The sequence below is a fragment of the Centroberyx gerrardi genome, chromosome 14, assembly GCF_048128805.1.
Source record: "Centroberyx gerrardi isolate f3 chromosome 14, fCenGer3.hap1.cur.20231027, whole genome shotgun sequence".
Taxonomy (NCBI): domain Eukaryota; kingdom Metazoa; phylum Chordata; class Actinopteri; order Beryciformes; family Berycidae; genus Centroberyx; species Centroberyx gerrardi.
The window spans coordinates 9,977,302-10,086,338 of record NC_136010.1 but is presented as its reverse complement, the minus strand read 5'-3'; the positions used below and the strand labels follow the sequence as shown (position 1 = coordinate 10,086,338).

Genomic DNA, 109,037 nt, shown 5'->3' with positions numbered 1-109,037 from the left:
AGATATTTTAGGTTATATTTTGCCTAAACACTGCTTACAAAGCTTTGTTTACTTTAGTTTAGTTTAGTAACTTTAGTGTCCCAACGGTGAAAATTGATTTGATAGCCTAATTGCTATTTTCAATAGCAATTAGGCTTTCAATTTACCTTTTATAACCTGCTGGACGGTGTAGTATATTGATATATATACTGTATATTGTAGTGACTGCATGAAGTGGTAATTCTACTTGAAGTTTAGTAGTTTGGGGCTTTGTGCTTATTGAACTTTTTGTAATTGGATAGAATTGAACAATCTGCATGCAGATAGAGCAACAGAATAATGAGCTGATGCTGATCAGAAGTGTGTTCATGCCTGAAGAAGTGACACTTACTGTGAAACCTGCCTGACGAATTACAAGCAAACGTTTTTCTTTCTCATTTAACTAATGGCTATTTTTTTTGTAGTATTGTTAATTTGTTTGTTTTCTGTCCCATATGATTTACTATAGCTGACTGTTGACTTTTTAACTTTAAGAAAACTGCTATACTAATGCTATTAGCATTAGTATTATTATTGCTAATGTTATATTATAATGTGTTGCATGAGTGGAGCAATTAGGAGAGACAACCAGTCAGTGTCAATACCAATAGATTTAGGGGACTGGATTCTAAATGACAACATATGCTCCATTCACAGATTTGCTAAATATGTTGTGTACAATAAACTTGACTCAGTTTGACCTTGAAAATAGACAGTAGAATGGGTGTTTGCTACAAAATTAAATATGAAATCATATCTCTCCATTGACTTCTGTTTTCTGGGGCTGAAGACACATGTTAGATTGACAGGACAGAGAAATGTGCATCACTACTTTTGGCATCTCTTGAATCAGCGATCCACCTTCTCCCCCCTCTCTTCCATTCAGCCACTTGGCCAACGGCAGTATCCGTTGACTGCCAGCATTCCCAACAAACCAATCTGCACTGTGTGTTCCACCCACTGGATTGAGTTCCCTAAAAGATCTGCAGCCAGAGACACTGTATGGTGCAATCCTTAATCCCAAATTAAAGAGGAGTTAGTGTCCTCTGAGCTCTGGATTCTGGATCTGATTATCTGTGTTTCCTAAGTGGGATTTGTATCATACTATATACATATTCCTGAGGGTTTCTTGTTCAAAGTTTTTTTTTTTTTCTTCCTTGTCAATACAGTCAGACCAAGTAAAAGCTATTCTAAGAGCCAGTGGTACATCTGTTTGCTCATAAATAGCTAAAAAAAAACAAAAAACGTTGGAATTGTGGCTTTAAATTTATTGTTGAACTGAAGAAAGTTTAGACTCACTGCAGTCAGAAAATAGGATTTTCCATCTTTTGTAAGGGATTATTATATAAGGGGTGAAAGTGAAGATTAGATTTTGGAGCACCTTGCTGCCTAAATTTGCATATTAATGAGAGAATCTGATTTTCTTGAACTAATCTTGACTAATATAACTCCTTAATGCTTTAAGATACAAACATCATATTAATAACACTCATGTGTTATGTGAAGACAAGTATATTGACATAGACATTTCTGCTAATCAATGCATTAATTCTTTTAAATAATGACCTCATTAGCATAACTGGTTAGATTTAATATATCAAGGTGATTATGGCAAGGCTTTAGGCAGCTCAAGTGTCTCTTTAATCAAGCAATCGCTGGTGTGTTTGGTGATGAGTTTGGCTGCCATTCAGCACATCGGCAGGAGGATACTATCTGTTAATCAGGCTTCTGGAGCCACACCCAGCTGTGAGAAAGTTCATTCAGCCTCCAAATCTGTGTCTAAATCACCTCATAAAGCTTTTCTTATTCTAAAAAAACCCCAAAACTTTAAACACACGAAGATTATACAGACAGACTGGGACTGTAATGGTATAATATGAAAATAATTGGAAGTAATTGGACTCTTTTGAAGCGTTTTGTAAACTTTTCATTTGATTCCATAATTATGCAACTGTTTTCACAGGTTTAACAGAGCTTGGGTCTGTCCTTCAGCTGGCCAGGCAGTCTGAGATCCATTTTAATGACGTCAGGGTCAAATTGGCTCAGAGGGTTTCTAACGGATTGACAGACTGGGACCTTTGAAGAGTGGCAGCAGAGTGACACGTGAAAGATAGTAAAAATACTAACTCATTATTTTAGAAAATTTCACATAGGATGCAAATAGTGTCTTTCTGCAGGCAAAATCAATTTTATAAAGTATCTGTTGCCTGAGTTTGAACACTTAACATATTGCTCTCATTAGAACAAGTTCAACCTTGCAAGCATTAAATCCCACCTGGGAAAAATACTTCTGCACAGTTACGCTGTAGAATCTGCTAGCAATAATTTACAGCCCAACAGTCTTTGTATACTTTATTTACAAAACTCAAATCATAAACTTTGCTTATTATGAGGACATATTATATCTAGTGAGTTACACTTTCCATTTCACCCTGCCTCGACCATGTCAGATGCTGGCTCTGTCCTGAGATACTGAGCATTACGCTCACGTCACTCTGAACCTAAGCATGTAGCGCTAATTGCCTGGGGCAGGTTGCTTGAGATCTAAATCCCCAAACGCTTCCAAGCAGGCTAATCATGGCAGCCCCTCTAGCGATGGTGGCCAATCCCATTAGGCTCTGGGTGGTGTAGCCCGGCCTTGTGCTCAGTCCCAGCATCTCTGATCTGTTGACGAGATTACCCACAGAGCCTCAGATCAACCCTGAGAGGCAGGGGCTTAACACATCATGGTCGTCTTCTGTGGAGAGCAGGGAGAGCATAGGAGAGCATGACATATAGGGGGGAAATAGTTTTTAGCAATATACTACAGTACATCTTGGTATGAAGAGATAAATAAGGGTGCAGGTACATTTTGAACACTTTGTATTATGATCCTAAATACACATGCATGAACTATTTCTTCATGGGCTTACATTTAAAGAGCCTTCAGAGACAAAGATGGGACTGCAGACCCCCAACAAACAAACAAACAAACGATCCAAATAGGTAGATAGTTAGATAGGTAGATAATTAAGGACGTCTATAAAAATGATAATGTGTATAATAGAATATAAAGTACCCATTTTCTCCTGTGTTAACAATAAACGTAAATGTTATTGGCAAGAGAGAACATCCTCAGCGGAAGTGGACCAACATCTATTATAATTTTTAAATTCAATTATTCCCATGACAGAAACTGTAGCACACTAACATAAATTAAGGTAAATTGTGTTTGATAGTAACTGATGAATCCTCTTTCTATTGATGACTTCTGCTTTTGGCTCAGAGTGTGATGTGGGGTGCAGATTCACTCTAAATCCCTTGCTAGCTCCATTACAGTGGCTCACACCCACTGATGAGCTTGTGTGGTTTAGTCTACAAGCACCATAAATAAGTGTACTCCCCCTGATGACGCATGGGAAACCATGGTGATACCACAGTATTTACACACAAGATGTTGTGATACTCGATGCTCAATCTTCTTACACAAAAAAACAAAACATCTTGCACCTCCATCATGAGATCAGCATGAACGCCATGAGCTTCTGAAGCATTATTTAAATTAGGGGTCATACTTCTTTTCACAGAAATTGTCTAAAATATAACTGTTTTTTTTCCTACAGACAATATCGATCTTTCTGTACATTCATGCAAAAGGAAATTAATGAACTCACCCAAACCTGCACATTATGAACTTTTCATGAGGCAAAACAAATGAATGAATGAGCACTTTTTTTGTTATTTCTCTGTGTGATTTATTTTCAGTTATAGTATATCGTAATGCATTATATATTTAGTGGCAAAAAATTAGTTGTGTGAAAATGGTTTTGTAACAAGTAGCTGAACAAATATTTAATTAACATTTTTTACGTTTAGCCGAATTTGTTTGAAGTTGAATTTGTCTCAGTGCTGGAGCTAGGGGGCTGATTTCAGTGACAAGAAGAAGAATGGGGATGAGAAAAAGAAGTAATTATTCTCTCTGATTAACTAATGAAATATGCAAGTGCTGAGATGGAGGGAATGTATTAGCTGGAAGCCATGACTTATAATACCACCTTGCAGCAAAACGCATATAATAGATTTTAGGGTAACATTTCTTGTAGTTATGTTTCTATTGACCTGTAGACGGGAAATTTCTATTTGATCTTCACCAAAGGCAGCAGTAATCCTGAAGGGCACTGAATAGTCACAATCAGTAGTTCATATTGTGAATTTTCGTCTCATGTTCAGTTTTGAGCAGAAATGCAAAGTTTGAATTTAGCAAAAGTATACAGCAAGAAGGCTGGCAGGGTGGCTCAGTGGTTAGACTGTCGCCTCACAGCAAAAAGGTGAACTGGTGACTCAAAACTGTACACAGATATGTGTGGCAACCTGCCCAATGCATGCTGGGATAGGCACCAGACCCCCCCACTCCCACCCACACACACACACACACACACACACACACACACACACCACCCCCCCAGGCCCCACCCCACAATAAGCGGAAAATGGAAAATGAAATGATTATACAGCAAAGAACCTAATCCAAATTCTGTCCTAATACTTCTGCCACTGGCTGCATGTATAAAAAGGATCTTGCTGTAGATTAACGATATGTGGCGCTCATATAGAGACATAGAGACTCAGACATTTGATGATGTAAGAGTGCCATGGGAGGTCGTGTGTCTAAGGTCAAAGTGGGATATTTTACTACAGCTGAAGAGGGATTAACAATAAGAGGAAGTAAGTAAGAGGGAATCTCACAAGAGTGGACTTAAGGTCTTTATTCACTGAGAGAATTAATCAACAGCCTCCCTAATTTGACGATATTGTTATTAGTCTCCATATCTCACAATCATTCGACCATTCACTCCTCCATTACAGTCTGATGTAGCTCCGCCTCCTCCTGTTCCAAGGACAGGCTGCAGCTCGCTGTCTGCGCTGCTTAGCGGGTCATAAGCTGTCAGAGGGCCTCCATCAGCGAGCGGCATGACACTATAGGGTGAAATAAAGAGCAGCGACCCTGTCTAACCACACAGCCATCTGTTCCACAACCTTTCCTCTGGGAGACGGTTTTGTCACCTGAGCAGCTTCATCTAAAGAGCTGTGCCCTACAACGACAACAGTCACACCCTGCAAACCCCCCATAATCCCTGAACTCCTCATCCCATTCAGTAGAAATGTTTAGAAGCCTAATTACTGCCGCAAAGTATGTCCATGCTGTTTATATTTTACTACAGTTAGACTGATGCATCAGTTTGCCGATATATCAGGCAGATTTTGGCCTTTGGTTTAATATCGGATATCGTCCAGTCAGTGTCGTCCCCTGCTGATGTGATGGAGGTTCCTCCCTGAACACAGCTACAGAAAAACAGCCTGTAAAACCAAAAACATTTTATTTATTCATTGATTTGCCTTGGCTTAAAGAGCTTCCAACCCATCTGAAAAATGTCATTAGTCTGGGTTTGTGTATGGGACTGGGATTTTAGTGTCACATGATGGTCTAAATTCTGTTTCAGAGGCTTTATTGCCTTTGCAAGAATAAAAACAAATTTGGAATGAAAATTTATATTTAAAGTTCAGATTTAAAGATACAGTATATCAGCAATATATTTCTACTTTATTTTCTTCTTGTGCTAACAGGAGTTGATTAGAGTAGTTGGATGTATTAGATGTTAGTCTCTGAGCTGGCAAAATTACTTTCAGTTTTCTTTGAAATCCTTTTCTTGTGTAGCCTAATTCCTATTTTCTCCACTGGGTACACTCCTACAGGCTTGTTTTGCAGAATGCAGTAAGTCATGGATTCTTCAATATACTGTATGTAGTTGTTGCCTTTGGAGCTTGCAATGTCCCTTCAGTACCAAAACATGCTTTAACTTAGCCCTAATCGTATCATTAATTAGGAAATGAATTTCTCTTATATTTGCTTTTTTGAGGACATTTGAAGCAGTAGATTGTCTTGATCAGTCTCAAGATTAATCCATAAGTCATCCATGGAGTTATGTGTGGGATAAACAATAACTTTATAAGGCTATTTGATACAGGCCTGTTCTAGGTTCATAACAGTTTATTCTCTTTCTTTTTTGGTGTTGTAAAAATGTCTCTTTTCACATGTTCTTTGAGCTTTACCCTACCATAAATGATGCTGCTGAGCTTATCTCTCAGTATAGGATTATGGTGCAGCCAGTTTCACTACTTCCCCCTAGTTGCCACAAGAGGGCGCTAGCTCCATTGTGCACACACCCCTGCTGAAGGGGTTAAGTGACAAGTGGCTCTCATTAGATTACAGTCTTGTATTTCATCATTAATCATCAGTAAATCAGTTTGCACCAGGGGCTCAGCTTGACATTTTACATTTGTCATGCTTTTTCATTTTGATTGGACAGCTTTCATCTGTTTTGGATGGAATAATCTATTTGAAAGTGTGACAGTGAATCTTAATACATTCCCCTAGAGATTTTTGCACTCATATTGGTCTCTGTATATATATTTCTTTCAGCCAGCAGGTCAAACTCTGACAGTGCATGTTATAGTTCCATGTGAATGAGTCTGGCTGACCTCTTCACCGGACTGAACGGGTACAGTTTCCATCATACTGCCATGTTTTTCAGCGAGCCTCCAGTCCGTATTCAGAAAGCCATTGTTATGTAAAACCCGGGGGGGGGGGGGGGGGGGGGGGGGGGGGTTGCTTTTGGAGGGATTCCATATGTGCTGTCATCTGCATTTCTGGACCGGCTCTCTGGGACGATCACCCAAAATTGATTCCTACATTATGTAAACCACTCCTGAAAAGAGGATTTTTAGTTATTTCCCATAAGGACTCATGATAATTTACATTTTGCAGCCATCTATAGAAAGTCCCTCGGCTTTCCTATTATTCTCTGAACAACAGCCAGATAGAAATGGCCCTGTAAAAGTCAGTGTAGTATCTGAAAGGATTCAGAGATCACAACTCATAGATGTCTCTTTTCTTCTGTTATACGTTAAGATTTGTTTCGACAGTATGTTGCATTGACTGTGAGGTTTGGTTCACTACATACCCAGGCTCTGTTCTTTTGACTTGAAGCCCTACTTGTGTCCCTCGTGCTGTGAGATTTCAAGTCTAGTCGGCCGCTCTCCTTCCCTCTTTTCCTCTTTCCCCTCAGAGGTTTTGCAACCCAGTGACTTGTTTTCCAAGAATACTTTGCTTCTCACCACAGGCTGCTCTGTCACTGCTGTCCTCTCTCATCACACAGTCGCTCCTCTCTTCTGCCTCTTCGCGTTGGTAGATTTTGTAAACATTCAGCTGCGGGTCCCGTCGGGTCCCTTAAGAGTGACACGGCACGCTCCTGATGTTTCTGTTACTGTAATGTCAATTCTGCTGTGACCACTACTTTTCTCCCCATTGGTTTTCTCACACATGGGTTTGTGGTTGCCACAGTAACAGCGCAGGCTAGAGCTGTGCACTGGTGCATGCCTTTTGTACTCTGTGTTTTTGTGTGTGTGTGTGTGTGCATGGCAGGGGGGAAGCCAAGCCTCCCCATCACGCCCCCGGCCTCCGTCAACACTGCAGCTCGGGCATGGGAGTCTTTCGGGGGGGCGGAGCCTGTCTCACTGCAGCATGAGAACAGTGGGATGCTCTGCAGCCCCACGCTGGACCAACCATTCTGGAAATCCCTCCTCACAGACACGTACCATATACACTCCCACCCACCCACACACACACACACACGCATGCACACACACCCCCCACTGCAATCCAACCCCCTCAAGCTCTCAGCATCTGTGCTGCATCTCCTCTCCTCTCCGCTCCTCCCTCTCCTTCCCTCTACATCTTCTCTTCTTCTTCCTCTTTCTCTCTCCTCCTCTCTGTCTTTTCCTCCTCCTCTTCCTCTCTCTCTCTCTCTCTCTCACTCTGTAGCTCTCCGACGCTGCGTCCTCTGCAGCTCTGACTCACGTAGCTTTCCTCTTCCCGTCCGCGGCTAAGCTGAACCGCAGGCTGGGAACATGTCCTCCAACCTGCCCCCCGGGACAGCAGCTGGGGCCGGGGCCAAAAACAAGCCCCACTCCCCCTTCAGGAAGCGGGGCAGCCTGCAGTACACAGCCAGCCCAGGTAAGTGAAGGGATCCTGGGGCTGGAGAGGGAGGATGTTTGGGGTGGGTGAGTATGTTGGTCCTGTAACATACAGTAAGAGTGCATCTCACAGGAGTCCGAGGTTCTGTGGCATTTTACTGTGCATGTATATATGAATTCTGAATTTAAAAACATGTTATTTTTCTTATCGCTGATTATTTTAGTGCTGTAAGCAAGCCCTCAGTGCGAGAAAGAGGGAACCCGTAACAGGAGAGAATCATGAAAAGAAGACACAGTGTGAATACTTTTTCCTCTGTGGATAGTTTGGGGAAAAAGCAAACCTGTTGATTGGGGAGGTACAGCAGAGATGAGGATGCTCTCAGTAGAGGATTTCAGCATTCATACTGAACCCTCTGCACGTTCCCTGCAGTTTCATGTCAGTGTGCTGGCTTTTGGCATTCCCTTTAATCCCTCACATGGTTTATTTATGAAACAGCGCTACATACATACATTTTGTAGCATAAGTCAGATCCTGTGGTACAGTGATATCAATCATTGCAGTCCTGTAAACATGGTTTATGTTGCTGAAATTTTTACACAATGTCGTTGTCAGGTGAAAACCTTGCAACATCAATTTTCATGTTTTAACTTAAATTGAAAGTTCTGCTGCCCTTGGGCTCGTGAAGCCCTTTCAAAACCCAGTGGATGAACTGAAAAACGTATGGATTTCAAGCTAAAAACAAGACTGTTTTTCTGACATTTTGGAGATCTGAGGTTTTCACCCGACAACAGCAGTATGTACTTGGTTTGTCATATTTGATGCTGGTGTTTTTCAGTGAACCCGAGAGAAATATGTACGTTAGTAGCTCATGACTACATCAGTGATTGCCTGAGCGTTTGATCCCCCGCTGAATGAGAGGATTAGCCCCCACTCTGATGTATGCACACTGATCAGCCCTTCATCCAAACTACAAAGAGTGAGGAGTAGAGTGGCAGTATGACGCAATACCATCCATTTAGACGCCCCTCCCTCCAATCATTCAGTCGTTTCTCATTCCAAACACATTTTTCAGATAAAACAGGTTCATGAATTCTATGTTAATTTTATGCAAATGGTCACATTTCCATACAGTGGTGGGTGCAGAACCATTAGTGTCTTATGAAATATGGGAGGTTGCCAGCGTACTGCTTAACATGTAAATAGGACAAGTACATGCCACATAGTCTGTCAAAACTTTAAATACACTGGTCATATTGCATATTGCAGAATTATGTAACTCTTACACAACAGCACCTTGAAAATATACATTTCCCTTTGAAAATCCTCCAAAACTAGGACATGTCACCGTTGGGGAGATGCACACTTACGCCCCACGGTGAAGTGCTGTGACATTCAGATGACTGGCAAACAGCAGTCCAACCATAAAGATCTCCCTTTTAACCTCTACAATAAACAGAATTGCTGAAAGTCTGATTCTGTTTCTGATTCACAAACACTCCCCTCCAATCAGGATGCTCTCTCTCCCCCTCTCTGTTGATTACCCTCAATCACTGCCCATAGCTGACAGTAGCTATTAGAGTCTCAGACTGGGAGAAATACTGGCCGGCATGATGAGAGACAATCCTGGCTTTTATCTTTGACAGATGACAAATGTTTTTGGATTCAGGGGAGAGCCAGACTGTGTACAAATTCTGGTCTGAAGCCCCCAGGGTCTGATTTAGGAAGGCTCTGCAGAGGCACATTAAGATAAGATTCACGTTTTATGTTTGTTAAAGTATTGAAGGAGCCATCTGAGTAAGCACAGATGACGTTTAGGTGACTCATCTGGTTTTATATTCTCAAAAGGGCACACTAATCTACTCTAGGGCACATTGTACATGTATGTAAATACTCTGTGTGCACAGGCTGCAGATATAGATAATGATTTGATTGTACTGGGTGGACCATTTGTATAATTGCCAGTGTCATGTCTTGAAATCCCCAATGAATCTTTAATAAAGTGATTGCTATTCTTGTCTCCGCTGGAGCCACTCATAACAGGATCATAAATTATGGATCAGCTCACACTTCCATTTCATTAGTCTGCTTAATGATCGTCCAAATTGACAGCGAGCGGGCTGGAGGAGCGTTGGCCTATTAGATTGTTTTAAATAAGAGTCAGGAACCCCCAATCCATTCTAATGACCTCTCTGCCAATCAGTCAGCAGGCAGAGTGGATAACATGTAGAACGGCTTTTGGTCGCCAGGCTTTAACAGTATCTCATCTGAAATGAATGGGCATGAATCACTAACAGCTTCCCTCACTCTGAAGGTTAGAAAGACCCTTCAGACACAGTGAACTCTTCTGCGTCTATCAGACAGCCTTTTGTGCTCTTATATCATTATTATGTGAAGAGCTTACACCCAGGATTGACCTTATTTAGCAAATCATTGCAGGGTTCATGGATTTAACTAGACAGGGAGCGGTGGTGGGTGAATCATCATCTCCGACTGTGAAAAAGGTAGTTCTGAGATTAGCGCGCCACCCACTCACCACTTTGCCAAAAATGAGGCTCATAATGTTTTGTGCATGTTGAAGCACAGAGCTCAGTATAAATGGGAACGTCAAGCATTCTATGTAGCTATAGGTATCTATGAAATAAGATTCCACCTCCTGAATCAAGCTTAGTATACAGCCATTATAATATTAAACAATAGTAAAAATGCACATTATGTCTCTTGGGAAATATCTGTTATGCTCTGTGTTTGGTACTTGAGTGCTTGTGCCTTGTAATGTGGGTGCTCCCATTTCCAGTTAAGTGATACTACAACAAGGTAACAGTGACAACCTATTCCCTACAATCTGCCCATTTCCTTTCTCAAAATGGTCATTAGGCTGATGGACCTTTGAACACACTGTACTTCGCCCACATCTAGTTTACACCTACTTTGTTTGTGTCATGCCTTATCACCATTACATGCACACACATGTCGGGGTGTGTGACATGACCAGATCCAGTAATGACAGGAAAGGAATCCTGTAGGTTAACTTGTAATCCCAGTCACTCCCCGGGGCAAATACAATCTTTACAAGTAATAGCTTGAATTTTAATTAATGATTGACTGAACGTTGGGATTCCCACCCATCAGTTGGCCAACAACCGACATAAATGTCTGATAACCCTCAGTCGGTTACTCCTCATGTACATCTATGTGCTGTTGTATTGTTGTCTCTCTCTCAGGCCCACCCTCCATTACTCATGTGAACTGACGCCTGGCCTGTTAAGGGTCTTGTGGACTTCTACCCTATGGGTGGGGCCACTTCTTGTCCTGCTGTTGCTCATAGTGGATGGAGTGGTGAGGCGGGAGATATGCAGTAGATATATGGATCCCAGACGCTAGTACAGTACCCTCAGTTGCTGTTTCACACATTTACAACACAGCGACCTGTGGACAGCAGAGCCTTGTTCACACTGGCCGTCAGTAGAGGCCATCAATTCACAGAGGAAAGGACGAAAGGTACAGTGCACGTTGCTTTAGACAGATCTTTTCAAACTGTTCTTAAATTAAAGCAAATGTCTTGTGGTTGAAATGTTGCAGCATTTTTTCTGTTATGTCCTTTTATTTTATTGATTTATTTAAGTTGATTAAGCAAATGCATTTACTGCCCCTAGACCAGTGGTTCTCAAAGTGGGGTCCGGGGACCCCCAGGGGTCCTTGAGGGGGTTCCAGGGGGTCCCCAGCAAAAAAGGGGAATAATTTATTTTCACTATAATTCCATCCATAAGTAACACAATGACAGAATGTATGACTATTTTGGTCATGGGTTTCATACACTTTCTGTAATAAAACATCTAAAAGCAAAAATCCTATCAGACGGGGGACCCTGGGACAAAATCTTATCAAATGGGGATCCGTGGTCTAATTTGTGTCAGTTTAGGGGTCCTTGACGTGAAAAAGTTTGAGAACCACTGCCCTAGACATTTGTTTCATCCATTGTATAACTTGATGGGTTAACATGATGGGCTCTTGTTGTTTTGATGAAACACTTTGTGCGATACAGCGTTTGACCATGAGAGGGAGCCTGGTCTAAATAAATGAAGCTAGACTGATGAATCTGTTAGACAAACACATGAAGAGCAATCTTGTTTGGTGTGCTCCTCTCAGGGCCAGAACAATTTGATTAGTCCTCTTGATAGATGTTGTGTCCACATGGATAGTCGTTTTGAGCAAAATTGGCTTCGAGTGCGTTGGAAAAAAACACAATAATTTAACCTTGAGAGGTGGAGTGGTAATTTGCTTTGTAGTCGGGTTAAATTTGATTCCCTCTAGTGCTCCAGGGTTTTCTGGCCACTTTGTCAGCAGTGCTTTTTGAAAGTGGATTGCTCCAGTTTAACAACGGCTCCCTCCAAGAGCCTGAAAAGAGGAAGGAGGGGGGGATCTCTGTTTCACCTAGCCTATATGTAATGATTTTGTGATGCTCTTTATGGAATATCTATATGTTTTTAGATGTCAGTGTAATGTGCATTCTAAAACAAAGCCTCAAATTACTGTATGTTAAAAACGAGACATCAGCTTCTCGGTTCCTGAAAGGACAGGAAGCTCATTCTGTTAGTTGTGACTGCACAAGAAGAAAGCAGCTTCAGGAATGTTTTTCCAGGGTAAGATAATAGCAGAAAATGTAATTACATCAAATCCTGTGAATTGTTGTCACTCCAGTATTTCTAACTCCATTTTGAGTTGTGAGTTAAGACAGCCAGAGTTGACCTCTGAGACCTCTGAGTATTTGATCTTTGAGCAAGAGAAGACAAGATAGGCAGCGCAAACACATGTTGTCCAACCTGATGGTGAGTGAACTAAATCGTTTGTTTTACCCAGTGGTTTGGAAATGAATGGAAATTGAGGCAAGAATAGATTCAACCAGATATGACTTAGTGTTTACATTAACAGCCTATAACACTTTGAAAAGCCCCATTAGACGCTTGTAATGGTCATTGTTTCATCCCAAAATGAATTATTTTGTGTTATTTACATCATCCTGGCATACACAGCCTTCTATGTTTATAGCCTGCTATATACTGCTGCGCCAATAATGGGGACATCGTGCTGGCCCTTTAATTTCATTCATGTGAGAGGAGATGGAGGGGAGGTCTCATTTAACAGACAATCATCTCCCTCACACCACTGCCTCTCTCTCAGCAGGCAAAAAGACCATGACATCTCAAACCTTACCCCTGAGACGGCACCATTTTATTCACACACACACACACACACACACACACACATACTGACACACACACACAAACATCCCGAACACATGGTCCTCTTAGCAAAACAAGGCAAGAATGAGGAAAAGTAGACAAGAGGGGTGCCGTGGAACAAAAACACACAGCAGGCTACGCTGTGGAGCATCCATATCCACTGGTGATGTACATAGATTCCCCCCTACCCCTCTGCCCTTCATGGTACATTCCAGATAGATGTCAGAGGCATTTAAATGAGGAGGATCAGCTGCAGAGGCAGCTAGTGCAGCGACAGCTGGCCTGAACCAGGAGGCAGACAGAGGGGGGGTTACACACTGGGATGTGAGGGGGAGTGCATGGATCTTCTGGACCAGCTCTGTGTATGTATGACAGGGACAGATTAAGGCAACAGTGAAGATGTGACTGTTTGACTGTGTGCGTGTGTGTGCGTGTGTGTGTGTGTGTGTGTGTGTGTGTGTGTTTTTCCAGTGTTGTCATTTGGCTGAGTGTATGTGATGTTCCTCTCACTTCCTTCTCTCTCTCCCTCTCTCCATCCCTCCCTCCCATCACGTTAACCCATCTTGAAAGGACAGCAGACGCCATCCTGGGCCATTTGCTGTTTGGCATGCTCCATCTCCCTGGCAGGGCAGACTCTCTCTCTTCCAGCCCTGCTAGCTGCTGGGTAACGCAGGCTTTGAGGAGAGAGGTACGCTCCACTACCCTCATCCCGTGCAAAACAAAATAACGTTGTCCCCCCCCCCCCCCCCCCCCCCCCCCCTCCTCTAACCTCCCCCCTTTTTGCTTCCCTCTTTCCCACTCACTCCCACTCTCTCCTCTCCCTGTCCCTTCACGGCTTTTGTGTAATTGCTCTGAGCAATGCTGTCTTTATTGTGGTGAGGAGAATGTGTGCCGATTGATTGCCCCACAAAGTAGCTTTCTCTTGTCTTTGGGGATGGCGTAAAGGTGCAACTGTGCACAAAGAAGGAGAGTAGATCGATATATCATGTGCTGACAACACCAGCGGCTGTGGGATCTGAGTGGAAGGGGGAAAGAGAGAGTTGTTTTCGAGGGTAGTGAGCATCCAACCTTAAATTTTTTTATATGTTTTTTTTCCTTTATGGAGACAGTAAGAAGGCTGAGAGGGATAAAAGAAACACAGGAAGGAAGTTTCATAAGGACATCGGCCTGCAGAGGTAGAAAGACTGATGGCCCCAACCGCTACGCCGTCTCTAGGCACAGAAAGACTTTGATTACACTTCTTGAGAGACGTCAGCTGTTTGATGCAGAGCCAGTGTGAGATGCTGGAGGAGTAAGCATCCTTTAGTGGAGCCCATGGAGTCGGCTATTAGATCCTGCTGCATTCTCCGTGCCGTGCCTGTGTGTGTGTGTGGGTGTGTGTGTGTGTGTTTCTTCCGGACAAGCTGAGTCCCAGCTGTATTCGCTGCCTATACACTGTAGTCAGCAGCCAGGTTGTAAAAGTGATTATGCCGCACTCTGTGTCAGGAACATCGTCTCATGAAGGACAGGAGCGAAAGGGGCAGAGATTTTCTATCAGCTCCAGCAGTGACCCTGTCTCTGTGTTTATGATCTATAGACCTATTAGTTGTGGAAGCCAAATTGCTCTGCACAAAGTATTCTGGCAATGAAACCACTTATTAGCTAAAGTACAGCATGTGGTGATTGTCTCCATTCTCCCAGTATTCCCTTTCTTAGCAGCATCGATACATCTGGGAGCTGTGAGTACATGTGGCTTTTGCTGTGAGACAGTGTCATTGGCATTTCTTCTGGGCTTTATACTAAATTCTGCATAGTCAATGGAAACAGGTGCACAGTGGCTGATGATGCATGGTGTGCCTTATGGTAGAAATGGAGAGAGAAAGAGAGAGCGAGAGAGAGGAAGGAAAGAAAAGAGGGGGAGTGTCTCGTCATTTAGGCATAATCATCCATATGCCGGAATTGTATTCTAATTCTCCAACTGTACGTCTATCACTCATCTGTTCTGTTCTGTTCTCTGTTTATTGTTGTTGAAGCAAAAGCCAGGTAAAAATAGACTGAATTGACTGTCTCTGAGATGAGCTGCAACAATCCGTCCAGTTAGACTACATGTATGTTACAGTAACTCCATCAGTTATATGTATATTAGAGTAAACTCCTCTGGGACATTGGATCGGTGTGGGAACTGTCATATGCGATTATGACAAGTTAGTTGCGAAAGGCAAGAAAAAAAAGAAGCAGTACAGTGGATGAAGTTGATTCCACAGGATGTCTCTTGACCTCTGACCTCTGCCCTCTGGGCTTTGGATGACTTTCCACTTGTTCTCTCATCCCTGAGGGCCTTTTACACCACACTGCCCGGTTTGAAGAGGATGGAGTGAGACTGGAGTGAGAATACTCCTCGCTCTGTATTGCTGCTGAAATATGCATGCAGTGGAAGTCGCTTGGCAAGATGATACCGTTTGACCTCATTTGAGGCTCAGTGACAGCACAATATTGAATGATGAGCTATGGAAAGGTGTTTGTTGCATTTGCAGATTGTGTTTGAGGTCTATTGATTCAAGTGTTTGTTTTTATTACAGATTTGAAATCTTGATTTAGCTGCCCAGTAAGCATCTGGTGCCATCCACGCAGCTTAGAATCCATTTGGCTGTACTCATCTCATATCACAGCATCATACCGCTTCCCTATTGTTCCTATTAGATCAGTAACAGCTTCAACCAACTATCTTATGTGTATGTCCATTGTCCAAGTGAAATCTGCGTGACTTTAATTTCTGAGTGGTGTACTTTCCAACTGTGGGGGATGAGTGGTTATGCAACCATAGATGCAACCGATCCAAATATAGCAGCCATTAGGGGATTAGCTCCGGGCCCGGTAGGCTTTGCTAGGCTTGGCTTAGTATGGCCCAGCCTGGATGTCTTTGCCGCTGGTCGCATCCTGCCCTCCACCACTACCCCAGTGTCCACTGATATCAGGACAAACTGATATGCCCCCACCTGACAGCACTGATAGCATCTCAGCTGACCGTTGGATGACAGTGGTTTATATTACACAGACAGACGTGCCCCTTCCTATCATTAGCAGAGCCACTGGTGTCTATGGCTTGACTCTGGTGGGCTTTGTGGCTGGGGTTTGAGGACATAGTTTAGCTGTTGGATAACAATAGTGTCACAGTAGCTCTCCTTGTTTCATTGGCTCAGGCTTGTTTGGATATAGGGAAGTCATTTAGAGTGGAGGAGCTCGAATATTCAGTCCATAAAAGGTCAAGTGCTGCTAAAATGTGCATACTTAAAGATGAATATACTGTAGAGCTATGTTTTCCCTCAGCGTTCTCTGTATTATTATGGTATGCGGAGATGCTTGTTGTCAGCCCTCATTGTATGTTTTGACTTGCTCCCTTGTGGCGCAGGGAAACTTGTTGAGCGTGTTGAGTAGGAAGTGTTGATTGGGCAGTGTTAGGCAGAAGGTGATAAGCACGTGGTGCGTCGTGGTTTGGCCGCTGATTATACCATCACCTCTCCTCTCTTCATAGCTGTCTCTCTCTCTTTCTCTCTGTCTGTCTGCCTCACCGCAGAAGTCTTGTTTTACCTTTAATGAGGCGTTCTGTCTCCTCCTAATCGGCCCGGCTAATTGGTCTCTCCTGGTCTCCTTTGCCGTCCCCATAGAGGAAACTCAGACACCCTGCGTTAGATAAGACTCTTAATTACGCTAAACACATTTAGATGAGGCACAATAGTAGATACACAACACATGGTTTTATTTCCACACCGCAGGTACCATACACCCTCTCTGAACTTTGCGTGTGTGTGTGTATGGTATATAAACACTAGTGGGAAGCAAGCCCACAGACATTCTAGCACACAGAAGATGAAATATTCAGCAGGATGATGAATATTTCAGTGGCAGGTGCGTAGTTTCGAGGGAAAGATTAATATCGTGGCACACAGACCGCTAAATATACTCCCAGGGGAACAGAGAGATGAAGACGTTCTCTCTCCCTGCTGTTTTCTGTGTTTGGCTGACGAATGCCTGACCTCTCTGTGTTCCTGTTACCTTTAACAGCCTCCTCTCCTAGCGTCCACTCACAGTGTTTTTCAAAGACCGTACTCTGTTTTTCCCTCCTCTCCTTTCCATGAGAACTGGGATTGTGTAAAACTTGAGTCCCCCAGCGGCAACAATGGAGGGTATTAGCCGGTGTATGTGCTGATGGGCTCTCCACCTGAATGGTCCATTGTGTCTTGAGGCACAAACAGCCGCTGAGCTCAGACCTCCACTGTTGTGTAAAGGCCTACTGACTGTCTGACTGAGAGAGGAACAACAAGCATCTACAGACTCTGTTTTGGCCACTGTGGAGTGGTTATACGCTGGGAGAATGAGGAATCCTAAGGACAAATGCACTTATTGAGCCATAGTTGATTGAGCTTGTTTTGCTGATTCATATTTCTGTCTAGCACTCTCTGTCCATGATTCCCCCATTCGCTCAACTGCTGGGTAAAATGAAAAGACAATTGCTATTGTTGTCAATGTTGATAAGCTTGTTTACAGTTAATAGGGCACATCCATAGCAAACAAAACTAACAAAGTTATTGATCATCTTGTACAAATTGTAAAGTGTCATTGGAGGATGCTGAGACTGTTCTTCATTGTCCAAAACACATTAAAAATTAAGGTTCACATGTATCATAGGAGAAAAACTCCTTCATTACTTATAAAATGATCATTTTCTCCTTCTCTCTTTGCCTTTCTTTCCTTCCCTTCTTGCCTTCCCTCAATCTCTAGTTGATCTCCGTGGTGCCCGCCACCTCCTCACTTCCCAGCATTCCTTGCCTGGGATCCCTGTGGCCCTGAAACAATCCATTGACCTGCGCACATCCATGGACGGGAAGTACAAGGAGATTGCTGAGGTCAGTGCTCAACTAATGTGCTCAACGCTTAACTGAATAAGCAGATTTTTTTCAGTTGTAGCAAAATTTACAGACATTTCTAATATGGTATATACTGTATGTGTGTCTGTGTATAGGAGCTGTTCTCACGCAGCCTGGCAGAGAGTGAGATGCGCAGCGCCCCCTATGAATTTCCTGAGGACAGCCCCATTGAACAGCTGGAAGAGAGACGGCAGCGCCTGGAGCGACAGATCAGTCAGGATGTAAAGTGAGGAGAGAGGAAGGGAAGGAGGGAGTTAATTTACACATGAACCCATGTGACTCAAGAATAATCCTTACGTGAACGCTACCTGTCTGTTCTCAGGTTTGAACCTGACATTCTCCTACGAGCCAAACAGGAGTTCATGAAAACTGACAGCGCTACAGACCTCGAGTGAGTGCTACCACTGGCTATAGGCAATATTGATCTCTTAAAACTTTAATGTTGAACTACCAGTATAGAAAAGTTATTTGTTTATTGATCTATGATCAGATACATGAAAGAGCAGAACCAAGCTCCTGAGCTGCAGGAGAGGGAACCGATTCCTGAGAAAGAGTACCAGCGAGTCACCATCTCTGGAGAGGAGCAATGTGGGGTAAGTCAGAGTACTACAGTAGTAATACAAGTAGAAGTAACAGAAGTGCAAGCAAGTATTTCTTAGACGTAATACACGTAGAAGTGCTTCATTTAGATCTTCTTTTCTGGTGTTCCTCATCGTAAAATAATGCCTCCTTCCTGAGAAAAAAAAAAGCCCTCTTATTGTTTCTTTCCTTCAATCTCTCTCTCTCATATTTTCTCTTTCCATTCGATCATCCCTCTCTCAAGGTTCCCTTCACAGATCTGCTGGACGCTGCCAAGTGTGTGGTGAAGGCTCTCTTCATAAGAGAGAAGTACATGGGTCTGTCACTGCAGAGCTTCTGCAGGACCACGGCCCGCTACCTGCAGGAGCTGAGCGACAGACCGCTGGACATAGGAGTCTATGAGGAGGAGATCCCAGAGACCACAGTCACTGCTAGTATGTACACACACATACACACACACACACACACACACGCAGACACACACACACACACACTACACGCCTACACTAGGACTTCACATACTGCACACTAGGAAACAATTATTTAAGCATGCCTGATCAACAAATACAGTTTCTGATTATTATATTCCAACTCTACTTACTCAAAATAGATGAGTAATCTGTCATTAATATGGCCTCAAGTCATGCCCAGTGTCATTTGCGGCACTGTCACATTAAGACATAGAGGGGCACACCCACTGCTTTCACAACCCATCTGTTACACACCCTTGAACAGGCTGTCACAACGCGCAGGCTGTGGAAATTAGACTCGTTGGACATGTTTAGCTTGCATGTAACACTCCCACCTTGTTCAAAGCCATCACACAGTATGACATTCTGTCTCCTCTCAGATGCCACAGTGCACCCACCTGTTTCTGAAACACACCCCTATGAGTCCCAGGACCCTGCCAGCATGCCCCCTGACATGGGTTATGGCTGCAAGATGGTGAACGGTGTCGTGCATGTGTACACTACAAGGAACATAATGGATAAGTGAGATGAAGTGCTTTATAAATCTTTATAATGAATCACTTGGTGCATGCATGCTTTATGTCCTAGGCCTTGATGTGGTCGGATGCTTGAGCCGCTCAGTTCACACTTATTTGTTACCAAAGAGTCTTATGCTTAACTGTTAATGTTGCTATCAGGAGCACAGAGCTGGACCTGCCCTATCCAAACTTGCAGGAATACATCGCTGACATGAACGTCATGATGGCCCTCATTATCAACGGACCAGTGTAAGTTCCCTGACAGGTATCAAAGACAGAACAATGGTGTATACAGTGCATTTTAGATTTTGCATTTGACAGTTTTTTTAGAATTTTGTAGAAAGGACCCAGTATTTGTTTTCTTCCCCACTGCCACAGAAAGTCCTTCTGCTACCGCCGCTTGCAGTACCTCAGCTCCAAGTTCCAGATGCACATCCTGCTCAACGAGATGAAAGAGCTGGCAGCACAGAAGAAAGTCCCGCATCGAGACTTTTACAATATCCGTAAGGTGAACTCAAGAACTGTTTCTACTGAGCCTAATAAGAACAAAGTTGGGTCTTTTGTAAGCCAGAACCAGAATCACAAATATATCAAATTGCTTTCATATCCGTCTGCATGGTTTTACAGGTCGACACACATATCCATGCCTCGTCCTGTATGAATCAGAAGCACCTTCTGCGCTTTATCAAAAGAGCCATGAAGAAGTATCCTACAGAGATTGTTCATGTGGAAAGGGGCAAAGGTCAGACACTCATGGAAGTGTTTGAGAGCATGAACCTCACAGCCTTTGACCTGAGTGTGGACACCCTGGACATGCACGCAGTGAGTAACACCCATGAAGAATAGATGAAGGGCTGATCAGTTTACAAGAGTTAAAACTTTACTGCCCTGTTGAAATGACAGGTAGTGATTCGACTTGACAGGAGCATCAGTAAATGAGAGATTGAGTGACTCGCAGTGACAACTGTTCCAAATTTATTTGCAGGACCGCAACACTTTTCACCGCTTTGACAAGTTCAATGCCAAGTACAACCCCATTGGCGAGTCGATCCTGAGAGAGATCTTCATCAAAACTGACAACCATGTTGAGGGGACATACTTTGGTCACATTATCAAGGTGTTTGCTGAATGCATAATGCTTCACTTGCACTTTAACACTTTGACACTGACATTAATGCCTGCATAATGAGTATGGGAGGGATTTGCGCCCTCTGCTGACTGTGTCGGTGCCTGCTTTTCAGGAGGTTATGGCTGACCTGGAGGAGAGCAAGTACCAGAACGTGGAGCTCAGGCTGTCTATCTATGGGCGCTGTAGAGATGAGTGGGACAAGCTGGCCAAGTGGGCGGTCAAACACCGGGTCTACTCAGACAACGTGCGCTGGCTTGTGCAAGTGCCACGACTCTTGTGAGTAACACTCATTTTACCATAGACTGTATCAACTGCTCATCATTTGAAAAAGATCTATGTGTAAAATGAACATTTCTTCAATACAACCGTAATTAATTCATAACTGACTTCTTGATATATTTGTATTCTCTCTTCATAGTGACGTCTACCACACAAAGAAACAGCTGTCCAACTTCCAACAGATGCTGGAGAATGTCTTCATGCCTCTGTTTGAGGTGACAGTCGACCCAGGCAGCCATCCAGAGCTGCACCTCTTCCTTCAGCATGTACGTACTCTTTGTGTTGTGGGATATTGTATTTGATCATTTACTGTTTGAAGCATGAACCCAACACTCAGAGGGTTTTTATGAAGCTGTTATTGTTTCTCTCATTCAGGTAGTGGGTTTTGACAGTGTGGATGATGAGTCAAAACCAGAGCACCACATCTTCAACCTGGACAGCCCTCTGCCTGTCAACTGGACAGAGGAGGACAACCCGCCCTACTCCTACTACCTCTACTATATGTATGTTAACATGACGGTGCTGAATCACCTGCGCAGGTACGCCACCGCACCTCAATTGCTCCCACAATGACCTTTTGATTCCTCCAATCATTGACTTGAAACCTTTGGTGATTCCACCTAAATACAGTAATACAGCCAGGATTAGCAAAAAAGTAACACACTGTATCTTTTATTGAGCATGAATGAAGTATTGATTTTGTGCGCTCTTCTAAGCTTACGCATCCAAATTAACTTTATATTAGAGTATTGCTAGAGGTTCCAGAGCAGAAAATGTACCATTATCTTCTGAAAATGATTCTTTGCATTGTCATTGTCACCCTTTGTGTATTTGAAACTTTACATTTGGTGTGAAATATTAAGCTTAGGGTTGGAGTTTCATTTCTGCCTTTGAGGCACAGCAAAGGATGTGCATTAACTCAGACTATGCTTTACCTGGCCATTGCAGTAACACATTTCAAAGCTGAAATTCAGCATTATCTCCCTTAATGTTCTTGAAGTCACCCTCTAGTATCTCTGCGGCTAATAATTCCAGGCAGCGGGGGTTTCACACACTTGTACTACGTCCTCACTGCGGCGAGGCGGGACCAATCCATCACCTGGTGTCTGGTTTCATGCTGTCAGAGAACATTTCCCATGGGCTACTGCTCAGGAAGGTATGACCTCAATATCACAACAGCTGCTTCATCTCACACACAAAGGAGAACTTATCTCTCTGTGATATTGTGCTGAAACAAAGCATTCGAGAGTTCATTTAGATCTTATTTCTTAGTTTTGTTCAACGGGATTGTTCTTTAGTAACATTGTGTTTCTACCTCACTTTCAAATGCTTCATAGAAAAAAGGGCCATAGAAAAAAAAAGGGTATCGATGTACTTTTTTACCTGTTTATTGTAACACACTGCACTTTTCTAACGCTACATCTCCCTCCTCGCGTCCAGGCTCCCGTGCTGCAGTATCTGTACTACCTGGCCCAGATTGGCATCGCCATGTCCCCCCTCAGTAACAACAGCCTGTTCCTCAGCTACCATCGCAACCCGCTCCCAGAGTACCTGTCCCGAGGCCTCATGGTCTCTCTGTCCACAGACGATCCCCTGCAGTTCCACTTCACCAAGGTGGGTGCATTCAGTTGGAGAAAATAAGGATCATGTACACTACCTGTCAAAAGTTTGGACACACCTGATTGAATGTTCTATGTTTTTCATTATCTTAAAGCCATTTTGATCTAAAGGCTTTTGCTTAAATGCTTGAAATTTGTTTCTTAGACAAATATAAATAGTGAAGTTGATGCCTATGTACGAATTTCTTTCCAAGGCAAAGGGCGGCTACTTTAAAGAATCTAAAATATAAGATAGTTTTGATTTGTTTAACACTTTTTTGGTCACTGCATAATTCCATTTGTGTTATTTCATAGTTTTGATGTCTTTACTATTATTCTAAAATGTTGAAACTAGTAAAAATAAATAAAAATGTGATGTGTCCAAACTTTTGACTGGTAGTGTATGTAAAGAAGAAAAAAAACTTTATTTGTGAGTGTAAAATATTTATTTTCATGTTGATGCGTCTTTGCAGGAGCCACTGATGGAAGAGTACAGCATTGCAGCCCAGGTGTGGAAGCTGAGCTCCTGCGACATGTGTGAGCTGGCCAGGAACAGTGTGCTGATGAGCGGATTCTCTCATAAGGTATCACTTACTTGGGTTCTGGTGACTTGGGACTGGACTTTGACTTGTACTTTGATGACTTGAAAAGGTTTCTAAAGTCTTGACAAAGATCTTGTTTGTGTAAATGACTTGGATTGAAAGTTGAAAGATTTATTCCACCAGACGATTAAAATTAAATTCTGTTTTTTGAATTTGTATGGAATGATTGAATTTATTGAAGTTGAGACTGATTATAGAAATCAAACTCTTGCTGCTCTTACCAAGTTTTTATCCTATTATAATGATACTGCATTGAAAAGTCCTAGATATTTTATTCTTTAAGATATTAAATTGATACTGGACTCTTGATTTGTTCTGACTTGACTTGGTGTTCTACATTTAGACTTGGGACTTGATTTGAGACTTGTGCCTCAAGATGTGAGACTGACTTGGGACTCAAGCAAAGTTGACTTGGTCACACCTCTGATATCTGCCTACAGTTATAGCTGCACACGACCATCAGGTCCTCCATCTAACTCCTCCTAACTCCTCCTGAATCTATTGCTCTGCAGACAATTTAATTTTTCACACTGACCCTTCTTCTCGATCAGGTAAAGAGCTACTGGCTCGGCCCGCACTTCATCAAGGAGGGTCAGGAGAGCAATGACATCAGGCGTACCAACGTCCCTGACATCCGCGTGGCGTATCGTTACGAGACCATGTGTGAGGAGCTGAATTTAATCACCCAGGCCATCCGCACAGATGAGCTGGAGACCATCGAGGAAGAAGGCAGCCTGTGTATGGGAGCTGTGCAGGGAGAGAAGTGAAAGGTCGCTGCACAGCACAACACAGGCAAAATTCATATGATATCCCCTATTTTCACACTGGGACTTTGTACGGATTTGCAAACATATCTCACCTTTGAAAAGAAAAACTTTGTTACAAAAAGAGACTATGAGAGTCGCTAATGTGGCAATATAAGAGAGGACCTACAATCTGTGGACCCAAGGTGTTTACTTTCTTTTATTTGTTTGATTTATTCTTTGTTACAATTGAATACGTCATGGTGATTTCATTATGTCTGTTGATGTATTTATTTGAAAATGATTATATTCATGGTGTATGACCACATTCTGTCAGTGTTTCTGTACAAAGTTTGGCATGTATTTCCTATAGCCAGTCATGAGCAATACCATATTCATAGTCAGCTCTCATCCACATGACATTCTAATAAATATAATACACTGGACATCACATTGACCGATCCATTGATGAGAGAGGATAATCAGAAACATGTCCCAGAAATTTGAAGCATAACGAACCTCCAACTATGTACTAAATAGTAAACCCTCTCATCAAAATTAGTTGGTCTTGTAATGCAAATACTCTAAAAGAATCAAAGCTACATTTGTTTTATCACAAACAAAACAACCAAACATAAATTAAAAACGACAAAGACAAATACAAAGTAACTAAAGCAGAGAAGAATCAAAGAAGAATCAAACCTAGATTTAATAGTCCAGTTAAAAACATCACGCACATTTTTGCCTCTAAGGTTGACAAGAACTTCTACTGTACTGAACCACAGGACAATAGGCCTACCTCATACTGTATGGCTGGTAGAAAAGTCATGTCTCATACCATATCTACTACTTCATTATTCTTGCTACTGGTAACAGTATTAACACCATACTTCCCACAGCTGCTCCTTGTGTGTATCTATATTCTTGCTATTTCCCCACAGTCTTTACAGTGTTCCAATAGGGAAGCATGAAGGCACTTTTCTGTGTGTTTATTTCTGGTGTAACACTGCCACTCTGGCAACGTCTGGTTCAGACTCATTAGTATTATCTGATTATAATAACTCTCATCTTGTGACATGGTTTCTTTAGACACTCTGAAATGTCTGTCTAACCCACATCTGATCTAGATCTAGTTTTAAATGTATGGCTGTCATCAAATACGTTTTCGTAGTACAGTGAATAATGCATGGTCAATTCCTCCACATTTCATTCCATAAACAAGTTCAACCAGTGCCAAATCCCTAAATGAACACCACAGTTTTTTTTTTAACTGTTAGTGACCTGATGATTTTAACTGGCATACTGACAGCTGAAGGTCAACTAACTTACCAAACCTTTTTTTTTTACTTTCCTGCAAATTCATGCCTTTGGTTTGGGTCCTGATTATCAGTATACTTGTTGCTTTTCAAAAAGCATTGTGTCTTCCCGCAGATTTTTATGTGCCGTTTGTGATATATTATTTAATGACATAATTGTGTGTAAGAAAAATAAATGTCTCGTTCACCTTGCAGCGTTTTCCACGTCTCTGTAAATGTGTTAAATCAAAGAGTCACTGTTCACGGATCTGTCTGCCTAGACAGGAACTCTTGTTTGAAACAATAGTCTCCAGAATCTGAGAGTTTTAGGTTACAAAACGGACAGAAAACGTTTGACAAAGCACGAGACAGACATACAGGCAAAGACAGAAAGTGAGAGAGAGAGATTCCAAATGAGAGTGATTAGTATTTAGACAAATAAACTCTACATTAAGGACTTGTTTGAAGTTCCACAATTAAATCAATTACAAGGGACATTTTGGAAAATAGGACCAGGCACATAAGGGAAATCCCTCAGTCAACCTCAGACAGCAGCTGTGTGTGTGTGTGTGTGTGTGTGTGTGTGTGTGTGTGTGTGTGTGTGTGTGTGTGTGTGTGTGTGTGTGTGTGTGTGTGTGTGAAAAAGAGAGACAGGCAAACAGAGAATGCATTGTCTGCTGTCTCCATATCGAGCCCATTAAACTCCAACTGTAGCAGGCAGTTCAACACAAAGTTTATATTGACTGCAACCCTTCACCATATTAGACAGAATAAAATGACAAAACTCTGGTTTCAAGTAATAATAAGTTACTAGCTCACAGAAACATCTGTGGGATAGTAAACATTAGTTCCAGCATTATGCTTTACCCATGCCATCTTGTTTTGTTTGTTGTTCCTCCAGAAATAACTATAATTTTCCTATTTGGATTCATAGTGTGTCTGTGATACTCAATAGTGAGTTTATATTGACTTAGTCTACTTTATGGTACCTTTTTAACATCTATTTTGTATCTATATCACCTGCTTTATACTTAATTTTATTATAGCATTACTACAGTTCTTTAGTTAGCTAAGTTTAAGTAAAAGATTCATCAAGAAATCCCTGGAGCGTCTCCCACGTCATTTCCAATTCTTTTTCTACAGAAAATAAGTTTCACATTTCATCCCTATGTCATGGAAATTTCCTAGATTTCAGGGGTTTGTGTGCACTTCACCAAAGGTTGTCCCTGCACCATCAGGTCGGTGTCATTCACCAGAAAACATGTCAGGAACACATGAGATAAAGCGTCCTGCCAGCTGACTAATAACTCTACCAACCGTGCTAAACTGATTTTAGTTTTTTGCACTGAGAACTCATGTGAGAACCAGCTGAGAATTAAAAAAAAGTCTGTGTCACCCCGCCCACCTCCCCTTCTCCCTCATAGGCTGCAGAATAATCCAGTCTCTCCCCCACTATAGCTGCCGTTATAGTCGAGGTTTGATGCATTTGGTCTCTCCGCGTCTCAAAAAGTGATTCAAAATGACAATGAAACTGGCTTACTGGGATATCCGTGGGGTAAGTGAACCGCTGGATCTGCACTTAAGTAATGTTTCGTGTTGTTTTTTGCAGCGCTATGGATAACCGCTGCTGGACATCCATCGCAAGCAGCTGGCTCGTTGTACCAGAGAGCAGCAGCTAACTAACTACGCCATTTCTTTTCAAAGACGATGCATATTCTGTAGGGAAAAAAGCTTGTTTTAAATGCATGATGCGTTATACTTTGGAAAGGGATGATTGTGGCTCGAGCGGAAAAATGTTGGGTTATGTAACGAAATACCGGCGGCTCTGTGCACGTGTCATTAAAAGGTTTTTGTTCACTTATCTTATCCATTGAGCGCCTGTAGCCCGGATTTGTCCTGTATATCAGTGTGACAGGATTTGTGTACAAAATGCGTTAACTTGAAGTCTCAAGTGTTAAAGTCAAAGATATTTCCACAATAGGTAGACAAAAAAATCCATTGAATATGACAGGCGTTAAGTAGGACAACGGTTTTTGGTGTTATGTGAAAATGGAGCTGCATAGACATTTTTCTGCTGAAAGCCAATTCCTGAGCTGTAGCAAACTAATGCACCGAAAATATGAAACACTAAAGCTGAGAAAATCTGCTTCTTCTTTGATCCCTTTCCTCCTGTGTGCAGCTCGCCCACCCAATCCGCCTGCTGCTGGAGTACACTGGCACCAAGTACGAGGACAAGTTTTATGTCTGCGGTGAAGGTAAACTTGGTGAAATAACTTGAAGAAGATTGTCACTCAGTGAGGATAGCAACTCATAAACAGACTGGAACATTATTTCTCTCAAAATAGCTCTCTTTATTGTTAAAAACTGGCGCGTGTCGACATATTGTCTTGGTCAAAGTACATGTTACAAATGGGTTTTTTTTTGTTTTTGACGTTCTGGGTTAATGGACACAACTGTTCTTGATTATTCATTAACAAAAAGAAAGAAAAGGAGGAGCCAACTTGTGTAACATGTACTTTGACAAGACAATATGTCAAAAGCTTTTTAACAATAAAGAGAGCTATTTTAAGAGAAATAATGTTGCAGCCCGTCTTTGGGAGTTGCTGTCCCTCTGATGGAGAATTTTCTTCATGTTATTTGAGACTTTTTGACAATCTCCCCTATCTCAAGAAAAAAAACATTTTGTTGCAGCAGCACAATACTAGAAATTTGTGAAAGAACTAGCCATAATTTTACAAGATGAACTTACATAAGTGTCCACACACAGAGCTCTATTATGTAACCCACTTTTCTCTCTCACAGCTCCCAATTATGACAAGAGCTGCTGGTTTGATGAAAAACACAAACTTGGAATGGACTTCCCCAATGTAAGAGAGTTTACCTAATTTTGATTACAGTGGAAAGCAGACTGGTTATCACATCAACTAATGTTGTTATGATGATGGTATTTTACTGTAGCTGCCCTATCTGGAGGATGGAGACAGGAAGATAGCACAGAGCAATGCCATCCTGAGATACATTGCTCGCAAGCACAATCTCTGTAAGTACTGTTTATTCAGCAGCATGTATGAATATTTTGGTCATAAGAAATGCACAGTGGTGTGTTTGTGAAAATGTCAGGTTTTTCTATTCTCAGTTAAAAGAAGTAAACACAATTGTACAATAGTTCTGGGTTTTGAGGATAGCATTTCAGTCTTCATTCCCTGATTTTCTCCCTAAACTCTTCTGATCACAGGTGGAGAGACTGAGGATGAGAAGGTCCGAGTGGACATGTTGGAGAACCAGGCGATGGACTTCCGGACTGGCTTTGTCATGCTGTGCTACACCGACTTTGTGAGTATCAAAGACTCCTCGCTGAACCGGTGGCGTCTTAAAAATTCTTCATTATCGTAAAATTCAACTGGGTTGAGTCTGTCCCTTATCTTCCTTTGGGGAACTCCACTCAACTAAACTAAACTAAACCACTCAACTGTCAGTTAAAAGTTAAGCCCTGATCGAAATTTAAACTAGAGTTTAAAGTTTTGGAGCAACAGGATGAAATCTAGATCTAGGTTTAAAGTAAAAACGAAACTAAGATGTAAAGGAATGTTTACATTTTTACTCTGCTTAGTTTTAAACTAGGTTTAAAGTTTGGTTCAAGAGCAACTGCTAAACTATGATTTAATCCAGTTTTAAAAGTTAATCCTTGTTGGTGCAATCCACGCTTTAAGTCCCCATGAAATGAACTCTCATTACTTTTACTTCCTGGAAAACAGTGCATCTTGAATCGTGACCCCATGCTGCACCAGTAGGGGGAAATATAAATTCCAAACAATAAAACATCACAGATTTTTGAACAATCCCGCCCCTTCGCCCCTCCCATCAAATAAAACTGCCTCTCTCTCCCTGACTGATATTCTATTTGGTTTAGACTTCTGAATGATCCCGCACTGTTGTGTCCCCCCCCCCAAAGCATCCTGTTTCAGGGCTGGGCAATGTGTCATTTCAAAGCTTTGAAACTCCACTAACGCCCCCCGTACTCCTCTGACTTCAGGACAAGATGAAGCCCGGTTACCTGGAGCGGCTGCCAGGCTCACTGAAGCAGTTCTCCGAGTTCTTGGGAGATAGGAAGTGGTTTGCTGGTGATAAGGTATTTTATTTCTCAGTTCTGGAAAGTTGCCTGTATATTCATATATCTTAAAGTCTAGACTGAGCCTTTCTGTTTGGTTAATTTGACCGTGCTTTGTCTCAGATCACGTTCGTGGACTTCATCATGTACGACCTGTTGGACCAACAGAGAATGTTTGAGTCCAAGTGTCTGGATGACTTCAAGAACCTCAAAGATCTTCTGGACCGTTTTGAGGTCAGGACCCTCACCTGTTTGTCAGAGATACACACATCACACAGCACATCCATCCTTCGGTGGGATGAAAAGCAGAAATGTGGTCGCTCACACTTTGTGCAACACTCAAACATGTAGAAAATTATAAATCCTGCACACTAGGAACTCATTCATATTTATTTTTTTACAATCTTTTGATCTGATGTGGATCTTCATTAGGTCCTACAGTAAAAGGTGTATTTTGTGCTGGCTTTACTTGTTTCTACTGTGATTTAACCAGCCTTTTACCTCACCTTGATGTGTGCATAAATGGCATATATTTAGATTGTTGGTGCTTCTAAATTAAACATTGATTTTATCATTTTTTTGGCATAGGCGTATGTGGCTATTACTATTACTGAACACAAAATACTTATCTTGATTTCTAACAGTCATAACGACAACTTCCAGCATTGTAAGCACTCCTATATTATTAATTTTTGCCTAGCTTCAGCAGTGACATCCAAGTAGCATTTGTTTCTTGATATGCCATAGATGCTGATGAGCTAACAGAAACACAATATTGATATTTTTGTTTGGATGCACCAATGATCTAAAAGTACCTTCATCTGACATTATTTTTCCTGAACATATTGGAGCAGTGTACAAACGTTTACCATGTTTTAGGACATTTTTTAGAGAAGTATGCATGTCTGAAACTTCTCTTACCATACGATAGATTTTGTAATGGGGATTTGTGAAAACTGAAAGTGCCTAACTACTATTTGCTTTCTTCAATAGGCTCAGGAGAAGATTGCTGCCTACATGAAGTCAAACAAATTCATGAAGACTCCAGTCAATAACAAGATGGCCAAATGGGGAAACAAGAAGGAGTAAAGAACAATGCACACGTTACACCGTAGAGAAGTAATGAATAGAAATGTTAAGAATGTTGAATTGTTTCATTATAAGTGTAACTGGATGCATAAGATGGAAATTCAGAAGTAGAGAAGAGTCAGTCTGTACTATTTGTTTGTGTCTTGTCGTAAATGATGTTCTGTAGTTGGATGTATAGGTACTGTGTATCTCCTACCCTCTGATCACAGGGTAAACTAGCCCAGACAATTGCGTGCCAATTCTAAAACCTTTTTGATTTAATGGGTTGAATCAGAATTTTATAAAAAGCCAGGTTTGTATTGACATAATCAAATATAAGTCTAGGTTTTTCATTTGACTTAAAGCACTTAATTTGCTTAATCTTTATATTTCAAATTTTGACACATGAAGGTATGTCTTTGTATTGATTTTGTTCCTTTTTGAATAAAGACACAGAAAATGCTACCAAGCAATATTTTATCATTAACATCAGAATTACTTGAGAAGGTTGTTATTACTAACAGTGGCACCAGTGATTTGTTTTTGTTTTTGTTTTTTTTAGTAAATAATGTAGTGGAAGAGAATATTTTATTTTGTATGCATCTCCCGAAAGTGTAAGTATTACACAAAACATGGTGAGGCACAGTTAAAAAGGGACATTTTTGTTGTTGGTAATATTTAACATATCCATACATACTGTGTTTTATCACACTTGGGCAAACTATGAAGTACAAGATTGACTTGAAATATGCATAAGTAAGCACATTTACAGTAAAAGACAACATGAGAATTACAAATTTCTAATTCACTCAATTATTGTTGCTCATGGTAAATCCCAAAGCATATACAAGTCCCCAATCACAGAAAGTGCTTTGGCCTGAATGACACTGAGACAATGGTATTTATTGGCAGTATCATTCATGCTGAAAAAAGCCATCCACACAAGATGATATGACATGAAGGGGAGAATTAGCCACCAAATACTACAGATGTTGCTTCATTATTACATTGTTTAACGGGATGAAAAATCAAGAAAAAGAGACTGAATAGCTGGTAAACACACAGCAGTGGGTCGTCAGTAGCGGCCGTTGTACGGGCCGTATGCCGCTTCACTGGCAAGCTGTAAGGAATGGGATAGGAATATAAACATTACTGATGTGTGGCAGTGGCAGTTTGGTGCATCACATGTACAGTTCATGGTACATTACTCACTGCGATGGCTGACTTGATGGCCTGAAGCTGGAAGAAGACCTTGCTTCCTTCCTCCGGACACACAGTCCTCATCTCGTCCCTGGTCATGCCCAGTAGCAGCTTACCGTTCAGCACTCCCAGGCTGCACACTGTGCTGTACAACAACAGGCATGAAGCAGAGATCCAACACCGTTACACACAATACGGCACAAGCCATATTTACAATATGAAAATCCTGCAGTCCCCAGCCCCTCTGTGTGGATTTCATTAGAAGAAACAGTTTCTGATTACTGCACCTGCTTTGAATTTACTTCTTCTGGCCCTGCTACTGTACATAGATTTCTGTTGTTGTATACAGTATATTGTATATAATATTGTGATATTTTAAACTGACTTATGTTGTTTCTTGTGGTTATGTTTTGATTATTTTTAAGACTTGCATACTGTTTTTGCCTCTTGGCCAGGTCATCACTGTAAATGAGAATTGGTTCTCAATCGACTTACCTGGTTAAATAAAGGATAAATAAAAAATAATAATCCTAAAATATTTCACTTACATTTTTGAGAAGCCTTTGTACTCCAGCCAGGCTTTTACATCTGCAGGTGTGGACATCATGTCGAGAGGTGCTGGTCTGCGTGTCTCCTGCTGTAAAGGTGGAGTGTGGAAAACAAAAGAAGTCATTTGTGAAATCTGTAGAAGTAGTAGCTAACTACACTCAGTCAGCAGAGCTATGTGTGCCTCAGCTCACCCGTGGGGCCTCCATGGGCTCAGCTCCGTTCATGGGCTCCAGGACATTCTGAGGAACGTGACCTTCCTCCTCACGGATGTTGCGAACAAGCCACCATTGCTTGGACTTATCTATCACCTGTGAAAATACACACACACAGATGAATATCACTATGTTTCTCTGTATTAGGGGGTGGATCAGTGCACCAAGGCACTATACTGTGTTAAAAAATAATGATGGTAATGACAGCTTCACCAGTGTGACTGCTGTGATTATGATCAATATACAGAACAAACAAATAGAACAAAGCTTCCATTATGTTCAGTGCAGTGTAGTGTACAAGTATGTGAAGATAATAGGGCATAACTAATAGAGTATAACTAGGAGATGCTCATATGATGCTCAGAGCTATTTCTTCATGTGGACTGAGACCCAGTTTCAGGCGAATAAACTGCTCCATGCATGCTTGGTGGGAATTCATCCAGCAAATGTGTTTTTACAATGCAAAACATATAATAAACTGATTTTACTGTGATTTTATTTTAACACTACAAGCAACTTTTGCGCTATTTTGCACAAATATTGTGATAATACTGTTTACCGGGATATTTTGGGGTTAGAGGATCATTCCATGACAAAGGGGCGATGTTTGTATCACAGCATGTGTGTCATCTCACCTGAACCACATCCCCCTTCATAATGCTGAGCTCCTGGCTGTTCCTGGCCATGAAGTCGTAAATGACTCGCATGTACAGGGGCGACTTGCTGTGGCTGAAATGGAAGCATACACACACACACAAATGACGTTGGCAAAAAAGCACAGTATGTACTGATTGCTAGGAATAAGGATTAAATGTTTACTACAAATGTGATCATAAAGCACAGAGCCATGTTTACTGCAGTGTCAGCATACTGCATACCGTGCTGGTGGTGGAGAACCCCATGGACTGTTCATCACAGGCTGTAAAAGGTGAAAATTGAATGATTACATGACTTGCTTTATGGCAACCATATCCTATACTACACCCGCATATTAAAATACCACTCCAAACATAGTATTTGAGAATGGGATTCGGCTGGGCTTTAGTATAAAAGACTCACAGTCACCTTCTCCAGCAGAGTGGTAGCTATATTAGAGGTTCAGCAAGTGAATATTAGCAATTCACCGGCATACACATCTACCTCTTTGGAAAGTGAATTAGGCAAGAACAGAAAGTGTATGGATGACCGCAGTACTCCACACAACCACAAAACTAAACTAGGACGCTGTCGGGGGCGACAGCAAGGGTATATCCCCGAAATTCCCCAATCCTCAAAGGCCCCATTAAGTCAAATGTAATAAAAAGCCATTCAATAATCACACAATAAGACTCCAGGGTTAATCTTCCCAATTATATTGGTTGTATGTCCCAACTATTTTTATTTCATCAAATAATACAATTTTTCCTTCTGGGCTAATCTAAAGTTAAGTATATTATTATTACTCCGATGGCTGGGTTCATGCCAGTACAGCAGCCAGAACTGAAACATGGAAGTTTGCATTAAGATTACTGTCAGTTTTGTCATATTAGGCTGTTGAGCCATCAGGCTCCAAGCTATCAAGTTCTGATACTGAAGAATGTAATAACAAGTTAAAAGGTGTCAATATCCAACTTCGTACTGGCTTTACTGTTTAGCTGTACACTCAAAATGCTGCTGTTGGGCAAAATGTGGTCGGATCTGTATGGAAATTGGTGTGCATGTTCCACATAAAGGTTGGAACATGATTAGCAAGTTTCATAGCGATTGGTGAAATTCTGTTTGAGTTATAAACCAAAATGTCATAGGCCACACCCACTTTCACTAATGACGACCAAACTTCAGATTTTGACTAGGACATGGTCCTAGAGCATGTACCGAATTTCGTGCAATTTCACCTATTGGATTAGGAGATACAGTTTTCTGGCCTTTGTGGCGCCCCCTATTGGTCAATATTTGAATGGCTTTGCACACATTTTCATTCATTATATGTGAACATGCTGTCCAGGTTTCATGATGATTGGACCATCTATCACAAAGTTATAACAATTTAGCTTATAGGCCACGCCTCCTTCACAACTTTAAGAATTAATATCTTCAAAACTACAGTAGATATCAACAATCTATAAACCAAATTTAAAGAGCGTAGGACCATAGATGCTACTGACCGATTTCGGTGGTAATCGGTCAAATGGTGTAGGAGGAGATGTTAAAAATGTGTTTTTCAAATAATTCAAAATATCTAAAACAATTTCCAGGTGAACCTTGAGGGTCCTGATGGCAAATTTGAGTACAGTTAGGTGGACATGTGTACCAAGTTTCATGTAAATCGGACAAACCAGAATCAGAATCAGAATCAGGTTTATTGCCAAGTAAGTTTTCACAATACAAGGAATTTGCCTTGGTATGTAGGTGCATACAATAAACATAAACATGGAGAAAAATAATAGGGATAGGTTAGGGTTAGGGTTAGGGGAGGGGGAGGGGGAGGGGGGGGCAGGAGGAAATCCCTGACCTGGGCCTTTCACTCCTGTTCTTAGTATGGGGGAGGAGGAGGAGGAGAAGGAGGAGGACGTACTGCAAGTCAAGAAAGTAGGTGTGGGAGATACAGCCCTTTCAACTTTTTATTTTTGACCTTTTTGGAATTATAGCGCCACCATCAGGGCGATGGGGGTCATATTTCTTGTGGGTCTAATTGAAGCCATACTAGACCATGGTGCAAAGTTTCATGGCTCTAGCATTTACCATCTCACGGGAAATTGAGCCCAAAGAGAAAAACAATAATATTTTTTTAAGTAGTACCAGTACAAAAAATAATGAATTAATGTATTAATAATAATCACAGAAAGTGCAAACTTCATACAAATCTCCACAATGGCCTGGACAATTCTCTTGACAAATTTCAATACAATATCATGCACCACTGGTCAAAATCAATAGAGTTCTTCCTCTAGGGGTCATCAATGTCCATGCCAAATTTGAAAAGATTCTTATAAAAACTGTTCAAGTTATTGCGTTCACGCGAAGGATCTGCGGTGGCGGGTGGGGTGAATCCATAATATCCCCGAAACTCACATTTCGGGGATATAATGAGAGCCATATGAATTGGGTATGGATAGAAAAAATACAGATAGAATAGATAGAAATAAATTAGAATAGATAGAGATAAAACAGAGATAGTCCAACATTGTCACTGTCATATGGTCAAGTTTGATTACTGGTTACTGTCATTTGAATTTGAATTTGTTGACTTTGGCATTAAGTACTTTTGTATTTCATGCCAATAAAGTGCCTTGAATTGAATTGAATTGAATTGAATTGAATTGCACTGTTAGAGGTCACCAATGCCACAATACTTTATAGTCGTGTCACTGGTTCTACCTCTTCAGGCTGCTGCTGCATGTCTCTGGGTGAGTAGCTCTGGCTTTCGCTCATTGGTCCATTCTGATGGCCAGGTGGGAAGCGCTGGCTGTTGCTCCTGCTCATTGGACCATTCTGGTAAGCGGGCGGGGCAGACATGGGTGGCGGCTGCCAGCCATCATAGAATTCTGGGATGTACGGCGGGATATTATCTTCCGGCCATCTGGACCTGGCAGGCCGGGCAGGAAAATGTCAGTTAAGTAAAAAACAAAAAGGACTTTGACCTTTTACCAATACACAGGATTTGATGTTGCAATCCTTTGTGCCATAATCCAAGGTGAGCAGTCATACAGAAGCCCAATTCAGAAGTCAAAAGAGCAATATACTAACCCACAAACGGTGACTATAAAGGATGTCAGGCTAGGTCATAAAGCTACAGGACGATCAGAAAGGCAACACCCACCTAATCTAAATGTTACAGAGTTGAGTGTGCGGGTGTGGGTTTGTCACTGGAGTTATCAAGTGGGATCCTCCCATCACAGATGTTTCGTTTAATTAGGCCTATGTCACCTCCAGAAGGCTCAACAGTGATTTCTGCCGTACCAGAACCAGACAATCCCTATACTAAGTACAGCTAAATTCGCTTCCACTACCCTGGACCTACACTTAGGCTTTTGAGACTCAAATCATTGTTTTATTTTAGACATTTATCAGCCATGTAGGTGATTAAAGTCAACAGACACCCTCTAATATCAAGTTAGTGGTTCCTGAGCAGAGATAGACACACCAACAAAGAGCTATTAGGGTACTCAGAGGGAAGGACTAGACGTCAGAAGGTAACAGGCATTGTAAAGTGACTGATCATCACACTGTGTAAGGGTCACTGAGTCCACCATACCTGGGGATGTTCCAGCAGTCTCCCAGAGACCTCCAGAGCTGGTCCTCCTCTGAGCCAACCACCTCAGTGAGCAGCAGCAGGGCCGGCTCCGTCAGCAGGGGGGTGACGACTGAGGGGGGCAAGTCTGTGGGGTAATGAGGCACCATCTGTGGAGGAATGGAGGAATTCAAATCTGTTTCACGTCACTTGAGCCGCGATAAAGTGAGTGCCGCATTGCACCGAAGAAAAATATGAGCGCATTTGATATAGTGGTGTTGGAAGTGGTTGAATCTATAGATACAGCCAAGTAAAAGGACAGCAAAGGCTTTCTGTAAAGGAAAATAGCTTCGACACTGCTGACAGTGTTGCAGAAGAGACACTCACCATGCCTAAACTAGAGAAGAAGATGTGGACAAAGTCAGGAGCACTGGGGTTGTCCAGTACCCCGTCCAGGAAGCCCTGTCATAGCAACGAAACAAATGAAACACAGAGCTGTTTTTCTCTCACACTGCTGCAATTACTATCTCACATTCCTATCAACACATTAAGATAAGCAGCGATGATAAGCAGTGATTTCCAAAAACCACTGCAATGTAAAAAGTCAGAACCACTGCGATCGCTTTTGGTCAACATTTCACTTTCATGACATTCGATTGTATTTGAAGTACATACCAGAAGATTGAACCCATATTTGATTTTCTGAAGACAGGAGACATATTCGTCCCAAGGTGGCAGACTGACTGCTGGTGCTGCAGGAGAGACAATGGGCAAACTGTCAAATACTTATTATCACAGGTATACACACAGATATATGCTATCAGTATGTCCGTCCCTTTATGAGTGTAATTTTCAAGTAATTACTTGCTCAAGCCCCTGGAGTGATAAACTGGTAAAGTGTGTTACCATTTTTCTTTGAGCTTTTCTTTTTGTTCTTCTTGCTCTTTCCCTGTTTTGGTGCAGGTGCATTCGCTGCAGCGGACACTTTGCTCATGAAGATCTCCATATCATTTATAACATGGTTTAAAATGTCCTGTGAAAAGGAATATAAGCACAGCATTGTGTATAAATAACAAAATATGACTGATTCAACACATACTGAGTGGTATGTAGGAATTCCATCTAAATAGGAGCTACAGTAATCTGATACATTTTTCTTTTAGATTATGACGAGACAGACAACTGGACAACACCTATGATCCTTTATTACTAATATAATCCCCTATCTATAATTTATGTAAATAGTTTAAGGGACAGAGCTGACCGTGTTCCTCTCAGTCTCTGAATATTCAGGTGATGGAAGAACCTCTTGGCTATGCTGTAATCCGTTAAACTCAGGATGGTGCGGCGGTTCTTCTTGTGGAGTGTAGACCGGCGGGGGAAACATACTCTCTAATTGGCACCAAAAGACAATAGTTTGGAGACAAATATCAATATGATGTCACTTCAGGAAAAAGTGGACACACAAATTATGCGCCGAAGAGAGATTATTTATTGGTAAACCCATCTGACAGACCGAGGCTGATGTTACTAGTGGAGAACCAGTGTAAATAAACAGTTGAGATTATTAAAAAAAATACTAATTTACCAGTCATTTGTAGATTAGCAGGACTGCTACAATAGATGTGAGTTTCTCTCCCACTGTACTTTGAGTGGTTATGATGAAAATAATAAACTACACTGGTGTCGTTCCGGTACATATGACCCATTAAGGTAATAGAGATTCGTTCCCATGTTCCAAGATGGCGATTGATAAATTTAATTGGCACAGGCTGTAATTCCTATGCTGGGCTATTTTTGATTTTGACTTGTGCTTGTAATTGTTTTAATCCATTTATTGTTTTAATCCATTTACTGCTTTAATCAATCTATTTTATGTAAATCACTTTGAGTTGCGTTCTCTGCATGAATGGTGCTATAAAAATAAACTTCTTATTATTTTCCTTATCAGATGTGTTTTTCATAGACTTCCACTGGAAGGTCTGCACCTATCTGGCATTAGACCAAGCCGTACCTGGGTCTCTGTTGTTCCACTGCGGGGCCGGGTGGTCTGGTGGAGGAGGAGTCCAGTCCCGCTGCACAGCACGAGGCCCGGGCTGCCGGAAATTTCCTGGAGCATGCTGGCCTATGATGTTCTCCAGATTGCTCCTGAGAGCAACAAAGACAAACAGCAACTCATGAATTTCATACTTTGTATCGCTTTGATGTAGATGCCACTATTTGTCTTACCTCTGCTTTCCTAGAAATTAGTTTCTTTATATGTGTTTGGACTGGATTCATGTGCTGTGACCATGTTTGTGACATTGTACCTGATGTCAGACTGGCCTCTGCGCGGTTCCACATTGGCTCCTTTGTTTTGGACTGCGTTGTCTAGATCACTCCTGATGTGCTCTGCCTGGTGAAACAGGACTGCTTTAGATCAAAATCAGCAAAAGTGAAACCAGCGAAATATCCATATGGTTGTGAAATGCTGACAATGGTTCAAAATGATACCCTCGATTTCAGAAAATGGAGTGCATATTGTTAAATACTTCGGCATGAGTAACTCTAACTCTTGACCTCTAACTCTTCCCTCTCTGGAAAGTTAGGAAATCACAGAGGTCAGGAGGGTTCTGGTGAAATGCGACTCACCCCAAGCTCCTCACACTGGAACATGTAGATGTGGGGGATGCGTTTGTTGCGGTCCTGCACAGTGACCGTCAGCAGGGAGTTGTAAGCGCAGCTGTCCAACACGGCCGTGGTTTGCAGGATGCAGCTCAGAGGGAGCGACTCCAGCTCTGCCTTTTGAATCATATTGAGCAGGAAGAGGGTTATGACCGCAGGTTTATTACAGCGAATACAAGAATACGCACAGTTTTCCATTATTGAAGTGAAGCAGAACTTTCAGATGAAGAATCACATCTGTAGGTTTTAAGATGAGCGACATTTTTAAGTCTCATTATCTCAAGTGTGAGTGTTAAAGACAGTAGTGACAGTAGTGGTTTTCTACACACAGAGCAACTCTCTACTGTCTGTAATACCGAAACTTGAATAAAAAGTTGACTGAAACAAAAAGACAGTAGTGGTTGTGTAATTTCATGATGCATCACATTCACACATCTGTCTACACAACTGCAAGCACATTGGCTGTTCAGTATTTTCCAACTCATGCGCTTCCTCATCTGGAGGCTTCAGTTATTCGGGCCTAATGTGCAAGTCATCACTCTTAAAGTAGTCTGCTGACACCTGCTGAAAGGCTGAAAGGCTGAAATGATGCGGAAAATCTCTTCAAACCTTGGTCTCGATGTCGCTGAGCTGTAGATACCCTCCCTGAACCTCCATGATCATCTCCTGGGGCCACAGACGGCCTTTGGCATCCAGCCTCTTGAGCTTGGCCACGCAGTCGTCCAGGTTCCTCACCTCCTGGCCATCCAGCTCACAGGTAAACAGGTGCTATAGAGGAGTCAGTGCAGAGAGTCATGGGAAAGCTGGAGGCTGGACTGCAGTAATCTGACATTTTATAATCATTTACTTGGTGAAGGAGAAAATTACCCTTACCTCCACTCTGCAGTGAAAGTTGTCGGATTGCTTGTTCAGTGTTTCAGAGTACTCCTTTCTCTGCCCTGATACAACGGAACATTTTCTGATTACAAAAATGACAAATACAGTTTGGGCTCACAAAAAAAAGAAAAAGAAAATATAGAATGGGAGGTGTTTTTATGCCTGAACGTACTGTATATGGATTTTCCACTGGGCCTTGACGTGTTGTTTCTCTGCAGTGGGGAGCTCTTTAGATCGTCCTGCAGGAAACCCCGCCTCTGCTGGGGGAGGTCCTCTTGTGAGAAACCCCTAAAACATCATAAAACGTTACATATCAAACAGGATAAGTGAGGCGAATTGATTGGGTGTTGCCAGCTTGGGCACCTTACATGTCAATAAAACCAGCCCTCATTAGCAACACGGTGATTTGAAGATAAAGTTAGATGGTTAAACTCAAATCAGCTGTATACATTAACACACCACTGCAGAGTTTTATCATTAGAGGGTGTGTACAGTAAGAATTTTTAATTAGTGCCCAAAGCCTTGACCAGATCACTACCACAGAAAGTGACATGGATACTGATACTGACCTTGGGGAATAAGAAAATGGTCCTGTGTTTCCATACATTTTCTGTACTGTACTGTAATGTCTGTGATCTGCAGAAATAAAAATCACTATTAGTTTTTTTACTAGGAGACGAACAGAAAGTTTGGATTGAGAAGAATCACCGGGAAGCCACTTCACACAAACCTAAAAACAAACATCTATTTCTTGTGCTGACATTAACCCGACATAATAGTGTGTAAAACATTAGCTATCAAAATAAAACCTGTTCCACATTAACTTTACACCAGCACTCCGTAACAGATGGCTGCTTAAACACACACACACACACACACACACACACACACACACACACACACACACACACTTCACACAACTTAAAAAGGAGTGGTTTCCTCAGGAGTCAGGAGAGAATTTCTCAGTGGACGTGGTAAAAGATCTTGGCAGCTGAAATCCTTATGTAAATGCAAATATAAGTAATCAAACTAATTGGACTACATGTTTTTTTAAAAATAGAACACAATGGGAAGATTGCTCAAAGAAACTCTATGGTCTAAATAAAAAAACTAGAATCATACTCAAGCTGTGTAGAAGAGTTAAGCTGCTAACTCAGGATCAGAATAAATGGCATTCCTAGTTATGAAATAATGTATTAGCTACTGTACTTCATGTATCAAAAGGTTAAGGCACACATCTGAAATCCTGCTCAGACACTTAAGTTTCTCCTTGTCCAACACTGCAATTCGCCGTCAAAATAGAAAGTAAAGTATTGACATTGTTTCATTTCATTTTATATTCAAGGTTAAGCTTCAAACTGTCACATACCTTTTGGAAGGAATTTAGCTTAATGGATGAGTTTTCCCATCAACCGTAGTCCACTTTCTGCAATAGCAAGTATTATTTCTTAGCAGGATATAATGCCGCCATCATTCAGGATGTATTTAACATTCTTCAATTATAACCTATAATCCAGACATCACCATCACATGCTTCGTTCATCCAGTTACTACCTGTCAGCGTTAGCTCGGCTTTGATGTCACTGCTCCATTCTTTCATACAGATTTTGTAACAAGACCATTCATGGTAGAAAGCATCCGTTCCCTCCGCTGCTTAAGAGAGAAATTGTCTTGACTTCCTGCTCGAAAACAGCAGGATCGAAGTGCAACAGATCAACAGGAGTGACGGATCAGGAGGGCTGGATCAGTGTGTAGTTTCAAGACAGGTGTTCAAGGTATGATGAAGGAAAGCTGGGTCCTTATGAGTCCAAAGGTTTAGACTCGACTAGCTGTGTGTGCTTCCAGATGATCAAAGGTCTCAGGATCTTACGTGCTTCACAAAATTCTGTTACGCAATTATCTAGCTCAAGCTTAATCTATTGTCGTAAAGTGGTGATGGTTAAGTACACTCCTCACAACACCTAACTTCACTGAGAGAGGAATACAGAAGCAAGCTTGTTTGAACTTTAACCAAATTGTTCAATGGAAATAAACAAAAACAAACAATACTTCAAAAATACAACACACTAGCCGATTAGTGAATAAGCAAACCATTTATTTTAGCATGAGCTGACGTGTATATACACACCCATCATATTAACAGAGACAATCTTTAAGAGGAAATAGTTTATTCTGTAAAGAAAAGTCGGCGCCTCGTCTTCAGACAATGAGTTGGGGTTTAAAGTTGTCTTCTCTGAAGACTGGACAGTTTAGGCTGTGGCCTTGGCCTGAGTGGCCTTGGCCAGAGCCTTCAGGTCTGTGATGCACTTGGCGATGCTCTCTTTCTCCTGAAAGAAAACAGACACAAAACATGAGGCCTGAGGAGTGAGACCTTGGAGGTCCGTCTACATAAAAGGAAGAATAATAGTCATAAATTTCATTCATGTAAAGGTAACCAAGATTTTTAAGTTTTTCAAAATACACTATTATAACTTTATCATACTCATACTTTTTCATACCATTAATATTTTATCATTGCGAATGTAACTATTTTGTAAGTCTAAACATGATTAAAAACTTTAATAGTAACCAATAATATGGTTGGCCAGCAATCATTTTGTAGAGTAGGCATCAATTTATTCAAATGCATATTTTGGAATTAAACTTCATGTATATCAGCTATCAGAATATATATCTCAGATGGACAAATCTAATCTATGGAAAACGCAGGACACTAAATTGTTGAGTCAATTTAAAGAGAACTGGTCTCCTATTGGCTCAGCAACTACCTCTAGTGGACAAATAAATGTTCAATAAAAAACAGCAATACCACATGTATTGAAATAATGGCCTAAATCTTGGAATCCTGAGTCTACATAATGAGCCAAACAACAATGTGAAAAACCATCACTGACACAACAAACAGCACTATTTTCACAGAGGTAAATATCCAAACTGAGAAGCATCAGTGCAGCTGCTTGTGACAATCTCATACAAAAGGAGTCCAGGACCGACCTGCTGGGGGGTGATGCTGCCGACGACGCTCTTCTCCACCCAGTTGACCATGTGCTCCTGCTCCATCTGGCGGTGGAGGTTCTGCAGGGCGATCTGGTAGTCCAAGCGCTTCTTCACCTCGTTGGTCACCATGTGTATCCTCTCCCTGTGGTTGGTCTCCAGCAGCATGGCCACATTGTTCTGAGAGAGAAAGACCACTTTATGAATGTATTTGTAACCGCGCTACCTATGAGAGGCCGTCATGTATAGTCCTCATTTAATGGGCTTCTCTGTGACAGTCCACAATGTGATTATTTATAAACAGACACATGAATAACCCCTCATTCAAAACTAAAGTTGAAATTCCCTTAAAAGGGGCAATAAGTAAAAGTTTTACTGCACAACACAGCACAAAATTATGATAATATATCTGCAGAGATTTGATAGAGTGACTAGTGACAAAGCTCACAAGTGACTCCGTATCATTGTAACGCTAGATGCAGTAGCTCCTGAACTTTTTTCCACTATTTTGCCTATTTTTATTTTTTAATTTTCTTGGCACCAAACTGTACTTAAATGCACTCTCTCTTGCCTTTATTAATTAATTTATATTTTATATGTGTGCTTATATTCTATTTGTCTTTTTTCCTGCTGAATTGCTGAAACTGCTGAATTTTCAGACGGCCCTTGTAATCCAGATACCGGGTGCATGGATCAGTAAATGCGTGAAACACCAGATGTCGGTCCAGGTGGGATTAGAATTAGCCCGGGATGTCAGAGTTAAATCAAAACACAGTTGGTATCAGGTTTCAGATGGAATATTTACTGGGGTAGTCAGAGAAAATTACTGATGTGTGCGTTCCAGAGGGGATCAAATTCACGGCATTTTGCATTGTGATATATTACCTCTTTGCTACATGTTTCATAGTTTTTGTCAACTACAGGCCACCGTCACTAGGTGGGTTGTGCCAGAGACTTGTGTGGAAAGAGATACGTTCTGTCTATGTTGCTGCAATTCCTACTGGTTGCCAATAGAGGTCAATAGAGATTTTAGATTACTTAATGCCCCTTTAACTCCCAACTCTTCCAGTGGAGCCGTTCTGTCTCAGAGCAGAACAGTACTGGGAATGTGCCTCATTGTACAAATCTGAAGCAGTGTATTATTGATAACAGCAACAGTGAATAGTGTGAAAAATATAAATGGAAAGGTCACAGCTGCTTACCCTCTTGGCGTCGAAGAGGGCTGATCTTCCCTCTACTCTCCACTGTTCCTTCTTCTCATCCTCAATAGCCTGAGCCAGGCTGGTCATGGCCAAGTCCTTCACCTCCTGAGCCTTGGCCACTTTCTCCTGCAATGACACACACACACACACACAGACACACACACACGATGAGAGAGTGTCTACAGGGGTGTGTGCAAAGATTACACATAGACAAATACACATACACAAATCCTGAAGCCTGATCACAGTATTCAACAGGATCAACTTCTTATACCCAGGAACTGTGATGTCCCTCCATTGTGCCAAAAAAGATTTAGCATACAGGGATGCACAAGATAGAAATACAAATCCACATGGTTACTAGCCTACCTCGTTCAGTTTGTCAGCGAAAGCTGCAACACTAGGACCAAATTTCTTGACCCCGTAGATAATGACAGCGCCTACGGAGGCAGCAGCCAAGGTCTCGTGGTTGATGATGTAGATCTCCTTGGAAAGCAAGTAGACGAGGAGGCCAGTCCCCAGCATGTAGGGTCCTAGTGACAATGGGAATAAAAGTGAGATTGAGCCTTTGCAAAACCAAGTCATGAAACTACTTTTTTTTTTTTCAAAGATAGTTGGAAAGCAGAGAGAGAGAGCCAGAATAAAGGAAACACAGCAGCAACAAATCTTGGGTTTTGATCCTAAATCAACACACAAGTGTGGCTCTGTCTCTGGGCACGTACGTGTTCTACCAAAGTTATAATGGAATTTGGTAAAGACACATTTTTTTTTTTTATACAAATTGTCAAATGTATCTAGTTTTCGGACGCAACGAAAAATGACTCTTGAAATATACGTTTATGATAGGATGTACTTTTGACTGACACTGTCTCAGATGGGACAGACCTTATTAATATATGTACAGGACCAACTAATTTACTGATAATTTGCAGTTGACATCATTGTGATTATGTGTGATGCTGCCTTATTGCACTATGGTCAGTAAGAGTGCAAATGCTTATTTTAAATTAATTACACTTAGCTGTTTCTTATCAGTTTGTGTTTGTGAGGAGAGAAGACAGCATGCCTGTGAATGGGAAATGCTTCAAAAGGCTACTAATGGTGAATTTGTTGTTCATAAAATTGTGCTAGCGCAGGCATTTATAGATTTAAACCCACTACATTTCAATTAAATGTTTTTAAACAGCCATGAACTAATTGAAAGTGCTAATGCCTGCTTTTGGTTGAGCCTACTGACCTGTGGCCCCAGTCTTGGGGTACAGCAGCTGGAACAGCTCCTCTGGGATGATGCCATGACGGACTTTGCCTCCCGTCTCTGGCAGAGGGGGGACTGGGGCGAGACTCTGGGAAGATGTGTGGAGGGAACGGGATGCCTGCACCAGGCTATGAAGAACAAAAACAATGGAGTTAAAGCTTTCATAGGTATTCATAGTATTCCCATGATGTCACATGCATTTCCTACCAATATGGTGCTTTACAATACACACAGCTCATTGGCTGTTTGTCATTTGATTGTAATCACCTGTTAATTTATTACAATCACCTGTTATTTTCCTACCAAGATGGCCATGTGGTGATGTAACAGAATACTATGAATAGTACTAATATGATTAATGATTATTATTATTTAAATATATCATATTGGTCACAAATAAGCAACTCCACAAGATAGGTGACCCAACCATGACACATACCCAGCTCCAAGTGGACCACTGCCCTTCAGGGAATTGGCTGAAAACAAAAGACAACAGACAGTTAAACACCTTCAATGTCAATGACAAAAGTCAATAAAAACCCTGGTAGACGAAGGGGCCATTTATTCATATTTGGTAACGTTAGCATAACTTCCACTGAAAGCAGCCTGGTGACAGTTTGGCAGGCTTCAAGTGAGCAGTTAGTAACATAAGTAACACCACTAAAATAAAACATACTTGTGCAATCAATGTAGTGTGTGTTTACAAGAAACGTGCGGTGCACAATAAGCAAGCAGTGATAGCTGTCAAAGAGGTGACATTTGCAGGCGTGCAGCAGTGCTAGCTCGCAGCTAATGTTAATGTAGCTTCGGCTTTGCTAACGTTAGCTAATGTCACCCGTCTTTAGCCAGGTTAGTGATGTCTGCTCGAACTACTGGCAAGGTTACAAATACACACATCTACCAAGCAACTGTTTGCTGACATTATCCTCTAAACCTACGTGCAATAACATACAGCTTTCAGAGTGGATACCTAGCTAGCTTGCCATTACACTAGCTACCAACAGCTAGCGTTAGCATGTCACTCATTCAATGCGCGGCCTTCACTTTACCCTTCAGCGTCACATTCAGTTAAAACTTATATTCCTATTCTTTCTCAGTTCAGTTATACCGAAACTTAGTTGTGTCTTTAGGATCTCAAGAGCTTCAGTATTGCATACCTGAAACGATAACGAGCCTGGACAGCATGTTTGGAGGATGAAGTGCCAAGTTCTTGCTACACCGGGCACCCTTGTTTCGGCCTTTTCGTGCCCTTCTGCAAAAGAGCCACAAGGATGGCGGAGTCACAGGAAATCCTTGTGAAACAACGCGAGAAGAGAGCGTTTTATTTTTGGAGTTGTAAAAGGAAGTTTCCACTAGATGGCACTGTTCACAAAGATACAGTGGATTAATTAAGTAGGCCTAATGGACTGAATTTGAGACTATACATGAGTCTCAGATTCAGTGTTTTAGGTTACTTAATTTTATCAGTGCATATTACTTTTGTGAAAGCTGTTATTATATAAAATTTGTGTTATAGTCAGCTTAATACAAAACCATGTATACACACACACACACACACACACACACACACACACACACACACACACACACACACACACACACACACACACGCACCCCATCACCACCACCACCACCAAAAATAAACAGTGAGGTTGTTCATGCTGAGCAAGTCCTCTGAGACATGCCTGTGATAAAGGGCTATATAAATAAACAAACTTGAACTTGAACTTGAGCTATACCTTACTTGGATCCAAGTCATTAACCCATTTTAATGAGAAATGAAAATGCTGCAATAAGAAATCAAACTTCAAAGAGACAACCAATACTGTATAAGTTTCTCTCCCATGTGATAAGGTTTATCCCAAAACTACAGAGGGAATTGGCTGGGTCTGTCTGTAATCTTGGGGCCCACCCGTGTATGGCATCAGTTTAATGCGGGTGGCTGGTGAGATAGAGGAACATATGACGATGTGCTTCTCTTCACTTCCTGTAAAATATGCTTCACAGAAACAGCTACATGTGAAACACAGAGAAGCTACCGGACACCGTTTCAGAGGAGAAAGCAGATGGATGGCTTCTAATCTTAACCACTCATGAGGACCTTTTCCCAATGAATGAGATGGCTTAGCAGGTAAGTGCTACAACTTTATGCTTATTCAACTGCATCTTCTTCTTGCATAATCTTGCACATTTTCCCTCCAAAGCCACAATCAACAGATCACAGTTGCCAGGCCTGTTCTGTCTGTGAGAACACTGCTGTGGTATTCAATGTTAAAGGAGTTTTCCAACAAAATACAACAGCAACCATTAAAACTGTACCACTACTCCACTAGTACCCTCTACTACTAGTAGTACTACTAGTAATACTACTAGCACTGCTACTACTTCTACTAGTGCTACTATTGCTGCAGCTGTTGCTGCAATGGATTGATTAGATGCACAGTTGAGCAAGACAGAGCATCCTAGGTCTAAAACATATTGCTTTGTAAAGGCTTTTGTTTTGATTTTTTTTTTTTCATGGGGTTTTTTAACATACATTTTACTTTATGTGATGCAAACTGCTCGCATATTCTTGGAGCACAACCAGCTCCCAAGAACAATTAATATATATCACTAACATGACAGCATTTGAGAAATACAAATGTGTACCAACCAGATATAAATTTGTTTTCTATGAATACTTTCTCAGTCCCTCTAACAGTTTGAAGGTTAAGCAACCTGCGCTTTCTCTTTAGACTTTGAGAAACTTACTAAATGAGAATATTTATCACATTTGTTCTATATTTGACCTTCAGATGTACCTTATGAACCAACATACTGTGAATGCAATACTTCTAAATCTTATTTTCAACTACCCATGATGTTCATTTTGAATATATAGGTAAATGGTATTTGTTTACATACTGTATGTTCCATCATGATAAATAGTTGTAATACATTTTCTGAAAAAATGACCATTGTAGGCTCGAGGCACCATAAGAGCCAGAAGAGCCACCATGGAGACCCTGGACGTCAGTGTGCTGCAGCCTTCCCCGGCGAAAGACTTTGAAGAAATAGTAGAGAAACGAGCAGAGAAACGTGAACACCTGCGAGGACGCAACAATGTGACTTCATGTCGGAGCCCTACGAGGGACTTTGATACAAAACTGATAAAGAACGTGCAACAGCAAAAGAGACACCTGGAGTTTCTGCGGAGGAGATCAGTGAGCCCCGACCAAGGCTGTTTAAAGTCTGTGAAGGCAGGATACCGCTCTTCGAAGAGAAAACCCTTGGGAAAGACATTTTCAGTGAAGCATCATGGTACAATCACCGAGTCAGAGACAGTGCATACAGATATCCAAATGACTCCCACCGCTAATGGACACCTAATGAAGATATTAACTCCAAACAACAGCATAGAAAATGACCCAAGCACCAGTAAATGGGTAAAAAAACAGAACCTGTCAACTTAACATACTACAGACTATTTGGGGTATATTGCAAGATTCATCTGTGGCTTTGATAATTCCATCATTTGAGCTCAATAGGGAATAATATTGTTAATATTGCACTGGCCCTGCATCTTCTCTCTCCTCTTATTTCCTCAGGCTTTGTTATGGTCAGAACCGGTAACACTGATAAGACAAGAGAAAAGCCATGCAAGGAAGCAAGCAGCAGCATCTACCTCCATACCAGGGATAAAGGAGCCAACCCAGCAGAGGGTGAAAGCCACCGAAAAAAGAGAGAACAGAATAAATGGTAAAAGTCTTGCCGGTTGCATATCATTTTTGTCAGAGGAATTTTCCTTGATTCACATGTCAACATTGCTTTTTTTTTCTCTCTCAAAGGCCAAAAGATGAGCATCAAAACATTCATTCAAACTGAAAAGCTTCACCAAACTGAAAGCTTCTCTGTCCAAACTGAAAAGATTCTCCAGAAAAAGAGGCTGCGAGATGCCAGTGTGCAGACAGAGTGAGTGCGACTTCAATCTCCCTCAAACCTCAGTCATTAAATCTCAAATTTCATATCAGAAGCAGATGTGCTCAGTGTCTCTATTCCTAATGCATGGCTATATAATAAAATGTTTTCTTCTTTACAGGTCTGGCTTCGTCACTGTCAAGGAGTCAGTGAGTTTCAATCAGTTGCCTTTTTCATTGGGGTTGTTATATGAGTCATATTGATGAGGACAAGCATTTTTTTTCCACTGCAGATTAGAAAGATAACAAGACTCAACAAATAAAATAACCTTTCTTGTCTCTCATCTCTCACATAATAGGATGTTCAACGGCTAGCTGACTATTTGCAGGTAAACCATTTCAATTCCATCTTGAGTTGTGTTCTGTACTGTGTATAGTCAATTACCTACTTTGTCATCACTGAGCCAAGGAAGGAAAATGCTGCTTTACTAAATTCACCCAATGCATGAAATGATAACTGATGTGGTAAGCATCAGTTGAGTATAATGTCAGGTTTAAACCGTGTTGATGTCAGGTTAAAACCTTCATAGAAGATGTTGACTGACTTAAGATTCATTTAAGCGTCTCCATGTCTCTCTTCTGTTGCCCTTTTTCTGTCAGGAGGCTCTGTGGCGAGAGGAGGCAGTGAAGAAGAAGCTGGTTGCCGTCCAGGACAACGCTTCCACCCTGCTGCACTCCTCTAACAAAATATGGACAGTAAGACTCTTCCTTCTGCATATTTCATATTTCTGTTTTCATAAGATCATGTTTTTGCATTTCTGCTGTACTCCTGCATTGTCACTCAATGTTAAATTTCTCTTTGCTTACGATTGAAAAACAGTGCATCGCAGTCAAGTAGCTGTCATTCGTTATGCGTCTGTTTTTGCCTCAAAGGCATATGCGGCCTGTGGTTTGGAGCTTCCTGCTTCTGCTCTATACTGCATAGGAAGAGTGCAAGCTCTCACTCTCATACAGGAAGGGCGTGTCAGTCAGCAGATATTATAGGTGTTACGCATCCTCATTACCTTCTGTTTGAGTCTCTTTTGGCCACTCTTACTGTGATGAATGGTGGGGGAAGATGAAAGTGTTCCCCTTTTTGCAGGAGATTAGGTTTGAGCAGCAGAAGATCTAGAGGTTTATTTAATTTAAATTCTGCATGCTTTTCATCTGTGAAAACTGTTTCCCATCCAGGTATGTTACCATTAGTCAACTTATATGTTATTGGCCACGCTTTGCCCTGTAGTGTTTGTACCAGTGTAGTATTACAGCATATACTGACATCATGGTCTTACTTTAGACTTACTGATGCTGCAAGTTCCCTTCGTGCACCGGTGGGTGCACACAGTGAAGACACTTGCTGTCACACACTGTGGTCTGTCAGCCATTACATTTCCCTCTGTAGGTTGTAGTGTGACAGCCAGTCATTTCCTTTCTAACCCACACAGGCTCGCTGCACTGAGGACCTGCTGAGAAACAAGATCAAGGCTCTAGAGGCGCAGCTGCAAGTCTGCCTACAGGTAAGAATAGCAGCAGTCTGCAGCTATCAGCCCATCAGGATGTGCTGCTGATTCGAAGGCGCTCTTCACATTGTTACACTTTTTCTTTGGGTTGACGTTGTTGTCACAGAAGCAAACAAGTGAGTGCTCTTTAATTATGATGTGGGAGTGAGTGAGAGTCTCCTCACCTTCACTACTTTTCTTGCTTGTAACAACTTCTATATTTAGTCCTTCCCAAAACAACTAACCATGATCTACACTTGCATGTCTATCATGCAGTGATGTCTGTTGAGCGTGGGTCTACATGGTTAGTGTGGGTTACATCTAACCCCTTGAGCATTTATAGGTTTAACCAGGTGGTGTTGTGTTCTTCCAGAAGTTTTCCAAGGATGGAGTGAAGAAACTGGTGCTACAGATGGAGAAGCAGAAACTGGTGTATGAGGAGGCGGCCTTGGCTGCTCTACAGAAGGCCACACAGGAGAAGACTGAGGCCCTCAGCAAGGCCGCGATCCTCCAGGTTAAACCTCCAGCTTTTAACCCACACACTGCACTTTCACATTCATTTTGAGCTCTTATGCACAGCACTGTAATTGACAATAACAACCATAATCTTGCTATTTGACAAAGTGAAAACACTCAACATCAAGTTCAGTAATTTAATTGGCTTTCCTGGTGTTATATTTGCAGCTAACATATCAAAGAGGCATGTTTTAAATGTATACAGTGTAAATGTGTACAGTGCAGCTGAATTGTGAGACTTATCTTCCACTAAGACACTTCCTATGTTTGCCACCAGGAAGCGCTGCTCGTAGTGAAGGCAGAGGCTGTAAGGTGGCAGAGCCTTTATGAGGAGCTGAAGCTGAGCTCAAGCCAACTGAAGGAGAGTCAAGACCTCAGCCATGGACAGCTGCAACAGCTGCACAGCCAACTGGAGGTACTGCAGTACAACAGGATACAGTCAGATAGTTCAGATAGTCATATGTTGAGATATTTTAATCTGAATGGTTGTGTAAACTTGTGTGCGTCCTGTGCAGCTGTCCGGGGCCCGAGAGGCCGAGCTGAGGGAGGAGGCGGTGTCACTACAGCAAGAGAAGAAAGAGCTACAATACAACATTTATCTGCTGGAGGAGGACAACCAGACTCTGAGAGAGGAAATCCAGCAACTTAGAGGTCAGAGACATGGACCATGGAGTCATAGTCATTTTTTAATCACCCCAAAAAGAGTGAAAGATTAAAGGTTAGGGACACTAAACCCTGGTCAGATTTTAAGCAATCTCCACAGCAATAGCCAAGGGAAGTTACTAATTACATTTACTCACATTACTGTAATTGAGCAGAATTTTTGTGTAGTTGTACTTTTTTGAGTATCAGTCAGTAAGTCAGTAATTTTACTTTTACTTAAAGTACATTTTTACTGAAGAATTGTACTTAGCTACATTTTAAATCACATTTTTTCCAGTGTTTTTTCACAGTACAGATTTTGTAGGATCTTCATAAGCATCAGAAACTGGACCAACGTAAATTGACAAATTGTGGAGCCATTCACAGTGAGAAGAGTAATCTGGCTTTACTTTGTGCATTTTATTTAGTAATTTCCACACATCTAACAACGTTCTCTTTTCTAGAAAGTAACTCAGTAACTTTTACTCTAAGTACATTTTAAATGAGCTACTTTTTACTTTTACTTAAGTAGATTTTTTTTATTTTTACACCAGTACATTTACTTCTACGTAAGTAAAATATCAGTAAAGTAACAGTACAGTAGAACATTCTAGTACTCTTTCCACCACTGGCAATAGCCTATAAAACAGTTATTATGGGAATAAAAACACTGAGTGCTCTTCAGTACCAAACAGCCTGGTTTTTAAAATGCTGTAAAGAAAACATGGATGATTTATGTCATCATAGTGGAAACTGCTTTCTGCATTAAATGTGAGTCCCACTTGTCCTAATTCCTAGATGGCAGCACGGAGAGCCAGGACTTCATGGCCCAGGTGTGTCTGCCATCAGAGGAAGCAGAACCACAGCAGGCTGTGAAGGGAGGCTCTCAGGTGGAGGAGCAGCTCCGTCACACTCAGGACAGACTGAGGCTGAAGGAGAAAGAGGTGAGGAAGAGATCTCAACCTGCTCTGCTGAAGTAAACTGTGGCATATTCACAACGTACTACATCCAAGCGCTTCAGACGTCAGATATGCATCATTAAACACACTCGATGAGGCAGAAATAATGTCCCAAATGAACAGAATAAGCCAAGTGTCGTGCACAAAAACTGATGCATGTGTGTGTGTGTGTGTGTGTGTGTGTGTGTGTGTGTCTGTGTCTGCACAGTGTGAGGAGCTGCAGACAGAGCTGGATGCCATGGAGCAGGAGTGTCAGTCAAGCCAGGCCCGGCTGACGCAGTGCAGGGACGAGCTCCGGCAACTCAGCCATCGCCGCAGCAGCAGGGTGAGCAGTGTGTGTGTGTGTGTGTGAGTGTTAGACAGTGTGACAGAGAGTCCCTTAATGTCCCTACTCATACTGAAATATATTTTATTGCCCTTACATCAACCCATTACGATAATTGTTTTATGATACTTCCTGGACTCTTATCAGCAACATTACATGTTTTGCACTTTGTCACATTTTATCATTAGATCTGCTGCAATGAACACCACAGCAGCATACAAAACAACCTGAGCAATGAAGATTATGATGCAATGATTATATGTACATCATGTGACTTCGATATTTTTTCCCTTTTCTATGTAGAGGTCATGTGGCTCCTGGTGGAAGGTGTGTGTGTTCCTTGTTCTACTCCTGGCTGTAGTAGGGGTTGCCATGTTGTGGCTGTGGCACCCCCCATTCAGGGAGCAAGTGGAAGACGTGTACGCAGACATAGAGACACGCATTGAAGACTATCTCACGGAAATGGCTTCTCCTCCACACTCAGGATGTTTCAGACCAATATAAACACATCACTGCTCAGGGATTTTATTTTTCTATTGCCAAGTTTTGCTGTTGTTGTGAAAATAAAAACTTTCTAGAGTGTAGTTTATTTATTTGTATGTTTGTATTTTAAAGCCATGATGTGCAGTCCTAAACAATTTAGGAGTAGATTTTATTTAGAAGTGGAACGGAATAAAGTGTGTGTGACGTGAGATGATATTGTATTGACATGCGTAGGGTATACTGTACATATCTGCAGTATGTTCAAATACAACACATCCAATGACAAAAATGCATTAGTGTATTGGTCAGGTACCTCTGTAATTAAAATGTAAACATGCAAAAGGCACTGTAAACTCACAAGTTGGTTGATGAACAATGGCATTTTGAGAAACTTTTGGTTGTGGTAGTGCTGGAACTGGCATTGGTGCTGCTGGGGAAATACATTTAAATAAACTGAAAAATATGTGTCGTCTTTCACAACATCAAATCAGTGGTGGGTACTGTGTCACTGGATGGTATTCTACAGCTCATGCTGCTATGGATTAGGTTTAATGCTAGAAACTAATTTAACCTGAGATCTCCAGGGAGGAGACTTTTTACAGCAGGAACAGACTTAATACAAATTGGTAGCCTGGCCTCATGGTCTCTTAGATGTGGCTTATTGTACCTTTAGAAAACGAACGAAGATTCCCACTCACAAAATTCACCTCTGCTGTGTCTTTTATTTCCTGTCGACATTTCGCTACAAGACCTTTATCATGACATTTCTCACAGCATATATTACTGCACCTTTAACACAGAATACAAGAGGCAATCGCCCAAAAGGGAGACAATTATATGTCACATCCAAGACCTTGCGTATGCCTACACACGAGTCTCCAAAGACGTCATTTGCTGCCTGACCTTCACAATGGCTCCTATCATCACATCTTGATGGATCAAAGAGAGGAAGCAAGACATCATCCATTCACAGACGTGCATTTCCCTTTGGGAGAGACCTCAGTATACCATTATCTCAGTTGAACTAGGCTCATCACAAAGGATATGCAAATGTGATATAAATATAAATAAGTAATGTAATATGTAATAAACAGCAACTTAAACTTGTAATGCCGTATGTCATGCCACAGCTCAATTTCATCCAAACAAACCAAAATAACTTTAATATGGTCACAAATAATATTGTCTGGAATGCACTGGTTTAAGTGTTTCTGTCATTACACTAATAACTAATAACTTTAATTATAATAAGATTAGACTTTGTTAAGTGTGAGTCAGTACTGATTTATTTTGTAAACTGCAATAGATTGGCAACACATTGCCTGAATAGAAAGACTGGCCACAGAAGGAGAAATGTAAGATGCACGAAAACAGTTTCTTACCAAAGGAGCAGGATAACATTAAAACATACAAGACAATCGTGCAATATTTAGAATGCAACTATTTGACATATTGGTAAATCTATATTTTCTTTGTTCAGCAAGGTCCATGCCAGCGGCTGACATTCATACATAAAATTGTGACTTTTCACAGTTACCTTTCTCTGAAGAGCTTTGATTATTGCTTAATCAGCAAACCTTAAAATCACACTTTGTCCACAAATCTAATACAGCTGTAGTACACTACTTACAGATAAAAATGTCTACAATCTCAACATCTTAGCACTCTGTGACTTATGTTATGTACTCTATGTTCACAAAATGATTTCCAAGAGGGCAAAGGTGGTGATTTGTAGCCTACTAATTAAAACTAAATCTGATTTTGAAGATGATGATTTTCATATCAAATGCCTCATAGTGAGAAGTTCACCCTCTCCCACAGGACCTCTACCAGTGTTTAGCACACAGCTGAGTGATATATTGCCACTATGTGGTAGCTACTAGCTGCTCTTGTCTATGGTAAACTGACAGAATGATATACGGTGAATTCTGTAAAAAAAAAAAAAAGTTCATGAAACTGACAGACATGTCACATGGCACCATCTATTGTTTGATCACACTCAAACTTGGAGACAAAACACACTCACAGCTGAACTTTCTGAGTGGGACGGAGTCCATTGTTCATTGTATTCAGTGGTTTTAACTGTTCCAGATAAAGCTCCATTCTCGATGAGCACTGACACAGCAGATCCCCCACACAGATCCATGACCCCTGTCTTTCACCCAGGGTTACCTGTATGTTCCCCAAATAGATCACAGGCCATTCAAGAGATGGATCTTTGCTGGATGAAGGTCAATCTCCCTGGGAAACTAGCACTGAAGGTAAGAGGCCTCAAAACGACGGATATAATGTTGAACATCTTGTAGATATAATGTGTCTAATGCCAAATGGCTCATGCAGGTGTAGATTAATGAAAAGATTTTTGTAACACATTTCACAACATGAAAAAAGGGGATCTTGCCAAACTTGTCTCTTTTACTTACAGAGAGATAAATATCCACGAGATGAGGCCTCCAGTTCTCCTGCTGTGTTTTGTGGGCCTGTGTACGCTGAACATTGCACTTTCTCTGAAAATCTGTGCTTTCAACGTTCAGAGCTTTGGGGAAGCAAAGGCAAACAACAAGAAGGTTATGGGGATTCTACTAAAGGTACTATAAGTGTACATGATGATTTTTAACCAGAACTATGGCAACATCCACGCAAAAGCAGACAGTTAATTCGTCTTTGTTTGTTTTTTTTCATTCCCAAGATCCTTTCTCGGTATGACTTGTGTCTTATTCAGGAGGTCCGAGACTCTAAAGGAGGAGCCATACCAACTCTGGTTAAGGATCTCAACAGGTACAAGCTTTTGTGAACTTTTTGGGGCAGAAGTTGCGAACCTGAAAAAGATCTGGCGAAGAACAGTTCTGTCACATACAACAGAGAATAGCGTTTTATCAACAACTTATTACTTGTTATGACATTTATATTGTTATCGACAGATTCGACAAATCCAACTCATATTCCTATTTGGAGAGTGAGAGGCTGGGGAGGAAAACCTACAAGGAGCAATATGTCTACATTTACAGGTAAAAAAATGAAACATCTTGCACACTTGAGTGAAGAATAAAACATGTATTTAATAATTAAAACCTACGCGTTTTGGTGTATGCCTCAGGGTCAGGATCAGGGTCACACATCGATGTCAGCTCAAAGTGACATCACTCATTCCCTCTTTTCCACTTTTATCATCTCTAGAAACAATGTACTGCAGGTCAAAGAGTATTATCAGTATCCTAAACTGGAGGGGGAAGGGAACAACGAAACCGATGTTTTCTCCAGAGAGCCTTTCATCGTCCGCTTTCACTCGCCTACTACTTGTAAGAAGAAATTTATAATTTATATCTTTGGGATTTTAGGAAAAATGATGGCACGGTCATTCAGGATGTGTCATACATGTCTTCTTTTGCAGTGGTGAAGGATTTTGTCCTGATTGGCCAGCACACCTGCCCCAAAACAGCCATGAAGGAGATTGATGAACTGTATACTGTCTTCAAAGGGATTTACAAGAAGTGGAAGACCGATGTGGGTTGAACCGCAACATAATTGTCATGTTTTTTTTCATTATTTATATCTTAACATTGGTCAGTGTTCCTCAGCTTAGCCTCATGTTGGTTTTCTCTTCCACATGTGATGAAATTTGTCAGTAATTTTGATCTGCTCTACTTCCCTTTTTACTTCCTCTCATTTGCCTAGAATGTGGTGATCTTGGGGGACCTGAACGCCGGGTGCAGCTACATCACCATCAAGGGCTGGAGAGCTGTCCGATTGAGGAGTGACCCCAAATTCCGCTGGCTAATTGGAGATGAGCAAGATACGACCGTCCGTGAGAAAACGCACTGTGCTTATGATAGGTCAGTGGCTGCCTGGCATGTTCACAAGACTGACTGAATGTGATTAAATCTGGCTATTCCTGTGCGGTCACAATGTTACCACAGTAGCGCTGAGCAGATTACAACAATTACTTTATATCCACAAAGAGTTCAGACGCTTTTGTAAGAACAACACACATGATGTTATGATGACTATAATTGCTGTTTGCTGCAGATATCCAACATGTCAGACAAGGTCAGACACACTGTATGTCTTCCACATCCCAAAACAGGATAGTTGTCCACGGGCGTGAGATCATCTCCAGTATAGTGCCAGGTTCAGCTAAACCGTTCAACTTTAAACAGAAGTTCGATCTGACTGAGGAGGAGGTAAACCTGCCAAACATGCACTGTTCTCATACAATCAATCACATATGTAGAGTTCAGCTCAATTTGAGTTCTGTTTGACATTTCTTCAATATGAACATGAACATTAACCTTGTTCATTTTATGGCCTTTTTAGGCTCTAGAGGTGAGTGATCACTTCCCAGTCGAAGTTGACCTGAAACCCAACCACCGCTACCTCCTCCGCCATGAGCTGTAGACAGTCAACCATCAACAAACCATGACATCAAGATTTTAACTGTAGTTTGACTGGATTTTAGCTGTTTTCAAATAGATATTTTATGAATATTTACTCAGAATTATGGCTCTTTTAAAATGAAACCAACTGTCATCTTAGACACCAATAAACATCAGTTGTTTCAGCATGAAGGAAGTGCGTGTTTGACTGCTGGGGTTTATGTTATGCATCTGAAACCAAAACCACATCAAAGCTGACATCATTTTGTGATACTTCTGGAGGTACGTTCCTGCAGCAACAGTGAACACAAAGAATTACTTCACTTTTTAGGAGAGACTTTTTGAACATCTCTTTTAAATCATCTTCAGTTTTTCGGTAGGCCTACACAATATAGACATTTTGTAATTCTCTTTAACAAGTTATATTACATTTAACATGCTATTCATGCACCTTCTTTTTGACAGGAAGTCACTTGCTGCAGCAACAGATGAGACTTTGCTCTCTCTTCCTCTCTTGCAACCGAGGAGATTATCTGAAGAGGTGTCTCAAATGATACATGGCGTGTTTGGCGATGCATGAATGTTTGTCTTGATAAAACTCTTTCTCTAAAGTATTGCCTTACCTGTTACATTCAGCTAACGAAATGGAACAAAGCTTTGCTGATCTACTTACTGACGCATTTTCAGGTAAGAAAGATTTTTGTTTTGTTCAAATTTTGTGGTATTTGATTTTTTGATTTTTTACAGTTTACTAAAGTATTTAATTTGCAAATGATGTTGTTACAGAACAATCTCTTCCATCATTCCCTGATGAAGAGTTGGACTTTGAGAGTTTATATTTTGATGAAAAGTTTGAGGAGGACAAGACAGACAGCTGTCATGAAAACATACCAATAGCAACAGAGGAAGATGGGGCTCTGCACCAGGAAGCAGCTGGTCAAACTAGAGTTTTGTCTGGCTTTGAAACTAGTGATACAAATATGGCTGAAAATGACGATGAGCAGGAGACTGATGCTAAAAAGGGAGAAGAAGATTTCACTAGTGCAAGGCTCAATGTCATGAACGTGGACAAATCACCAGAGGGGCATTATGAAAGCTCAGATGGAGATTCTACAGGGGAAGGTTCTGTCTCTGGAGAAGATGAAGAGGTTGAGGAAGAGGATATGGGAGCAGGAAAGAGACCGGGGGATTGGCTGATGTCTGTTCGCTGTGGCGAGGAGTCCTGGGATGGAGATAAAGAGGACAGGATCTTTGCTGAGGGACAACCCCTGGCCCCAGAGGGTACTGAAAACCCTCAAGTTAGAAACGAGGAGCAAGGTGAGAGTGATAGCGACGAGGATGTGTCCTATTTTGGGAGAGTCCCTCAACGTGGCAGTGGGACGATGGTACAAGGTGATGGGATTGAAGAGGAAGAGCAACAGAGAGAAGAAGAAAGGGTAGAGAATTCCTCTCATACGGAATGTGAAGGCATGAAAATCGAAAAGGATGAAGGCAAAGAAGGGAATTTACTTGCCAATTTCGAGTTTCCTGAAATATCAATGCGACATCTGCAGGATCTTATTGCTGATGATGATACTGAAGATGTGGACAAAATGAAGCATTTCTCAGGGGATGAGCACCAAGAGGCAGGTGAGAGCTTTGCAGATTATCCCTCAGACTTTTCTTCATGCGAATATATGGAAGACGGAGGAAAAAATCAAGACAGTAAATACAAATTGAATGCCTTGCCTTGCACCTCTGACAGTGGCTCCAACACAAAACAGAGCACCCACCAGGAAAGAGGTGTGAAAGATGTTACATGGATGGGAAGTGCTGTGGACACCGATGAGAAGGAAGACCAGGATCTGGATCCTGGAGGGATGGGGATAGATGTTGATATGAAGATGATGGGTCTGGATTTGGCGACTGGAGAAATAGACAAGAGAGGAAAAACAGAGACTGTCAAACATGTATTGGATAGTGCAGCTGTGAAAGGGCGTGATGATGATGATGATGATGATGGAGATGAAACAGGTGAACCTATGTGCCTAGATGCAAAGGACAATACCTATACTGAAGAAGAGGAAGGGCAAAATGGAGCGATACAATCAATGCCCATTTTTGCTCAATATCAGTATACGAGTGAGGCCAACACTCGCGTGAGACACCTTCCGTCTGACAGCGACACGTACAGCTCCAGCGAGGATGAGATCCAAGTGAGGAGGAGCGATGATGAAGAATACACAGATAATATGATGTGTCGCCTGGATCCTGAACACAACGATCTGCCGGAAGATGCTCAACTTCATAGTGAGAGCAGGGGAAACATCTCCGACGACCTGACTGTCACAAACTACCGCAGCAGAGGAGATCCAGCAGCTTTCAGCATCTCCTGGGACACAGCGACTGGGGGGTTTTTGTCCGAAGATCTGTTTTTAAACCCAGAAGACGCAGACACAGAAGAAACTTTTCCTTCTATAGACATCCATTCGGTGGTACAGCTAGGGGACGACGCAGCCATACATCCGTCTAACCAGGGGTCCGTGGATGACAGCTTCTTTTTCAACAGCGGATACGAGGCGTCAAGAGTCACCGAGCTAGGAGAGTTCGGAGACGACGAGTATGAAGAAGAGAGGAACTGGGAGCAAGAGCAGGAGAGAATCAAGGCTTTCTACAAGTTTTACGACGACAGCGAAGGGGAGGATGGTAAAGAAGGTGAGTGCAGTAGAGGAGAGAGATTTTCAAACTGTTGTATGTATTTCACAATGTATGAAAGGTTCCACAGCATTTGATATTGTTCATGATATTGTGCATTTCTACAGGGAGGAAGATAAAGGTTCAGTTTTGTACAGATCCTTTGTCTCAGGTCATTCACTATGAAACAGACAGGTAAGTGGAATTCCTAGTAAGCAGGAAACCGTCCTTTGTTTTCCTTGAAAAATAATTGCAAACCATGCTATGACAGATCATTGATCCAACCAAAAACTAAGAGTGTTTACTGCTTTCTCAGCAGCGACAGAGAGTCACTCAACAGTTCCACAGATGGGGAAGAAGACCTGAGCTCTGCAGAGACATATACAGTAAGAATGAGAACACACACACACACACACGTACACACGTACCCACCCACACATACACACACACAATATGGTTTAATTGCTTTGCCTTTTTCAGGAGCCGAGGGAGTCGGAGACACTGAAAATGAACTCTGCTCTTCATCCCCCACACAATCTGCTGCCAGAGAACGTGCCAGATCTCGGCAACACACAGAAAACACACACCAGAAAACAGAAGGTGTGTATCTACTGTGTATTTATTGCACATAAATCAGTTTCTTACTCATGTCTTTGAATCACGATTTCCCTGCTATTGTTTTTACCTCTCTGTCATTGTTACTGCAGTGTCTTGGTGTACTCAAGTTGCTACTGAAGCTGGGTCTGGTGACACTGATGGGACTGCTGATGTTCTGGTGGGCCACAGACCAACTGGACTGGCTTGACCAAGTTGCCTTCTTTAAGGGCTAAAGCTCATATGCTCATTAAAATATGTTTGATGCTTATAGATGATGAAAAAAAAAAATCCTAAATGGACAAATTGATTTGTAAAAATGTGATGTAAAGTGTTAGCCATGCAAAGATTTGTATCTGTAAAATGATTTTGTGCATAATAAAGGTTTATCCTTTGTTAAAGTGATGCTGCCTTATTTGTTTAAACCATAGATAAATAGCATCACTCTTTTGTAAAAAATGATGCGAATTGGGATTAGCTCAATTACTTTAAAAAAAATAAAAAATACTTTAATTAGTTCTGATCACCTGAGAGCACCTCAGAGTAAAATCTTTGTATCTTTCTCTAGAAAAGTAGTTTCTGCAAATTAGTAACTTCTCACTGCACTGATTTGCATCTCATTTTCTTTCCTTCCTCTTTCTTTCTTCCTCATTTTGTATCCTGTTTTACCTGCAGTGAATTACCTTTTTTCCTGTATCACTTTATATCATATTTATATTTGCTTTTGACTAAAAGTGTGTTGTTGTTATTATTGTTATTATTAATCGTCATCATCTTCATCAATATCATCACTAGCCCGCTGGTGGCGCTGCTGTGTCTCTGCTGGAAACAAACCAGCGAAAAAGAAGAGAAGGCCAAAAGGAAGGGGAAATGATGTCACCAGCAGGCTGTGGGTGCGAACGTTTTGTTTACTCTGGTCCCTCCTGACCAGTCCGGTCCTCCACAGAAGCGGGGTCCAACTAGCCGCATTACAAAACGAGCGCGCCCGATCTTTTGCAGTGGGCGGCGTTACACTTGTTGTCTTTTAGTAAATGAAACTATAGCCAACTGTAACAAGAATATAATCGTGTAATACAAAAGGCTATCCCGAGAGATCAAGGCACAGCCATGGCCACACTGAGCAGCAAATCTGCCGAGGAAATCAGCTCGCTGCTGGATGAATACGGGATCAAGCATGGACCTGTGGTCGGTGAGTGGCTCGTCTGTAGTTTTTACTTTGCGCTCATTTTTGAATTAACGTTTGATTAACGTTGTGCCAGCTAAGAGCATAGGGTCACCCGGTTGCAGCCTTAAATTTAATAGCTAACTGGTGCTATCTGGCTACCCAGTTTCACTATGTTGTTAACTTACTCACATCTACTATGTGACTTTGTATTTAGATTCCACCAGAAGTCTGTATGAGAAGAAGCTGAGAGAGGCCATGAGCAAAGGGAAAAGGGCGAAACCGTCCCCAGACAAAACCTACTACAGAGAGGAGGGTAAGCAAAGTAAAGTAAAGCCCTGGGGACACATACAGGAAATCTGGTTAACCTTCACGTTTAGGGTTTAGGGTAATTGTTGTGCTTTCATTTCAGAGGAGGAAGTCACCTATGTCTCCTACAGGACACCAGTAAGTACCCTTGTCCGATCGGCCTCAAGGTGTCGCTGTCTTTCATTTGCACTTACCTGCTTCTTGAATCTGAACGCGGCCAGTGGAAAAACCTTGGAGGGAAACCTGACCAGACACCGTGCGGCAAGACGCGGCTTGCTTGGATCTGATGATGGTTTCCTCCTTGAGTAGATGTACACAGAGATATATGCGAAAAATAGAAACTCAGAAGCTTCATTTCGTTGTCACACTAGTTCACCATTTGCCCTTATTGCGCAAGCGCCCTCAGGCGCGTGGTGCCAGCGCTGCCTTCAAAATAAAACTGATAGGCGGACCAAACAAATCCTAATATACAAAGCCATTTGGAGTATTATTTGGAGTGGTCAGTTTCTGAGACGTAGAGTTGATTTTAACAGCGAAACAGAACTCTTGAACATCTGTTTTTCTCATACAGTTTTATTGGTTTGTATGCTCAAGGAGGAAGGCATCCTATGGAAGGGCCAAAGATGCAAGTAAATGCAAATGAATTGAAGTGACATCTTGAGGTTATTGGGCCTATATATATATATACAGTAGGTATTCACATAAATCAGTTTTATCAACATCATTGTCAATAGTTCTAATTAACTCTTTTTCCAATTTTGCAGATCAGGAATGACGGTTCAGGAGACGGGTCAGTTATCTTTCATATGCTCCAATAACATTAGGTTCAAACATTTATTCTCAGTCTCAGTCTTTTTTTCTGGAATGGCAAATATAAATAGAACAGAATTAGTAATTTCTAATCTTTTTTTAATGTTTTTTCTTTCATTCAGGAGGCCGTACATGAGGACAAGGCCAGAGTACTCTGAGAGGGAGTTTGAGGACGAGTAAGTCATCATTGTGCTAAAACATATCAGTTTTTTTTTGTTTGTTTTTCAATTGGTGAGGAGTATAAAACCAGCAAATCTTTATTTGTATTTATGTCATCCTCTACAGGAGATCCTACTCAAGGCCAAGACCTGAATACAGAGAAAGGGATTTTGTTGATGAGTAAGTATAATAATTATACTGGGTTGACTAATGGTCAGCAGATGCTATCAAATAATCAGTTCATTTAAATTATAATGTGCAAAATTGTTCCTTCCACTTTGACCCTTGCAGGCTACTATGCAAATTGCTTATTTAATTTTATTGCATATTAAAGAAAATGACTATAGATGTGTCAGTATTGATTGAGGAGATATAGGCCCATTTGTAATGTTCAAGAAATCACCCATAAAATGTTTAAAAGTGTCAATCAAAACCTTAGTAACCCAAAAAAATCAAAACAATTTACTATAAAATCTCCTTGGTCAAAACAAGGTGACGTTTATTACTGATTGGCCATGAGTGGGACTGCATCACTCATGGGGTACAAGAGTTACAAAAGCGCACTCTCCTTTCAGGCCCTACATCTATGACACGCCGTCCACCTACAGAAACGTCTCTCATTTGAGATCAACGCCGATGAAATCTGGCAGAGACGCTCCGAAGGCGGCGGAGTCTTCTCGCCTCATCCCCCTCTGGGTTCAGTTCCTGTTCTTCCTGGCTGTGGCAGCGTTTCTCTACTTTGTTTTTTCCAATATGGAGACAACGCACAGCGACCCTTTCAAAAAAATAGAATGATTGTTACGGCATGTTCAGTTTTCAGAGCTGTTGTAATACTTTATTACGCATTTTAATTTAAGGAATGTATTTTTTGGCATATGCCTTCATTTTAGCCATCGCTTGAAGGATTGTGTTTTTTGCAATTATTGCAGTTTACTTGCTTATAGGCAAAAATACGTAATTGCAGCATTGCTAGAATAGAACTTAGAATTCATATTATTCATTTAATCTTTCATCAATATTTGTTTGCATGAATAAGATTCAGCGAACCAGCGTTCAAATTTGTGATGCCATCAAGAGACACAAATTTGAGTTTTTAAACCAAATGTTATTGTACTAACATGTTAAAAAGAGAATATGTGCCGATATCCCCATAAAATCACCTGTACTGTACTGTTAGTATGTGAATTAAGTCAGTCTATAATTCACTGTCTGTGGCACAGCAACAGATTTGTCCTTTGACAATAAGAAAGTTGAGTCTCTTGTTTTCATGTCCACAAATTAATGACTGATGTGTTCAAGATCTCAAGATTTCGATGCCTCGGTGCAGCTAATAAGGCATCTACCAGTGTATGATATGGTGTAAATTGTTAATACAAAGATATACCAAATAGGTTCATATAACACCTATTGTTGTTAGTGGTTTTCTTCAATCCAGCAGCAGAACAAGTTTATCAAAAAAAAATAAAATTAACTTTAAGGCCAGTTGCAGCAGTTTTAGACCAGCGGTAATGCAAGTGCCTTAGCATTTTTGTAGGAACAATTGGGATTTATTTGTCAACCTGTTAATTTCTTGTCAGTGCTTGGTGAGTAGTTAAGAGTATAAGAATACAGAAAATGTACCGGTTGTATTGCCTGTATTGACATGTTTATGCTGTGCTACAGTAGGTCTTACAGGTCATTTTAATATTAGCATTTAAGAGATATCACACGTTTGTATTAAATAATCAAATACCATTAAATTTTTAAAAGATTTTTTTTGTACTGCTGTTTCATAATTCAAAATATAAAAGTGTGTTTGAAAAGTGTCAAGTCAATTATTCAGTAGTGAAAATAAACTTAAAAATGTTGAAAGAAAAAGAATTGGGGGCATAAGGATACAGAAACCATGTTATGCAAAGGTATAAAGCTTTTCCCTTTTATTCTTAGTTTGAGATGATGACTAAATCAAACTCACATACAGCAACTTCTGTGGACTTGACTCCGAAATATAAAACCCACTGAACCCAGAGGCTCCAACACCTACAGCATTTTAATCAATGACAGCTTCTTTTCTCATACTTTGTAAGTACACATTGCAAATGACAGAGAAGATGCATAGTGGGGCGACTAAAAATACAAAAACATCCTCTAATCCTGTAAGGACCATTGATCTGTGGGAGCAAGTACATAATAAGCTTAGTGGAGCCTGTCATTACAGTGTTACCTGGCAATAAATAAAAAAATGAAAAACCTGTGTGTTTTCATACAGCCTATACACGGAGACCTGAGGAACACATTTCACAGTTTCACAGTCAAGCTTCTAGTACTGGTATTTTACTCCATATATCTGGGGTTGTAGTAGTAGCCGAGCCTGAGTGAATCTGAAGTCTAGCATGAGTCCAATAACGACTTCCATCATGAAATGGTTTCTGTTGTCCATCATCGGTCTTGTGTGGCCATTATCTAATACTTAGATCTCAATGTAGTAGAGTGCTTAATTTCCAATCATATCCAGCGTTTCCCAGCAGTAGGTGACACCTGCCTGAAATCTGGTATGAAAGGCAAAGGTTTAGAGTTGTAGTCTTAAATAGATCTTGGTTAGTGTTCGGCAAAGAGTAGTGCCTCATCTGGACTGTGCTGAAGGGCCTGGTTCCAACTTGTGCTGTTGCCATTTCCAAAAAGGCAAGATGGATGGCCGCCCAGGCTGTCTGGTTCTTTGGAACTTGGTTACGCCTCCTGCCTTATGAATCCATGAAGGACGGAGGAGGAGCCACTTGTAGAGCTCCTGCTGGTCCTCAGTGGCAACTCAGCTCTACAGCTGAAACGCACAAGAGGCTGCACTGCAATTAACTAGCTTTGACACTTCGACAAGTCAAATATTAATGAGACGTATATGGATATTGTGTGAGTATCAAGACATTCCATACCTTTAGTTATCTCCAATGTTGTCTGCATATCCCGTCATATCTTGTTAATTGATAAGGCAACATAAGTGTTGTCCACACCTGTAGGTGGAAGCATATCTGTAACTATGGGAATGCTGACAGGATGATAAAAGTTAACTCTCCGTCTCAAGGTTAAAGGCTTATAATAGAATAAGGCAGGAGTCTGACACAGCAGGACTTACAGGTTCTGGTCTCTCTCTCCAGTTCAGAGGGCTTCTTCTCCTTTTTGCACAGCACCTTGGCTACAATGATGATAATGATAACAGCTACAACAAATGTCAGGCCAGACACCAGCCAGCTGATCACCATGGGACTCAATACTGGATCTGGGTCTGAGGGTGAGAGGAGAACAAACACATTACACTCATAGCTGTCATTTACATACTTGATGGGGGAAACTGACTGTTTGCATAGATGGAATTTCATTTACTACTTTACTACTGATTGCGTCAGATTTAGGCAAAATCTTTAAACTCCTTTCCAGCAGACTGTAAGTGACACTTCTGTTCATAAACCAGCAACAAGAGTAGAATACACCATTCCCGATTACCCCGACAGGGTAGTCGGGGACTACTATAGCAGTGATAGTCATATTTTGAAAATTCTATTTGTGGCACGTTTAAAGAGCAAATCAGCACTAAATTAATTTTTTTTTTTTTTTTAGCTGTCAACACGGTTATATGGCTTCTATATATATATATATATATATATATAGAATAGTATTTATCCTGCACTTGATTTCAACATTTTTCGAGTCAACTCCAAGTCAACTTTCAACCATGTTGCACTTCTGGACACACGTCAATCAGTAATGTCAAGGCAGGTATTTTGCCTTTGGCAGCGTCAAATGCTTTGTGATCAGAAAATTGTTACCGCCCCCAAGTAGGGATGGGTGATCCTTTATCACAGACACGACTCCCTATTCACTCTCGCTCCCCACCCCACTTTTTTGCATCTTTCAAACTTGTGTACTCAGCAGACTGGCTGAAAACTGTGTGTTTACGCACTCTTTAAAAGACAATATCGCCATTTTTGACATGATACTCCTGTGCTGTTCTTGCCTATACAGAGGAGGAGACCAGGCAGTGATCAAGCATGTTTTTTTCCCCATTACTGAGATATATGGTATCCAATTTGTGTTGTCTGAACAGTGTGTTCCTTGTTCTGCAAAACTGCTTCATTGGACTGTAATCTAGCAGCTGGGGGAGGCTCTTTCTCAGAAGTTGTATTTATGGAACAATGAAGCAACTTACAACAAGAAACCTGACTTAGTTCATCTTGGCAGTTTTTAATTAAATGAAGTAATTTTCATGGCTTTCTGAGATGGCTAAGTTACTTTTCCAGATGCAATGGAGGTTTTGGGCAGCATCAAATCCACTCAAATCGTATACCATATATCTCAATTTTAAAAAATCATACTGAAGCGAGGTCAAAAGTCTTCACACATATAAAGGCGAGTGAGATATGAAAAACAGCAAAACTGTCCCCTACTATCCTACAGTTGTGGAATAAGGAGAAACACCAAAAAACTACACACTAAGGAACTGTTGAGAATGTCTAAACTTGCAGAAATGTAACTTATTTAGATGTTTTTTAAAAGATGTTACAAAAGTAAACAGAAGGAAAGTGCAAAAACAATAAGAACATTTCAATACCTAGACCATCCTATTTTTAGCCATTCAAGACTGGCACACACCATAGACATTATATGCTATGGTTTATATCTTACACTGTATGCAAAACACACTATAATGCCATCCACTTCACCTCTGATGGATATAGGCAGGGGCTGGCTCTCTCTGGAGACAAAGGTGCGTCCGCCCAGCTGGACCCGGTACAGGCAGTAGTAGTAGCCCTCGTTGGAGCTCTGGGCGCTGGGGAAGGTGAAGGTGACGGAGGGGGTGAGGGCAGGCAGCGACTGGCGCACTGTGCCGTTGGAGCGGATGAGGCGCAGCTGGAAGGAGCCTCCGGGATACTGCTGCAGGGTGGAGCAGGTGATGTTGAAACTGTGGCCCTTGATGACCGAGCCGGCCGGGGCCTCGATGGACGTGTTGTACCAGTGTTGGGGAGTCAGGAGCTCCACTGTGATCAGCCAAGATAGAAGGAATTAGAGAGGTCATTAAAGGTAATGCAGACTGTATGAAATCAATAAGCTATGGGAATTCTATGAAAAATCAGAATACAAATTTTGAATATGAATGATATCTATCTTGGATCAACCATACCAAGGTAGTAAGGATTTTGGCTCAAGTGAAATTGAGTTAATGTGGAAAAGAACAACCAGTGCAGGTATGACTCACCTACAGTGATGTTGATGGAGTTGCTGGGTGGAGAGCTGAGCAGCTGAGAGGGTGAGCTGCCCTTGATCCTGTACAGACAGCTGTAGCTGCCCTGGTGGGACGTCTCCAGGTCGGACAGAGTCAGCTCCACTCTGGTCTGGCTCTGGTCCACCCTCTGGGTCACCAGCGGCGTGGACACACCATGCTTGTACAAGTGGAAGTCACTGAGGTGGTGACCCAGCAGGACAGTGCAGCTGAAGCGAACCGCCTCCCCGGCAGAGAACACAGAGTGGGGTGACAGCAGGGAGAGGGTGGGCATCAAAAGGGTACCTGGAGGCAAACACAGGTTAAACACAAAATGTGAGTATGATCTGATGAAGCATGGTAGTATGATCTTTTTAACTTATCAATGCTAACTGCATGCTGCCATGTCTCCCTTGTACTGAATTGAGTATTGTTTGTATGCATATCTGTTTGGTTGTTAACCAGAATATGAATCAACATAGTAGATAAAGTCATCGAGTCGTTAATCATCCAGCACTGCTCCTTGGTTTGAGAAAAGCATAGCCAGCCGGGCCTCTCACCTGAGCATTTCACCCCTGCATCGTTGTCATGGGTGCAGGGGGGGTCACTGTGGAGGACACTGGCACAGCGTGTCAGACTTTCCTCATGTCCAGTGCACTGGACATGCTGCAGCCAGATCTTCCCGCTGCCTGAACCAAACACTGCACCGTGAAGGGCAGATTCAGCTAAGCCACAGCCGAGCTCCAGGCACACCACATCAGCCTCCCTAAAGTCCCAGCCATGGTCACAAACCGTCCCCCACTGGTTATGGTGAAGTACCTCGACTCTCCCGGAGCACTTGTTCTCTCCATCCACTAGTCTGATCCGACCTCCACCTGCAGATCAGAGACAAGCACTCAGAGCCAGAAAGTACAGGAATTACTGTCAATATTGCACCGGATTTGGCAAATGCAGCAGGATTTTTATCAATCCCAGGCTTACCAAAAGCAGTAACTCCATCCCATGGTACAAATAAGCAGCCTGTGCAGAGGGTTAAAAGATGGCATTGTTATCAGGCAAGTAAAGATTCAAATGCATTAAACATTCAATTTTCAAGTTGCAGTATCTGTGAACTGCAGACTACTATACATCAGCGGTCACTATATCCCCGGGTCACATGCATATTATTGCTACATACATCCCTAACTTTGTGTGTGATGTTAACTATATGTACAACTACTAGGTGGTTATCTTGTTGCATAACCACAGAGAACATAAGCTACCTAGCTAGCTGGCTAACAAGCTTAGCTAACCACGAATATTACTTAGCTGTCTTACCTGTTAGAGAAAGGATATGGAGGATTCTCAGCATCTTTCACCCTTCCATTAGACCGCAGGATGGGAAGGATATCTATGGTGATGATGATGATGATGATGCTGATGACCGTTCAATGCGAGTAACTGCAGAAGACATTAGCTTGTGTGCTAGCTTGGATCGGCTAAGCGTGGCTTCAGTTAAAGACATTGTCGAGAATTGAACGCCGGGTTAGTAGCCACTAGTACATTCACAAGTAACTAATGCATCTGTTAAGGTCAGAGGATTTGATGGAGTCCAGTTGTCAGAATAACATTAGTATGAAACTGTGGAGATACACGCCGTCAGTCACAGCGTCGTCCTCACGTCAACAGTCGGGATGTTTCTCCCGGCCGTTCCCCTTGCTGCAGACAGAGGTCACCACAAGCCGCAGCACTTAACTGCATTAAACCTATTATCTCTTTATGAAAAGCCGTCACTCAAAACAGGAATAGCGACTTCTATCTCGGTATTAAACCTTAAACACTTAAAGGGGAACAGCTCAGAGGAAGAAAAAAAAAAATCTAAACAAAACCAGCCAAGGTGAAGTGTGTATACTGCTACCTGAAAGAAAAAAATCACACTGCACAAAATATCCATCAGTCATTTAGTCCGGAATTGAGTCTTATTTTGAATCTGATTTTTGTTAAAACAAGTGAAAAATCTGCCCATTGGGTAAGATAGGCTATTTGAAACGTGTTTCCAGTGCAAATCAACCTGTTTCAAGAATGTTATTGAATTAACTGTAATTTCCCCTCTCTTGCTAGTGAGGTGATCTGCCTTGTTTCAAAATGTCCACTCTTGAAAATAACTGGCACAAGAGAAACTACATTGGAAACAAGGAAAGTGGAATTATCTCACCCCATAGAAGTTTTAAGTTAAAGCTACATTTAAGATAACATATTATGAGACTAAATAACTCAAGATGGACGTTTTTTGCAGTGTAAAAAGTGTAAGATGCCTGAATCCTTCTAAAGGTTCACTTGGTGCACAATTTGTTTTGCACAGTCAAGTGTAGGTCTTGGGTGCAAGGCCTCTACTTTCACAAGCAGCTCAACCTGTCAGGTGTTAAGAGAAGTACAGGAATGTTGAAAGGTTCATTTTCGTGTCACAGTGATGGACAACAATCCCTGTTGTGATCACAGTTATCCATTAGATGTATCCGCCTTTGTATTAACAGAAACAATTATGTATTTACTTGCCAGCGCAGGCTTTTTGATGGCATCAAAAACAGACACTTGTTCAGATTGGTGGGTCCATGTAAGGATTAAGGGAGAAACTGTGATGTTTTACATTTTAAAAAAAAACCTCATCACTTTCTAAACAATTTGCATTAAAACGAGCATTTGTTATATGTAGCCTAATACTGTAATATATGTATATTATTATCATATCTTTTTATAGCACTTTTCAAAAACCGTTTACAAAGTGCTTGACGATCGTGCCAAACAGATGCAGAAACAAGGTTACCCAAGAAAAGAAGGGAAGGGCAGAAAAAAACAAGACTCATTGGTCATTATTATGGAAAAGCATGTCTGTAGAAATAGATCTTAAGTGATTTAATAGACCACACTGATTCTGCCAGCCTGACGGGGAAGGCTGGTCTCATTTTAGTCTCAAGTCTGGATTTAAGAATGATCAGAAGATGGTAAGAAGAAACTTTACTGATCCCCATGGCGATGGCTCTGTTACCCCTAAGCCAGTGGTGTCCAGAGAGTCTCCAGGTTTTCATTCCAGCCAAACACTGCAGCAGCTGATTTCACACATTAGTTCCTCCCTCCCTGACTGAAGGTGTGCTAATCAGTGAAACTATCTTCCATTTTAACCTGGGAAAAGCTTATGGTTCCATTTCTGAAGCTCCAACAGCTGAATAGTCTAATTTCAGCTGACTGCTGAGGGCATGACTGTCACAGGGAGCAGAGGCCAGGCTGTTTTTTATGAGGACAGATAGAAACTCTTGGAAAAAAATGACTTCTGGTTTTCTTTTTCTTTTAAGAATGTGGCAGTTATAGAGTTAAGGGTGTGAAGAAAGCATTCAGTCTCACCTTATACTGATTGGACCGTTGTCACGAGGGCATTAACTCTGAAGAACACTAGGCCTATCACATATAACTAAATCCATTTTATAAACATGGAAGGACAGAAAGTGCATCCCACTGAGAGATACTTGACTTTGAAGCAATTTGCATTTGTCTACATTAAGTTAGATCTTAAGCTAAGGATAAGATGGTGAGGAGATCTAGACAGTCTCAATGTCACAGCGACACACTGAATACTATTTAAACTATTTTTCAATCATTACAATCAACAGAAAGCCTCTATGCATTCAGGACTTTGATGGAGAAGAAGCATGAGCAGCCCGGCGGCTCCAGGCTCCTCAGTCCCAAAGGCTTCTGGGTTCAATCCCCCAAATCTTTCATTTGTGACGCCCTCACTGAGCAGTCTGTTATAAAGGCTGTTTTAGACAACTTCCCCAGTTCTCTGGACCACAAGGCCACCCTTTTTCACTCAGTTCAGGATAAGAAGGTGCTGCCCATTCAAGCAAATTCTTATTATGGCACACCACATTCTATTGTGGACTGGCAATACCTACCTGCCAATCAGTTGCCCTCTGGGATTAAAATAAACAACTGAACTGAACTGAACAAATGTCTTGGAAAAGTACAGTACATCCCAGAAGACTGGGAGCAAGAGCTTCACTGCATTTGCTCTCAGTTGTTGACATCACATTGTTTGATGGTTGAGCCCCTCAAAGGAACACCTGCTGTCACAGCTGAGGGGAAGCCAGCACTGATCATCAACCTGCTCATATATTATGAATAACAGAGATGCAATATAAAATATTGTATCATAGAAAAAAACTCACTCAAATGATAATACATGTGGTTATTGTAAATTTCAATATTTTAAAAAGAACAATGGCTTCTCTCCATCTTTATGGTAACTTGACCCACAGCCCTGTGGTGGATGGAGCCTGGACCTCCTTCACTATTGATGGAGACATGACCAAAACATCCACACCACTACGAAATCCAACACCAGCCCCAGCAGTAGACTCTGTCACTGGTTCTAACACAACTCCTGCTGCAGTCCTCCAGTACCACAGCAGGTACATGATGTTCACTTTGATTCATGTCTGACTTGTCAAATCTGTTCACACTGTAGCAAGTGTCTTCTTCCCTCAAGACGGGCTGAGGCACCGACAGTCCTCTTCTCTTCACTGAGCTTTTCGTAGCTGGGCTGAATTTGTCTATGTTTGCATTATATGCAAAAGTCAATACCCAGTTGTGTTCTCAAGGTGGTTCACTAGTCCATTGTTTATAAAATATTTGGTTTGCATCTTACAAAATAGGCAAATGCATGCGATTGAGAGCAAAATACGATCAAGATTTGTCTTGGTTTCGAATGGCAGCGTGGCTCAATCATTTTTATAGCAATATGCTGAACATGAAAGGTATACTGCCTGTTTGAGCAAATTTAATTTCAGTTTCTATTTGGGAGATCAGATGGGAACAGTAGAAAACTCTTCAGTTCTGTGTTACTGCACTCTAGGTGAAGCAGGGCATTACTGAAAAAAAGAACATGCATGCTCAGCAAAACTTACTTGAAACAAAAAGCACATCTGGCATTCATGAAATTAAATGAACGTCCTGATGTTCAGTCATAAACATACTACCTTTTTTATCAAGTAGATAGCCAGAGAGCCTAGCTCACACTCTTATCCAGAGCAACTTAAAATAATTGCAACAGTAGAATAAACTTGAATTCCTGAATAAGAAATAAGTTTACACTGTGAGCAGCAAAAAAAAGTTCAAACTAAAGGGAACATCAACTTGTTAAAACACACCGTCTTTCAAGAGTTCCTCTTTTGTGGTTTCTAACCACAGCTAAATGCTATCACGAGGTACAATTTCCTACTGAACAAAACCATGTTTTTTTTTAATTGTTCATCTTATTGCTTCATAGTTATTTTATCACTGGTTTGAGACACAAAAACAATGAGGATATCTGGACTGGAGTAAATAAACAGAACCAGTCAACTATAGCCCTAACATGATCTGATATTCTTTATGGTTTTATTTGATGTTCTCTATGTATTTCCTTAACTTCTCAATCATTTAGTCATATGTCAAAGATATTTATTTTGCAATAACTTGTAGTCCTATTTTACAGTTATTCAGTCATCTTTGCACAACCCAGGTTCCACAAGGCTTAACTAGCCTACTGCTTACTGTAAAGAAAAGGTAGATTGGTGTAATAACTGACAGTTTTGTTAGGGTCACCAACCAACAGATCTAATTTCTTGATGCAGTTTATTGAGCCACTGGTCAAATAAGCATTCAAGTTCTCATTATATTGTAAAAGGTGACTGTCCTTTTCACAAAGAAAATATACAGATAAACCTGTATATAATAATGAAAAATATGATAAACTTCTCTGATGTCATTCAAACTTCAAAATCACCACATTGTATTTATGAAAGAATAAACAGAAATCTCATAATGGTCTGTGTGGTCATTGGATTGCAACGAACAGCACTATTAATAGTGCCATTTTCTGAATTTCTTCCCTTCATTAACTAAAATGAATCAAACTGCCAATGATGGGTATTGGTACATTCACCATTGATAAGCATAAAGAAACAAACACTGTCAGAACAATAAAAATACATAAAATAATTTAGTTAACTTAACACTACTCCTCTAAGCAGATGACCTTTTTCAAAGGTATGGAGTTTTCATAAGTACCGCAACTGTTGAGTTATTCCGATAAACTTCTAATGGCATGCTTTCAATAAAATAAAAATACATTTAGGTCTTTGGATAACAGTACAACCTGCTTCAAATTCCACCAAAAAAAGTCTCTATAGCACCACATGAAAAAAATGTATGTGCTGCATTTTCAACTGTCTCTTGCCCAGTGTGCCTTGGGTATTGTGTGGCTTCCAGCATTTGATAGAGAAACCCAACTTTCAAACGCGTCTTCACTTTGACTCTCTCAGCAGGTGGATGATGAGTTCATAGGTGGAGAGGACGATGGCTGTGTTAGGGATTTGTCTAATTAGCTGTGGAATGAGTCCTCTGTAAAAAGCTGCATAGCCTTCCTCCACCGCTATCAACCTCCCCGTCTGGAAGAAATACTTGTACTTGCTGCCCTCCTCCCGCAGTCTTGTCCGAATGACCTCTGTAGGGACACACACAGAGGGAAAAAATACAGTAAAGTTGGAGATAACCAATCGCAGTCACATAAAAATGCTCCTCCCTGACATTGTTGTGAAATAACAATGAAGTGTTTACCGTGTGGGTAGGCTATGCAGGACGCACACCCCTTTGAAAAAGCTGCTGCCACCATCAGGCTCAAGAAATCTGACGCTCCTTTCTCCGTATCACTATTTGGAGATCTGAAGCGGCTCTCGGCAAGGTGTTTCTTCAGTGTCTCGTAGATGAGGAAGCAGATCATGGTCTCCGAGATGCCGGCGTAGGATGCGGTCAGGCCTCGGTAGAAGCCCCGGATCCCCTCTGTTCTGTAAACATAGCGGGCGCACTGCAGTGCATTCATCTTCTTCTCTCCTCTGGCTCTGGAAAGGGAAACAAATCAGAGACAGCAGGGTCAAAACAAGATCACGTTTAAGCAAGTCATGTTTCCTTATTGGGTTGAATCATTAACTAGTATTGCCTTTATTGAACGTTTTTAACTTTATTAGATAAATTCACAAAGACCACCATTTTATATTGCAGGCCAGGTGTTTTGTATTTAAATAAAGATAGGGCTAACAGACTCGTTCCTGTGACCTCTCATGATACTACTGCCCCGTACTTGGCAAAGTAAATATAGACTCTTCTTCTGCACGCAGCACAGTGCGTCAGCAAGAGTATTTATGGACCCAGGTCACACGCTCAGTCTTGCGCACTGCATAACCCAAGGACGGTGTCGTAAAGACAGCCTCTGTTAAAGGTTACATTACATTTGGTGCAATCAGAACTGCAAAGACCCTCAAATAAATCATATTATTTTACACAGATCTAAAATTGAACACTGGAATCTGTCTAGAGTTTACAAATGTAAGCACACGTGAGGTGAAATTGAATATGTACACACTTTTTCTCCAGCTGCATTCTTGTCTTGACCATCCAGATGGGGTTCATCAGGGAGTTAGTAACAAAGGCTGAGGACAAGGGACAAAACAAGGGGATATTCAGTTTGACAATGCAATGTAAGTTACAGTTTTCACCCACAAAATGTGATTCAAAAAGGTAGAGTAATTCCAGTATAGGGGCAGAGAAATTGGATTTTTTGGTTTAATTGCACTCGCACTCATTGAGGGGACATACTGTATGTACCAACAAAGGGTTACATTCAGGCTGCTCACCTGCAAAGCCAGCAGAGGACATGTGCACTGCTCCACTATTAGGAACGAAAACGCCATTGAACACCTCTTTGGACTTTGAGTATGCAGCAAAGTAAATGGCTCTGAAATATAAAGAACATAAACAGATAAGAACTCTATACAAAAGCCACTGTGAAGATAAACCCATGATGTCTAACCATTAATGCATTTTTAATAAGCCAGTGCGGTTTCATAACTACAATGCCTTTATGTAATCATCACATGTGGGCTCCTGTGAGCCTTTGACAGAGCGTATCCAGAGCAGTCTGTTCCCCAGGGCCTGCTCTCTCTGCTTTGCTTCTGGAATAGCCCGTCACAGCACCAGAATGGGCTGAATAAGCACTGGGCACCAGAGATGCCCCTGGAGCTATTCTGAATGTGGGCCTGTCCAAGTTGGGCAGTGGAGCGGAGGGGCAGTGAAATTACTTAGTAAAGGAGCGTGCTGTGGCTATTCATTAACCATGGGGAAAAATATGTATATGTAACCCATCACCTTTTTCAGTTCACAGAGTTTCAAAGTCTAACTAAACATTGCCGTAAATGTATTAGGCATATTCATTGTGTGGATATATCACTGTTGTATATTACAGCCAATTTCAAAGCCAGTTTCAACTGAAATCCATGAGGAAATAAGAGCAAAATATTGACCGCTTGTTAATGCTTTACAAAGAAAAGAACAAAGGTGAAATTTAAACTGTATGACGTAGAGACAGAACAGTTTAGATTGAACGTTAAATTATTACTTGGAGTAAAACCACCATCACAAACCACTGTTTAAACTAGATACTTTGTTGTTCAGCTCTTCTGATATTATTTTACTGCTACATAACAAAAGTAGGATATTGGGGTATTGATGTCACATTAACACGGTTGCCACGCCGTTTTTGTCTTTTGTCTTATGACCTCGCTAAATTGATATGGGTGGTGGGGAATGTACAAGACATGGAGGGCATGGACTACTTTTCTGCAAACAAAACCGTCCTTTTAAAATACTGAATGGAGACACTGATATTACTGTACCTTGAGGGGGCCACGCCAACAAGGTTCGGTCCTAGGCCACGGAAAAGCGATCTTGGTCCCTCTTTTTCTAGAATTGACCTGAAATAAAAACAAACATTAGTTAAAAAACACACTGGTATGGTTGACTGAGTTTTATAGATGTTTTTATCTTAAACTTCATATATCAACAAAGTCTGAGTGAGATTAACCCAGGCTCAGTGGGTGTCTGAAAATGATCGCTAACTCCTGAAATCATCCTCTTGTTTACCCAAGTTGCTTTTGCACAAGCTTCAGCACTATTCCCTTTGGCCCAGGTAATGCACCATGAACCCTGTCCCCTGGTTCATCACGCCAGCGACATCCCACATACTCTTTTGGATTATAACCAGGGAGTGACCTTCATTCTCCAAGCAGACAGTCAGGTCTGCCTGGGGCCGGACAAAGGGGGAGGGTAGAACTAAAATTTGCACTCTCTCAGTGATACTTAACACCTCTTTTTTCAAACAATGATGACAAGTTAAAGAAACAAAGAAATAACCTCCTTTAAGGTCAAATTAGTGTCCAATTCATAGTCCAACTCTAGGTTTCAATGGCTGGCAAAAACTTCATGGTCCTTAATTGCCTCTCAGTGTTACTAGTACATCACAAAGAGGATGAAACCATAATTCTGTAAAAACAAGGAGAGCATTCCAGTATCTTTGCAAAAGTTTGAATTTAGTCAAACTGAAACACTGGGCAACAACTTGAAATTAACCTGCAGCAAATATTGCATGCTGTTCTGCAAAATTAACACTACCATATTAGTCTTTAGGCCAATGTAACAGCTGTAAAAAGTTAAATAGCCTGCAGCTACAGCCAACAGTCAGCTGACTCCATTCCAGACCGGTTCAGTCCGAGACTTCAGGCTGTAATATAACACTGATGCAGCTCCCTGCAAAAAACCTCCTGCACTACGCAGCACAACGTCCTTCCCAGCTTCCTCCTGGTTCATTGGAGCTGGGACAAAAAGGGCCTCATGCAAGGGCCAATTCCACTGATGCCACAAACCTGTTACATGTCTGTCTTGAGGCCTGGTAGTAAAACATATTCCATGTCCCTAAACAGCTGGTTAAGAGCACTAGAGAAGAGCGGGATACTGTCTACTTAATCCTCCTTTACGTAAGACAGGATTAATGGCCCTCAAATTAAGACTGTGGTGAAAAGCAGAGGATATGCCCTCGAAAGAAACTCCCTGAACTGAATCACAGAACTGCAGAGGAGTTAACTGAACCATTCCCAAAAACATGTTATTTTGGCATATCAGACATGCTCAAACACAGCGGCATTCCCAGGGCAACGCTTTCAATAGGCCGCCGCCGTGCCACTACAGATGTCAACAGCTAACAATCATGCCAATCACAACATAACAGTTCTGACAAACAGCAAAGTGCACCAGCTGTGAGGAAGGAACACGTTGTCTGTTAATGGAAAAATACAAACGAGCACCTCAAGGGACAACCTGCACAGCATGCTGCAGTGCTCCTTGTACAACAACAACAATCTTACCGTAGGACCTGCAGCAGCCCTGGTGTAACAGTCCCTGGTCGGATGACTCCGGTGCCACTCAGGGTGCCCAGCTGGACCTGGAAGACGGGCCGGAGGGCGAGGCCAGACGACTGCAACCGCGTCTTCAACACCTCCAGGGGGCAGGTCATGATGGCTCCCACTGTACCACTACATCTGGACACACAAACATGAGGATTAGACTTTGTAAAAATGATGTCTACTATACAGTCTTTTGTGTACACAGTAGGCCTTGTCCCACTGGTCAATAACTGCATGTGATGTTTACCGTTATAACAGTGGCTAACCTGCTCCAGAACAGTGTGTTCCTTAGATTTGCGAGGCTACTCATATCAGCTTTGACCAAGTTTTTCCATCAAAACATAGTTGTGCAGCTATGGGCAATGTGCTATGAACAATTATGGTCAAAAACTGGTCTCTTGCTGTGCCTTGGAAATGCTTCAAGATAACACAATACATCTGGTGCAAAAGGTTGTCAGCTCAGACACTCTAATTGGACCTGTTAGGGGCTGTTGGGAGCAAGGACAGATTGTTTTGTATATAGAGCTTTCCCAACTTCAGCTCAAACCATGCATTTATCTAGTTCTTTACAGCTCTCACTGGTATATCCTTAATAAATGGTGTCTACAACCTTGTTAGTAACAAGCTTAGAAGTGAGAGACAGATTAGACTAAGCCTCTCTACTGTCTCATGTCTGAAGGACAGAGTCAAACATCTGAGGTACAACACCACCTGACCTAGTTGTCCATTCACGGATCACTAGTCACCTCTTCACCTCCTCCAATTGTCGGAACTTGTTCAGAAAAAATATATTCTGGACGTGACTTGTTGCATTGCGTAACCTAATTTGTCAAGCAAATAACATGCACCAATGCTGAAACAATGTGGCGAGGAGGACTTGTTGTGGTCATGACCTGATCCCAAAGATAAGAAAACCAGGGGAATGAGTGCAATAGTTTCTTGTTTTAATATATAGGCCCTGTAAAAATGACAAGCATGCTTTTTGAAAGTATGTCGTGTGCATTAGCCTAAGTGTTGTTTTTCACATACTATACAAACTGACCAAATGCTGTAACACAGGCTTTGCTGGATTTCTGAATAATGGTTCAGCATTAACCTGAGAGGTCAACATATATTTTCCCTCAACAGGTTCTACATATATTTTAAATGGTTGCCTATGATATGGTCAAATAGGTCCACACTTAAAGCAAAGTGGTCACCATTTGTTAAATATACATTAGTCTAGATTATTCACAACTATTACACATTTTTAAATAGCAGTATAATGGCCAAAGACAATAGAAAATAATGAGTTATGAGTATGAGTTAATTTCCTAGAGGTAAGTCAAAACATTTCAAGGGTAAAAATGGCGTTCATTTTAAACAACACAATGGCATTTAAAGGTAACCTAAACATCAGACGAATCTTATCTAGCTATACAACTATAAATCATACATGGCATACAAATAACACCGTTCGGACAGCCAACATTAATGGTTAGCAGCTGCTGTCCTTGGTTGGCTTGGTGGCATGGAAGAGCTAACGTTGTTACCACTATAGGTTCAGTGTTATGTAATAACGTTACCGAAGGACATCATGCAAAGGTCAGTCTCATGACTGCGCCACTTCCAGCCATGACAGCGATGGGATATTTTACACACAGTCTTAGCTTAAATAACATCAGTGTTTACTCGGTGTAGGTTATTGTTGAAACTAGTGAAGCTACCGTGTTAACTGTAACATCGGCACAAGTAGCACGAGCTAGCAAGAGACCCAGCCGACCGGGCACTTATATGTAGCTATTAGCTAACTTCCGACACGGATGTGACTGAGATCTGGAAAGAAAAGATGTTGCCAGTTCATTGTCAAGGATAATTTAGTTTCAAATGAAATAAGATAACGTTTATCATACGTATTTATATAGTCCTTCAACATATTGAATACGCGGCAGCTTTACTCTAAAAACGAAATGGACTTTTATGAAAGTGGAAATATGGATAACCATTTAACCAGAACGTAGACGGCAGCCATCGCTAAGATCATACAGTGCTACCATGAGCTAGCGTTAGCTCGCAGTATAGCATCGCAGCTAACGTTACTGTTAACAAGCTGGATAGTAATTTTTCCATTCTCGGTACGGCTGAATGGCTAAAACACAATATAATGTGTTAGGCGAATGAGTTTCAATGTATTTGGGTTCATATATTCAAAAGAAACTAACCAGTTAGTTAGCTAAGAAAGCAATGCCACCTCTCGCGACCAAGCAAACGAGGACGGTAACGTTAAAGGGATAACAAGTAACGTTAGCTTTGACGGTGAAGTTATTCACCCAGTGAAAACAACAACATTAAATGTGACTTACCCCCCAGCGAAGAGATGTAATAGCGTGTCTTTCTGTGCCATTTTCAAACTGCCACCATACTCTTCTTATGTTTCTGTTGAATTCGCGTTTATATCAAAAAAGAGAGGAAGGCGACAGTCTGATCCCCGCGTAGCTAGCTAGCCTGCTGCTGTTCATCCAGCCGGCTTTCTGAAGCTGTCAGTGAGTGCAGTGCGGCAGGGTGACCTGAAGAGCTGGCATTTACGTCAGGGGGCCGGACGGGGGTGTTGTCTGTGACGTAGGCAGATGTGCTCGCCATGTCTCCTACGCCTCCTTTAAATTATTGCACAATTACCACCAACAAAGCTTCAAAAACAACCAAAGAACAACACTCTGCATTTATTGGTTCATCCTGCCCATACTATTTATAGAAAACAAAACAAAACAAAAAAGATAAAAATAACTAGAATATGACTAGAATATTCATATAGGGACTTTTAGTGTGTCTGTTTTATCTTCTATGGTATCATTATAATATTCCTATAAGGACTTCCAATCATATTCCTATAGGGACAAGTTTTGCTATGATATTTAGTATATTTCTAGTATCTTTCTAAAATGTATTTTAGATTACTATAATGCTCTTTTTTGTGGGCATGCATGTCATGTTAAATGATGAAAGGACTGTATGTTAGTGTGCTGTGAAATGTGAATTAATAAATAATAATTAAATAATTAATGTAACTTTTAATAAAAGAAAAAAGGTCTTGAAAATCACTTGCCAATATCCACAGATGAGGTACATTTTTGGTCTGTATGTCTATCTCAAACCCATTATCTAATACCTACTACCTCTTTCATCTGCTATTACAGATTGGCCACCAAACTAAGTGTCCAACTTTTAATTAACCTGTTCCTTCTGTTCTGATTAGATAGGGATAGAGAAAGAGAGAGATAAGAACTAGAGAAAAACAACCTCATCTCCCTCAATCAGAACAAGAAGTCCTTGGTTTAAATTGGGTAAACATGAGACACTGTGATTATTCACTGTGGCATCTGAGCATAGTTAATGAGCACATGATGTGAAGGTATGTGCTGCCGGCCAATGGGAGTTGGAGGTGTGTAGCCTGAGTTGGAATGTAACTCATTTTCTCACCCTAAGGATATCTCCGTTCTGAACCTACAGAAAGATTGCCGGGTTATTCAATCACTTTGACAATACCTTGTTTGTCAGTATATCTGCATGATAACAACCTTTTGTGTCAAAACAGTCTAGTCAAACCAGATGCCCTTGCTTTTTGTCCTTTTGGAAATCATAACAAAACAGTGCACATTAATTCAGTGATTGATACAGAAAAACAATAACACTGGGATTGATCTTATTTTGCTCTTCAGCAAAGATGTGAATTCAACCAGGTCCACAGATTTATAACAGTTATACATTTTCCACCATCAGTTTAATAGATGAAGTGAACAATGTTCACATTTGGATCACCATAGATATTCTTGATAAATGCCGGCACATGCCTTTAAAATGCAGTTACAGGTCTGTACACATCACATATATCTACGTCAGTGAAGTGATCCTTCGCTGTGGGTCAAATAAAAGTGGGTCAAATACAACTTGATGATGAAGATGATAATGATTGGAGTTTTAGTTGTTATTCTCACCCGCAAGTGTATGATAGGTTATGTGTGGGTTGAAATGCTACCACCAGGTGACCAAAGATGTAATATACAGATTTGGTAACACTGAACTGGAGCACAGGATAGCTCTTTAGCTCTACCTACCTACTTCTGAAGAAAGTGCAGCAGACTGGCAGAGCAGAAATCCTGTCATTCTCTGCATCAGGGGTACACTATTTTATTTCCCTTGTTACTTCTGTTGCCTGTTATTTCCTTGTTTGTTAATCGTGCATTTTCCTGTTTTTGATCTATATTCTCCTTGATGTCATGTGGCTTCTATTGCCCATTTCACTTGCCATCCGGTTGTTTTTTGTTCTTTAGGGGTTAGGTGTTTTAATAAACTTCTCTGGGGTTCTGTCTCACCAGCAGTATACGTGTGTGTGTGTGTGTGTGTGTGTGTGTGTGTGTGTGTGTGTGTGTGTGTGTGTGTGTGTGAGAGAGAGAGAGAGAGAGAGAGAGAGAGAGAGAGAGAGAGAGAGAGAGAGAGAGAGAGAGAGAGAGAAAATGTGCAAATAAACTAAACCTATCTAATCCTTTGGTTTATATAAATTGCAAATTGTACATTGTGATTTGTATTAGTTTCTGTATCAGTGAAACTGCCACAGTAGTTGGGGAGTGATGCAACGGGAATACAGGGGTTCAACCCCACACACACACACCCACACCCACCTCCACCCCCCTCCACTGATCTCTTCAGTACTTTCAGTTTCAGTAATCAAGTAAAATTCTGGGTCTGCTATAGTGCAGTTAAATAAATTGTATTATATCAAGTGCACAGAACTCGGTGGCCATCTGACTTCCATATTATCTCAGTATCAATCTGCCTGGTTTGACATTCACCCATTGTAAGGATAGTGTAAGTATTATCTGACAAAAAATAATAATACAACAGCTAAAACAAGTTTAATGTATTTTTGAAGTGGCAACATGTTTTTTTTTCATTGGCATTGTTTTATAATCATTGGAATTAAATGTATGCATCTATCAATATAGCAATGAGGAAGCCCAAAATTTATTTCACCCTGACCCTTAAGGTAGTGTTAGTTTAACAAAATACATTACTGTTTGGGAGTCATAATGTAATTTCTTTCCTTGTAAAGTAGCTCATAATTTGGTAAACTACCTTTTCACAGTAGGTTCCCCCAACAATGCACAAGACACTATAAATAATTTGAAATAAACTTTAATAGATACTTACAAACAAATCTACAACAGGGAATACAAATAAAATGACAGTTGCAAGCAAGAAGGAAAAGTAAGGTGTGGCACAGTGTGTCCACATTCAGCAGAGTGCTAAACAAGGACCACATTTGCACAATTAAAAATACTAGAGCAAAGATGTCTATGATATGGCATTTGACAATGTGTTGGCAAATTGACCCTCTTTGCGTCACATTTGTGCAGCACTTCGTGGATTGTCTTGTTCTGTCATTACAATGCCTTAAATCTAAAGATTACAGATTTAAAAAGGCACCACACCATTCACTTTCATATTGTGGCTCCCGAACCCTTCCTTCCCCTTTACAAGTCCTAAAACACAAACACTACAACAGTGACTCTCAACCGTGTGCCAGTGAGGCCCAAGAGTCTGCAGGTTTTCATTCCAGCCAACCACTACACCAGCTGATTTCACCGCTTGGTTCCAACTCTCTGGGAACATCAGCTGATGTTGTTTTGATTGGCATGACAACCTGCCTACTGTTTGGCCTCAACGGCATGTGGCTGAAAACCACTGCACTACAAAAAGCAGGGAGTGACGAAAAGATAAATAAGAGACATCGTGATTGTATTGAGAAAAATCTCCTGCAGATGCATGCTACAAATGATCACAGTGACATTATCCTTCGATAAAAATTTCTGGTTATGATGTTCCTATCTGATGCCCCGATGGTAAACAAACAGGCACTTCCATATTGCAGAGAAACCTGATAGTGCAGCGAGTGGTTGGAGCTGCTCTTCAGCTACCTCACAGTGCATTCATCAACACTGCACTATAAACTCACAGTGGAGTGGTCAGCATCTCCTTTGTGTTGTGTGAGCAGCAACTTTTATTTATGGTCAGTTTAAAAATCATAATTCATTTCTAAAAGCAACTAGGATTTAATCTTGTAATATCGATTGTGGAACGTGTATATGTTGAGATGTGTACATGCTGCCACCTTGTGGTCAGACACTAAAAGTGCACAACTGCACCTTCCCCCCTCAAAGCTAGATTTTGTTTTCCATCAGTCTGTTTCAGCACAGCACATAGCATTTCAATTTAAAAGCCTAATAGAAAGAGAATTCATAATCACTATTAGAAGGTGGAGGTCACAGCAGAGGTACCGACCACTTATCCCACTTCACCATACAAACTGGAGGAGGTGCACCAAAATGGTGACTGTCAGGGCATCGTCTGGACCAGCATGTGCATAGTGTTCAGTGATTCCTGATTTAAAAAGTTACAGAATACAACTGAGAAAAGTCATAAAAACAGGATTAGAAAACCAAAAGGAGTCCAGCCACTGACACTGAAGCATAATTCCAACATCAAAGAACATTACTGTTGATTGAGGCTTGTTGAAACATCCTTCATGAGGCCGAGTCAGGGCAGAGAGAGAGGCTTGAGCAATGTTGTCAAACGGGTTCAACCCAAGTAGGATCCCAGAGAAGTATGAGAGAGAGAGAGAGGAGGGTGTGCTCTGTGTGTTGTGATTATCAACCCCGTCATTGGTAGAGCAGGTAGTTCTTGAGAGAGGCCGGCAGGGGAAGTCCATGGATTTCGCTCAGACGGTCCCTTCCTAGAGCCACCCGCACTGAACGCCTGCACAGGTCCATCAGAGGGAGGGGCTCCGCTGGTAGGAGACAAGACAGGGAGAGAGGAAAGAAAGAGCATATTTTATGCTTTCATTAGATAGCCATCAGGATGGTTACTCATCAGATAATTTGGGCGCCAGCTGCGGTACAAATATTTTAGTCTGTGACTCATTGCAGAACGGATCCAAACAGCCACAAGAGCATTTGTGGCCTACTGTTAGGCTAAATTGCCTATAACATCACTCTGGATGAACCAAATATTTTTTTAAGCCACCCACAAAAAATAAAAATGTCTTTGTTAAAAAAAAAAAAAAAAAAAAAATTGCATGATCATTACACTGTTATTCTTTTGAGGACAGGGACTTCCCTGCTCTACATGAAGCAGAAACATGTCAAATCAAATTGGAATTGGCTTTATGCATATTATCACCGTCTGTAATGTCTGTACTACTTTTCAATAAACCTAAACTAGGTCGAGAGATTCCAGGAAACTGAACATAACCATCAAAACAACATGTTTTGATAAATTCCACCTGCATGCTTCAAAGTCATAAAGACTGACATATATTCTGGATGGCCTAATTATTACATGCAACAATGACAGCAGTTTACAGTGAAAGATCACATCTTATCTTTGTTAACTCCTTAAAAATAGCGAACAGAACACAGTGGAATCGACCCCATATATGAAATTATATATGATTAACGTAAAATGTTTAATTAGTAATTTCCTGTAGTCTGGGCTACAAGGCAAAGAGACAAATGACGTCAGGTTATCAGATGTCCCAGGCTGCTTTACATAATAGTTGGGCAAGTGGCCTGACTGGCCCAAGTCTAGTTAGAAAGCCATAGTGCTGCCCTGCAGTAACCTCGTCTGCCCTCGCAGTAATGTGTCTGCTTTGACAGGACCAACCCTTGACCTTTACAGTTTTGTTCATTGCATCAATAAACACTGCCATTCAGTCTGTAACAGTTGTACATAACACCAGACACTGTTGACCATCAGAGAGTAATGTAATGAAGAAAAGCTTGTACTTACGATCAAGTCCATTTATGTACCGGATTCGTATTTCACAGTGTCCCCACACGGCACTCACCACGGGGTACAGCTTCCTGCCCTTAAGTCCTCTGAATGCCACCCCTAGATAATGTCCATCCACTATGTAACCCAGCGTGCCCTCATCCATGTCCAAGACTACTAAGAGCGAGTCTGGTATTATGAAGGTGTCATCGGGCTCCAGGAAGGCCGGGTAGGTTTTTCCTGGGTGGTTCTTGCCGTCGTGGTAGAGTTTACTCCTGCACAGGTCCCAACCCCAGGACTCAGTGTTGTTTCCTACCAAGGCAGTGTAGCCCACCGAGTGCAGCGGGGCGTCACCTGTAGCCACCCCGACCACAGCGTGGGTGCCCCTCTGACGCATAGCCCAGCTGATCTCCCACACATGCAGTCCCCGAGTGTAGCCCACCCGGCCCCGGATGGCGTCCGTGCTCTGCGCCACAGGGTGCCGGTGGAACACCAGCTTGTTGTCATCCTTGACGAAGATGTTGAGCGAGCGGTCGTCGTTGTTCCACGAGTGCTGCACCTGGACGTCCAGGCCGGCAGGCGGCATGTCCAGCAGCAGATCCAGCCGAGAGGGCTTGGTGTGATTCAGGGCCTGTAGCTCCAGCTTCAGGGGACTGAAGGCCGGGTCCCGCATGTCAATGGTTTTTATGCCACCTGGGACTTTCTGCCCCATGCTCTGGGTGGTTATAACAGCACCCTCTTCCTCCTCCTCCTCCCCCCTCCTCAAATCAAAGAAAAACGGGGGGAGCAAATCAGCCTCAGACCCCCTCCTCCACTGTGCTGCTGCAATCAAGGAGCAGGCCTGTGTTCCTGTGTCACTGCTGCTAACAGACAAGGTCAGTCCAGGTGTTGGTTAAAGCCCACCTGGAGAGATTAGAGAAGATGAACACAGAAGAGACAAGCATGTTAATTATTATACCAAATCAAATAAGCTATGCTTCAGTTTAAAACAGGAAATTCAGCATTAGATCTTACAAAAGGTCAGATAGCTAAACATCAGGAACAGCAGTACTATTCCGCAAAGTCAGCCTTTATCATTCCCTCTGATCGGGGCAGAGTGGTACATCTGCTGTAATCACATCATGCTGCATTTGTTAGAAAAGGTACAGTACATGTTTACATTAATAAGCGGTTCAGTCAGTGCTTTAACCTGATTCATTTGCTAATCAATGGACAACATCTGATATTCGCTGTAGGCGCTCACGGGGCCTCAAAACAAATCAGTGGCTTTGTATTCATGTGATGCTGGCCATGAGACAGATTAGCACATTACAGTACATATTGTATTTGTATTATCCACAGTAATGACAATGCTCATAAAGTATAAAATAAATTAGAGGAAAACAAAGGAGGCAGTATCTCACGGCCAAGAGAAATCAGAAATCTAAACCTACATGCATATGTTAAACTGATAACAGTATCATTACATAACAGCAGCTAACATGTATCTGCTGGCCATGGCCTCATTTCCCAGAGCCTTATTAGCATTGTATGCATGGTAAAGACGATCTTAAGATGTACTCTTAGTGCGACGCATTTCCCCACAACCTTCCCAACTTAACTCACGTGTGTACGTCTCAGTCACAGCAGATCAGAGCATTGTGCCGCCTTTATCTCTCCTGCCATTTCACTTTAATGCCAAGCAAACAAGAAAGACAAGACCAACAAGTTTCTGTCACTCAGCAGTCATAAACGCAATGCTCAATAGACTGGCCAGGTGACAATGTCAAATTGAAAGGCTACAGTCCAAAATATAAGTAATTGACGGTTTCTATACAGCCAATTTCACATTGCAGTGTCCACAGCCTGTGAATGCTTGACTTATTATCTCATCTAAACATATGCCTGATAGTTTAGCATATCAAATCCTCTACTACCATGTGTGTAAGCACAATTAGCAAGATGCTTGCTTTAATCTACAGTATATTTTAAACAAATGACCAGTGCTGCAAAGCATTGTATCAAGTACATTTGTTGAGCCCTACCTTTAAGACTCTTTGCCTGTGAACATCTTAAGTATAACATACACCTATCAGGTAGGCCTAACCGAGGTTATGGGTTAGAAATATTTGACATAAACCTCTGCATCTGTGCTCTAAAGCATTATTCTTGGATTACTTCTGTTTTGAAGAACCTACCCCAACTCAATTCCTGAAAATTAAACGCAACCCGTTCTAACCTGACAGTACTAAGCAGTAATTAGCCATGTCAAATTCAACATATTCATTGTTAGACCTTAACAGATGCGCAGTGGCAGAGAATGGACATGGTACATAAACATAACCTAAACATAGCTGCGTTGGCCTATATTACCTGATTTTTACTAGACAACTGTAGAACCACAAAACATGTCACTGATAGTGATGATTGGCTATAAGATTCCCCATTCCTTTAAACGCGACTATGCCTGGATCTAGGAACTGAGGCACAGTATATCTACATCCATAAACTGCCATACAGTTAAAGAACAGCTCATGCCGTCTTGATCCTCATGTTTCCATCAGTTCCTACACAGCTCCTTAAACACTCAAGTGCATGTAGCTTATGAAGTTCTCCATGCTTACTTGGTAAACACTGATGGAATTATGCGTTCCTCTTGTTAAGTGCCTCGTTTAGGATTATGGTGCATTGATGCCATGAAAAGAAGCTCAAGTCTTATTTGATTAGCCAATTGTGCTCAATTTCATGCATTACTTCTGTTCCAGCTTTTCTTGATGAAGTCAGTCTCATCCAAGAATTGGTGCTCGCATGATACTGCAATTTTGACACAGTTTTTCACACAGCCATTTTCCTGGCATCCTTAAAGAAAGTGACAACTTGGGTTTGCAATTTTCACTACCCCAGCACTTTTAGCACAAACACAAAACCTAAAACCCTGTGCAATCTTTATGAAAAGCTGAAGCACAAACTTGTCGCAATAATCACAGAGAAATCTTAAAAAGGAAGGCAAACAAGGGAAAAGTTCAAGGAGGAGGATTCAATGATACCAACCAGAGATATGCCTCTGTGACATTATCATTCACACATAAAAGCCTTTCGCTGTATATCACAGACCAACATGTCTGCGTGCTAATTGTGTAATAGCTGTGGCTTCACATAAAGCCGAGTGGGAAAACCAGTGTCACAGCAGCACAGCAAAAAAAAGCAGATCCCAGGCCCTCAATGGGCTGACACTTCACTCCCTTCACACAGCTACTCCGAAACTGAAATATGCCCACAATCTCCAAAAATAGGAAATAAGAGGGGAAAAACTCCAGCCATTTCCTATTATATGGTTGTCTAGTCGGAGGGTAACAGGAAAAGCAGTAATAAAACGTCTGGCTTAAAAATATAAAAAACACTCTGCTGTCTTGTTCGAGGGAGACACTGCTGGACCACAGCTCTTTCTGAGCAGGCAGCGCTCAGGAACGCAGAGACTTGACAATAAAAGCCTGATGAATACCTGGTGTACTCTGCTTTACGGCCTTCATCACAATAGACGTTTTTTAACATCCAGATGAAAGACTTGAACTATGATAGGGTCATTTACAGTTCCAGTACTGAGGAGCCTGCGTTCCACAGCACCATTAAATTAACTTATGGAACAGCACACAGCTATTCTGTACCTTCTCTGTTTCATTCGAAAAATTAACCATATCTGCTCGCCTCTGGGCCTATTTAAGTCAATAGTCAAGCAATCCTTTTATTTTATAATGAAAACGCCACTAGTTCTGATACCCCACATACAGAATTAAGGGTCATTATCCCACAGACATAATGTGATATTTTGTGAGTGCAGGTGGGACAACTGTTGCTCTTTGGTCTTCGTATTTCTGCCCGTGTCGCAGCAAGGCCATAGAGGGCATTGTGTTACGTGGAAAACTGGGCTGCTGGGAAGGCCACTCTAATTGAATTGTAGACAAGAGTTCATTGAGAAGTGTTTTGGCTCTTTTTCTAATGCAAGTAAACAACCATTTAAATGGGTCATGTCTCTTCAGTGATAGGAAAACAGGAGGGAAGAAAAAGCAAGCTGCGGGTGGCCAGCATCTGAATGTAAACAATCTCTTTTTCAATGCCTGTCCAGCCTTCAGGGAGAGTGAAACATGTTAATTTGCACACTCTTTGTGCGAGGAGTTTACCGTTCCTTCTCCCCATGGCAAAGGGCCACCGTACGACACACACAACATGTAGAAGTAAATCAAAATTAACAGAGCAATTAAGGTCTTCCCACATTTACCTTGGACTTCAAAACAAACGTCTCCATTAGTAGTGTACAAAGGTGGGGAACGGCTTGTGGTGGGATATATTTGGGCTGGGATCCTAGCCCGGACTGGTTGGGGTTCCTGGGCCCCTGGGTTGGGAGCTGATTAAAATGCAGGAGGTGGGCTCCCTGGATTTGCTGAGCCAAGGAAACACTTGTCTCTTTTGTTAGGCCCAATTTAGACTGGGCCCACCTGAACTTAAGCCCCAGCCTGTTCTGTGACCTGCTGAGTTTATAAAGCTCAAGGTTTACAAGAGACAAAGTAATCTATTGTATGATACAAAGCCTTATGTGGAAACATCGTTGTGATCATACTATGGTCTGCGTTATTACCAAGTTATGGCTTCCTCTATGGAGATATTAAAATTATATAGTAGTGGCCATTAGCCGGGCAGGACTTGTTACTTATCAAATAGTCAACAGTCAGGGCTTAGTTGACAGTGGTCAGTTGTCTGTTTCCTCGTGAATATCAGCAATTGTAGGCTATGTAGGCCTTCTTGATACTCAACCCATTTAGCTTGTCATGCTAGCTACTGTAAGAGCAGCCTAATCTTTAAATAAGCTGTTAGTGGGCCAAGCATGCATGTGCTCTGGGGTCTAAAAGGTCCACGCGCGACCATTCGAGCGGCGCCCCAAGCAAGCGACAATATTGTTGATTTGCAACATGGTTTCTATTTATCTGAATCTTGATCGTGTTTGACTAGTTTGTTACACAACAACAAGCACAAACCGTTTTAGCAACAAGCAGGCGCGGCGACAAAGAAACAACTCATTTATGGTCCAAACTCCTTCTAACCCGACGGCTGGGAAGAGACGACCCTTCTTACAGCCTTTTGTTTTTCTTTGTAGCGACATAAAACATGTAATGTAATATGAAGAGGAACATTGCGAAGCCGAAACAAACGCTTAGCCTACCAAAACCGAAACATACAGGGGAAGAAGGGGGATAAAGAGCAAATATCAAACACACCTTGTAAACTTGTTACGCAGTAAAACAGCAGAGAGGATGAGGCTAGGTGAGGCTTCAAATTCTTGACCTACTCCATCGCGGTTGTCCGTCTCCTTGTAGCCTTACCTCATACCATTTTAGGCTGGACATGAATTAGGTGAAATGATGGCTGCTCTAACATCTCTCACGTCACGTGGTAAAATAGCTCCCAGCTGCTATGCTAGATTAGGACCTCCCTACTGACGGGTTGAAGCCGGAGTAAAGTTGGTTTGGTGTTGGAATTGAACATTATAGGTGGATATTAATTTTTCCATCTTCGGTAACTTGTTAAAGAAACATGTAAAAGCACAATGATGAATGCATTCAAATTTCAACAGCTCCATTAGTTTCAATTTCTCATATGAACTAGGCCTAGAGGTCTCAAACTAAAATCACTGTCATTGCTGACATCATTCCTATTATTCCTATCTTATTTCTTTCTTTCTGTGTTATCTAGGGGTCTTGGACCAAGTTCATTTTCACCTTTGATATATTACCACTATTCTTTTTTTCAATTTATAACGTATTTTGTTCTGGACTGTGTATTTATTCTATTAAAGTCACAATGAAATGGCATTTTGAGAGCATCTGGCTTCCTTAATGTGATGTATTTCCTGTTGAAACAGGATGTTGGGGCGGGACATAACACAGGGAAGGATCATTCAAAAATATAAACCAAAGGTTTATCAGTTAGGGAATAAAGGCGGTTGTATTTGATGGGAGTGGCAGAGGGATATTATTAGTTGGAATTTGTTTTTACCCCTACTGGTACAAGATGATAACACCACTAAAGATACACTGTTTTCCAGGAAGTAAAAGTAAGGGGATTTTGATATAAAAATACAAGAAAATAAAAATTTTGTCATTTGTTTTGGCATTTAATGCCAATTAATTGTATATTATAGCATGAAAAATTGGCAAACGAGGTGAAAAAGTAATTTCATTGTGACTTTAAGCCCTCCAGTGGCGGTTAACGGTATTACAGTCCAGGCCCCTATTAAAGAAACTGGAGGTTTTTGCTAGTGGTGAGAAGACCGATCCTTTAATTTGATTCTTTCGGGCTGTCCGAAAGAATGCCAATCAGGTTTGATTAGTTGTGTGACTACTAACCCATACACTACCAACTTACACTAGCAGCCTTTCCCAACATGCACTAGGTGGAAGACAGGGGTTCACCCTGGAAGGGTCACCAGTCCATTGCAGGAGTAATATTCTAAGAAAAAAAACAATTTCAAAAAAGTACAGTGTTCATTGAACAATATGTTTTCAAGGGTGGTTTCTGTCAAGGTATGCTTCTGTAAATCAGAGGTTGGATGTTAAAGGTGTGGATGAATTTGGTTTGAGACCTCTAGGTCATATGGGAAGTGTGATATTGAAGTTTGGAGGTTTTATAATATATTCATCTAATATCACCTAAAGATGAAAACACATATTTTTGAAAAAAAAAAATCTTGTTAAATCAGATGGATGGTGTAAAAGATGAGAATGAATGAGTTCTTTAGGTCACACAGGAAGTAAACTATTGAATTTTTAAGTTGACATAATACATTGTACAATGTATTTTCAAGAACAGAAATACATCTCTTATACATAACATTTTCAAAAGGTGAGGTAGGGAAAGGTAACATTTTGAAAAAGTAATTTCTGTAGATCAGAGGCAGGATATCAAAGATGAAAATGTGTTCATCTTGAGACCTCGAGGTCACAACAAGCATGCTATTGGACTTTAAGGCTTTACAATACATTGATCAATATTTTCTTATTGTGTAAAGTAAAACATTCAAAAAGCAATTTAAGCAAATCAGAGGTAGAATATCAAAGATGATAATGAATTGGTTTGCGACCTCTAATGAACTATTAAAATTTCAATCTATGTTTATACATAAGACATATTTTCACAAATATTGAAATCCGTGATTCTTAATTGTTCAGCCTCTTCCAAGAATTACAAATACTTTCATTAATGTGATTTTACACGTTTGGTTTACACATTACTGAGGATGGAAAAGGGCATATCCAGTGAATAGCCACTTTCCAATATAAAGCCAACTTCACTCCGATGCGTCACCACCACAGAAGCCCTCTGCTGTATAACCTGCAGGCTACACTGAGCTGAAATGCTGTAATGAGAATTCAGGTAGGACATCACACAGCCACTATTCATGTAGTTTGGTATTAAGGCAAGGAAGCACTAGTTCATTCTCGAAGCAAACTTGAGTTGTAGCCGAAGCGAACTAAAAATAATATGCATATAATATCTTAATTTATAGCCTATCGTGTCTGTGGTAAACTGCTTGTTGTGAGTTTATACTGACCTTGAGTACTTAATGGTACTTTTTTTTATTTATTTTTTTACCTTTAATGCTATCTCTATAGTATCCCAATAAAATGGATGTAATATTCCTATAGTTTTTGCTGTGATATCTGTGTTGTATCATTCTAAAACTTACTATAAGATTACAATAGTTCTTTTTGTATGTCATGTTACATGATGAGCACTCCGTTCGTGAAGTAGGCATACTGTACATAACTAACATCAATAGTAGTGTGACATATCGACAGTACCAGTGACCCATGATTTGACACACTATGGAGTCTGTTGTTGGCATGGTGTAAAAAACAGACAGTAACGTTAAGATGGGCGTCAGTTAAGACCCTCAGCATCATAAAGTCAGACTCATTTTCCGTGGACAGACTTGACCCCTGGGGAATGTCAAGTATGGTGACTGACAGGCAATTTGGACTGACAAGGATGATGCACCCTGCACATGACCTTCATGTGCTGGACAACTGCTGCAGTCACATCCAATCTTTCATATAGACCTCTTCATGACAATAACGGGAGGCCCATGTCCTCCTTTAGATGCTGTTAAACGAGAAGTAGGGTCCATTCATACAGGGGGTGAATGATGATTTTTCCACATTGACCTCAATAAATGATATTCAACTCATTTGTTGTTTTAGTTTCTCTGCCAGACACTGAATACTGCAAAAGACTGCTCAGAAATTCTGCAATTCTGCAGCGCTGTGTGGATGAGACACATGCAGCAAATTCCAGCTCAATGTGGAAGCGCCAACACACTACTGCCATCTAGTGGCTCCTCTGATACTCCCTCCTCCTGCTGGAGGTTCAGACCCCTACAGTAGGTTACTGACTCAGTCTGCATTCATTGCATTGTGTTTCATTCATTTTACACTAATTCAGAATACCTTAGGATGCTTTGAAAAACACACAATCCAAGTGTCACATACAGTAAATGGCACATGCCTTCACAATTTGAACAAGTGCCAAAACTGCAGAGATGATTTCTGCTAATAAGGGCCAGTGCTCCATTCTCACCAGCTATTGGTGAAACAACATCCTTATTCCCTGCATTCCCTACATAACGTGAATACTGTTTGCATATTCTGCCATTTGTAGTTTCATTTTTCCGTGACAAAGGCTGAAATTAAAAGGACATTTAAAATGACCTTATTTGTCCACTGAGCGAGGCGTCTGAAGGTAATATGGCTCATTTTACATCCCTGGCGGGGAACATAGCTTGGCGACTTGAATTACCTTCCCCTCAGCTCGTCTCCCAGTGAAAATCCCATTTTCCCGTGCGGTGATGGTGCAATGTGCTGAGCCCGGTGATATCTCCGGGCCCCTCCACAGTGGAGGAGGGGAGCGCAGACATGCTTACTGCCTGCCTTTTAGAAACCATCATTTCAGCAGGATCGATAGTACGTCCCACTCCACGGCCGGCAGAGTGCTCTGCCTCTGCTGGGGGGAGCATGTGTGGACAGCAGCACCTAGACAAGTCAAAGCAGCACGCGCAGCCAAGGTGAATGATCGCATGCTGCGTCAGACACCCGGCTCCTCGCTTGTTCCGAGATGCAGTTTCTGAGGAGGACCAGTGGGTGGATGCTGTCCCCAAGTGGTGGTTGCTTTTGCAGGGCAACTGGCTGATGAAGCTACAGTACTGGTATAGCAGTCAGGCACTTCATATTTCTCAATTACAAGCGCACTAACAAGCACCAGAGGTTTTTGCCATGGTTCATAGCTGACTCACAAACATGAGATACATTGAGATAAACATAAAGATCTGCATCTGAAGCAGCTTGCATAAAACCCTCTCCATATCTTTTTGAGCCGTCCTACACCTCTTTGACTGTATTGGAGGTTGAGCACTCAAATAGATTCATGCTGTAGGTGAGAAGACATCTCATATTTCAGTAGGTGGCTTGCAATATTAGACTAGCACAGACCAGCATGCTATTGCACAAATCCTTAGACAATGTTAAAAATAACTTTACCAGTTAGCAGAGTGGGATACATGGACAGCGGGGGGTTTAGAAAAGGATTAAAAAAAATCCTTGACTGTAAGAATGCTCAACTCTGGTTAGTTATTTACAACATCATAGAACTATGCAGTGTTGAAAAGGGCCAAAACACTTTAGACCTCACTTTTAATTGATTGTTAGCGGTCTTGTTAATCACATAAGTGTCTTAGCTTTTACACGGGCATTATCATACTCGATTTAGAAGCTGATTATTGACATACAGTTATGATAATCTATAATATGTTCACATTGAGACCCGAAACACTCACACACTCATCGCACTTAAGCTCTAAAATGCTACAGTAAGGCAGTTTGTAAAACTTGGTATGAATGTGCAATGAGAATCGCTGTACCTAGGCTTTTAGCAAGGAGCAGCACTAGAATGTTAGGGGCGTGTGATTACTAATGTGCTCTTTTAGGTACGTTGTGTGTGTGCATGCGTCAGCAGGCATGTATATAACGTGTTCTTGGATGACTTTGGGAAATATGCTCGCCGGCGTATGTACACATCAGTGTTGTGTGCGTGTGCAAGGGATGGAGCAAGGAAGGAAAGGGAGTCAGTTAAGAGAGGTGCACCACTGCGGGACAGGGGATGGGGATGGGATAGGATGGGTGGTGCAGTATAAGCATCCCCTCTGCTCGGATCGCTGCTCATTTGTCAAGTTGCCTGCAGACTTGAATGGTGCATTGCTGCTAAAACACAGAGAGGCAATCAGCTTTGAAACAGCACACCTCCGGGGAGGGGTCCCAGGTGGATGATGGTCTCCTTGGGTGATCTGCAGATTAGGGGTTTTTTGTTCAGGCAAAGCCGCTCACCACATGTCTGAGGGTCGACCTGAAGAGAGATCTGTATTGTGCTTCCAGAATAATTTCATATTCAGGGACGTTTGTATACCCTACAATTTTTTTTGTGTGCGTAAAAAGAAGTAGTACGTATGGCAGATTCACCAAATACACCCTCATGCCACAGAAAATGTTATTTTTGAGTTTGTTCTACTTCCAATCTGCTGTCAGAAGTGGACTGCACTGTTTCAGCATCGCCTCCCCTGAGAACTGCAGAATAGCAGAAATGATAGAATGAGGAGAGCAATTATAACATTTCCCAACTTTACAATAAAACCTCACATTTCCAGCATGGTTTCAATCAATCCTGCATTCTTTATTGTCCCTCGTGTGGCTTACTCAGACTGTCAGGCTCTGTCCCTGCATATGAGCAGCACTGACATCTTCTCCATAGTGGGACACGGGGAGAAGCCCAGTGCGGTCACGCCGTTAATGGTGGCCCGGTTGTGCCGGTTGATGTGGCAGTAGACCGGCAGACCCACGGAGCTCATCCGGCGGATCAGGGCCAGGGAGAGGGCCGTCAGGTGACCGGCCCGTCGGTGCTCTGGTAAGGTGTAGGCCATCCTCAGCTCACACAGCTCGTCAGACAGCATCCAGGACACGGGCCGTCCCTCGTCGTCCGTCACACAGCGGTTTGGCAGATGGCGGATGCAGGCCCTCACATGGTTGAGGCTGTCCCGGCTCCATCCGTAGGGTAAGTGTCTGTCCACCAGCTCGGCATGGGACTCATCCAGAGAGGAAACCGGCAGCGGCAACAGCTTCCTGGTCAACGGAGAAAAGGGCAATTTTAATGCGAGGAGAAGTGATGTATATGAATCGATTAAATGCATAGCGTATTTTCTAATCCGACTCAGCGGTGGGAAAAAAAATAATTGAGTTGCCTTAAATTGAGGTCATGAATAAATTTCAAAAACTCACTCCTGCCAGTCTGTGCTCTCTGGGCTGCGGTGGATGTAGGTGTTATAATCTCCAAATTCTGTCATGTCCAGTCCTTTGAGTGAGGCGATTTCTTTGATGAGACGACAGTGTGAGCTTGGTATACCTGTCAGAGAAACAAAAGCAAAATGGCAATTTGTTTTAATTTGCCTTTCCCATCATAGATTTCCATGTTACACAGGCATCTGATCAGCAAAACCTAAATTATCATAAAGCTGTTAAAAACAAACAGGCCTATTCTAACGCTTACAACCAGTTAAAAGAAAAAAGAAAAAGAAAGTAAAGAGAAAGTAAAAGAAAACCTTAACGCCTTAATTATTTCCTTCAGCACACCACCTCTGAATGTCAGTCCGTTTCTCCAGTTTACAACTCTCTCATTAAGCAGCAGACGTTTCAGAGTCTCCGGGTTCTTGGTGAAGACGACGCACGTGTCAGGAAACACTTCGGAGCTGCCGCTGAAAGGCTTCAAAAGCAGACACAGACATCAACGGCCACTCTGAAGGAGACTCTAAGTTATCTTTGTCCCCGTGTGCTATACCTGTTTTTGACGGTAACAAATGGCAGTACTGAATGTAGGCCAGGAGTCAACGCACATCTCCAGGTGACAGCGGTTGTTGTGGAGGATATGCAACACGCCTCCGAGAACCTGGAACACAGAAGACAATGCAGTGGGGAAACAGAAGAGACCAAAATAACAAGCCGCTCGCAGTCTTTGCAGATAAAAATGACACACAAATAACACTCACAGTATGTACAGTATAATGGTGTATAAACTGAAATACATCACACATTCTCTATTAAACAAAAACAAAGGTATGTGCTGTTAAGGTAACAACCTTAGCTATAGTTGTCCCAAAATATAACAAATATTTAAAATATTAAAAATACAAAATATAGCAACATTACAGTGATGGATTGTGGGAGTTCTCTATAAAGGATATTTTTCAACAAGGTGAGGTCCTTGAGTGCTTTCAGGATGATCATATTGCAAAGCTCCTGTAAGTGTTTTAGCTACAGTATAAACTGCCAACCACTGAGTCAAAAGTGCAGTCTGGCTGAGGAAAAGAAACTTAATATTTAGACGTGTCATTTAGCCGGTTTGCAGCTTAATGGGCATCTACAAACTACTGCCATAGATAAGATAAACGCCAAGTCCAAAGTTCTGATTCACCATAAGAGGAAATATCTACTTAACCTGCCAAGGAATGTAGGCAACACCTTCAACTGCAATATGTTCAATACATAAAATGTTGAAGAAAAGCCAGGATTTTAAAAAAGCCTGGTGCAAGACAAAAATGTAATCCTAGATATATATTATGTTTACATATTGTGTAGAGAGGCTTAGAATTAAAGTTAAATTAAATTAGTTAAATTGATATTATAGGTCTGGTGTGTGTATGCCCCAGTGAAGGTTTCCCAATTGCTGTCTCCCTGTGTTACGGCTGGTCTGTACATTATGCTTTGCCACAGCACCGCTGTAATGAGCAGAATGACTGCTGCTGACACTGACAGCTGATGGAGTCGGTGCTCATTCACCACTACACAGCAGCCAGCTGTCAGAAGTTCAGCCACTCACCATAATGTCAATCCATCATAGACCTTTTACTCCAATCTCTCTAATGCTGAGTGGGAAACTGATGACCGCCCTCACTTCATATGTTTCACATATCGAGCTCTGCCTTCCAAAGGGGGATCTATAACATCATGGTGAGTCATGACATCAATAATTCTTAGTTAAAATAAAGTGAAAATTGCATTTGATACTTATTTCATTCTTGACTTTTTAAACAGGGGCATGCATTCCTCACCATGATACAGTTTTCTGTAGACACCTAGCGACATCATTTGCCTGTCAGTGAAAAAAATGATACCAATATGTGAACTAGCCCTTCTGTTGTGTATTCACAATTCAAAATGTTAAACTGTTTGCACTGTTGTGTGTTTCCAGTCATTCAAAACTGTAATTCCTGTACAACCTCATTTGACCTCATTTGTCTTTGACAGTGTGTTTTTTTCACTCTACTTGGCCTTGGGAAAAATCTGCTCAGCTTTACAAAATGAGGTCAGCAAAGAAGCATTGGTGCAGTGAAACACTGCACGCACCTTCGCCTACGAAGTCAGGATCCCATCACTCACTCCATCTCTGTGCAAAAGTGATCGAACTGAACAGAGAAGAAGAGTTTTGTGAAGTTCATTTATTGTCGGCTAGCCTCAATTAACTGCCCACTGCCTCTATATTTCATTAGCAATGTCAGGTTTCCCCAGAGGAGAATATGTCTTTATAACCACCTACTCACTTGTGCTCACTGAAATCCTCTTCCTTAAGTTTTGTCAGATTTTCTGCAATACATTTTGCTCTGCTGTAAACCCAAAATGCGCATTTGAGAAAATGTTCACAGCACGCCTTCTGAGTCTACAGCTTGACAGACCCAGGAGTCAGTCAGTTGAGGCAATTCTCCTCCTTGACTGAGGACTATTGAGAATTAGTCTGGGTTGATGTGTAAACCAAGCAAGCTGCTGAGCTTGTGAATCAATGTGTCTATTATCTTTTCCGGACAGATCAATGGAGCCAAGCAATGGGCTGGGAATGGTAAAACAACACACTAGAATTTATCAGACGCTGGTTAGACTCAACTCCATTATCTGCATGTGTCAAGACTGTCCATACTTGACAGATAACCTTTTTTCCTCAGATGAGCATTAGCTCAGTTTTGTTCCAGCATGTGCTTGATTAGGCAATCAATGACCTGGCCTGTTATGATTCAAGGCCCAAACAACAAGCACCTATTTGTTAAATAATATCCTAGCAATTGGATTAACTTCCATGTTCAATTTAAAACCGGTTATAAACACTGGTGAGCGCCATATATGCACACAGTCACTGAGCTGCATAGATGACTAAACGCCAAATCTCTGTGCTCATATAATCTATGAGCCTTTGCACACATTTACACATTCTGCCCTTGGCTGGGCCAACAAGGGAGAATATTAAGAGGAGCAGAGAGCCAGAGGCAATGTAGTGACAGTAGTCAGGTAAAGCATAGGGAGGTAATCTGATAGGACATGTAAAAGGGCCCCTCCTCATGGCTTATTCATCACAGGGGATGCCATTACTGAGACTGGCGTGGGCCATGTGAGGGATCTGCTGGTGGGGGCATTTTCCCCGGTGTCAAAAGTACAGAGGATAGGACAGATGCTGCGAGGTTAGGCAGACTGATGCAGTGGCGCTGCTGCATGCAGATCGTACAGACGGGAATGCACATTATATACTATGTGTGTCGCTGGTTCCCGCTCAGCTTATCTGGACTGCAGTTTTTCTATGATATATATCTATCACGCATACTGGACCGGACACTGACTGACATGAATGGCCTCACATAGTTGACCTCCAATAGTCAGTGATGTTCAATGCACAGCCATTATGTGAGATTTGCTGATTCAGCACCAACATACTGTAGGCTTGCCTTATAAGTGCAGGTGCAAGCAATGCAAGTTAATTAGAGCACAAAGCCTTTATATGTCATACCAGTGCGAATATGCTATTACAGGTAAGCATAGACCTTGCCTTGATGGATGTAGGGTTAATGTGAGACGCATGCAGCTCCTAATAGAGCTCCAGTGGGGAGGTTCACAAGGTTCAACCGGGGGCCCGGGAGAACAAAGTCATGTGAAAAAAAAAAAAAAAAAAAACCTCACTTCTGCAGCGAGAAGCAGAGAGCGCTGCACTGCTGCAGAAAACTGCCAAGACGCTGTTGGCTCAAACACATAGGAATTCTAATGGAGCCACCATTATCCGCACAAAACCAGTACAGTACACTGCAAATCTCATTATGTGAAGCTGGAAAGAATACTTGAAATAATTCTTGTGTACCGCCAAGCATGTTTTTGTGAAGGAAAAGAAGTGTAACCTTATTGACTGACTAAATGATGGATGGTCTCACTCTCACAGGATTGTGCAACGCGCAAAAGAGAAATTTGGTTGGTCAAGATATTTCTATATTTTAGCGCACTGCAGAATAGCACCAGTAGAGTGGTGCATGGTGGGTAATGAAAGGTAGGTGATGCAGATTAAGGACATTTCACTTTACGGAGGGAGATTTGCACCTACGAGAGTCGTCTAACTTTCAGCATGTTATGAGATGACAGTTTTTTTAGATAGTGACATTCACTGAAAGATTGCATGATTATTGCACATTAGGCTCAATGAAGTAATTGTATGGTGACATTGTGTGCAATAATTCTGTGGTATGCCTTGCGGTTTGTGCTACGTTATACGTTATAAGAATTAATCAAATTCTTCCTGTATCACTAGGTGACAAATGATGATTTTGATTTGGAAGTAGTAATCTATTTCTGCGATTCCCTTAATTTTAGCTTGACATGTTTTAATTTTTGGTCTTACATGCATCTCTTTCGCCTAAACGTATATATCTGTTTGCAACTAATACCTGGAGACATTTCAGAGATATTATGACATAACTTTCAAATCAGACAACAAGAGATGGCATCTCTGTGGGGAAAAGTGTTCCTCATTGAGATCAGCGCACTTGCATCTCAGGACGGCTTTTGCTGTACTGTGAAAATGAATAAAAAGGGGATGGAGTATTGGGGGGGGGTCTCTCTTGTGAGGAGTCCTTTACTCTGATGGTTCCTGGGGGTGGTGGGAGTGCAAGGAGGGGGGGTTGAGGCGGGTGGGAGGAGTATGGGGAGGAGAGGAGGGTGGACTGAGGATGTGCACACACACTGACCCTCGAGGTTGCGTTCCCCTTTAAAAGTCCCATCCCACTCAGATACGCAGAGCTCATGCAGGATCTGCTGCGGCAGTGGGGGAACACTGCTGAGCTGTGCAGTTTGTGCTGCCAGCAAGCGTGCAAAGAAGAGGAGGGGGAGCGAGAGCATAGAGGAGGAGGAGGAGGAGTGAGGGAGAGAGGGAGAGGGAGAGAGAGAGTGCAAACAATGTCATTCTGTTCAGGAGGCAATGCTGCAGTCAACTTTGCCGCGCCATGAAAGCACATCACCAGCAACCAAGAGGCTCAGAGTGAGTGCATAGAAGTTTTTCTCCTCCATTGCGAGACTCATCCGTAGGTATACCTCTCTTTCTTATCCAGTCTTATTTACCTTTCATGTTGTCCTCTTTCATGTCTACCTCTCTGTAAAGGATGCTGTGTTACATTTCTTAAATTAGCCATACAGTAGTTGATATATGCATGTCTGTGTGTGCATGCCTGCAGTGTGGGAGCTCCTGGCTGCTTCTGTCTCATCAGTTTCAGCTTCCTCTGCACCAGTAATAACCAGCCAGCCAGACGGCCAGTCAGTCAGTTAGCAGTCGGGCTCCACTGCTCTCTCATCCATGTTTAACACATGGTACAGGCTGGAAATAGCAGCCGGCGTGTCAGATAGCGGCTGGTTGAGAGGGCTGGCCATTTGACACAAAGACAGAAAAACTGGTCAGGATGTTAAGAGTTCTCTGCACTAGAAGGGACTTTTATCTTTGCTGACTTAGCTTTTAGGAGAGTGCAGATAGTCCCAGCTCTCTACTTTTCTCTATATTAGTTGTGGGTGTATTTACTAGCATGTGCCAGTTGTGGATATTTAATTACAGAGGATGTTGGAAACTGGTGAGAAGGATGACTTGTATCAGTGGTCCTCGCAAGTGAGGGCTGTCAGTGTCTGTGAGTGCTGAAATGGGGAAATGAGAATGAGGCTACAGTGGCCTGCATGGGACAGGGGAGCTGTGGTGCAGTCATGAAGTTGTGCTCTAGCAAGGAGCACTTTGCTGCCTTCCTAAAAGTGGAGACTGGGACAGAGGGCAGTTCTTGAGGATTTTTTAGAGTTTGTGTGACATTAAGTCTGTGTGTGTGTGTGTGTGTGTGTGTGTGTGTGTGTGTGTGAGAGAGAGAGAGAGGGAGAGTAAGAGAGGGAGAGAAAGAGAAAGACAGGAAGAACATACTGTTGTTTGTGAGTGTATTTAGATACGTTTTTATGTCTCTCTGAGAAAGAAAGAGATGAAAAGGAGGTCTCTTAGTGCAGAGCAACTCTTACTCCTAGAAATATCTCTGCAGCAGCAGCAGTATCTCAGCAACTCTCTTACCCTTTAAGAGGCTGTGTTTCTACTTTGTCTGTTACGCCATAGCGCTGTCTATGCTCAACCCCAAATGTGCTTTTAAAAAGCCATGTAAAAATAGTTTATGGGTAAAAAAAAGCTTCAAAATGTGCTCCGGCACCTGTCTAGGAGGTCTGGATGATGAATCCGGCCAGGTCACTTTGCCTGTGTGCATGCTAGGTCAGTGCTGAGTTCACCTCAGGTAACTGTGCTAAGACCTTGAAAAAGCCGGCCCTGCGCCGTCATCTGGCTCTTTGTGAGGCAGAAGCCCAGAGCGTCTCTCTGGCCTCTAGGATTTCCACTGCAGGCAGCGAAGTGAGAGGGAACAGAATGATAGCAAACTGTACTAAAGGTCCGCGCCAGATCCGGAGCCTGACATCATCTTGGAACATCTGCAGTTCTCCGGCTCACACTTTCACTGAGGGGGGGTGCTGCACTGCCAGCAAGGAAATTGCCGCACTCACCTGATGTTCCTTGCACCTCAGTTCTGCCCCCCCACTCCCACCCCCTTTCCTCCTCTTCCCTCCTCCTTCCTCCTCTCCAATTTCTCTACTGTAGTCTCTCTCTCTCTCTCACTCTCAGAGGTACAGTTGCCCAGCATAGTGCCTCACCGGCATGCTTTGCACCTCTGTAATTCTGGCCCCCCTCCCCCACCCTCCTCCTTTCTCCTCCGCTCACCCCCCTCTCCCCTGCTGAAAAAGTATGCAGCACATGCTCTCACCATCCTCCTTGAGCAATTTGCCTGAGTGAATAGAGAGAGGAGAGGAGGAGAGAGAAAAAAAAGAGAGAGAGAGAGAGAGAGAGAGAGCCGGTGAGCCAGCAGCAGAACAGCAATCCTGCAGTGTCCTGCAGCAGCTGAGTTCCTGCAGTGCCGGTCTATCATAGTGCACATACACACACAAAGAAATGCAGTAACATAGAGAATCACAGACATGCACACTTGAACATCAAGACATATTCTATCCTTTTCTCTCTCTCTCTCTCTCTCTCTCTCTCTCTCTCTCTCTCCCTCTCTCTCTCTCTCTCTCTCACAGACACACAGTGCTTCAGTCACATGGTGCAGTGATGGAGAGTGTGAGTGAGAGGAGGCCGTCTCTCTCTGGACCGGACTAAGCTGAGTTTAGGGAGAGAACACAGAGAGAGAGACACACACACTCTGCCCTCCCTGCTAGTGAAGGGAGCTCCAGAGGGAGGCAACGGCCAGATTAGCCGGTTGTCCCCCCCCTTCTAATGGTGCATTGTCCCATTCCAGCACTCCAGTTCCGATGATGTAATCAATGCAGCAAGCTTTGAACTTGCTAGGCTAGGGATTCCTTCTTTCCTTCTCCCCCCCCACACTGACATATTAGCCTCAGACGCAACCCTTAGACGCAAGTGTGAGGCCTCAGCTGCAATCTATGTCTGAGGCGGGAGGATGAATAAATCTATTACGGTTTTATATGATGACATAGTTATTACAGTGCGGAAAATAATTCCCATAGAGTGGGCTAACTCAATGGTTGTCCATATTTCACTCCTGAACAAACAGACCTCCATAAAGATGCCTCCATAAATTAAGTTAAGAACTTAAGATGGGATTTGGAAACTCAAACCAATCTTTGGCCCTGGACAAACTCAGTTGGTGAAACTACTGCATGAAACTTGGCTGGCACTCTGTCAAACAGCAGCCAGTGCAGTGCCGCAGCCACACTTCCAGTAAATTAAAGCAGCTATCTGCAGGCAAAACGCCTCTTCTGCCCTTTTAGAAAGTTGCTCTGCTGTTTTAGTCGCCGTCAGCTGGGAAACACAAACCTCCACGCAGAGCTAAAAGTGCTTTGAATTCTTTCTGAGCGAAACACGCAATAGTGACTTTGCTCTTTCATTGATAAGGTCATCAGTCAGTGTGGGCATGCTGAAGGGCTGCAGTGGAGAGCAGCACCATTGCTGTACAGTACAGTGCTTTACAGATGCTCAGACAGCCAGACTGGGACCATATTGTAGCAGGTGAGTTTTGCTGAGCTGGTTCCTGCTGCTGCACCCAGAATCTGCCTAGTGATCAACTTCCACTACAGCAGTGATGAACTCGCAACACCCCTCCTCTAGTAAAAAAAACCCCATCTAGCATCAGAGCAGCTCTGCATAATTAGCTCTTATAGATGCTGATGATTCTGCACACTTTGGATAGCTCAGTGTTGTTTTATGAGTCAGTAGCTAAATAGCTTGCAGTGTACATTAGTGTGGCTTTCTGCAAGGTTGTGATGTGTCAGACGAAGGATTCTTTCTCTGTTGTATGGATAAATTGCTTTAAAATTCTGATTTAACATTAAACATCATTACTCCACGAAAACATTAATATTTTACAAGTGCTCTGTATCTTTGCCCATGATTTCCCTACGATTTTAGCAGTTTTATCATTCGTACGGATGCGCTTCATCTGTAATTGATGTGACCTACTGTGGGTTATGAGATAATTTGATGAATCAGCAGCTTTATTAGTATGCTGTGCTAGCGCTCGCTTACCCTTTCCTATCGACTATTCACTCTACTGTATTAAAATAAAGTTAGACTGCTTGCTATTAAGAATATGAATGAATATCACCACTTATTAGGAATAAAGCAGCTGAATAAAATATTACTTTCACTTCTATCAGTTCAGCTTCAAGCAGTAGTGACCTACGATTTAGCAATTGCCAGGAAAGGCATAGAGAAACAATAGTGTACACTGCTTTCACCCACTGGGCAGAAGGGGTGATGAAGAGAAACTAGTCACTGCCTGCAGGCAAACTGGACATCAGCTTTATCATCTATGATTTTCCAAAGTCAAAGTGTGGGCTCCTTTCAGGTGTGGAGTCCAATTCAAAAAATACTCTTCTCTTTAACACTTCTGCAGCCAGTTGCCATGTTCCACCATGTCATAACCTCTGTTTTTGTAATGAAATCTAAGTAGCCATGTCCTACAGAGAATCAAAACTAGTTAGCCTTCAAACAAAAACTACCTTTAAGTGTAAAAGTGTTTACCGTAGAGGCTGTGTATGCTGAGTGAAGCAGGCTGAGTCATGCTGGGTCTTTTCTGGGTTTCCCCCCTCTCTGATCCTCTGCTCCTCCCCCTCTGGTCTAGGAGCAGGCTCATACACCCAGCCGGCTGTTGGTGGCGTGTTGGAACATGCCTTGACTTGTACTGCCTGAGAGAAGGAGAGAGGGAGAGGGAGAGAGCAGAGGCTTGTGGTCAACAGTTTCACCATGCCAGCGTGTGAAGTGACCCGCACACCGAGGGAGATCCAGCACCAGTGGACAGACTATTGTTGGTGTCAACTCCAGAGTGCACTCACTGCAGACGAGCGTGGATGGAAGGCCACAGTGCAGCTCCACCACTGCCTCCCTGCTTGGTGAGTGTCAATATTACGTTTGAAGAAAAGCCTCTAACGTATAGGCCTATAATACTGCAACTGTGTGTTATGTGAACGTCTAGGTTAATTGTTAATGCATAGAGGAGTATGGGGCACCTCTACTTTGAATACAACTTCCGAAACTCTAATTAGTGTGGGGAAATCAGAACACGCACAATTGAGCTCTGCAGTCTAGTTTGCCTTCAGATAAGCTTAACAAGGCCTATAAGTTGATTGATGTAGAAATTAGAAAATGTTACTTTGAACTGTACGATTCGCAGTATTGTGAAAGCGTCCGAGCTGTGTCTTGATGCTAAGATGATGCCATGGTAACTATACAAAAGGTTAGCAAAAGCACAACTGCCGTACATCCAAACACATACTGTAAACAGCACACAGTGGCACAGTAACCTCTACACAGAGCAGCACCAGACCCCAGTGACTCGGTGATCATTGGCCGACCACAGTTTGAGCTTGTTGATGAACAACAGCTATTTTTGTTATTTCTTCTCCTCTGTTCAGCGCTGAAAGCCGGCTTCCATCAGCAAACCCAGCAGGCCTCCTCTCCTCTCCTGACAAACCGGGACCAAACAAACACTAGGTAAGAGTTCAGAGTTCCTCATTTCTCAAAGCTGATTTTTATCTGTTGAAATACAGAAAGGAGAGGGAACTGATTTGAGTTTCTGGTCACAAAGCAACA

The 109,037-nt window shown here is 41.8% G+C and overlaps 12 protein-coding genes across 13 annotated transcripts; 6 read left to right on the top strand and 6 right to left on the bottom strand.

Annotated features, from left to right (window-relative positions):
• The first annotated feature begins 18,110 nt into the window (after nt 1-18,110).
• Nucleotides 18,111-24,370, top strand: ampd2b (adenosine monophosphate deaminase 2b). Of its 2 annotated transcripts, none has more exons than XM_071903238.2 (17): nt 18,111-18,155; nt 18,272-18,402; nt 18,499-18,567; nt 18,667-18,769; nt 19,000-19,189; nt 19,606-19,747; nt 19,903-19,992; nt 20,122-20,251; nt 20,371-20,565; nt 20,729-20,860; nt 20,985-21,148; nt 21,291-21,417; nt 21,527-21,690; nt 22,187-22,307; nt 22,592-22,765; nt 23,223-23,333; nt 23,903-24,370. In XM_071903238.2, exons 1-17 carry the CDS (start codon nt 18,126-18,128, stop codon nt 24,116-24,118), a joined length of 2,289 nt encoding a protein of 762 aa, XP_071759339.2. In that variant the 5' UTR covers nt 18,111-18,125; the 3' UTR covers nt 24,119-24,370. The 2 variants fall into 2 exon arrangements, with proteins under 2 accessions (XP_071759339.2, XP_071759337.2); XM_071903236.2 differs by having other exon boundaries at nt 19,000-19,193; nt 19,583-19,747.
• A 2,435-nt stretch (nt 24,371-26,805) lies between these two features.
• Nucleotides 26,806-30,873, top strand: LOC139914829 (glutathione S-transferase Mu 3). The gene is made up of 8 exons (XM_071903242.2): nt 26,806-26,944; nt 27,569-27,644; nt 28,192-28,256; nt 28,348-28,429; nt 28,625-28,722; nt 29,423-29,518; nt 29,621-29,731; nt 30,491-30,873. The coding sequence occupies exons 1-8, from the start codon at nt 26,909-26,911 to the stop codon at nt 30,584-30,586; spliced, it is 660 nt and encodes a 219-aa protein (XP_071759343.1). The 5' UTR covers nt 26,806-26,908; the 3' UTR covers nt 30,587-30,873.
• A 311-nt stretch (nt 30,874-31,184) lies between these two features.
• Nucleotides 31,185-40,883, bottom strand: eps8l3b (EPS8 signaling adaptor L3b). The gene is made up of 19 exons (XM_071903230.2): nt 40,846-40,883; nt 40,449-40,564; nt 40,274-40,338; nt 40,010-40,168; nt 39,368-39,517; nt 39,046-39,131; nt 38,751-38,884; nt 38,001-38,128; nt 37,643-37,769; nt 37,412-37,482; nt 37,124-37,198; nt 36,761-36,906; nt 35,884-36,091; nt 33,405-33,445; nt 33,162-33,255; nt 32,506-32,622; nt 32,314-32,402; nt 31,778-31,910; nt 31,185-31,685 (listed from the first exon to the last, which is right to left on the bottom strand). The coding sequence occupies exons 1-19, from the start codon at nt 40,881-40,883 to the stop codon at nt 31,641-31,643; spliced, it is 2,022 nt and encodes a 673-aa protein (XP_071759331.2). The 3' UTR covers nt 31,185-31,640.
• A 1,467-nt stretch (nt 40,884-42,350) lies between these two features.
• Nucleotides 42,351-47,006, bottom strand: atp5pb (ATP synthase peripheral stalk-membrane subunit b). Its single transcript, XM_078288538.1, has 7 exons — nt 46,885-47,006; nt 46,167-46,203; nt 45,710-45,855; nt 44,842-45,005; nt 44,473-44,598; nt 43,271-43,450; nt 42,351-42,603 (listed from the first exon to the last, which is right to left on the bottom strand). Exons 1-7 carry the CDS (start codon nt 46,910-46,912, stop codon nt 42,526-42,528), a joined length of 759 nt encoding a protein of 252 aa, XP_078144664.1. The 5' UTR covers nt 46,913-47,006; the 3' UTR covers nt 42,351-42,525.
• A 715-nt stretch (nt 47,007-47,721) lies between these two features.
• traf3ip3 (TRAF3 interacting protein 3) lies at nt 47,722-54,551 on the top strand. Its single transcript, XM_071908784.2, has 14 exons — nt 47,722-47,858; nt 48,691-49,152; nt 49,315-49,465; nt 49,555-49,678; nt 49,806-49,833; nt 49,983-50,012; nt 50,284-50,379; nt 51,108-51,179; nt 51,535-51,675; nt 51,955-52,092; nt 52,193-52,328; nt 53,118-53,263; nt 53,487-53,603; nt 53,907-54,551. Exons 2-14 carry the CDS (start codon nt 48,724-48,726, stop codon nt 54,105-54,107), a joined length of 1,809 nt encoding a protein of 602 aa, XP_071764885.2. The 5' UTR covers nt 47,722-47,858; nt 48,691-48,723; the 3' UTR covers nt 54,108-54,551.
• Nucleotides 54,552-56,530: 1,979 nt separating this feature from the next.
• Nucleotides 56,531-58,514, top strand: dnase1l1l (deoxyribonuclease I-like 1-like). The gene is made up of 8 exons (XM_071908785.2): nt 56,531-56,674; nt 56,776-56,864; nt 57,008-57,094; nt 57,264-57,385; nt 57,478-57,590; nt 57,762-57,919; nt 58,171-58,267; nt 58,401-58,514. The coding sequence occupies exons 1-8, from the start codon at nt 56,531-56,533 to the stop codon at nt 58,479-58,481; spliced, it is 891 nt and encodes a 296-aa protein (XP_071764886.1). The 3' UTR covers nt 58,482-58,514.
• Nucleotides 58,515-58,721: 207 nt separating this feature from the next.
• Nucleotides 58,722-62,127, top strand: LOC139919153 (uncharacterized). The gene is made up of 7 exons (XM_071908783.2): nt 58,722-58,835; nt 58,925-59,146; nt 59,246-61,153; nt 61,261-61,327; nt 61,449-61,518; nt 61,613-61,732; nt 61,840-62,127. The coding sequence occupies exons 2-7, from the start codon at nt 59,104-59,106 to the stop codon at nt 61,960-61,962; spliced, it is 2,331 nt and encodes a 776-aa protein (XP_071764884.2). The 5' UTR covers nt 58,722-58,835; nt 58,925-59,103; the 3' UTR covers nt 61,963-62,127.
• A 505-nt stretch (nt 62,128-62,632) lies between these two features.
• Nucleotides 62,633-65,207, top strand: LOC139919158 (uncharacterized). The gene is made up of 7 exons (XM_071908790.2): nt 62,633-62,915; nt 63,106-63,204; nt 63,301-63,335; nt 63,962-63,987; nt 64,130-64,183; nt 64,293-64,346; nt 64,742-65,207. The coding sequence occupies exons 1-7, from the start codon at nt 62,834-62,836 to the stop codon at nt 64,959-64,961; spliced, it is 570 nt and encodes a 189-aa protein (XP_071764891.1). The 5' UTR covers nt 62,633-62,833; the 3' UTR covers nt 64,962-65,207.
• An 860-nt stretch (nt 65,208-66,067) lies between these two features.
• Nucleotides 66,068-71,020, bottom strand: LOC139919157 (uncharacterized). Its single transcript, XM_071908789.2, has 8 exons — nt 70,711-71,020; nt 70,375-70,413; nt 69,954-70,268; nt 69,391-69,699; nt 68,858-69,172; nt 67,273-67,422; nt 67,073-67,150; nt 66,068-66,963 (listed from the first exon to the last, which is right to left on the bottom strand). Exons 1-7 carry the CDS (start codon nt 70,742-70,744, stop codon nt 67,107-67,109), a joined length of 1,206 nt encoding a protein of 401 aa, XP_071764890.1. The 5' UTR covers nt 70,745-71,020; the 3' UTR covers nt 66,068-66,963; nt 67,073-67,106.
• Nucleotides 71,021-74,843: 3,823 nt separating this feature from the next.
• On the bottom strand, nt 74,844-82,208 carry slc25a33 (solute carrier family 25 member 33). Its single transcript, XM_071908795.2, has 7 exons — nt 82,040-82,208; nt 79,659-79,832; nt 78,135-78,212; nt 77,097-77,197; nt 76,826-76,892; nt 76,024-76,304; nt 74,844-75,910 (listed from the first exon to the last, which is right to left on the bottom strand). The coding sequence occupies exons 1-7, from the start codon at nt 82,078-82,080 to the stop codon at nt 75,711-75,713; spliced, it is 942 nt and encodes a 313-aa protein (XP_071764896.1). The 5' UTR covers nt 82,081-82,208; the 3' UTR covers nt 74,844-75,710.
• Nucleotides 82,209-84,850: 2,642 nt separating this feature from the next.
• Nucleotides 84,851-92,902, bottom strand: spsb1 (splA/ryanodine receptor domain and SOCS box containing 1). Its single transcript, XM_071908796.2, has 3 exons — nt 92,750-92,902; nt 87,519-88,403; nt 84,851-86,517 (listed from the first exon to the last, which is right to left on the bottom strand). Exons 2-3 carry the CDS (start codon nt 88,210-88,212, stop codon nt 86,390-86,392), a joined length of 822 nt encoding a protein of 273 aa, XP_071764897.1. The 5' UTR covers nt 88,213-88,403; nt 92,750-92,902; the 3' UTR covers nt 84,851-86,389.
• A 5,378-nt stretch (nt 92,903-98,280) lies between these two features.
• On the bottom strand, nt 98,281-104,009 carry LOC139919149 (glycine N-acyltransferase-like protein 2). Its single transcript, XM_071908777.2, has 7 exons — nt 103,988-104,009; nt 103,618-103,725; nt 103,510-103,520; nt 99,463-99,515; nt 99,203-99,324; nt 98,852-98,975; nt 98,281-98,695 (listed from the first exon to the last, which is right to left on the bottom strand). Exons 1-7 carry the CDS (start codon nt 104,007-104,009, stop codon nt 98,281-98,283), a joined length of 855 nt encoding a protein of 284 aa, XP_071764878.1.
• Nucleotides 104,010-109,037: the final 5,028 nt, after the last annotated feature.

Excerpts from the sequence above, each read along its gene's own strand:
- LOC139919157 (XM_071908789.2), bottom strand. The coding sequence starts at position 70,744 with ATGCTGAGAATCCTCCATATCCTTTCTCTAACAG. Across the intron at positions 69,700-69,953 it reads TGCAGGGGTGAAATGCTCAG|GTACCCTTTTGATGCCCACC; the intron begins GTGAGAGGCCCG and ends GTTTGCCTCCAG. Across the intron at positions 69,173-69,390 it reads CTCCATCAACATCACTGTAG|TGGAGCTCCTGACTCCCCAA; the intron begins GTGAGTCATACC and ends GGCTGATCACAG.
- slc25a33 (XM_071908795.2), bottom strand. The coding sequence starts at position 82,080 with ATGGCACAGAAAGACACGCTATTACATCTCTTCGCTGGGGG. Across the intron at positions 76,305-76,825 it reads AGAATGCAGCTGGAGAAAAA|AGCCAGAGGAGAGAAGAAGA; the intron begins GTGTGTACATAT and ends TTCCCTTTCCAG. Across the intron at positions 75,911-76,023 it reads CTGCATAGCCTACCCACACG|AGGTCATTCGGACAAGACTG; the intron begins GTAAACACTTCA and ends GTGTCCCTACAG.
- LOC139919158 (XM_071908790.2), top strand. The coding sequence starts at position 62,834 with ATGGCCACACTGAGCAGCAAATCTGCCGAGGAAATCAGCTCGCTGCTG. Across the intron at positions 62,916-63,105 it reads CAAGCATGGACCTGTGGTCG|ATTCCACCAGAAGTCTGTAT; the intron begins GTGAGTGGCTCG and ends CTTTGTATTTAG. Across the intron at positions 63,988-64,129 it reads AATGACGGTTCAGGAGACGG|GAGGCCGTACATGAGGACAA; the intron begins GTCAGTTATCTT and ends TCTTTCATTCAG.
- LOC139919153 (XM_071908783.2), top strand. The coding sequence starts at position 59,104 with ATGGAACAAAGCTTTGCTGATCTACTTACTGACGCATTTTCAG. Across the intron at positions 61,519-61,612 it reads GCTCTGCAGAGACATATACA|GAGCCGAGGGAGTCGGAGAC; the intron begins GTAAGAATGAGA and ends TGCCTTTTTCAG. Across the intron at positions 61,733-61,839 it reads CACACACCAGAAAACAGAAG|TGTCTTGGTGTACTCAAGTT; the intron begins GTGTGTATCTAC and ends TTGTTACTGCAG.
- traf3ip3 (XM_071908784.2), top strand. The coding sequence starts at position 48,724 with ATGGAGACCCTGGACGTCAGTGTGCTGCAGCCTTCCCCGGCGAAAGAC. Across the intron at positions 49,466-49,554 it reads AAGAGAGAACAGAATAAATG|GCCAAAAGATGAGCATCAAA; the intron begins GTAAAAGTCTTG and ends TCTCTCTCAAAG. Across the intron at positions 53,264-53,486 it reads TGAGGCTGAAGGAGAAAGAG|TGTGAGGAGCTGCAGACAGA; the intron begins GTGAGGAAGAGA and ends GTGTCTGCACAG.
- LOC139919149 (XM_071908777.2), bottom strand. The coding sequence starts at position 104,009 with ATGAAAGAGGACAACATGAAAG. Across the intron at positions 103,726-103,987 it reads GAAAGAGGACAACATGAAAG|CACAAACTGCACAGCTCAGC; the intron begins GTAAATAAGACT and ends GCTTGCTGGCAG. Across the intron at positions 98,976-99,202 it reads CGGACTGACATTCAGAGGTG|GTATACCAAGCTCACACTGT; the intron begins GTGTGCTGAAGG and ends TTTCTCTGACAG.
- spsb1 (XM_071908796.2), bottom strand. The coding sequence starts at position 88,212 with ATGGGGCAGAAAGTCCCAGGTGGCATAAAAACCATTGACATGCGGGAC. Across the intron at positions 86,518-87,518 it reads GTACATAAATGGACTTGATC|CGGAGCCCCTCCCTCTGATG; the intron begins GTAAGTACAAGC and ends GTCTCCTACCAG.
- atp5pb (XM_078288538.1), bottom strand. The coding sequence starts at position 46,912 with ATGCTGTCCAGGCTCGTTATCGTTTCAG. Across the intron at positions 44,599-44,841 it reads TCGCTGACAAACTGAACGAG|GAGAAAGTGGCCAAGGCTCA; the intron begins GTAGGCTAGTAA and ends GTGTCATTGCAG. Across the intron at positions 43,451-44,472 it reads CCCTCTTCGACGCCAAGAGG|AACAATGTGGCCATGCTGCT; the intron begins GTAAGCAGCTGT and ends TTTCTCTCTCAG.
- dnase1l1l (XM_071908785.2), top strand. The coding sequence starts at position 56,531 with ATGAGGCCTCCAGTTCTCCTGCTGTGTTTTGTGGGCCTGTGTACGCTG. Across the intron at positions 57,591-57,761 it reads ACAAGAAGTGGAAGACCGAT|AATGTGGTGATCTTGGGGGA; the intron begins GTGGGTTGAACC and ends TCATTTGCCTAG. Across the intron at positions 58,268-58,400 it reads TCGATCTGACTGAGGAGGAG|GCTCTAGAGGTGAGTGATCA; the intron begins GTAAACCTGCCA and ends TGGCCTTTTTAG.
- LOC139914829 (XM_071903242.2), top strand. The coding sequence starts at position 26,909 with ATGACAATGAAACTGGCTTACTGGGATATCCGTGGG. Across the intron at positions 28,430-28,624 it reads TGCTCGCAAGCACAATCTCT|GTGGAGAGACTGAGGATGAG; the intron begins GTAAGTACTGTT and ends TTCTGATCACAG. Across the intron at positions 28,723-29,422 it reads TGCTGTGCTACACCGACTTT|GACAAGATGAAGCCCGGTTA; the intron begins GTGAGTATCAAA and ends CTCTGACTTCAG.
- eps8l3b (XM_071903230.2), bottom strand. The coding sequence starts at position 40,883 with ATGTATGGAAACACAGGACCATTTTCTTATTCCCCAAG. Across the intron at positions 38,885-39,045 it reads AGAGGCCAGTCTGACATCAG|GAGCAATCTGGAGAACATCA; the intron begins GTACAATGTCAC and ends TGTTGCTCTCAG. Across the intron at positions 31,686-31,777 it reads CCATCAAGTCAGCCATCGCA|CTTGCCAGTGAAGCGGCATA; the intron begins GTGAGTAATGTA and ends CATTCCTTACAG.
- ampd2b (XM_071903236.2), top strand. The coding sequence starts at position 18,126 with ATGGACGGGAAGTACAAGGAGATTGCTGAG. Across the intron at positions 19,993-20,121 it reads CTCATTATCAACGGACCAGT|AAAGTCCTTCTGCTACCGCC; the intron begins GTAAGTTCCCTG and ends CCACTGCCACAG. Across the intron at positions 21,691-22,186 it reads GTGCTGAATCACCTGCGCAG|GCAGCGGGGGTTTCACACAC; the intron begins GTACGCCACCGC and ends TAATAATTCCAG.